This window comes from Oncorhynchus clarkii, chromosome 17 (assembly GCF_045791955.1).
Source record: "Oncorhynchus clarkii lewisi isolate Uvic-CL-2024 chromosome 17, UVic_Ocla_1.0, whole genome shotgun sequence".
Taxonomy (NCBI): domain Eukaryota; kingdom Metazoa; phylum Chordata; class Actinopteri; order Salmoniformes; family Salmonidae; genus Oncorhynchus; species Oncorhynchus clarkii.
The window spans coordinates 25,279,144-25,397,925 of NC_092163.1; the positions used below are offsets into that span (position 1 = coordinate 25,279,144).

At 41.4% G+C, this 118,782-nt stretch overlaps 6 protein-coding genes and 1 pseudogene across 6 annotated transcripts; 4 read left to right on the forward strand and 3 right to left on the reverse strand.

Moving 5' to 3' along the window:
- Nucleotides 1–9,847: 9,847 nt before the first annotated feature.
- Nucleotides 9,848–33,887, reverse strand: LOC139369375 (calpain 8). Its single transcript, XM_071108657.1, has 21 exons — nucleotides 33,651–33,887; nucleotides 32,547–32,616; nucleotides 31,141–31,259; nucleotides 30,735–30,868; nucleotides 25,600–25,768; nucleotides 25,097–25,180; nucleotides 24,641–24,726; nucleotides 22,338–22,412; nucleotides 21,930–22,090; nucleotides 17,023–17,192; nucleotides 16,246–16,257; nucleotides 15,799–16,010; nucleotides 15,174–15,210; nucleotides 14,947–15,012; nucleotides 14,797–14,854; nucleotides 12,628–12,692; nucleotides 12,308–12,376; nucleotides 12,134–12,212; nucleotides 10,367–10,483; nucleotides 9,977–10,035; nucleotides 9,848–9,871 (listed from the first exon to the last, which is right to left on the reverse strand). Exons 1-21 carry the CDS (start codon nucleotides 33,885–33,887, stop codon nucleotides 9,848–9,850), a joined length of 2,103 nt encoding a protein of 700 aa, XP_070964758.1.
- A 2,980-nt stretch (nucleotides 33,888–36,867) lies between these two features.
- On the forward strand, nucleotides 36,868–55,016 carry LOC139370607 (calpain-2 catalytic subunit-like). Its single transcript, XM_071110194.1, has 20 exons — nucleotides 36,868–37,153; nucleotides 37,712–37,781; nucleotides 41,039–41,157; nucleotides 41,392–41,525; nucleotides 41,679–41,847; nucleotides 42,377–42,460; nucleotides 43,883–43,968; nucleotides 44,060–44,128; nucleotides 45,496–45,656; nucleotides 46,218–46,396; nucleotides 48,295–48,506; nucleotides 48,664–48,700; nucleotides 48,982–49,047; nucleotides 49,271–49,328; nucleotides 52,212–52,276; nucleotides 52,577–52,645; nucleotides 53,397–53,475; nucleotides 53,918–54,034; nucleotides 54,427–54,485; nucleotides 54,622–55,016. Exons 1-20 carry the CDS (start codon nucleotides 36,917–36,919, stop codon nucleotides 54,643–54,645), a joined length of 2,094 nt encoding a protein of 697 aa, XP_070966295.1. The 5' UTR covers nucleotides 36,868–36,916; the 3' UTR covers nucleotides 54,646–55,016.
- Nucleotides 55,017–55,830: 814 nt separating this feature from the next.
- Nucleotides 55,831–83,259, forward strand: LOC139370608 (calpain-1 catalytic subunit-like). Its single transcript, XM_071110196.1, has 23 exons — nucleotides 55,831–55,931; nucleotides 57,521–57,550; nucleotides 58,273–58,519; nucleotides 59,853–59,922; nucleotides 68,623–68,741; nucleotides 69,098–69,231; nucleotides 69,637–69,805; nucleotides 70,410–70,493; nucleotides 70,997–71,082; nucleotides 75,980–76,054; nucleotides 76,270–76,430; nucleotides 77,487–77,656; nucleotides 77,876–77,887; nucleotides 77,962–78,173; nucleotides 79,241–79,280; nucleotides 79,617–79,682; nucleotides 79,783–79,840; nucleotides 80,143–80,207; nucleotides 80,444–80,512; nucleotides 80,619–80,697; nucleotides 81,316–81,429; nucleotides 82,308–82,366; nucleotides 82,461–83,259. Exons 3-23 carry the CDS (start codon nucleotides 58,274–58,276, stop codon nucleotides 82,485–82,487), a joined length of 2,115 nt encoding a protein of 704 aa, XP_070966297.1. The 5' UTR covers nucleotides 55,831–55,931; nucleotides 57,521–57,550; nucleotide 58,273; the 3' UTR covers nucleotides 82,488–83,259.
- Nucleotides 83,260–83,534: 275 nt separating this feature from the next.
- On the reverse strand, nucleotides 83,535–84,235 carry LOC139370609 (small ribosomal subunit protein bS1m-like). The gene has a single exon (XM_071110197.1). It carries the CDS (start codon nucleotides 84,231–84,233, stop codon nucleotides 83,655–83,657), a length of 579 nt encoding a protein of 192 aa, XP_070966298.1. The 5' UTR covers nucleotides 84,234–84,235; the 3' UTR covers nucleotides 83,535–83,654.
- A 200-nt stretch (nucleotides 84,236–84,435) lies between these two features.
- Nucleotides 84,436–91,328, forward strand: LOC139370610 (splicing regulator SDE2-like). The gene is made up of 7 exons (XM_071110198.1): nucleotides 84,436–84,603; nucleotides 87,034–87,151; nucleotides 87,335–87,446; nucleotides 87,621–87,790; nucleotides 89,402–89,507; nucleotides 89,650–90,034; nucleotides 90,312–91,328. The coding sequence occupies exons 1-7, from the start codon at nucleotides 84,502–84,504 to the stop codon at nucleotides 90,522–90,524; spliced, it is 1,206 nt and encodes a 401-aa protein (XP_070966299.1). The 5' UTR covers nucleotides 84,436–84,501; the 3' UTR covers nucleotides 90,525–91,328.
- A 4,673-nt stretch (nucleotides 91,329–96,001) lies between these two features.
- On the reverse strand, nucleotides 96,002–97,317 carry LOC139369667 (small ribosomal subunit protein bS1m pseudogene; annotated as a pseudogene).
- A 201-nt stretch (nucleotides 97,318–97,518) lies between these two features.
- On the forward strand, nucleotides 97,519–107,198 carry LOC139370611 (splicing regulator SDE2-like). Its single transcript, XM_071110199.1, has 7 exons — nucleotides 97,519–97,699; nucleotides 102,411–102,528; nucleotides 102,735–102,846; nucleotides 103,021–103,190; nucleotides 105,246–105,351; nucleotides 105,486–105,870; nucleotides 106,147–107,198. The coding sequence occupies exons 1-7, from the start codon at nucleotides 97,598–97,600 to the stop codon at nucleotides 106,363–106,365; spliced, it is 1,212 nt and encodes a 403-aa protein (XP_070966300.1). The 5' UTR covers nucleotides 97,519–97,597; the 3' UTR covers nucleotides 106,366–107,198.
- Nucleotides 107,199–118,782: the final 11,584 nt, after the last annotated feature.

Below are 118,782 nucleotides of genomic sequence, written 5' to 3' on the forward strand. Positions count from 1 at the left end.
AGAATCCAAATAGATCAGGTTTGCAATGAATAACTTCAATCAGACCCCCTCTCACCCGTAGAGGGGGAAGGCAATAATTGGTGGGGATTAACAACTCATGCCCTGTTGTTAATCAAGGGAGAAGATCCAGCCAGGCCTGTGCTCTCCAAATTCACCAAATAATGTGCTTTGTCTCAACAGACCCTTTGTCTACTTACAACCTCAAATTAAAATAGATTTTTTTGGCGAGGGTTGTATCATTTGATTTACACAACATGCCTACCACTTTGAAGATGCAAAATATTTTTGATTGTGAAACAAACAAATAAGACAAAAAATAACTTGAATACTTGAGCATGCATAACTATTCACTCTCCCAAAGTCAATACTTTGAAGAGCCACCTTTTGCAGCAATTACAGCTGCAAGTCTCTTGGGGTATGTCTCTATTAGCTTGGCACATCTAGCCGCTGGGATTTTTTCCCATTCTTCAAGGCAAAACTGCTCCAGCTCCTTCAAGTTGGATGGGTTCCACTGGTGTACAGAAATCTTTAAGTCATACCACAGATTCTCAATTGGATTGAAGTCTGAGCTTTGACTAGGCCATTCCAAGACATCTAAATGTTCCCAACATGCCTTTTGGCGAACACCAAACGTGTTTGCTTACTTTTTTTCTTTAAGCAATGACTTTTTTTCTGGCCATTCTTCTGTAAAACCCAGCTCTGTGGAGTGTACGGCTTAAAGTGGTCCTATGGACAGATACTCCAATCTCCGCTGTGGAGCTTTGCAGCTCCTTCAGGGTTATCTTTCGTAGTTGTTCGGTATTCGGTGTCTTCTTGCTCAAAGCAGGCGGCGGTTCGTGTGCAAAGTATATGGTTACTGTAGGTGAGAGTCATTTCTGAATGTGGCAATGTTAAGTGTCTCTTTCCCTCTCTCTCTCCCTCTCCATATTTTATTTTACCTCTTAAGGATCTCTACAGATCGGTGTCCCACCCGCAGGACGGTTGAGCTACTGTGCGCTAATGTGATTAGCATGAGGTTGTAAGTAGCAAGACAATTTCCCAGGACACAGACATATCTGATATTGTCAGAAAGCTTAAATTATTGTTACTCTAACTGCACTGTCCAATTTACAGTAGCTATTACAGTGAAATAATACCATGCTATTGTTTGAGGAGAGTGCACAGTTATGAACTTGAAAAGTTATTAATAAACAAATGAGGCCCATTTGAGCAGTCTTGATGAAACATTTTGAACAGTAATGGAATGGCTCATTGGATCAGTCTAAAGATCTGTACATACACTGCTTCCATCTGGTGGCCAAAATCTAAATGGCACCTTGGCTGGAATATACACTGCTCAAAAAAATAAAGGGAACACTTAAACAACACAATATAACTCCAAGTCAATCACACTTCTGTGAAATCAAACTGTCCACTTAGGAAGCAACAATAAATTTCACATGCTGTTGTGCAAATGGAATAGACAATAGGTGGAAATTATAGCAATTAGCAAGACACCCCCAATAAAGGAGGTGCCACTTCTCAGTTCCTATGCTTCCTGGCTGATGTTTTGGTCACTTTTGAATGCTGGCGGTGCTTTCACTCTAGTGGTAGCATGAGACGGAGTCTTCAACCCACACAAGTGGCTCAGGTAGTGCAGCTCATCCCGGATGGCACATCAATGCGAGCTGTGGCAAGAAGGTTTGCTGTGTCTGTCAGCGTAGTGTCCAGAGCATGGAGGAGCTACCAGGAGACAGGCCAGTACATCAGGAGATGTGGAGGAGGCCGTAGGAGGGCAACAACCCAGCAGCAGGACCGCTACCTCCGCCTTTGTGCAAGGAGGAGCCCTGCAAGATGACCTCCAGCAGGCCACAAATGTGCATGTGTCTGCTCAAACGGTCAGAAACAGACTCCATGAGGGTGGTATGAGGGCCCGACGTCCACAGGTGGGGGTTGTGCTTACAGACCAACACCGTGTAGGATGTTTGGCATTTGCCAGAGAACACCAAGATTGGCAAATTCGCCACTGGTGCCCTGTGCTCTTCACAGATGAAAGCAGGTTCACACTGAGCACATGTGACAGAGTCTGGAGACGCCGTGGAGAACGTTCTGCTGCCTGCAACATCCTCCAGCATGACCGGTTTGGCGGTGGGTCAGTCATGGTGTGGGGTGGCATTTCTTTGGGGGGCCGCACAGCCCTCCATGTGCTAGCCAGAGGTAGCCTGACTGCCATTAGGTACCGAGATGAGATCCTCAGACCCCTTGTGAGACCATATGCTGGTGTGGTTGGCCCTGGGTTCCTCCTAATGCAAGACAATGCTAGACCTCATGTGGCTGGAGTGTGTCAGCAGTTCCTGCAAGAGGAAGGCATTGATGCTATGGACTGGCCCGCCAGTTCCCCAGACCTGAATCCAATTGAGCACATCTGGGACATCATGTCTCGCTCCATCCACCAGCGCCACGTTGCACCACAGTCTGTCCAGGAGTTGGCTGATGCTTTAGTCCAGGTCTGGGAGGAGATCCCTCACCTCATCAGGAACATGCCTAGGCGTTGTAGGGAGGTCATACAGGCACGTGGAGGCCACACACACTACTGAGCCTAATTTTGACTTGTTTTAAGGACATTACATCAAAGTTGGATCAGCCTGTAGTGTGGTTTTGGAGTGTGACTCCAAATCCAGACCTCCATGGGTTGATAAATTTGATTTCCATTGATAATTTCTGTGTGATTTTGCTGTCAGCACATTCAACTATGTAAAGAAAAATATATTTAATATTTCATTCATTCAGATCTAGGATGTGTTATTTTAGTGTTCCCTTTATTTTTTTGAGCAGTATACATTATGCCATTTCTCTTGCAAAGATGATGGTACAAAAATACAAAAGAATGGTTGTTTTTTTCTTTGTATTATCTTTTACCAGATCTATTGTGTTATATTCTCCTACATTCCTTTCACATTTCCACAAACTTCAAACTTTCCTTTCAAATGGTACCAAGAATATGCATATCCTTGCTTCAGAGCCTGAGCTACACGCAGTTCGATTTGGCTATGTCATTTTATGCGAAAATTGAAACAAAAGGGCGGATCCTTAAGAGCTTTTAACAAGCATCCATGTTGATGTAATTCCGCTAAGAACCTGTTTTCAGTGTGTTAAGTCTCCAGTCAATAGCCGGTGCAGAATGTGTGTGTTTATCCTATGTTCCCATTTAATTAGCTATTAAATAAATAATTAAACCAATTTGTGTAGCACTGTATCATGAGTAGGGCTTGGGTTTTTGCAGATGCTAGGAGGTTACGACTGTTCGGAATGATGATATGATACGAGGTTTTGATTAATAAGTTGACTGTTTATATATGTGATAAGTAAAGATATTTTTATAGTTTAATTCGGGAGATGTTAACTCTTTAAAGAACCGCTCTAATGAGTTAATTGTTAGATGATTAATTTAATTGGGTAGCAATTACTAACTGTCTTCAGATTAAGTCAAGTCACGACATATTGGTGCCCCCGTGTGAGGAATCTAAGACAAAATTAGGCCTTACTGTTGAATTCAGTCATCAGGACTTGCATAGCAAATTATTTTTAAAAAGCAGTAGGTAGGGTTGATGTTGAGTGGTGTGTGTTTCCTTTCGACCCAAATACCAGGGAGAGATTGTCACCTGTGTGGTATATCTGACAAAGGTTCAGAGTGTTTACGGTGAATTATACATTTTTCAGAGCTAGGACATAAGGGCCAGCCGATTAAGGATATTTGAAAAAATATATTTGCTTGGCAGAAGCGTAGTATTATCTCTCTGTCTTTCCGAGTATTTCTTTGTTATTGCGTGCTCCGGTAACATCACTAGCAAGAAACGCAGATTGGGTTGAACGTGAGACATCGTTAGTAAACCCCCATTCCCAAATTGAATGGGACCTTTTTGTGCTTGAAGTGAACATTCTTGTGCAAGAGTGGTTAGCTTTGTATTAGAAGCTAAGCTAACAGAGAGAATACATTTTTCTTTGTTTACAGCGGACATCCCAAGCTTTGGGCGACTGAAGTCCCACCTTTGCTGGAATCCTGTGTGATTTCAGTTTTCAGGGTCAGTGACCCCTTGTAGTGAAGAATCTGCTATTTTGGGGGGGAATAATTGTTTTTTCCAATGTGAAGGCAAACATCTTCTCACATCTGTAAAATCTGGTTACACTTAATAATATCCAACCAATCTCAACTGATTGGATATCGTGTCTCATATGATTTAACAAGGAAGGTAAATTGCCAAACAAACCTTTTTTCCCGGTTAATCATTCGGATAAGGACCAAATTAATTTGTTCCAACCAATGAGACATTTTAAACTTGTCAATCTTAACCTAGATACAATGACGCTTTCAGGTTAATTAAACTTGAATTCCCAGATAGCCTATACATGTATGATTAATCATTAACATTGCTAAATCAATTAAGTTTTGCTTTTGCAAGTTCATGGAAGTCCAACTCCCACATTACTGATCCAGTATTAATGATGCATTAACATCTATACATTAATTCAAATCATTTTTGCAGTTTCCAACGAGTCAAAACACAAACTTTATAAAATAGTAATAATAATAATAATGAGCAAGCTATCAGAGGTGGTGCCTCCCATTCCCTTGCTAATAAGTTAACCCTCACCAATGGACGCAGCGTACGTAACGATATAAACCCAAACTATGCCAAAACGGAGATATCTCTTTCTCTAAACAAGGTTCTGGGCATACTGCCAAATTGCAGATAGTGAAGATTCGATCAATCAGTCACTTGCATGAACACATAAATTGGTTATTAGAAAAGAAAATGAATATAACACAGAAATTGGATGTTAGAAAAGCACAAACATAAAATGTTCAATCACACATGTTTATTCTGTATAGGCTTCCTGCATTTCACTCTGTCATTTAGGTAAGTGTTGTGGAGTAACTACGATGTTGTTGATCCATCCTCAGTTTTCTCCTATCACAACCATTAAACTCTGTTTTAAAATAACCATTGGCCTCATGGTGAAATCCCTGAGCAGTTTCCTTCCTCTCCAGCAACTGAGTTAGGAAGGATGCCTTTTTATTTGTAGTGACTGGGTGTATTGATACACCATCCAAAGCCTAATTAATAACTTCACCATGATTAAAGGGATATTCAGCATCTTCTTTATTTATTTTTTACACATCTATCAATTGGTGCCATTCTTTGCAAGGCATTGAAAATCCTCCCTGGTCTTTGTGGTTGAATCTGTGCTTAAAAAGTCCCTACTCGATTGAGGGACCTTACAGACAATTGTGTGGGGTACAGAGATGAGGTAGTGTCACGGTTGTTGTAAGAATGGGACCAAGACGCAGCGTACGTAGAGTTCCACATCTTTATTTTGAGGACTCCGGCCGCAAAACCTGAAACCAAATGGGAGGGTTAGGGGGGATGACTAGTGTCGGTGGCGGCCCCGGTGCGGGTCGTAGCCCCCCCCCCCAGACCCTGGATCCGACCATGGCGCCGGGCTGAACGACGTGCCTGTACTGGGCATCGGCGCAGAGAAGGGCTCTGGCCATAGAGCTGGGCTGAACGCAGCAGCCCGGAATGGGCAACGGCGCAGAGGAAGGCTCTGGCCTTGGAGCTGGGCTGGTCACCGTGTCTGGACTGGACACCGGCGCAGAAGAGGGCTCCTGCCATGGAGCTGGACTGGACACCGTGCCTGGACTAGACACCGGCGCAGAGGAAGGCTCCGGCCATGGAGCTGGACTGGACGCCGTGCCTGAACTCCGGACCGCTGCCCCTCGCTGGAGGTTCTGGACCGTTGCCCGTTGCTGTAGGTTTCAGACCGTTGCTGGAGGTTCCGGACCATCACTGGAGGTTCCGGACCGTCACTGGAGGTTCCGGACCGTCACTGGAGGTTCTGGACTGTGGACCGTCGCTGGAGGTTCCGGATCGTGGACCGTCACTGGAGGTTCCGGATCGTGGACCGTCGCTGGAGGTTCCGGATCGTGGACTGTCGCTGGAGGTTCCGGACCGTGGACTGTCGCTGGAGGTTCCGGACCGTGGACCATCGCTGAAGGTTCCAGACCGTGGACCGTCGCTGGAGGTTCCGGACCGTGGACCGTCGCCGGGGGTTCCGGACTGTGGACCGTTGCCGGAAGCTCTGGACCGTAAATCATTCATGAATGAATTCATGCAACTTATTATGTGATTTCATTTTTACTCCTGAACTTATTTAGGCTTGCCATAACCGAAGGGTTGAAGCTCTGAACCGTTGCCGGAAGCTCTGGACCGTGAACCGTCACCAGAAGCTCTGGACTGTGAATGTGCACTGGAGGCCTAGTGCGTGGAGCCGGTACAGGTAGCATCGGACTGGTGACACGCACTTTAGGGCGAGTGCGGGGAGCAGGCACAGGACGTACCGACTGGGGAGGCGCACTGGAGGCCTGATGCGTGAAGCCGGCACAGGTGGCACCGGACTGATGACCCGATCTTCAGCCCGCCTGCGCTGCAGCCTACTCTTCGCCAACATCATTCTCCGATATCCCTCTTCACACTGCTCCATCGATTCCCAGGCGGGCTCTGGCTCTCTCCTTGGGTTGACCGACCACCTCTCTATCATCTGCTCCATGTACTCTGGCTCCTCCCGCGGCTCAGACGGCCACCCCCTGTGCCCCTCCGCCAAAAAACTTGGGGTTGTCCTTGGGCTTTCTGTGGCCGCAAACCCTGGCGTTGTCGCTGTCCTCCATTATTACTTTCCGTCTGCCTCCAAGGAAGGGTTTCGTATCCACCCATCACTTCTTCCCATGTCCAAAACTCCTTTACCTCGTAGATACGCTGCTTGGTCCTCATTTGGTGGGATATTCTGTCACGGTTGTCGTAAGAACGGGACCAAGGCGCAGCGTACGTAGAGTTCCACATCTTTATTATAAAGTGAAACTTAAGCAAAACAAAAACAAATGAACGAACAACGAAACGTGACTACGTGGTGCACATGCACAAACACAAAATAATATCCCAACAAACACAGGTGGGAAAAATAGCTACTTAAATATGATCCCCAATTAGAGGCGATGATTACCAGCTGGCTCTAATTGGGAACCAAACCAAAACACCAACATAGAAATTTTAAACTAGAACACCCCCTCGTCACGCCCTGACCTACTACACCATAGAGAAACAAGGAGGTGGTCAGGGCGTGACAGGTAGTCATTCAAAAATCATGTTAACCACTGTTACTGATCACAGAATGAGTTCATGCAACTTATTATGTGATTTCATTTTTTCTCCTGAACTTATTTAGGCTTGCCATAACCGAAGGGTTGAATAGTTATTGACTCAAGACATTCCAGCTTTTCATTTTTTATAAATTTCAAAACATTTCTACAAACAAAATTCCACTTTGACATTATGTCCTATTGTGTGTAGAGATCAGTGTTACAAAATCAAAATGTTCAAAACTGTTAAATCACCAGGAAATCTGCTCTAAGTGATTTTATTTTAGGAAATCTATATATGTTGAGTCAATTTGCAGTGTACAAATTATTTATAATTCTGTACCGGTAATGACACATGCAATTAAATAATATGTATGAGTATAGCGCTAGAGCGATATTCGATACAGAATATATTTTATAATTGCGCTTTAATTCCAATTGAATTCTTGAATTTTAATAAGGCTATATGTAGAATATGAATTGGAATAAAAGGAAACTGAATTGACTGAAATTAAAATGTCTTATTTATTTATTCTATACAAGTGGTTGTGATACAGTGAGCTACAAAAGTGTTGGGACAGTGACACATTTCGTTTTTTGGGCACTGTACTCCAGCACTTTGGATTTGAAATTATACAATGACTACGAGGTTATAGTGCAGACTATCAGCTTTAATTTGAGGGTATTTTAATTCATATCGGGTGAAGCGTTGATAAATTACAGCACTTTTTGTACACAGTCAATAGAAAGGTCAATAATGTATTGTCTCTTTTTGGAGTCACTTTTATTGTAAATAAGAATATAATATGTATCTAAACACTTCTACATTAATGTGACTGCTACCATGATTACGGATAGTCCTGAATTAATTGTGAATGACGAGTGAGAAAGTTAGACGCACAAATATCAGACCCTCAAGACATGTTAACCTCTCATCATTACAATAACAGGGGAGGTTAGCTTTTTTGGGGGGTGGGGGGGTAGGATACGTGTGCGTCTGTATTTTATATTAATGTGGATGCTATCATGATTACAGATAGTTCTGAATGAATCGTGAATAATGAATAGTCATGATTAAGGATAGTCCTTAATGAATAGGGAATACTGAGTGAGAAAATGACAGACGCACAAATATCATACCCCCCAAAAATGCTAACCTCCTTATAGTAATTGTGAGAGGTTAGCATGTCTTTATTTTTTGCATCTGTAACTTTCACTGATCATTACTCTCTATCCTTAATCATGGTAGCACCCACATTAATGTAGAAGTGTTTAGGAACATATTATATTCTTATTTACAATAAAAGTGACTCAAATGACACAATACATTATTTACCATTAATTTCTATTGGGCACAAAATCATCTGAAACACAACCAAAACATACAGCAAATGCATCCAACAAGTTTGTGGAGTCATAAGCTTGATGTAATCATTGCGTGCTAGGAATATGGGACCGATACTAAACTTTTGACTACTTTAATACACATACAGTGTAAGTGAATTTGTCCCAATACTTTTGGTCCCCTACAAGTGATGTATTTTCTTAACAGTTCACCCGATATGGATGAAAATACCCTCATATTAAAGCTGACAGTCTGCACTTCAACCTCATAAGTCATTGTATCATTTCAAAAAACAAATTGGCACAGTCCCAATACTGTTGGAGCTCACTGTATATCATGAATATAGTTACAACCTAACATCTAAAAAACGAAACATGAAATAAACATATTTAAGTGATAATCAAGTTATTATTTTAAATGCTATATTCAATATTTTGCAGTGATATGGCTAGTCGCAGATGCTTTTAGTAATATGAATGAGACTTTTCATGTCTCAATTCAAATTTCAATTCTGAGTTTAAATTAATTATATGTACGGGCAAAACAAAATCCATGTTGTAAGAATGTTTCAGAGGAACTACATGTTCCCTCATTAGATGGTTCTTTGGATGCCATCTACCATTGTGCCTTTCGGTTTGTTACAGGTGACAGTTGTGATACTTATCACTGCAGACTGTATCAATAGGTTGGCTGGACTTTGCTAAAGATCCGTAGATCTCTACATTACTCCGTTTTCGTTTACAAGGCCCCATTTCATAAACTTCTAACTTATCTAACTTTTCTGTTGAAGTGTAGACACATGAGTTGCCTAACTTGTTCACAGGATTGGTTAAATCTTGAGGTTCCTAGGGTCTCCACCAAGCTAGGTAAATCTGATTTTTACTTTTAAAGCACTGGGACAAAATTCAAAATACATTTCATCTTAATATTCTGGTGCTGTTCGGGGCAGTTTAGAGTATTGACCGGGGACTTAATTGTGTAGGAATGTAACTGTTTTTCTGCGTGATTTGTGATGTTTTACTTGTGCTTCCCATAATGTGTATATTTTTGTTGTTGTATTGCGCAGGGCACATTTGAATAAGAGACCTAGGTCTCAATATGTCTTATGGTAAAATATACAATATTTTTTCAATCTGATTGACCCCAACCCTGGTGTAGAGTGATCCATAGGCTATTGTAGACAAGAGCCCTATAAAGTATTTTGTCCAAGTCTCATTCAATAAAAGCAACAGTAAAATAACACATTGAGAAATCTTAGCCGTAGAGTCCAATGCAATTGAGTTGTATGTCTTCATCTGTCCCTGTAGTAGATTATTATCTCTGGAATCTTAATTGAGGCCCAGGCAGACCCACTGAAAAACATGAAAACAAACACAAATCGTTCAGAATTGATTGGAAACAATTTCAGGAAAATATTTATTAAATGAACGAATTAAAGATTAGATGTGAAGACATACCTGCAATGCATCCAATTCGATCTTCCCACTGTCATGTTTGTCAAGTGTTTTGAACATTTCTAGTAGAGAGAGAGAGAGAGAAATACAAGGTGATTCTGACTCTGAGAATCTGTCTGCCCATAACATGTATTGCTAATACCTTTAATTTGATTGTAGTAACTTTAAAAATGTTAATTTAAAACAATATCCTGTGCACACTCAGTTCATGGGCTTTCCCCAGATAGTTTTTTATTTATTTTAAAGAATGATAATAATAATGGTCATGGAACAGACACTTTTATCCAAGGCAATTTATAGTGTACAATATCCAGAGATGCAAGCACCATGCTCTGGATTGACTCATTGGAACCACCTCTATTACAAGACATTATGAAGTCAAAAACCACTCACTAAATAGCATTTCCAGTCGTATCAGGCAGCCCATGAAGCAGTCAAAGTCCATGGAGTACTCTGAGTTAGCGTAGCGGGACACAATTAGCTGGAGCACCTCGCTGTTAAGCTGAAATCCTGCGACAATAATAAACACAATAATAAAACCCTGGCCCAGCATTTCAACCAAAGTCCTAATACAACAATTCATTATTGACTGACCCATGTAAATGTTGTGTGACATGGGGGTGAATGAAACAGTGTAATGCTGCATTCTAATAAATATTTGCAGTTAACAAACAAATGCATTTGAATTGATAATATTACAATATTACAATAGTAAGAGCCCCTCCGGTAGTAGTAGTTGTGGTAGGGGTAACATGCAGTAAGTAAGAGGTAGTCGCATTAATGTGACTTTAAAGGGATACTGCGAGATAGCATTCACAAGCAGCTAGCATACACTAGCGTACCTGTAGACTACCAGTCATTATGCTTGCGAAACTACCACTAATTGCCGGAATCTCACACCTTTAAATGTGTTTTAAAGACGTTCTCCATGTGTTCTATTGACCCTGATGTGTCTGTGCTAGTGTACAGTTGGCAATGTTTTCCTGCAGGGCAATACTCCATTTTCTCATTGCTGCAACTCCCCAAAGGGAGAGGTGAACGTCAAGTGTCTTCCAAAACATCACTTGCCAAGCCACGCTGCTTCTTAAGATTTGCTTGCTTAACCCGGAAGCCAGCCGCACCAATGTGTCGGAGGAAACAGCGTTTAGCTGAAGTCAGCTGTCAGGCTTACAGGCGCCCGGCCCTCCACAAGGAGTCACTATTGCGCAAAGTGCAAAGGAAGCCCCCCCAGACGAATTGTGCACCACCCTATGGGACTCCCGGTCACGGCTGGCTATGACGCATAGCCAGCCGTGGGATCGTACCCCAGGCTGTAGTGACGTCTCAACACTGTGATGCAGTGCTTTAGACCATTGCGCCACTCGGGAGGCCCAAACATAGGTAGATTTCTAATACTCTTCTGTTTAACTACACTGAGTGTACAAATCATTAAGAAGACTTTCCTAATATTGAATTGCACCCCCTTTTGCCTTCAGAACAGACTAAATTTGTCAGGGCATGGACTCTACAAGGTGTTAAAGCATTCCACAGGGATGCTGACCCATGTTTACTCCAATGCTTCCCACAGTTGTGTGAAGTTTGCTGGATGTCCTTTGGGTGGTGGACCATTCTTGATACACACAGGAAACTGTTGAGCATGAAAAACCCAGGAGCGTTGCAGTTCTTGACACATTCAAACCGGTGCGCCTGGCATAGCCACGGGGTGCTGAGCACCCCTGATAAATTACAATTAAAACAATAATTTATATATATTTTTTAAATTATTATAATAATGTGAGAAAAAAATCACATTTAAGTGCACTAGACCTTTATTACTCCTGTATGAGCAGAGAAAAATTGTCGTCAGCAGAGTAGAGAGAAAAATACGGGGGGTAAACATGTTCCCGCGGCCATGGCGCCTGCAGCTACTACGATAGCCCTACTGGCACCTACTGTAAATCTTTTTTCTTGCCCATTCACCCTCTGAATGGCACACATACACAATCCTTCTTTAAACGGTCTCTTCCCCTTCATCTACATACACTGATTGAAGTGGATTTAACAAGTGACATCAATAAGACATTTCACCTGGATTCACTTGGTCAGTCTATGTCATGGAAAGAGCATGTTTTGTACATTGTAAATTAAATGGTTAAATAAGTCAATGTTTCTTAACAATACCTGCTTCAGTCAACGCCCCCCTCATCTCGTGGGTGCTCATCGTGCCAGAGTTGTCAGAGTCGTGACTTTTGAAGATTTCCTATAGGACATCGAAATTATTGACAGACTCGAATACGAGTAATAATACCAGTTTCAATGCTGTACACTCAGCACAGTCTCTGCCTTTAATCTTACCAAATACTTCTGGATCTTAGTCCACACAGTATGGAACTCAACCAGGCCCAACTTTGCATTGCCATCCATCTGATTGTGGTCAAGACAGATATAATATATGCCAGTTAGCAGACACTTTTATTCAAAGCGGCTTTCAGTAGTGCATGCATACATTTTCCCCTGTGGGAACAGAGCCCACGACTTTGGCGTTGCAAGCGCCATGGTCAACCAACTGTGCCACACAGGAACAATTTCCTAATACCACATGTTGAAAAGTAAAATGTGCATTTTTCCATATCATATTGAGAATGAATGGCTCATGCTCCTGTAGGAAAGGATACATCCAACAGACTGATGATGTGACGACAGGTCTCGAGGCTAAATCCATCAGTTTTGACGTGAGATCCTTGAAAACAGAGTGGCAACAAGTAAAGCTAATATACCGTACTGTTAACACATACTGGGTCCATACTGGTGAATATTTAAGTTGACATTTTATCTGTCTCAAAATGCACATCAGCCAATTCAAAAAAAAATGTTGCACGTGATACAATACTACATGTGCATTTTAGTCAGTTATCCAGACCAACTTAAGGGAACATCAACAGATTTTTTAACCTAATTGGCTCAGGGATTCAAAGCAGTGACCGTTCAGTTACTGGCCAACGCTTCCCATAAGATAACCTGGCATATTTATTGTTTCTTAAAATAGGTCCATTTGGCCACCAGAGGGATATTTTAAACCTCCAAATGAAAGGTTTACTTTTCTTTCACTTGGTCTGTAAAGTGTCGTGTCCCAATATTGCCGTGTCCCAATATTGCATGACGAATCCTTGACTAGGCTACTAGCTTCTAACGTTAGACAAAATTAAAAAGGTATGTTTTTTCGCATATATGAAAAAAACAATCACACGTTTTTTCTTATCCGTTTCACACACATTCATGTGTTTTTACAGGGAAAAGATAAAGGAGGTCTACACAACATTTCAGTTTATCGTACATTGTATATATATATATTTTTAAAGCTGTCATGTACCTCCATTACAATCACTGCCAGGTGGCATACACGCTAAACTGGTTGACTGTGAATCTGTGGGGTACAGTATCAGTTGGTTCGAGGCCCACTCGTGTCAAGCTTTTTTGTTAAGGAAAAAACTGTTCTCTGCTGGTCCTCGATGATCGATTCAAATAGGCGATGAAATGGATGATTATAATGCATGTATAATGTTGTAAGTGTAGCCTACATAAGAAATTAAGACGTTTTGGTCTAACAGTAACGTTATACTATGCTATTATGTTCAGTATATTCGGTATGCTAGGCATAAAGAGAATATTAATTCATCCTTAAAGTTAAGTGTCCAGTGATAATCTCACTTTTAAAAGTTAATATTATTTTAACTCATACCCAAATAATGTTGTTGACTCGTCCTATACTCGTATTTGTGGCCAAAGCATAAACTGGAGAGAAAAACCCACACCTCAAACATGTATCTCAAAAACACTGTTTCAAAAACTATTTCGTCATAGAGTATGATGTCATACTCCTGAGAAGGATAAAGTGGCCAATCAGCGTTCTAGAGGTGGATGAGCTGGCCAATCAGCTGTCTACTCTGATTAATATTTTTAATGACCAGTATATACCCATACCATTATTTTGTTGGGGTATACCTACACCATTCCAACACAGAAAAGCTGCTTTTTAATTACCAATTTTAGGAAGAAAAACTATTTCACTCATATTGTAAGTAAATAGAGGTCATATTTCATAGAAATCTGGAAACACTGGACAGTTACTGTAGGTGATCTTGCGAGACATTGATTCCGCTTTGATCTAAACTTTATTAAACAAGCACCATTCTGAGAAGCGTCGCTTCGGTGCACATCGGCAGCACTAACGTTAACGTTACACCACTGTAGCAGTAGCTTACATGTTGGTCTGCAATAGGAAGTCCAAGAAGCTCCTCATTAAATATATTTGTAATCTTCATTTACAAGGTTTTGGCCGTACTTTGGATAACACTATCACAATAAATGTAATTCTACATTTCAAATGAAAATGAAAATCCTCTCCTGGGATTCCAACTTGCCACAAACTGCAAAAATTACCCAGGAAACAAGCTACACTGTGAGCTTATCGTTTAGTTGAGATTTTGCGTGTTTTTTAGTAACCGTTTTTTAATTATTATTTTTTAAACTTCTGTTAAGAACATTTTCATGAAAAAGTGTTAAATCACGTCCACCTACGTCAACATTTGTAATTGGCTGCTGAGGAATTTGTGACCGGACATAATCACTGCCACCTGGTCAGGTTAGCATAGGGTTAAATGTGCCAGGTTATGTAATGGGAACAACTAAAATGTAGCGTTTTATCACGTGCAACTACGTCAACAATTTTAATTGGGATGGAGAAAAGGTTTCAATTTAAACTTTTTCTAATGTTGGTAAATATAGACCCACTGTGTCTCATCACAGATGATGCATCACAATGTATATAAATCTCCTTTACTCACTCTGAGTTACCACTCTGTTTAAAATCTTTTGAAGTTCAAAGGCAGAAACTTCGGAATCCTGTCAAGATTAAATTAATATATTAGAAAGAAAAATAAGATTGTTATGTGACTGATTTAAACAAAGAACAAAAATAATATAGAAATACATACGCTTCCAGCAATCTGCAAGAATAGACGTTTGAAGTAGGGATCCACATCACCCTCTGTAATATCAGGCTAGAAAGGGTAAACATACATTTTTTAAACGTTCATAAATCTCTGTTTAAATATTATGTTGCACTTGGAATGTCCAGCCGGAAACATACCTCCGTAAACATAAAAACAAAATTGTGTTGGAAGATGTTGAGATCAAAAGACAAGAAATAACTATGATGTACCTCGTCAACTTCCACACTGATATCCTCTTCCATTGGACTGCAACAAAACACATAGAAAGATATACATATAACATACACCATATGATAAACGCATCACGTTTGTACATATGTATGTCATTGTGCCCTGGAAACAAAGCTACATTTTCAAATGGAATGAAAATGTATGATCGAACTCATGTAAGTGTCAATAATGTCACTTTGCTTCCTTAGCGAGTACCACTTCCTCCTGATTCGGCTCATACCGAGGCTCGAACCCAGGACCTCTCTGCCTCACAAACACACGTGACCGCCCTCCTGAAACGTTTTACCCAGCCGTGCCATAAAACAAATTGTCAGCACGAGTGGATCCCCATTCGCTATAAAGGCCTGCATTATTTTTAAAAACACTACCGTGTTTGCTACATAGGCCTACATTATATAAAACGTTAGTGTTCACAACAGCATCTAGAAACATAAAACCAAGAATGTTAATAAAACAATAAGACACATATGGATCTATTCACATGCCTTATGACTTTGCAACATTTAGAAAGGCTTAATAATGTATTTCAAATAATCACTATAAAAATGGTATAGTCCCACTCTATTGCAGGCTGTATAACCTCTTCATAAATGTGGGTCCCACCTGGTGGCAGCATGCTTCTCGGCGAAGACTCTCAAGAGGAAGCTGCCCTTCTTGTGCGGCTCAAACGTGGAGGGGATGATGACGTACTCCCCGGGGGGCAACTTGAAGCGGTCACAGATCTCCCGCAGGTTGATGAAGGTATTGCTCATTGCCACAGACTTCTGTCTCAGCAGCACATCTGGGCCCAGGTGGATGTTGGTGCGGCCCTTATACTGCCATCAAACACAGAGGATAGGGCCTTTTTACTGTAGTCTACCTTGTGGCATTATACATTGGTTTCAAACAACATATTACCTTACTTTTTGTGCATTAGACACTGTACTCATATTTTGGCTCATAATAAGTTGAGAATGTGATATGAACAGATCAGCATGAAAATGGCCTTATACTGTATCTATAATTATGCTTGAGTTTCTTTCTTTGTATGTGTTAATGTACCATACATACCTCATCAGGAACCTGGAAAACAAACAAAAACAAAACAAACATCAGAATATTAACAGATTTGACCATTGTATTTTTAAATGGATTAAGTCAGGGGTAGCCAACTCTCCTCTCTGAGAACTACTGGGTATGCATGCTTTTGCTCCAGCCCTGCTCTAAAACACCTGATTCAGCGAATTCATGATATCATAAACAGCTGATTTGTAGAAAGAAAAAAAAATCTGTGTTTTGTATCATATTGTACAACAGCTGATTAAACTAACGTGGTAAAAGTGTAAAACAAATATGATCAGTGTTATTTTCTGATAGTTGCTGGTTGAAAACAACATTTTAACAGGACCTTCTAATTAGCAGGTTTTGCATGGGTGGAGTTTTGGCTTACCTGGTGACATCACCAGGCGGTGTAAGTTTATAGACCAATAACAAAGAGAGTTCCAAACCTCTCTGCCGATAACAGCTAGTTTTCAGGTTACATATCCCTCCCATTAGGCCCCTCACTCAGACAACACCCAGACAGTCCTAGCAAAAGTCTTGCTTGTGAAGTCGTCGTCCCCCACCACCCCCCGACAAAAATGCTGTTTGTTTCTTTTTTACCATTTTAATGGAAAACTATTACACTAAGGAACCTCATTGTTACCCAGAAATGATTTAACATTGAGATAAAAATGGTTGCATTGGCCCTATAAGGCAGGGCTGGAACAAATGCCTGCATACCCAGGTGGAGGGTTGGCTAGTTATGGATTAAGTGAATAAATTCACTCAGGGGTGGTGATGTTGCACCTGATATATTGAAAAGCCAATGGTGTTGAGGTCCCGGCTGAATCTCCTCTCTTTGCGGCCGTCTTTTTGCATGAGGCCCACCAAGAAGGTGCAGCCATCCTTGCCATCATGAGGGTCATCATCCACATCATCCAATTTAATGGCAAACTGGGGGTTAGAGCAGAATGTGGCTGCAGAGAAGTGGGTGAGAAAAAAGATTTGTGAAAAAGGATTAGTGACTAATCGAGGCAACACTATCAGAGTTGCCAGGTTTAGCTACAATGTCCAGTCTATGACCACTCAAAACCTGCACAAAGGCCTGAAAACTAGCCTCAAGAGAGGAGTTGCCACATGTATTGAATAAGTGTCTCCATATTAGCTAGCTAGTGCCGTCAGTTCGTTGTTCTCACATCACTTGTCAAGGTGTGAGCGCACGTGCTGCTTTCCTCATTTATGTGATTCAGCTGCCTGCTGCCAGTGATGCCAATTTAGCTATTTTTTTTGCTAAATTTAGCAACTTTTCAGACTACCTTGGCAACTTTTTTTTTCAAACAGCACCTAGCAACAAATTTATAAAACATTTGTTTGGAACTTTTAGCAACTTTTGAAAAGTGACTCAAATGCTAAAATGCACACATTTTTCCCTCTAAATGGCACAAAAACGATTTTCTCTCAGTCACAACACACGTGCCTGGCTGCAATAGTGCATTGTGAGTGACGTCAGCAGCAGGCGCTCAGCTCGTGTACAGGAAGCAGCAGGCAAGCAGCAATTTGGGCAAATTGCCAATCATGTTGGCTGACTGCGGCACGAGCTAAACTCAATGAATATAGTTGGTCACAAATGTTTGATCTTGAACAGAACTTACAACATCAATCAACATATCCCAATCAAAAGCGAACAGCCAGAAGTACAGAAAAGAGTGGGAGTCTGTACCTGAACAAATGTCAAATCATATTTTTTGCCGAGATGGCCAGTCAATTTGAGAAACGTTATTGTGTATTCTACGTAATGACGCAGTTTTACGTTATCACGCAATGACATCACAACGTCATTTAGCAACTTTTAGCAACAAATCAACCTGCCTCTAGCAATTTACCCTGAAAATGTGTTGGCAACACTGCCTGCTGCAGCGCTCGTCTCAACACACACACACATACAGTAATCTAACACACACACACACACACATACATTCATCTGGCCCACACACTCACTCAGCAACTGCCTGCCTCATTGTCTGATAATCAGAAGCAGCAGGTCACAGTAAAATTAATAGATACAAAAAAATAAGAGAAATGCCATGGTGGACGCAGTGCAATTTAGAAGTAGCCCAAAATCCCGCAACCCATGACAAATACATTTTCACTAGCAACATTTTCCCGAAAAATCGTGGACATGGCTACCCTGAACACAATACACTTTTTACTCTAACCCAGTGCTTAATTTGAGCCTTTCCGTTTTGGAGTTTTTCTTCCAGAAACTATTTGTCTGAATCCCGTACCTCTCGTGGCATGAATTTATTTTCTCTCACCTTTTTGCAATGTAAAAATTAAAATAAAAGCAATCAAAGTTCATTCGAGTTGCCTATTCGTTCATTATCATGCCCCCACAACAGAACGTAATGTGAAAAGGTTGATTTTCCGCTGGTGCCTAATATTCTTAGAGTTGATTTTGGTTGGGCCGGCCCGGGTTTATGGTTTGCACAACATTGTAACCTATGTTTGAGACCAAACAGACGTCGCTGTGTGAGAAGCGCGCCAGTATCTCTCACATAGGTAGAATGAGATTCACTTTCTATGATCTGCTCTGATCGACATGAATGAGCCTGCAACTCTCATCTCTCTAGCGTTGCACGTCATAATTTCCTTATAGAATCATCGCCACGCGAAGGGTTCTGAAGTAAGTGCAGCACCCCTTATGCATTGAAATACATTTGCCAAAGCTTTAGAATTACTGCTGTCTGTTCAGAAATAAATGAAATAATTTAGAATAGCCTACTACACAATGATATGGCCTATAATTTAGCCACAGAGGATCAATAGATTCTTCCTGACTGGAGAAAATCTGTCAGTGAAAAATCAGACCTATCAAATCAAATCCAACTTTATTTGTCACATGCGCTGAATAGAGTTAAGAAAATATTTACCAAATAAACTAAAGTAAAAAGTAACTAAAGAAAATAACAATAACAAGGCTATATACAGGGGGTACCGAGTCAATGTGTGGGGGTACAGGTTAGTCGAGGTCATTTGTACAAGTAGGTAGGGGTGAAGTAACTATCCAAATGTACTGGGCCGTACGCACTACCCTCTGTAGCACCTTACGATCAGATGCCGAGCAGTTACCACACCAGTCGGTGATGCAACCGGTCAGGATGCTCTCGATGGTGCAGCTGTAGAACTTTTTGAGGATCTGGGGACCCATGATAGTTTGTTGGTGATGTGGACACCAAGGAACTTGAAACTCTTGACCCGCTCCGCTACAGCCCCATCGATGTTAATGGTGGCCTGTTCAGCCCACCTTTTCCTGTAGTCCACGATCAGCCCCTTTGTCTTGCTCACATTGAGAGAGAGGTTGTTGTCCTGGCACCACACTGCCAGGTCTCTGACCTCCTCCCTATAGGCTGTCTCATCATTGTCGGTGATCAGGCCTGCCACTGTTGTGTCGTCAGCAACCTTAATGATGGTGTTGGAGTCGTGTTTGGTGTTGGAGTCGTGTTTGGCCTTGCAGTCATGGGTGAACAGGGAGTACAGGAGGGGACTAAGCACAGACCCCTGAGGGGCCCCAGTGTTGAGGATCAGCATGGCAGACGTGTTGTTGCCTACCCTTACCACCTAGGGGAGGCCCGTCAGGAAGTCCAGGATCCAGTTAGCTCAGTGATGAGCTTTGTGGGCACTATGGTGTTGCACTCTGAGCTGTAGTCAATGAACAGCATTCTCACATAGGTTTTCCTTTTGTCCAGGTGGGAAAGGGCAGTGTGGAGTGCGATTGAGATTGCGTCATCTGTTGGGTTGTGCCGTGGCGATCTTTGTGGGCTATACTCGGCCTTGTCTCAGGATGGTAAGTTGGTGGTTGAAGATATCTCTCTAGTGGTGTGGGGGCTGTGCTTTGGCAAAGTGGGTGGGGTTATATCCTTCTTGTTTGGCCCTGTCTCAGCCTCCAGTATTTATGCTGCAGTAGTTTATGTGTCTGGGGGCTAGGGTCAGTTTGTTATATCTGGAGTACTTCTCCTGTCTTATCTGGTGTCCTGTGTGAATTTAAGTATGCTCTCTCTAATTCTTCTTTCTTTCTCTCTATCGGAGGACCAGGGCCCTAGGACCATGCCTCAGGACTACCTGGCATGATGACTCCTTGCTGTCCCCAGTTCACCTGGCCGTGCTGTTGCTCCAGTTTCAACTGTTCTGCCTGCGGATATGGAATCCTGACCTGTTCACCGGACTTGCTACCTGTCCCAGACCTGCTGTTTTCAACTCTCTAGAGACAGCAGGGGTGGTAGAGATACTCTTAATGATCGGCTATGAAAAGCCAACTGACATTTACTCCTGAGGTGCTGGCTTGCTGCACACTCGACAACTACTGTGATTATTATTATTTGACCATGCTGGTCATTTATGAACATTTGAACATCTTGGCCATGTTCTGTTATAATCTCCACCCGGCACAGCCAGAAGAGGACTGGCCACCCCTCATAGCTTGGTTCCTCTCTAAGTTTCTTCCTAGGTTCTGGCCTTTCTAGGGAGTTTTTCCTAGCCACCGTGCTTCTACACCTGCATTGTTTGCTGTTTGGGGTTTTAGGCTGGGTTTCTGTAACAGCACTTTGAGATATCAGCTGATGTACGAAGGGCTATATAAATACGTTTGATTTCATTGCTACCAACGTGACTGCTACAGGGCAGTAATCCTTTAGGCAGGTTACCTTCGCTTCCTTGGGCACAGGGACTATGGTGGTCTGCTTGAAACGTTCAGGTATTACAGACTGGGTCAGGGAGAGGTTGAAAATGTCAGTGAAGACACTTGCCAGTTGGGCCGTGCATGCTTTGAGTACACGTCCTGGTCATCTGGCCCCGCAGCTTTGTAAATGTTGACCTGTTTAAAGTTTTCACAATATTTTAAATTGAGGGAAAACACAGGTTGTAAAGCAAATGGCTACTGCTGAAAAGAGAAGACTATGCTTTAGGTTACCAACATATTTGATCAACTTCCAAATATTGTTTGACATAAGAGAGAGAGGCTCTTGGCATGAGCGCATCGGCCATCACCAGCACGTGAGCTGCGCATCATTGGGTGAGTCAGTGAAACTGGAAAGCATTTTTAGGGCAATAATTTCCTCTTCATATTGTAGCCTACGATATGTGTCTCTATGCACCTGGGCCTTGGCTATTGATGGATTCAAGACAAGGTCGTTTTTATTTATCTCATATTTTCTGTTTGTCAGTGTCAACGCAGCCTGCCATTTTGATTATTTTTAGTGCTATTAAAAAAATTCTGCTGAAGTCTCCAGTTATGTAAAATAACGTAGAATTGCATGAAATGCGTTAATAAAAAGCCATATTTTTCCCGGACCCTAGAATACTAAAAATTTTATCCATGTGTGCAACTTCTGTAAGTGCCTCTACTCTACTGCTCTATTCCACTACGCAAATGCGATGCTATGCATGCAATGGTTTATTATAAAGTTGTTTATGCATTCCGGTACCTCAGAACTCCCCAGGTCACCCCACTCTCGCTCACTTTTTGTTCCGGAACCTCCCGATTTACAAATTAAGCACTGCTTTTACCATAACCGTAAACATAATATAACTCATCAGCTGTCCATGAATATTGCAGATAGGATTAGTGCAAATAGGCAAGCAGCACATAATCTCTTACAAGTAGTTTTAATACCTACTGAATATAATGTTATATTATTAGAGATTGACAGGTTCTGTACCTGCATGGTTCCTGCATCCTCCAGCGGTAGAGCCTACCCTCCACATCCCCTCAAACTGGTAGTGGTTCCAGCGACCCACTTCATCACTGACCAGCGTGTCTGGAGTCAGGTTGCAGATCTCCAGCTTGGAGTACTGCCTTAGGAAATCAGAGTAGGCCATCCTGGATAAGGAACAAGGAGTAGGTTGCTACCATGTACATAAAATATAAAGGAATATATATTTTATGTATGACATTTGAAAGAGATAATAATGGAAATAAACACTTTTTAAAAATGTTACAATCAAAAGTTATTTTTATGCCAGCTGTTAGACAATATCATTCTAATGAAAGTGTTATACTGTAGCAAACAATATTATTGGGGTGTTTAATACACTGCAATACCAATAGAAAAAAATAACAGTTTCACCAAAACTCTCCATCTTCTGCAGAGTGGTCTAGCTTGGATTTCTCCTCCGGTCGTACGCCATCCCATTCCCTGGAACTATTGAGAGAAAGAGTTTAAGCTTGTCACGTGGCTTCCCCAAGCGGTATTACAACATCAGGGAATTTCACAACCAAAAAAATATGCTTTCTTGGAGGCTTACCTACAGCTTTCTCCCAGACATTGTCAACACAGTATCACCATTTTTAAAGCTTACAGTGCATTTGGAAAGTATTCAGACCCCTTAACTTTTCAAATCAAATTTGATTTGTCACATGCGCTGAATACAAGTGTATACCTTACAGTGAAATGCTTACTTACAAGCCCCCTTAACCAACAATGCAGTTTTAAGAAAAATAAGTGTTAAGTAAAAAATAGATAAGTACATTTAAAACATTTAAAAAAGAAAGTAACAAATAATTAACAAGCACAAGTAAAGTAACAGTAGTGAGGCTATATACAGGGGGTACCGGTACAGAATCAATGTGCGGGGGCACCGGTTAGTAGAGGTAATTGAGGTAATATGTACATGTAGGTAGAGTTAAAGATAATAAACAGAGAGTAGCAGCAGCGTAAAAGCGGGGGGCAATGCAAATAGTCTGGGTAGCCATTTGATTAGCTGTTCAGGAGTCTTATGGCTTGGAGGTAGAAGCTGTTAAGAGGCCTTTTAGACCTAGACTTGGCGCTCTGATACCGCTTGCCGTGCGATGGCAGAGAGAACTCTGCTCCCGAATGGCGCAGGGTCTAAGGTACTGCATCTCAGTGCAAGAGGCATCACTGCAGTCCCTGGTTCGAATCCAGGCTGTATCACATCTGGCTGTGATTGGGAGTCCCATAGGGCAGCGCACAATTGGCCCAGCGTCGTCCAGGTTTGGTCGGGTTAGGACATCATTGTAAATAAGAATTTGTTCTTAACTGACTTGCCTAATTAAATAAAGGTTTTAGGGCCTCCCTCTGACACCGCCTGGTATAGAGGTCCTGGATGGCAGGAAGCTTGGCCCCAGTGATGTACTGGCACTACCCTCTGTAGTGCCTTGCGGTCGGAGGCCGAGCAGTTGCCGTACCAGGCAGTGATGCAACCATTCAGGATGCTCTTGATTGGTCATCTCCTTTGTCTTGATCAGGTGGAGGGAGAGGTTGTTTTCCTGGAACCACACGGCCAGGTCTCCTCCTCCCTATAGGCTGTCTCATCATTTTCGGTGATCAGGCTGTTGTGTCATCTGCAAACTTAATGATGGTGTTGGAGTCGTGCCTGGCCATGCAGTCATGAGTGAACAGGGATTACAGGAGGGGACACAACTCTGAGGGGCCCCCGTGTTGAGGGTCAGCGTGGTAGACGTGTTGTTGCCTACCCTTAGCACCTTGGGGCGTTCCGTCAGGTAGTCCAGTTGCAGAGGGAGGTGTTTCGTCCCAGGGTCCATAGCTTAGTGATGAGCTTTGAGGGCATATTGGTGCTGAACGCTGAGCTGTAGTCAATTAATATCATTCTCTCACATAGGTGTTCCTTTTGTCCAGGTGGGAAAGGGCAGTGTGGAGTGAAATAGAGATTGCGTCATCTGTGGATCTGTTAGGGCGGTATACAAATTGGAGTGGGTCTAGGGTTTCTAGGATAGTGGTGTTGATGTGAGCCATGATCAGCCTTTCAAAGCACTTCATGGCTACAGACGTGAGTCCTATGGGTCGGTACCCTTTTGGTACTCTTCCCCAGATCTGTGCCTCGACACAATCCTGTCTCGGAGCTCTACGGACAATTCCTTCGACCTCATGGCTTGGTTTTTTCTCTAACATGCACTGTCAACTGTGGGACCTTACATAGACAGGTGTGTGCCTTTCCAAATCATGTCAGGTCAATTGAATTTACCAAAGGTGGACTCCAATCATGTTGTAGAAACATCTCAAGGATGATCAATAGAAACAGAATGCACCTGAGCTCAATTTGGAGGCTCATGGCAAAGGGTCTGAAAACTTATGTAAATAAGGTGTTTCTGTTTTTTAAATTTAAAACATTTGCAGCAATAATTTCTGAAAACCTGTTTTCACTTTTCTATTATGGTGTGTTGTGTTTAGATTGATGAGGACATAAAAAAATAAACAAAAATTTAGATCAAGGCTGTAATGTAACAAAATGCGGAAAAAGTCAAGGGATCTGAATACTTCCAGAATGCCCTGTATTAACCTGCAATGAAGTGTTGTATAATTGTTTGTTGTGTGTGTGCCACAACAATCCAAAATTGTTACATGGTCAATAAAGTTGCTCAACACTGCTACTAATTGAGTTATTTACTCACTCATCGCTCCAGGCACCCGTCCACTCCACCTGACCCCAGGGGTTTCTGATCCTCACCAGCTCAACTGGAGTCCCATGCAGGTGTACCTTCACTCAACACGAAAATTCGACAGACTGTTACGATTGACAAGAGGCTACCTGGCTATCTTATCTTGTTGGAAAAACACACGCCATCTACAAACTTCATGCATCACGATCTGTTGTCTAAAATACGTATTTTTTTAATGTGTGTCATTAAATGACATAGTAATAATAGTATGTCAGTTAGAATACTACTAATGATATCATAGTCGTTTTTATGACATTGTTACAGAGACAACATTAAGTGTAATGTTACCAAAGCAGTCTTTTTAAAACAGGTCAAATCATTGAACTGCTAAAAAGGCTGACCACATTATATGAACTTATTTTACTTCTCCTTGATAGTTTTATGTACTGAGAAAAGGCTTATTCTTACCTCTTCTGCTGCAGTGATTGAGTACGCATGCCCCTTCACCAGCTTCTGACCAGTAACTGCTTCCGTCTCGTACGCACTTGTTATCTACAGTAGCCCAGAACACTACATATCAAACATGTTTACCGCTACTGCACACTCTAATTTATTCATGTAGGACCGATCCAAACAGATGTATAATTGTATAATTTGTCTTCTCATGTCAATAAGAGATGTATGTAGTTACACATGCCAATCTTAAGGTAGGGTTTCACACTTTCATTTGTCTGACATATAAATAAATAAAAAACAGTCATGACATCAACCCTATATTCAAAAAACTGTTACTATGGACAATGGATTTCTGGGATCAAGGTGTATAGTCTGCTCACAATTAAAAAGCATTTCGGTGTGTCCCAAAGGTACAGTAACACGTCAGGACCTTGGCAGCATTATATTTCTTGGTTCTTGTAATGTACAACTAGAATATTATGTATTTAAAGATGACTCATCAAAAACACCCTTACATCAATGGAGCAGCCCAATAGAGAACCCAGCCCCAGGGCCTTCTTCATGATTTTGAACAGGCACTGTGGGGCATTGCTAAGATTATATGTCTCAGCGATGCCCCCAGTGAAGTCCTCAAAGCCTTCTGTGGTGGAGCCCCCAGACAAGGCCTCATAGGAACTGTTGACTCTACAAAGAAAAGAAGAGTTTTATTATGTTTGGTTATATCAACATCAAATACAATGTCATCAACACAACACATTTCTTGAAAAAAAAAAACAAAGTAAGAATCCATCTCTGTTTAAAAACTCACATCAAACAAAACAGGTGATTGAATTTATTTGATTTGTTTAGCACGTTTTTGGTTACTACATGATTCCATATGTGATATTTCATATTTTTGGTGTCTTCACTATTATTCTACAATGTAGAAATAGTCAAAATGAAGAAAAACCATTGAATGAGTAGGTGTGTCCAAACTTTGACTGGTACTGTATATATATATATATATATATATATATATATATATATATATATTTGTCTCAGGACAATATTGTGCATTTAAGCTACTTTTTTTTGCCTCAGTGCAACGTTGTGCAGTTAGGCTACTTTTCAGGGCAATTCAGTATCATGCTCAATGAAAGACATGTAATTTGATGTAAAAAAATTAATAAATGTGCCAACACATCCCCTGACATTCACAGGCAATGGACACAGGGACGTTCTATGGGCGAAAGGAGCCTAATCGAGCAGTTAGGATCATACCCTCTGGTAGTGAGGACAGTGAGCTTGACGACCACGACAACGATGAAGAATGGACCCCAGAATCAGGTTTGAAAGGCTGTGAAATATTAGTTTATGCCCAACTTGTATTATTTCATGAAAAGAGTGCTTGTTTATGTTATTTCTATTTCTATTTTTTTATTTCACCTATATTTAACCAGGTAGGCCAGTTGGGAACAAGTTGTCATTTACAACTGCGACCTGGCCAAGATAAAGCAAAGCAGTGCGACACAAACAACAACACAGAGTTACACGTGGAATAAACAAACGTACAGTCAATAACACAATAGGGGGGAAAAGTCTATATACAGTGTGTGCAAATGGCGTGAGGAGGTAAGGCAATAAATAGGCCATAGTAGTGAGGTAATTACAATTTAGCAAATTAACACTGGAGTGATAGATGTGCAGATGATGATGTGCAAGTAGAAATACTGGTGTGCAAAAGAGCAAAAAAGGAAATAAAAACAATACGGGGATGAGGTAGATTACAGATGGGCTGTGTACAGCTGCAGTGATCGGTTATCAAATCAAATCAAATTTTATTTGTCACATACACATGGTTAGCAGATGTTAATGCAAGTGTAGCGAAATGCTTGTGCTTCTAGTTCCGACAATGCAGTAATAACAAGTAATCTAACTAACAATTCCAAAACTACTGTCTTGTACACAGTGTAAGGGGATAAAGAATATGTACATAAGGATATATGAATGAGTGATGGTACAGAGCAGCATAGGCAAGTATACAGTAGATGGTATCGAGTACAGTATGTACAAATGAGATGAGTATGTAAACAAAGTGGCATAGTTTAAAGTGGCTAGTGATACATGTATTACATAAGGATACAGTCGATGATATAGAGTACAGTATATACGTATGCATATGAGATGAATAATGTAGGGTAAGTAACATTATATAAGGTAGCATTGTTTAAAGTGGCTAGTGATATATTTACATCATTTCCCATCAATTCCCATTATTAAAGTGGCTGGAGTTGAGTCAGTGTCAGTGTGTTGGCAGCAGCCACTCAGTGTTAGTGGTGGCTGTTTAACAGTCTGATGGCCTTGAGATAGAAGCTGTTTTTCAGTCTCTCGGTCCCAGCTTTGATGCACCTGTACTGACCTCGCCTTCTGGATGATAACGGGGTGAACAGGCAGTGGCTCGGGTGGTTGATGTCCTTGATGATCTTTATGGCCTTCCTGTGACATCGGGTGGTGTAGGTGTCCTGGAGGGCAGGTAGTTTGCCCCCGGTGATGCGTTGTGCAGACCTCACTACCCTCTGGAGAGCCTTACGATTGAGGGCGGTGCAGTTGCCATACCAGGCGGTGATACAGCCCGCCAGGATGCTCTCGATTGTGCATCTGTAGAAGTTTGTGAGTGCTTTTGGTGACAAACCGAATTTCTTCAGCCTCCTGAGGTTGAAGAGGCGCTGCTGCGCCTTCTTCACGATGCTATCTGTGTGAGTGGACCAATTCAGTTTGTCTGTGATGTGTATGCCGAGGAACTTAAAACTTGCTACCCTCTCCACTACTGTTCCATCGATGTGGATAGGGGGGTGTTCCCTCTGCTGTTTCCTGAAGTCCACAATCATCTCCTTAGTTTTGTTGACGTTGAGTGTGAGGTTATTTTCCTGACACCACACTCCGAGGGCCCTCACCTCCTCCCTGTAGGCCGTCTCGTCGTTGTTGGTAATCAAGCCTACCACTGTTGTGTCGTCCGCAAACTTGATGATTGAGTTGGAGGCGTGCGTGGCCACGCAGTCGTGGGTGAACAGGGAGTACAGGAGAGGGCTCAGAACGCACCCTTGTGGGGCCCCAGTGTTGAGGATCAGCGGGGAGGAGATGTTGTTGCCTACCCTCACCACCTGGGGGCGGCCTGTCAGGAAGTCCAGTACCCAGTTGCACAGGGCGGGGTCGAGACCCAGGGTCTCGAGCTTGATGACGAGCTTGGAGGGTACTATGGTGTTGAATGCCGAGCTGTAGTCGATGAACAGCATTCTCACATAGGTATTCCTCTTGTCCAGATGGGTTAGGGCAGTGTGCAGTGTGGTTGAGATTGCTTCGTCTGTGGACCTATTTGGGCGGTAAGCAAATTGGAGTGGGTCTAGGGTGTCAGGTAGGGTGGAGGTGATATGGTCCTTGACTAGTCTCTCAAAGCACTTCATGATGACGGATGTGAGTGCTACGGGGCGGTAGTCGTTTAGCTCAGTTACCTTAGCTTTCTTGGGAACAGGAACAATGGTGGCCCTCTTGAAGCATGTGGGAACAGCAGACTGGTATAGGGATTGATTGAATATGTCCGTAAACACACCGGCCAGCTGGTCTGCGCATGCTCTGAGAGCGCGGCTGGGGATGCCGTCTGGGCCTGCAGCCTTGCGAGGGTTAACACGTTTAAATGTCTTACTCACCTCGGCTGCAGTGAAGGAGAGACTGCATGTTTTCGTTGCAGGCCGTGTCAGTGGCACTGTATTGTCCTCAAAGCGGGCAAAAAAGTTATTTAGTCTGCCTGGGAGCAAGACATCCTGGTCCGTGACTGGGCTGGATTTCTTCCTGTAGTCAGTGATTGACTGTAGACCCTACCACATGCCTCTTGTGTCTGAGTCGTTGAATTGAGATTCTACTTTGTCTCTGTACTGGCGCTTAGCTTGTTTGATAGCCTTGCGGAGGGAATAGCTGCACTGTTTGTATTCGGTCATGTTACCAGACACCTTGCCCTGATTAAAAGCAGTGGTTCGCGCTTTCAGTTTCACACTGCTCAGATAGCTGATGTTTAAAGTTAGTGAGGGAGAAATAAGTCTCCAACTTCAGCAATTTTTGCAATTCGTTTCAGTCATTGGCAGCAGAGAACTGGAAGGAAAGGCGGCCAAAGAAGGTGTTAGCTTTGGGGATGACCAGTGAGATATACCTGCTGGAGCGCGTGCTACGGGTGGGTGTTGTTATCGTGACCAGTGAGCTGAGATAAGATGGAGCTTTACCTAGCAAAGACTTATAGAAACCCTTGAGCCAGTGGGTCTTGCAACGAATATGTAGCGAGGGCCAGCCGACGAGAGCATACAGGTCGCAGTGGTGGGTGGTATATGTGGCTTTGGTGACAAAACGGAAGGCACTGTGATAGACTGCATCCAGTTTGCTGAGTAGAGTGTTGGAGGCTATTTTGTAAATGACATCGCCAAAGTCGAGGATTGGTAGGATAGTCAGTTTTACGAGGGTATGTTTGGCGGCGTGAGTGAAGGAGGCTTTGTTGCGAAATAGGAAGCCAATTCTTGATTTAATTTTGGGTTGGAGATGTTTAATATGAGTCTGGAAGGAGAGTTTACAGTCTAGCCAGACACCTAGGTATTTGTAGTTGTCCACATATACAGTATTTCACTTAATAAATGTTCTGAAAATATCAGATTTTACTTGGTGTTTTAGTAAAATCCACCCTCTGGTGGTATGGATAACTTATTGTGTCTCCAGAGAAACCTAGATTCAAATAAAGGTCACATCTATCAAATTATTACAGGCGGAATTAGGTGTTTTTAGCTGGGGTCAAAATGACCCCAAAGTTTTAAGTAAGAACAAGGTTATTGACAAAGTCCGGAAAAAGTTTAAGAATTGAATAAACCACCTTTGAGCTATGATAATAAATATGCCTCTGTGCTAAAATGACCTCAGTCGGTAGTATGAGGGTTAATAATAGTTAATTCTGTTAAATGAATCGTTTTACAAAAAACTAACTTTTTTTAAGAAGCTAAAATAACTAAATTAAAATAATAGCAATAATATTGCTAACCAAAAGCCACGCTAAGAAGGTTTTCAAAATACTGCAATAGGTGTTGAGGTTTTTGTACAGGGATGTTTTGTAAAAGATATGACAAATTATACAATTTAGAGCATAATCGGGACTGGCATAACAAACACAGTAAGTAAAGAAGGTGAGGGGAGCAATCTGGTGGCATGTTTACATTTGAGGCTGTGGCTGGTGGCTACAGGTACACTTCAATATTTATTCAACAGTCACTCTATGACTAAAGCCTCTGCTGGTCACCACAATGGTCCAGATCAAAATGATACTATAGCGAATGTTCTGTAATTCATTCTGAACAGTTCTATTTAAATCCATGTCCTTTGTGTTATTCCCTTTGTGCAGGTTCAATGCCTTGGGCCCTATTTAATCAAACCTAGTCACTGGGTTTACAGGATAAGTCAAAGCCACATTTTCTTGAATTGCAGGGATGCATATTTGAATAAATAAAATAAATCTGACTGCAAAGTATTTATAGACTGACAACAACAAAAACTGTAAGAAAATGTGTTTTTATGTGTGGCTATCAAATCTGATTGAATAGGACCCCAGTTTACTAACCATGACGGGTGAATGATGTTTACTCACTTAGCATAGGCCTTCTCCAGCAGGGCGCTCCAAAACTCTGAGCCCTCAGCTGAGTGAACAAACAGCAGTTTCCCCTCTCTTGTGGGCAGCCTATCGTCAATCACAACATCCACCCACTGTCCATACTGCCAAAACTGTAAACAAGGAAATCTGAGCAGAGGTAGAACACAACTTCCCCTTCCTGTTCAGCTTCACCCTTTAAGTACTTTTTCCTCTTTACCACTCTTCACAAATAAATCATTAAATGTTAAACATTTCTCTGAGTGTACAATAACATCTACCCTACTCCCCCAATCCTAACTTTTGGAGGTAAAAAGGGGGTAAAAAAAGACAAATTGATTTTTAAATCAGCACTTATAACCTCATATATAACCTCATCCATCACTACTAAAAACACATTGCTCACCTGGAAGTGAAAGATGCCAGCATAATTCTCCTCAAAGCTCTGCCCAGGGGGTACCACTCGAGCCAAGATGTCTTTGTCCAAGGTAAGAGAGGCAAGGGCTGCCAGCAACCAACAGTCACCTGTATACATACACCAGTGGGAATAAGAATATGTTTACTCTCTATATTAAATAAGTAATACAAAATGTGTATACATTCTTATGAATATTTTATATACCGGGAACATTCTAGAGAACTTTGAGATTCTTCTTGATATTCATTTGTTTATTTTTATTTTGATAATAATCCAACGTTATTGAATAACTTAATTTGTTAAACACTTCATATCTTACACTCAAAGTGCTAATAGTAAAAACATTGCATTTGAATACTTTAGTGTGCTACCAAGAAATGGGTATGCGGCTTGGTAGAGTATTCAAGTATAAACTACCAAAGTTACCATAGATTGCCATAGATTACCTGTTAATTACCAAAATTACAGAACATTTAGGTAACTTTGGTAAATTACTGGTGGTTTTGTATCCCTTATTATCATATTAATATATTATGAAATACTAATATTACATGATGCAATATAGTGAAACATAAATGCTGAATAGTTTAAGACTGCAGAAATATCAGCTCCGGGTATCAATTTTGGAGAGCGAAATCAAAGTAACTGTACAAACTTGAACAGTAACAGCCAAAGCAAAGGGAGTGCACAAAACAGTGAGCAAACATTCTCAGCATGAGTAATTCTTCATGACTATATGAATAGGTGTATACCACCCTATGTTGTAATAGAAATTGAGTCAAATCTGTAGCTGTGAATAAAATCTTGTTTGTTCAGCGTTGCACACTTGAGTCTTCCATGTCTGTGTAAATTAGGGGTGGTGTATGTTTACTACAAAGGGCGAACCTGGTGTATCATTTCTTCAAGAAGCAGTATAGTAGTCAAATTATACTAATGTGTACTGTAGGCCTTTACATGAATGTAACATGGAACCTACCACATACAACAGGTGTATAGACACTATTTGAAAAGTAAGAGGTTTTGAACAATTGGTGCCACTTCCCATTTCATTCCCATTGATGACTCGATGACTACAGTGACACACACCTTTGTCATTGAATACAGATAAACATACAGTACGTGAGATAACTTATCCTTAATAACCATGCTTTGGGATGTACACTACAGTATGTTGTCTGGAAGTGACAATGTCTGGAAGTGACAATATGTGGTTTAATGTATTATTAGAATTTTTGATTTAATCAAAATGCATATCTGTAGTAAAGGTGCCGTTTGGATATGTAAAGCAAATACATTTTCAAACAAACAATAAAATATAATATCGTTACACCCTATCCCATGCTATGGCAAACATACAGAGCAATATACATATGGGGGTTAGGTGTCAAACTCACCCAAAGCCCCTTGGCAGATGTCAGTTCTCGTGGCTCCTTCAACAATGAACTGAGGGTTTGAGCACAACTCCTGTATGGAAAATGCATAGGTTGTTTAACTAACAGAATGAATAGGAGGAATTCGGTTCATTTAAAAAATACTAAGCAATTGGTACTTTGCTCCACATGATGCTAAATGGCATTAATTGTTTCCCGACATTAAGACCAAATGTGTTGAATGGAGTGTAATTTGTTTCAAGGGCAGAGCAAAAACAGTGACAGAATATATGGACGGTTCATGGAATTGGCATGCTTGAGACAGGGTGCCAGCACAAATACAGGCAGTAAGTGGCAATGACATTCTTTATCGAGACTTCATTTGCCTTCCAATCCGTCTTAATTATTCCCTGCACTATGGTTAATCTTCAATCAAGAGTTTTGAGACATAGACTGGAGAAATGTCACCCAAGATCACATTTTCAGTTATTGACTAAATCAGAATTAGGCCTATCTATGCCTGAGTATATTCCACCTGTCTGTGAAAATAAGAAATTGGGGCATAACATAGTCCCTTTCATGACTGCCACCACCCCTATATGCTCCATTGCAACTTCTTAGAAACTTGAACTATGAGGAGGTTACCCTGATGACGTGGACAGTAGGAGTCAAAAGACACACACAAGTTATTTGGGAGGAGGAGGGGTTGGGGTGTTAATGGTTCCAATTTATAGTTTCATTTTAATCTGTCATTTGTGGGAAGAAAATGTTGTCCATCCGTGTATTTTTGTGAACAAATCCTGACCAATCCCAATACACAGAATATGAAATAAGCACACAGAAAGTAAGAGAAGGGAAAACAATGGGCCCTTCTAAAACAAAGTAAAACAAAAGCCTAAATCAAGTTAATAATCCAAAAGACATACTGTGAGCTCGATACATGTATCTTGATGAAATTGCAAGAAGTACTAAAGCAAGAATCTCATTGATAAGTGCCTCTGTTGCTGCACATCTAACAAATCACTAAAGCAGAAAAGGCTAATATCATGTGAGACGTGGTTAGCCTACCACATCCTTGTGGATATACCTCCTACAGCTATCCTCCTTACACTGAGACAAAGTCCTTACCTTTGGTCTTTTCCACTCCACGCCCCGGGTTTTTGAAGAGTAGCGACCCAACTCATTGTACCCAAGAGAGTTCCAATCAGCAGGGAAAGATGTGTCACTGAAGAGTTTCCCGCTCTCCAGACACTCTCTCCTCAGGGTCTGGAAGTCTTGCTTGTTAAAGGGGATGGCCTTGTCGTTGCTACCTTCACCTTCCTCCCTAGCTTTCCTCCTGGCCAAGTGGTTAGCTATACTGGACATGGTGCTGTGAACTCAGATGGCTGCAGTGTGTGAAGTGTGACTGTGTGAACTGTGCCGTAGTTGCTTCTGTGTGTATACTAAAAGGCTTTTGGGACTGGGGAGGTAGATGTGAAGGGGTGGAGTCAATTTACCTGCAGTCTATAAAGACAGAGGTGGAGGTGTGGCATCTGCTGCCTGCCCCATACAGGTACTGGCCTAAGAAGTCTCAGCAATATTGAGGAACACATTCCCAGGGGATAATTGTAGATGACATACGACAACAGCAAGAGCGGAGTGCTGTGTGTGTGTGTGTGTGTCCTTCAAAGGGACCCCTTTTATGCAAAGTAGACTAGTTACTATTAGCCTAGACCAGTGGTTCCTAAACTTGTTATAATCCCGTACCCCTTCAAACATTCATCATTGTAAGCCTGCCACGCACACACTATACGATACATTCGTTAAACATAAAAATGAGTGTGAGTTTTTGTCACACCCCGGCTCGTGGGAAGTGACAAAGTGCTCTTATAGGATCAGGATACAAGTAATAATAATAATCAGTAATGTTGCTCTTTATTTAACCATATTACATACAAAACCTTATTTGTTCATTGCAAATTGTGAATAACTCACCACATGTTAATGAGAAGGGTGTGCTTCAAAGGATGCACATAACTCTGCAATGTTGGGTTGTATTGGAGAGAGTCTCAGTCTTAAATAATTTTCCACACACAGTTTGTGCCTGTATTTAGTAGTCATGCTAGTGAGGGATGAGAATCCACTCTCACATAGGTACAGTACATGGTTGCAAAGGGAATCAGTGTCTTAACAGCACGATTTGCCAAGGCAGGATACTCTGAGTGCAGCCCAATCCAGAAATCTGGCAGTGGCTATTGATTAAATTCAATTTTCACAGGACCGCTTGTTGCAATTTTGATGAGGCTCTCTTGTTCAGATCTCGATAGGTGGACTGGAGGCAGGGCATGAAAGGGATAACGAATCCAGTTGTTTGTGTCATCTGTTTCGGGAAAGTACCTGCGTAATTGCTCACCCAACTCACTCAGAGGCATCGCTATATCACATTTGACATTGTCCGTAAGCTTGAGTTCATTTGCACACAAAAAAATTCATACAGTGATAGAAAGACCTGTGTGTTGTCCTTGTTAATTCAGACAGAGAAGAGCTCCAACTTCTTAATCATAGCCTCAATTTTGTCCAGCATATTGAATATAGTTGCGGAAAGTCCCTGTAATCCTAGATTCAGATCATTCAGGTAAGAAAAAACATTACCCAGATGTGAGAAACTCGCCATCATGCAAGCGGTCAGACAAAGTGAAAATGATGGTCAGTGAAGAAAACTTTAAGCTCGTCTCTCAATTTAAAAAACTCTCAATTTAAAAAAACAGCACACTTCTGTATGTTGTAAAAGCATTGCATGGTCGCTGCCCATATCATTGCATAGTGCAGAAAATACACAAGAGTTCAGGGGCCTTGCTTTAACAAAGTTAACCATTTTCACAAGCTGTCAGGCATTAATTCCCTTGGCAGCAAGAGCCTCTCGGTGGATGCTGCTGTATGGGTGGATGCTGCAGTATAGGTGGATGCTGCAGTATAGATGGATGCTGCAGTATAGATGGATGCTGCAGTGTACCCAAGTGGCGTCGGGGGCAACTGCTTGCACGCTTAACACTCCACTATGTCTCCCTGTCATGGGTTTTGCGCCATCAGTACACATACCAACACATCTTGACCACCAAAGTCCATTTGATGTCACAAAGCTATACTTTTAAAATATCCTCTCCTGTTGTCCTGGTTTCCAGTGGTTTGCAGAAGAGGAAGTCTTCCTTAATTGACCCCCCGTAAATGTAACGGACATATACCAGGAGCTGTGCCAAGCCCGCCACGCCTGTTGACTCATCCAGCTGTAATGCATAGAATTCACTGGCTTGTATGCAAAGCAATAATTGTTTCAAAACATCTCCTGCCATGTCACTGATATGTTGTGAAACAGTGTTGTTTGATGAAGGCATTGCCTGTATAGTTTTTTGGGCGTTTTCCCCCAGCATTGTCCCAGCCATATCTGCAGTAGCAGGAAGAATTAAGTCCTCCACAACAGTATGGGGCTTGCCTGTCCTAGCCACTCAGTAGCTCACCATATAAGACGGTTCTAGCCCCTTCTTATTAATGGTATCTGTTGCTTTTATACACGTCTTACTACTCGGAAGTCGTCTTAATTCTCACTCAAAAAACTCCTGTGGCAAATTTTTCAAATTGGCATGTTTTGTTTCTAAATGTCTGTGCAAGAGTGAAGGTTTCATCGAGTTATGAGATAGTACTTTAGCACATATAACACACTGTGGCTGAGGAAAGGCACTACTCCCAATATAAGTGAACCCCAAATCAATGTAGTTCTCATCATATTTGTGCCTCTTCGATTGGCTACATATGGACTGTTAGTGGAATTCCCGCTAGAGAGTAAAGGTTAATGTGATTGGATGTTAATTATATGACTATGCTACCTGTATTTGACATTGTGTTGTAATTTCGCTGAACACTAGATGGTTAGATGTCAGTGAAACAAGGCTACTCAGGCAAGAAAAAAAAAAACATATAGCCTCATTGGAAAATATAAATGGACTGTTTGAAAATGTGGAGAATGTTTTTTTTAAATATTTTTAATTTAAAAAAAATATATAAAAAAAATGTGAATACCTGGCCTAGACTATTATTAGTTGACTTTGTTAATGGAAAGGCTAGTAGTGTTGGCTACACTACAAAGAACGTTCAATTAATGTAAAATGCCCAATGAATATTAGAGATGTCTGATTTCTAAAATATGTGTTGTTAATGTGCAATTAAAGATGTGAAAATTGTATGGAGATGTTCAATTGAGCTCTTTCTTTTCCCCGTAAGAGATGTTGAGAAAACACGCATTAACTTGCGTCTGACAAGCCCCGCCTGTAAAAGTTTTGGGCGGAGAGTCAAAGCAAAACTTTCCATTAACATCTGTAGATTTTTTGGTGATAACGACGTTGTACAGCATCTCACTGATAATGTCTGGAATGGCGTCTAACCTAGCTAAAAAGCGGGCATTGGCTGCAGGGTTTGGCACTAATGCTAATGCGGTGAAATATCTCAATCAGGATTTTGAAGCGCTTAGGGCGCAATGTTTAAGTCGAGGAGGGCTATTCTCGGATCCAACTTTCCCAGCCGCACCCGAATCTTTGGGCTTTAATGAACTCGGACCAGGCTCGTACAAAACTAGAGCAGTGCAATGGAAAAGGCCAGGAGTAAGTCTATTTTTTCCACCCATTAATGTTACATGTTTAAGTTTATTTAGAAAGTTTTATTTTAAACATTATAAAATATATGTATTTCCAATTTCCCATCATATTTGCTCCGTTCATATTGTTGCTCCGTGCGTTTTAAACTACCCGTGCATCATTTGGCCTATAGCCTATTCTGTGATTATTTTCTAAAATATTAAGTAGAGGGGCTTTTGAATCAAGCTCAACTCATCTGCGTCAATAGTCTGTCTACTCGTGCTGCTGAGACAAGATTTGTCCAACGGAGGCCAGAATAAAACAAAGCCAAGCGTTGATTTATGCAGTTTAATGATTCTTAAGAATGCTTGTAAAGAATTTGGAATTTGCGACAGCTTGACAATATTGCATATACTATGTAGATTGTGAATTTCTTAATATATAATTTGAAATTGTTACTTGATTTATCAATTTCTCCTTTGCTTTTACATGAGATATCCTAAGCATAGAAAATGCTCTTGGCTTTGTTGTTTGTTTTCTGCTCTTGTGGTTAATGCATGGTTAAATGTGACATAATATCCTCAGGAGTTGTGCTCAAGTCCAGAGTTCATTGTTGGAGGAGCCACCAGAACAGACATCTGTCAAGGAGCTCTAGGTAAGTTATGTCACACTCTTATAGGGTCCACTGCAAAGCAATTTTTATTTGAAAAACTGCCTTTGTAAAAAGCCCCCATTGCATCAAAACGCGAGTTGAACTAGTACAGTCCCTACACTCATGGCTTAAAACATTTACATTCTTCATGCACTGCATAAGAGCTCCATGGCCTTACTCAGCACTGTTTATTGTAGAGTCCAGTCTTCTGCCAAATAAATAATACAAACCACCTGAAACATATAACTGTGCCTTTTCTAGTATATATTCAGGAAGGGCAATCATCTAAAAGGGATAATAAAGTTTTTTGGCCTTGAAAAAATGCAGCTGAAATTTGATATCATCCTCATACCACAGAAAGGGGTTTGGCCATTGTTTGTCACTGGTTTAATCAATGGCACCATATGCTTTTAAGGAGACTGTGCCCAAGTGGGAAGTGAAGACCACACACACACACACACACACACACACACACACACACACACACACACACACACACACACACACACACACACACACACACACACACACACACACACACACACACACACGTGGGCACACACACAAAGTCTGCCTTTCTCTGTTGTAACTAGTTTGCAGAATTGGAGAATATAATTGTTTGTTTTTCACAGGCTGGCTCACCACTTGTGTGCGTGCCTCTGTAAAACCACACCAGAATTCTAGTTTATCTTTTTTCAAAGCTACCACTGTGAAAACATGCATGCCAGCTAAGCTTTCTTTTTGTAAACTGACAGCTTCAAGGCCAATTTATAATGCTTCTTTTAATCTTGATATGTTCTGAGCGTGTATAACCGACTGTAAGTTGTTTAGCTGTTTCAACTTAGTTACCCTGCTGATGTGAAATATTAAGTTAAATTAACTTATATATTAAACATGTTTTCAATCGCATACAAGCATTTTTTAGAACAGTGTTGATTTTCAAAACAGTGTACACTAGTTACCTTATCAAAACAGAAAATACATGAATCAATCGCAAATACAATCCTTAAAAGAACATGACTTCCTGCAAAAGGATTAACACAACATACTGACAAAACAGAAAGTTAGTCTGTCTTAAAAAAAATCTATATGTTTTCTTTGTAGTCACATTGATCAAATTGGAAATTCAACTATCAAGGTGCTATATTATGGCCAATTATTGTCCTTTTATGCGTTTTTCACCAAATAAATTCATATACATCAAGTTAAATATTGCTTCTAATCAAAAAGAAAATGGAAATCAGCACATTGTGTGCAGGATATATTAATCGGTATCATCAGAAACCAATTCCATGTATATAATAAGTAGGCTGGTCTACGTATACCTTTGTAGCCTTTCCATCACCAAGCAGACAATCCCCAATAGAAGTAACAAAATGTAAATACAGTGGAGAAACACAACATATGATGAATGTATAAGCCTCAACACACACCAAAGAAGAGTGCTGTAATAGAAGGTCAAAGTGTTGGAAATGATGACTTAGGACTAAACCAAAGTTACTTAGAAATAACCCAACCTTATTCTCTGCACCTCTGCATGTCCGCAATGTTGTTAAAATATGGAACTGATGGTGATTTAGAATTTTGTGCACTATTATTTACTGATGATGGCTGGCAACAATGAACACAATCAGACTTATTTCTCTTTTGATGAAAATGTGAAATGATTTAGAGAACAAAACACTTAACAGTGAACTTGACACCTAGTGTCACAACACGTTATATGTCATAACAGCTGACATAGCGTGTCGTCTGTCGCAATATGGTCATAACAGTGTCATGACACATATATTTAGACCTGTTGTGACATATATTGCATTGTTTCATGGCTGGTTATGGCACCTACATAAGAGTGTCAAAACCCACATCACAAGGCAAAACATTCAATTACACCATAGCCTATTTGTCAACAGTATTTATATGTTGTAAACATTTTCTGAAATTGACCATATTGAATTATCATTGTAATTGCGCACACACTGATGTCAAACATGTACCTACCCCAATTCTCTGTTGCTGATGACTGGGATGAATGCAGGAGCAGACTGATGATTGACATAAGGGCATGTATGTAATAGGCCTATCTGGCTTATATGATTCTGACGGTCATAATGCTTCTTGGCAGTGTCTTAAAGTGTATTTTCTTAGTCCAAGTAAAGTGACACAGGATGGTCATAGAGCTTCTTGACAGTGTTATAAAGTTTAATAACACGACTTTAAAGAATTCTTTACAACAACAACACAGGATTTAAGAAACACATTGTCAATCGAAAGGAAACTTCTTGGCAGGGAAAAAACACATTTGAACGTAGGTGTCATAACCAGCCATAAAATAACGCCATATATGTCACAGCAGGTGTTAATATAAGGGTCATGACAGTGTTATCACCATATTATCACAGGTTATCACAAGTTATGTCAGCTGTTATGACACCTTATGACATGGTTATGACCGTATCATAATGTGTTATGATGCTAGGTGTGAAGTAAAGTGTTACCAAATGTTGTGTTCACTGATTTTTATTTATTTGTATTTATAGTTTTGCAAAAGGGCGTCTAAGATATGCAATCCAGATACAAAGACGAAAAAGTGATCAGAAGTTTGTCAAATTAATTTGGCCATTTGATCATTGTTGTTCTGCTACAGTTACGTTTGTCCACAGTTCTGGAGAAAAAAAAACGCTTGCACGCGATTGAGAAAAACGTTATAATATAACTAAGATTTTGTTACCTAGTTTTGTTCATTGGATTTCCTCAATTGACTTAACTTGAAAATTTGACTCAATGGCCTATGTCCTCATAACAAACTTTATGATAGGACCCTAGTATACAGAATTGTTTGTCTCCAGTTAATGGTTCGCCTTCCATTGCAAATGTCACAACTGCATCGATAATATAATAGATAACCCAAAATCAACCAGTTACACCACTTAGAACCAGTTATTTTATTGTCAAGTGACTGTTGGCTTTTCGCTTTCTGCGGTTCTCTGGGTGGACTTAACAGATCTGTTTATTGTTCCCTGTCCCCATTGGAAACTACATAACATGAGAGGAGGTTAGCTACAGACATATCCTTCCAGTGTGTTGCCACGTCACAATGCACTCTTGTTTGCATTGGGCAATAGCTTGGTGCACTCACTGCTTGTGGTTAAAATCATAATGCAAGTATTCCCCTAAAGTACACAACCGTATTCTATATAAATAATGCAAATAAACCCAAATATACAAACTTAGATTCTGTTCTTTTTTTTTTTATTTAGGTGACTGTTGGCTTTTAGCTGCCATTGCCTCTTTGACACTCAATGAAGATGTCATGGCTAGAGTGGTCCCCGTTGGACAGAGCTTTGGGGAAAGTTACGCTGGCATTTTTCATTTTCAGGTAAAATAAAAGCGAAAAAAGCAAAATAATGTTAGGCTTCTGTTTGTAATCTATGTGTACTCTGTGTACTCACCCAAAATACAAATAGGTAACTATGTGTACCTTTAATGTAATCAAAATATGCTACATGTGTTTAACCATTTAAATCCATAGGTTGAAAATACACAAGGTCTAAACTAAATCTAAATTATGGTACGAAATTGTATGTATTAATTTCTGTCCCCCATTACACAGTTTTGGCAGTTTGGGGAGTGGGTGGATGTTGTCGTTGATGACAGGCTGCCCACAAAAGATGGAGAGCTGCTGTTTGTTCACTCAGCTGAGGGCTCAGAGTTCTGGAGTGCACTGCTGGAGAAGGCCTACGCCAAGTGAGTCTATATACTTGCGCTGCCTTAATGATTAACTGCCGGTGTAAGAATACAATACTTTCTTTAGGCATTGTAGGGGAAACCATTGTGTGACCTATTTTAAACATGTGTGATTTAGTCTTTTTAATTTCAGTCTTTCTGCCTTGCCCACAGGGTGAATGGCTGCTACGAGGCCCTGTCTGGGGGCTCCACCACTGAGGGCTTTGAGGACTTCACTGGGGGCATTGCAGAGAACTACGACCTGAGGAAACCCCCTCCGAACATGTTCCAGATTATTAAGAAGGCAATTGAGTCAGGGGCTCTGCTTGGCTGCTCCATTGACGTAAGGCTCTCTTTTCTGTCCTTTTCACTCTGTTTATTTTAACAGCACAATTATCACCATAGACCGTTAAAATATATATATTTTTAAAATATCATTCAAATATATGTTTCAAGTTATCCTTTTGGATAGTGTGTTGGGTATATAGGTTTACTTGCACAGTGTGTGCGTTTAGAAATGGAAAATCAATGTGTGAAGTACGTTACGAGAGGTAGAGTAGAAAGGGGTGAATGTGTAACATAAACAGATCAATCAATCAATCAAGTTATGCAGCTATTTTTTAAACACATTTGTTACAAAGTGCTTAACAATAGTAACCTAGACCTAAGCCAAAATACCTATCAGGGGTGTCAGTGGCAAGGAAAAAGTATCTTGGTAGGAAGTAACCTGGTCAAATTGAAGTTCAAAATATACTGTATACAGTATTAGCATCTAGGTCTTGTGTAACTATTCATTCTATAGTTCATTCCAAGTTTTTTCTCACACCCCTACAATTCTTTGGTCTAATCCTAGTTTTCCTGTGTTGGTGCAGATAACCAGCGCTGCTGATTCTGAGGCAGTCACACGACAGAAGCTGGTGAAAGGGCATGCCTACTCCCTAACAGGGGCAGTTGAGGTGAGACCCAAAATGAAAGTAGATGATGTACAGTTGAAGTCGGAAGTTTACATACACCTTAGCCAAATGCATTTAAACTCCTGACATTCCTGCCATTTAATCCTAGTAAAAATTCCCTGTCTTAGGTCAGAAAGGTTCACCACTTTATTTTAAGAATGTGAAACGTCAAAATAATAGTAGAGAGAATTATTTCTTTCAGCTTTTATTTCTTTCATCACATTCCCAATGGGTCAGAAGTTTACATACACTCAGTTAGTATTTGGTAGCATTGCCTTTAAATTGTTTAACTTGGGTCAAACGCTTCATGTAACCACAATGTAGCCACAAGCTTCCCATAAGTTGGGTGAATTTTGGCCCATTCCTCCTGACAGAGCTGGTGTAACTGAGTCAGGTTTGTAGGCCTCCTTGTTCGCACACACTTTTTCAGTTCTGCCCACAAATTTTCTATAGGATTGAGGTCAGGGCTTTGTGATGGCCACTCCAATACTTTGACTTTGTTGTCCTTAAGCCATTTGGCCACAACTTTGGAAATGTGCCAGGGGTCATTGTCCATTTGGAAGACCCATTTGCGACCAAGCTTTAACTTCCTGACTGATGTCTTGAGATGTTGCTTCAATATATCCACATCATTTTCCTACCCCATGATGCCATCTATTTTCTGAAGGGCACCAGTCCCTCCTGCAGCAAAGTGCCCCCACAACATGATGCTGCCACCCCCGTGCTTCACGGTTGGGATGGTGTTCTTCGACTTGCAAGCCTCCCCCTTTTTCCTCCAAACATAACGATGGTCATTATGGCCAAACAGTTCTATCAGACCAGAAGACATTTCTCCAAAAAGTATGATCTTTGTCCCCATGTGCAGTTGCAAACCGTAGTCTGGCTTTTTTTATGGCGGCTTTTGGAGCAGTGGCTTCTCCCTTGCTGAGCGGCCTTTCAGGTTATGTTAATATAGGACTCGTTTTACTGTGGATATAGATACTTTTGTACCTGTTTCCTCCAGCATCTTCACAAGGTTCTTTGCTGTTCTTCTGGGATTGATTTGCACTTTTCACACCAACGTACATTCATCTCTAGGAGACAGAACACGTCTCCTTTCTGAGCGGTATGACGGCTGCGTGGTCCCATGGTGTTTATACTTGCATACTATTGTTTGTACAGATGACTCCAACCTAAGTGTATGTAAACTTCCGACAACTGTAGATATGTGGAATTTTTTTACATTTTGGTCAAAAAAATTAAGATAAATGATAAATTACTACATTCTTCTAACTATAAACATTCTTGTTATGGCATAAGGGCAACTTAATGTAAAGTGTCACCCAACTGATAATGACTGTGAAGACGCAATCATTCCCCCACCCACATGATCCCAATTGATGGTCCATGAGGGTACTTATGTGTAAGTTGTGCATGTGTTTTTAGGTGACCTATCGTGGCCGTAAGGAGAAGCTGATCAGGATACGTAACCCTTGGGGTCAAGTGGAGTGGACAGGGGCTTGGAGTGACAGGTGTGCCTTTATCAGAACAATAGCTCAGAGAAATGAAGGTTCCTTGTACCTTATAGTAATATGACCTTTCACTGCTTTGCCCTCCTTCCAGCTCCTCAGAGTGGAACTCCGTTGATGATTCAGAGCGCCAGAACGTCAAAGCTGATGATGGAGAATTCTGGTACAACAATTTTAGTTATTTAGAGTTGATAACCTTGTGTCTAATACTAAGAAATATGGGTAACACATTGAGCTACGTATCTTATGCCAAGTTACAAACTTTTCAATAATGTGTGTTATGAGGTGATTAATACTAGTTTAGATAACCTTGTCCTTTTAATGCTTATTGTTGAAGAGGTTCCAAATAAATCAAGCTGCCAAATTATATTGAGGTTTATGATAAGTTTTGCACATAATGGTTTTGCATTACAAAAATGTTGCCCTTATGTCATGGGCAGGATGTGAACCCTGGTCTCTCACAGGAGAAACCCACGATATTTCCTGTTGGGCCCAGAGTGACATTGATTTTGAAGTCGCTTGCACGCGGGGATACCCCATTACGAGACTATGAGCCGGACTCCGCTACATGTCCGCTACACTTAGGCCAACATTTCTAGATGTAGCCAAAGCCTTGAACCCTGTTAGTTAAAATGTTCTACCTGTAGTCAAAGCATTAATAAACCTGTTAGGCTAAAATTGCTAGCTGTAGCCTTAAGACATATGTTATGTTATATGCATTCGCTTAACAGTAACTATTGTGCCAGACAGTGGTGAAAAAAGTACCCAGTTGTCATACTTGAGTAAAAGTAAAGATATCTTGATAGAAAATTAATCAAGTTAAAGTGAGTCACCCAGTAAAATACTACTTGAGTAAAAGTCTAAAAGTATTTGGGTTTAAATATACTTAGCCAGGGCACACTCCATCACTCAGACATCATTTACAAACTAAGCATGTGTGTTTAGTGAGTCTACCAGATCAGAGGCAGTAGGGATGACCAGGGAATTTATCTTAGTAAGTGCTTGAATTTGACATTTTTCCCATCCTGCTAAGCATTCAAAATGTAATGAGTACTTTTGGATGTCAGGGAAAATGTATGGAGTAAAAAGTACATACTTTTCTTCAGGAATGTAGTGAAGTAAAAGTAAAAAAATATAAGTAGTAAAGTACAGATACCCATAAAAGCTACTTAAGTAGTACTTTAAAGTATTTTTACTTAAATACTTTACACCACTGGTGCCAGAAGATGTTTTATGTTATGACCAATGAAAGGTGCATTCTGTAATTTCCAGTCAAAAGTGCTGCCCCTGTTTTTGTTTCTAAACTGAAGGGTGGATCGTAGCAAATGTAATTTTTTTGTTAGTGTTTCTGTTTTTTTTTTTCTTCAGTTTTATCTTTTAGTTAAGCTTCTTGCCCAAATGTGTTTATAGTACCTGAAATGAAAATTAAATGAAAGTTACAAAATGCATTTACCTTTAAAGTGGATCTGTCCCCTTTAATCTATCAACTGGTATCAGCTAAGTATTCCACCCATTCTTGCCCATGTGCAGGATGTCATTTACAGAGTTCCTGCGGCATTACTCTCGCATAGAGATTTGCACTCTGACCCCAGATACACTAACGGATGACTCTGTGAAGCACTGGAGTGTGTGTAACTATGATGGTAGCTGGAGGAAGGGTTCCACTGCTGGGGGGTGCAGGAACCACGCCTGTGAGTACAATTGCTGAAGTATTCAAAAGTGACCATATTCGTCTCTCTCTACTTTCACATTCACTTAGAGAGCAGAGAACCATTCATTTCAATGGAACCTATTTGATATGCATCAATAGTGCAAAAGCCAGTACAAAAGCTGGAATTATATTGAACTCATAGCAATGTTTACGCAGTGTCTTTGTTTACAAAACAACTGCCTGTGTACAGTGCTTGTTCAGTGGTGTCAGTGGTAGTTGTTACAAATGCTGTACACAACATTGTATTGAATATTAGCACAACATTCCAAGGATATTTGAAAGTAGACTATAAATAGCACTTTGTTTGTGAAATTATATAATGCTATTGTTTGTTTATAACCTAAATACAAATGAATAATGGGATTGTTAGCTAATACTAGCTGGGAATGTCCTTGGTTTTCTGGGTGTACAGTTACTCTGTCTTGTGCTTGTATTCAACCTCATTCAGCTTAACACTCCTCAAACAAAATACTTTCCAAGTAAACTCACACTATTTCATGCTTTAAAAAAGTATATTCCGTGACCTCCCTCCCAACTCCAGACACCTTCTGGATGAACCCCCAGTTTGTGATCAGGCTGGATGAGGAGGACGATGACCCTGATGATAACGAGGTGGGCTGCAGCTTCGTGGTGGGCCTGATCCAGAAGAACCGGCGCCGGCTGAGGAAAGTAGGCGAAGACATGCACACCATTGGCTTCGCCATCTATGAGGTGAGGAAGGTCTTTCTCAACCCCCTGCGGTGTGGCTTGAGGAAGGGGGGTAGGTTCTAGTGGGCAAAGCAGTTTCACTAAAAGTTCCACATACTCCATACTCCTCGTACAAGTTGAACTAGATAGTGTTCAAGGTGTTTAAATCACAATTAAAAGGCATCTGACAGGCTCTGTTGGCATTGGCAAATGCATTTCAATGCTTTGTTTTGTTTCTGGCATTTATATATTTGAATGTATATATTTGGATAACTGTTTATTTCGATGCTGTAATTTTTTAACTGACTGAAAATATCTGTTATTAATTCAGGATTTCATTGTCATTATGAGATGATACTAAGACTATATAAGGGGTCATACATGCTTATCAGAAGTTTTATAATGATTAGAACTGCATCACAATAACAGATAGTGGCAGAAAACGAATTTGTTGATATGAGGTGAAAATATAGTGATTTTTCTTTCGTTTCAGGTTCCATCACAGGTGAGGGATTAACCAAAGAGACCATGCAGTGTGTAAGGACCAATAGTCAACAAAGGTCTGCTACATATGTTTACATATGTTACAGTTATCTCCTTTAATTGTATTCTGTACCAGGGGTTGGAACTGGTTCAGGGAACAGAACCAAAATCTGGAAAATAATTGTAAAAAATTTAGGAACAGAACCAGAACCGAGAATGAAAGTGATCTCTACTGTTCCGGAACAGAACTGTTATTTTAAAAACATGGGAACCGGTTAATAACGTTATTTTACGTTCCAGGCATTTTTTTCCAGTCACATATAAAAATGCAAAGCCCTCACTGTCACTCAGAAACGTATTCCAGTGTCTGCTTGCCAGCTGAAAATCTTTGCCAGTGTGTGTGTGTAGGCTTCCTGCCCCTCCCCCTCCCGCCGAAGCATGCATAGTCTACTGTAGCTAATGAATTTACAGGCATGATTCCGAAATTAGGGAGAGAGATGTTTTATTTGAGAACAATAGATTTACTTTTTCAATGCTAGTTAAGGAAACTACAGTTATCACGTTTCCCATTGGATTTATTAACTACAAAAAGGTAAGATGTGTTTTTATTTGAATTCTAGTGCCACTCTGCACACACTTCGGGGTGGCAGGTAGCCTAGTGGTTAGAGCGTTGGTCTTGTAACCGAAAGGTTGCAAGATCGAATCCCCGAGCTGACAAGGTAACAACAAGGCAGTTAACCCATTGAACAAGGCAGTTGTTCCACTGTTCCTAGACTGTCAATGAAAATAAGAATGTATTCTTAACTGACTTGCCTAGTTAAATGAAGGTAAAAAAAATAATAAGCTTGCTAGCTCTGGTCTAGCTCTTGAAAACTCTAGGTGGCATTATGTGTAATGTGATGGAACTGAGAATTATGATCAAGGTGATCATGGTAAAATGTTAGTTAAGCCAACTCTCTGAAATACAAAGACATTCAAAGTTCCTTTATAGAAGCTGCTCCTCCGTAGGTAAAGTTTTGTAGGCCTAATTCAGATAATGCACGTTATAATAACAAGATGCCCAGCGCTTCATGCCTAGCACTCTCCTCACCCGCATCATTTCAGTCGCATGTCGCACATAGCTTGCCCGCTCCATAGTGAGCTGCTCTATCCATTGGTAAAATTATGTAATGTCGAGCTAAATGTAAAAAAAATATGCTGATTTCAGAGGTTGAAAAGGGAACAATATAAATTGCTTTTTGGTTCAAACCGGTTTAGAATATTATTTTGCTTTTCGGAACAGTGGAACGGGACGAAAAAAATATTGGTTCTGTTCAGAATGAAACAATTAGAAAATAATTTTGGTTCCAACCCCTGTTATTTTAAATAACCTTCAGGAATGCCCTTTGTTTGTTTGTTTCTTAAAACACACCCTGCATCTTTCCCTGATTGGTTTGTTCTCCTGTCAGTTTCATGGTCAGAGGGAGGTTCACCTGGACAAGAATTATTTCCTGACACATGCTCAAAAGGCCCGGTCTGAGACCTTCGTCAACCTTCGGGAGGTTAGCACCCGCTTCAAAATGCCCCCCGGGGAGTACCTCATTGTGCCCTCCACCTTCGAGCCGCACCTAAATGGTGACTTCTGCATCCGTGTTTTCTCAGAGAAGCAGACTGAGACTCGGTAATGCTCTCACCTTTGCTCAGGTTTCATACATTTTCAGGGCCAAGTGATAAAATGACTCCTGCACACACAATGACCTCTGACATACAGTATAATGTGTTGGTAGTCTGACTTGTTACTGCCTGATGTCAACTTTTTTTTATGTTGTGCTATTTAGACCATGTGACGATCCTGTCAAGGCAGACTTAGATGATGTGAGTAGTGCACAGAATGTTTTGGTTTCACTTTATTTTATGCTATTGTTTCCTCTAGTATTTACTAGGAAATTGGGTAGTAAACAATGCTTAAGGTACTTTCTGATACTTAAGACAATTGATAACTAGCCGTGCCTAATAGTCCTTGTTTAGAAGAATCCCAAAGAAACAAACATGTGATTTCAACTCAGGTTTCTTGGTTTATTGTGAGTATTGCTCTCATATCTTTACATGTATAAACATTCTAATTATGTTCTAATATCAACTATTTTATTTTTTAGGAGACTGTATCTGATGCTGAAGTCGACGCAGGATTTAGAGGCTTGTTTACAAAGCTTGCAGGAGATGTACATTCATTTTTACACATCATTCTTTTGACACTTTTATCAGTGCATTACAACCTCCTAACCACCTCATCCACTTACAAAGGATGTTAAAGAGGGTGAACCTAAACATCAGTAATCTGGAAAAGGATTCTCTTTGCGGTTCTTGGGAGTTCTGATTTCTTTAGTATTCAAAATTGTGTAAAACATTTTTTTTGTATTTTATATGTATTGTTTATTTATTCAGGACATGGAGATCTCTGCAGCAGAGCTGAAAACCATCATGAATAAGATTGTCTCCAAACGTAAGTAAAAGTTTTGTTTTGTGGATCTGAGGCAGATGCGAATTAAATCAAATCAAAGTTTATTTGTCACGTGCGCCGAACAAAACAGGTGTAGATCTTACAGTGAAATGCTTACTTACAGTTTCTAACCAATAGTGCGAAAAGTAGGTATGTGTGTGTGTGTGTGTGTGTGTGTGTGTGTGTGTGTGTGTGTGTGTGTGTGTGTGTGTGTGTGTGTGTGTGTGTGTGTGTGTGTGTATGTGTGTGTGTGTGTGTGTGTGTGTGTAGGTAAGTAAAGAAATAAAACAACAGTAAAAAGACATTTGAAAATAACAGTAGCAAGGCTATATACAGACACCGGTTAGTCAGGCTTATTGAGGTAGTATGTACATGTAGGTATGGTTAAAGTGACTATGCATATATGATGAACAGAGAGTAGCAGTAGCGTAAAAAGGGGAGTTGGTGGGTGGTGGGACACAATGCAGATAACCCGGTTAGCCAATGTGCGGGAGCACTGGTTGGTCAGGCCAATTGAGGTAGTATGTACATGAATGTATAATTAAAGTGACTATGCATATAAGATAAACAGAGAGTAGCAGCAGTGTAAAAGAGGGGTTGGGGGGCACACAGTGCAAATACTCCGGGTAACCATTTTGTTACCTGTTCAGGAGTCTTATGGCTTGGGGGTAAAAACTGTTGAGAAGCCTTTTTGTCCTAGACTTGGCACTCCGGTACCGCTTGCCATGCGGTAGTAGAGAGAACAGTCTATGGTGTAGAGGTCCTGGATGGCAGGCAGCTTTGCCCTAGTGATGTACTGGGCCGTACGCACTGACCTCTGAAGTGCCTTGCGGTCGGAGGCCGAGCAATTGCCATACAAGGCAGTGATGCAACCGGTCAGGATACTCTCGATGTTGCAGCTGTAGAACTTTTTGAGGATCTCAGGACCCATGCCAAATCTTTTTAGTTGCCTGAGGGGAAAAGGCTTTGTCGTGCCCTCTTCACGACTGTATTGGTGTGTTTGGACCATTCTAGTTTGTTGTTGATGTGGACACCAAGGAACTTGAAGGTCTCAACCTGCTCCACTACAGCCCCGTTGATGAGAATGGGGGCGTGCTCGGTGCTCCTTTTCCTGTAGTCCACAATCATCTCCTTAGTCTTGGTTACGTTGAGGGATAGGTTGTTATTCTGGCACCACCCGGCCAGGTCTCTGACTCCCTCCCTATAGGCTGTCTCGTCTTTGTCGGTGACCAGGCCTACCACTGTTGTGTCGTCTGCAAACTTAATGATGGTGTTGGAGTCGTGCCTGGCCATGCAGTCGTGGGTGAACAGGGAGTACAGGGACTGAGCATGCACTCCTGGGGAGCTCCAGTGCTGAGGATCAGCATGGCAGATGTGTTGCTACCTACCCTCACCACCTGGGGGCGGCCTGTCAGGAAGTCCAGGATCCAGTTGTAGAGGGAGGTGTTTATTCCCAGGGTCCTTAGCTTAGTGATGAGCTTTGTGGGTACTGTTGTGTTGAACGCTGAGCTGTAGTCAATGAGTAGCATTCTCACATAGATGTTCCTTTTGTCCAGGTGGGAAAGGGCAGTGTGGAGTGCAATGGAGATTGCATCATCTGTGGATCTGTTTGGGCGGTATGCAAATTGGAGTGGGTCTAGTGACCAGCCTTTCAAAGCACTTCATGGCTACGGACGTGAGTGTTATAGTTCTGCAGTCAGTTAGGCAGGTTGCCTTTGTGTTCTTGGGCACAGGGACCATGGTGGAATGCTTGAAACATGTTGGTATTACAGACTCAATCAGGGACATGTTGAAAATGTCAGTGAAGACACCAGCCAGTTGGTCAGCACATGCCCGGAGCACACGTCCTGGTAATCCGTCTGGCCCCGCAGCCTTGTGTATGTTGATCTGTTTAAAGGTCTTACTCACGTCGGTTACGGAGAGCGTGATCACACAGTCGTTCGGAACAGCTGATGCTCCCATGCATGCCCCAGTGTTGCTTGCCTTGAAACAAGCATAGAGTTGATTTAGCTCGTCTGGTAGGCTCATGTCACTGGGCAGCTCGCGGCTGTGCTTCCCTTTGTAGTCTGTATTAATTTGCAAGCCCTGCCACATCCGACAAGCGTTGGAGACGGTGTAGTATGATTCAATCTTAGCCATGTATTGACGCTTTGCCTGTTTGATGGTTCGTTGCAGGGCATAGGGGGATTTCTTGTAAGCTTCCGGGTTAGAGTCCCGCACCTTGAAAGTGGCAGCTCTACCCTTTAGCTCAGTGCAAATGTTGCCTGTAATCCAGGCAACAGTGTTGGATACGCAGTGCTGGATAGCCCATTGTACAAGTGATTTCACCCGCCCTAAGATCTAGTCAACTGTTGCTCACTCCGGTTACACGGTTGACTTGAGTGACAAGGTGTTGTTGGGACCATTGGATCGTCCAAGGATTGCTGTTCAGGGTTAGTCTCTGTTACTCCTACTACCTAGAAAGCACACAGCTTCAGATGGACCTCAAGGCTATTCCAGAAAGATAAATAAAGCAAATGCAAGCTTTTATTATGTAGGTTACACTCATTGATGCCCTAGTACAAATGTATCAGTGCAACAAACAACTAGCAAATTCATCCACATTTTGTCTGTCACTGTGTCACATGTTGGAAGAGTGACATGATTCTTGGAAGAGGTAGGACATTTGATTTGATTGGTTGAGAACTTGTGAATGTAGCCACAAATTCAGGATAGAGTTGAGTTATCCTTTTTTGTGGATGATTCGTTGCCATCGTTTCAGCTCTCTCTGGCGCAGAACATTCTTTCTAGAGCAGCGTTGATTCAAGATCTGACAAATTTGCTGGCTAACTCATTAATCTCCCTTTTCTGGAACATCCCTCAATAGTCCTTTTTATTGTTTTGCAGGAACTGACATCAAAACAGATGGCTTCAGTCTTGAAACCTGTAGAATCATGGTCAACCTCATGGATGTATCCTTTCTTTCTGTCAGTATTCCCAGACTAAATGTGGTTTCCATATGTTTGATGTGTTTGATACCGTTCAATTTATTAAATTCCAGCCATTACAATGAGCCCGTCCTCCTATAGCTCCTCCCACCAGTCTCCTCTGTTCTATACTATAGTATGTCAATCTCCTAACTTATATCACATTAAGTAAAGCAGTGTTTTCATCTGCTGGCCAGTGGTACAAATTTGCTTAAGTTCCATGTTCAACCAATTATACGATATGGTGTGCTCGTACTGAAAGTTTGAATCTTAACTCTACAGCAGGACAGTGGGAATGGAAAATTGGGCCTTGGGGAATTCGCTACTCTGTGGAAGAAAGTGCAGAAATACCTGGTAAGATATGTGTCGAGAAGGGTTTGAATTTCTACCCCGAAGATATGTGTCGAGAAGGGTTTGAATTTCTACCCCGAAGTGGGTGCCCTGATTGCAATTTTCTATTGGTAGTTCCTAGCAATTTCTCCAACAGGTGTCACAGGTATGACATAACATGCTCAACCAAAAACAATGATGAGATGCATATCTGAGATTAGTTACACAAAGAAAAGAGGAGGGTCTTGACCTCTGTAATACTCTCATATTTATTACAAATAGAAGGCCATCGTTTCGGCGGTAGGTAGCCGAGCGGTTAGAAAGGCGAGCCAGCAACTGTAGGATTGTCAGTTCCAATCCCGGGTCTGATGGAAGAAATCTGTTGGGAAGTGAGTTGGCAACCCGAAGGTATCCTATATGCCAATGTGTGCCCTTGGGCAAGGCACTTAAAAACAACAGCTACCTGGGCACCCCGTGTGGCAGCCCCCCCCCCCCCTGCATCTCCACCTGTATGTGAGTGAATGTGTGCTCTCGGAGGGGTTGGGTTTTAAGCAGAAGTCAAACAAACCAACTAAATACTACTTAGAAATAATGGTTAATGTATACAATCACACATTACATTTAAGTTGGAAATAGTGGATGTAGTACTTACCCATGCTGATAATGTGGAGCATGCTATGTTTTACCTGGCAGCAGTACAGAAGACGTCATTGTTATTATGAGCATATATAACAAAAAAATATTTAATTGGGTAACGTGCCGTTTGTTCCTACAGGGTATCTATAAGAAGAATGACATGGACAATTCAGGCACCATGAGTACTCCAGAGATGCGTATGGCCCTGAAAGAAGCAGGCGAGTCTCTTGGCATTTTCTGATCCTGTGACTACTTTTTAATTGAGCCTATCTTTTTGGCTTCCTTGGAGATGTCGCTGATCTGACAGATATGGGTTGGTGAAAGTGTTCACGCTTAAGTAGAAGTAGATAGGGGAAAGGACAACTATCAATGGTATTGTAATGAGGCACCCGATTTGGAAAAGGACTGGTGCTCATAACCATAGCGTTCAAATTCCAGAAATTGAGCCGTTGAGCAAGGCCTAAGCTGATTGGTCTTCGAAGTGAATAATGTATGTGCAGAACAGACTAAAAACCCATTGAAGCAGTTTGGAGTAAGGGGAATTGAGCTGAACTGAAGGTGTTTGCAACAGAAAGAAACTCTTAGGTACACAGGCTGTCATTGCACTCAATGCTTCACTGCTCAGTTTCTAACAAGGAAACGCTTCTTTTCCTTCCTCAGGCTTCACTTTGAACAATGGCATTTATCAGATCCTCGTGGCTCGCTACGCTGAGCCAGACATGACCATCGACTTTGATAACTTTGTGGCCTGCCTTATGCGTCTGGATATGATGTTCAGTGAGTATTGTTGGCTTTCTCAAAATCCCAAACCATAAAGATTTCCTGTTGTTCAATAGTCATCATTTCAGTTAACGATATAGTCATTTATTCTTGAGGGATTTAATTTACAGTTGCTTTATGAACATCTGTCTTACCGTATCATAACCCAAAGCCTGTAGTTTCACTCCAAACAATGTAGTTTGTTTTCTTCCAGACTAAGTGGCTGTTTGGGCTGAAACACAAACTTCAGTTTGTGGTCATTTTAAAACTAATGAAGAAACAGTGTTTAAAAACTTTTCAATTATATAAAATCTAGCTAATCTAAAACCAGGCACTGATTTCATAGTTTGAGCTGTAACCTGTGTGTTTTTTTACTGTAAACAATGGATAACTACTCTTATTTTATACAGGGGTCTTTATGAAGATTGATGCTCATGACAGTGGCTCCATTGAGCTCGACTTCCATCAGGTCAGTGAATGAATTATTCAAAGAAACAAGGATGGCTGCTCAGACTTGAATATGATGGATATGATACTGCAGATAGCTTGGATTCACATCACAGGTAGGCCTAACGCAATATGATGGTCTGTTCTTTTTGTTACAGTGGCTAACATTTACGATGATCTAGAAGACCCCTGTTCATTCCGAAGAAAAATGTGCAAGTTAAAAAAACAAGTATTAAATTCATTATTTAATGGATTTTTTTTTATTTTTATGTCACATTTTTGTATGTATTTTATTCACTGCTGCATGATATTGTGTATTCGGTTAGACATTACTAGCTGTGGTATGGTATTACTGTGGTATATTTCATGTGAATGTCATTCTGTAAGAGGAACAAGGATATATTTGTTCGCAAACCACTGCAATCTGTTTACTTTTTGTATTAGAAAATATGCCTTGTAAAGATTGTGAAATTGTTTTTTATTTTGGCTGGTTTTATGGAATGTCCACATGGAATTCCATGCAATGCTCAAATAAAGATTTCTTATATTCTAATAATGTTAACAGTCGGAAATGAATCCATCGGCTATATGTAGGCTTTTAGGTTATAAACCAACGGTCTACGAGTGTCTATAGGCCTATACGGCCTATGATGCCCAGTTGCGCACCAACTATACACGGATCTTGGCCCTTCAATAATACGCTAAATACGATTGGGTGGATAAAATTGGCTTGGTTGATTCATTTATGCTGAGCCGCGGGGCACCGCACATAGACTCGGCGAAAAAGAGGCGCTCCTTTCTCAAATCAAACAGTAATCTGCCTCGCTCGGTCATTTTGGCATCAAGGCAGCATGGTGCATCGTCCAGAAACATCTCTTTTCATAAAATAAATGTTTGAATTTTCTATCTATTTTTCATTAGGAAAGCAGATAACGCGTTTTTATCTAACGCAATCCCTTTTGCATGGGAAAACACATAATCTAAACTTCATTGCGTCACTTTTGTTTTAAACTGCATCACATCCGGCGGTGATTGGGAGTCCCATAGGGCGGCGCACAATTGGCCCAGCGTTGTCCGGGTTTGGCCGTAATGGTATATAAGAATTGGTTCTTAACTGACTTTCCGAGTTAAATAAAGGTTAAATAAAAAATGAACCGACTTCGCCGTGGGCTTTGAACGGGACTCCTGGCTCACGCCCGGGAGGCAGTCCTGTTCCAAATCGAATGCAATCCACTTTTAGCCGTCGCAAAACACGCCTGCCCGGGCGGGATTAATCGAACCCCCTCATTTTGATGCTGCTAAACCCCTCCCACCGGAATGGGCTGGGCAAGACACTGCAGTAACAACACTGATTGCATCTTTGTTCTGGCCTTCACTCATATGACATGATAGATATATTTACACATATCGGTTAACAGAGACACTGAACGTCACCTCGGAAAGTGTCTAAAAAGATTTCGGGTCAGTGGTAAGTTATGTCTGATCTATGATTTGGAATGCAAGATGCATGTCTCTATGTGATTGTTTTATTGAATTGGGACTATTTACCGAAATTAAATGCGCTGAAACTCAGCATAACAGCATATATTGCATGTTACCATGCTTCATTGCAATGGTAATCTATGTGAAGCATGTCCAGTCATGGAAATTCGTTTTGCGGGTTTGGATGATGCAATATGATGTGATGAACTGCTCAGTATCAGCTGATTCCTCCAAACATGGCAGGCGACTCTCTTCTTTGAGAGACGTCATCCTTGATCCTTGATATGATTTCTAAAACAAAATAAATTCTCTCTGAAAGGCTCCATTACTGTCATACACCCTTCACGGTCAACACTTGACATGCTGCTCTGTGGCATTTTATTTATACAACTATAAAAAGATCATGAGCTCATTTGATCCACTGAAAACAACATGAACAAATGTGATATGCACAGGGATTATTGCAGAAAGTAAAGTAGTCTACAGGCCTATACTTTAAATGACTCGCAACAATGTAGATTGTGGTTCAATGAATTGTAATAAGGAGGCTAACACAGTGTTATTGAGGGTTTATTTTAAAGGTGATGTAGCTTTCTGGAAGGGGTGTGAACCTGGCTAGACTGAAATCAATACTCAAAGCAACAATTTGATCAGTTTGATGCAGGCTTACAGCATAGGCTGTTGGATTTATCCAAGAATAAGAAATGATCATTCAACGTTTTCTTGATGACCATGAAATGAACAAGAAATGCACATTTAATTCCACATAGTTAACTATAGTGTTCGCAGGCAAATTGGCGTTAGTTCCTATGGACTTGCCACAAGCATTTCAGTTTCAATCAACAGTATTGATTCAAATGTATTGTTGCAGCCTTGTTTATTGATATATCAACCCAAACAAATGCCTTGTTAGACTTTCTTTCTGGTTACTATGTAAAATGTATATATGAAGTATACCCCATAAAAATGTATTTTATTGGTAATAGAAGAAGTCGAGGGCTGTTTATTGTATGAGTGCAAAAACAAAAGGGGATTCCAACTGTTTGAAAATTGAGCATCACTACCAGTTTATTGAAGTGTGTTTGATTTCCACAGCAAGTGTCTTTGGATGGAGGAAGGGAGTCATTGTCTGCAACAATTGAATTCTGTTTTTAGGTCCTACTTTGTCATGTACCATACAGATCTGCTACAACGATCGACTATTGTACCATAAACCTTTTTCGTTATGAGACACAGTTCAGCGTTCAAAAACAGTTGCTTCTTGTTATAAGTCTGTGATGCTACAGTGCCGCTGTGTTCAAAGCAATCCCCCCTCTAGTCAATTAACCTAGTGAATGACATGACATACTGTACCATCCAGCTCTATAGGTACCTATAAGAGTTCTCTACCAGCTGCTGTCCTTATCAATCTCATGTCAGTGAAATGTACAACACGGACAACGAACAGTGCTTCTTGCTTGCATGTGTGTATAGCTCACTGCTTTGCTATACTACAGTGAAATTCCAGCTATGTATGCATGTGACTGCGCCTGTGAAGACTGAATCCTAAATTAACTGGACTTTTGTTTTCCCAAGCCTGCTGCCTCCCACACTGAAGGACTGAAGGTACAATAATATATATGTGTGTTCTTGTCATGGTCTGTTCAGTGACTGGAGTCTAATGTACAGATTGGAATTGTAGTCCCTTCTCTAACTTAACCATCAAATAATGTTTTATGCTGCAGTTTCAGTTTTGTGCCTAACAGAAGTGCGTTGACGGACACAGGGTGTCCTTCCTCTGTATCCAATTATGTTAGAGCATGATCACCTTTTTTAGGGCAGGCCAGGAAGAATGCCTCTTCAAAGTATTTGAGCATAGTGATTGTTCTACCCTATAACTATCCAGCCATATAAACAAAATATATGTTTTATATGGCTGGATATAAACATACTGAAAGTGTATGATCAATAGTCAAACTGTATCTGCAAAAGGCTATCATCCCACTTATTAATTTACATGAAAATACCAGTGGAATTCCAGACAATCCAAACGCCTTTACATTGTGGCACTCAGTTTTACCTATGAAATATTCAGACAGCACTCAGAGAGAGTGTCCTACCCATGGCCACTCTGGGCCAATCACGGCTCCTAGTTCTGATACATTATCTCCATTGTCATGAGTAAAAAGCGTTTACTGATAATGAGCCACATCGTACAGTGTCCCCTCTCATTTGAAACAATGTCCCTCTGCCTGCACGTTTATTCTGTTGGGGCTATTTATATGCTAGCTTCCAGTAACCCACCTCTTAACACACACCCACACACCCTCTTATTTCTTCCATCCCAGCATGTACCCATTCGGAGGGGTCTCTGCGCGCATCCAGAGGGAGAGACTACACGCCGAGGGAATGGGAACCAACGAGCGGGCGCTGAAGTTCCTCAACCAGGACTACGAGGCCTTGAAGCAGGAGTGCCTGGAGAGCGGCTGCCTGTTCGAGGACTCCTGCTTCCCCCCCGAGCCACCCTCCCTGGGCTTCAAAGAGCTGGCCCCCCACTCATCCAAAACCCAGGGCGTGGAGTGGATGAGGCCCACAGTAAGAGACTGATAGGAGTTAGTGTTCCAAATTAATATTGTATTTGAAGCCATACAAGATATACACATACAAATCCCTTGGTTGTATCAACCCTTTGGGCTCCTGAGTGGCACAGGGGTCTAAGGCACTGCATCTCTGTGCTATAGGCGTCAATAATGACCCTGGTTCGATTCCAGGCTGTATCACAACCGCCGTGTTTGGGAGTCCCATAGGGCCATGCACAATTGGCCAAGCGTCGTCTGGTTTAGGGTTTGGCCGGGGTAGGTCGTCATTGTAAATAAGAATTTGTTCTTAACTGACTTGCCTAGTTAAATAAAATAAATGCAGATCTCAAGTAAGGATTTGTCCCTAAACTCATAAATGGTATTGCAAATAAGTGTGTAAGCTATTCTTGTGGTGTCTAAATGGCTTTTACTCCAGCCTCTGAATCAAACCCTTGTTCCTGTGTGGTTAGACTGCAGGATGTGCACAGTATGTGCTACTTGCAGACACATGGAACTCTAGATATATTTTGTGCCTGTGCTGAGAATTAAATAGTTATTTTGGCATGGAGAGGCACAATGAATGGCATGTCATGAGAAAAAAAAACAGCTGGTCTTTTCAACAAAGAGGGTTAGGGTGTTGAGAGTTAGCTTTTATGGTTAGCATTTCACCAAACCTAAAAAGGTGCTGTTTAAGATGAGTCTCTCATTGTGACTTCTGTGTCCTTACCAGTAATTCCTCGGGAAGTGTTGAACAAACAGTCTAGAGGCCTACATGCCAGACATATCTCCTCCAACAGCTGCTGCTTGTGTATACTAACGAACAGCACAAGCTGCTAAATTATTTAAATAACTTAAGGCTGAGATGGCAGCCCTGCTCTCTCACACTAGTGGCAGCTTTTCACTCCTCAAATCATGCTTTGGTGTCATTTGACTCTGTACCGGTACCCCCTGTATATAGCCCCGCTATTGTTATTTACTGCTGCTTTTTAATTATTTGTTATTCTTATGTCTTTTTTGGAGGGGGGGGTTCTTAAAAATGTATTGTTGGTTAAGGGCTTGTAAGTATTCGGCACGTGACAAATAACATTTGATTTGTTGAGAGAGTAACAATCTACTTTTGACAGACATTTTGAAAGCTTGAAAAGTTTGACCAAAGATACTTTCAGTGTCAGTCCAAAATGGCCATGGGTTAAAGTTGCAAAATCCTAAGTAGGGGTACTGTAATTACACAAGCTTTTACACCAGATTTAAAAACATCAGCCACATTTTCATTCATGATATTTGTCTCGATGTGTACTTATTTGTGTGTCTTTAAAATACTGTTTCTGATTTAACTTCATTTTCAATAGGAGTTTTCAGATAACCCTGAGTTCATTTTGGGCGGTGCCACAAGGACTGATATCTGTCAAGGAGCACTGGGTGAGTATCAATGTGCTTAGGTGTCAATGTGCTGTAATAGTTTGACACTAAAAGGGGGCTTAATGGAAGGCCTTAAAAATCATGTATTTCTGTTTTCTGCAGTGTGGTACTCCAGGAACTACAGTACTACTATTGTAATAGCTCAGACACACTTGTAGGATTGTCAAACTTTTGCTTGCCGACAGTACTTAGCACCTCTGAACAGAGTGTTGGCAGTCGATCTCTTTTGTATTCACACAGCAAAGACCTTGAAGTCATCAGCTATTCAGCCTTGTTAAAATACTCCAGACCAGAAGGTGGCAGTAGCCTTGTTTGGCAATGCATATCCATGTGAGTTGCTTCATGGTCTAGCCAATGTTACTTAGCTAACTAGCCAACTGCGCTAATGTTGCTATTGTTGTGGAAAGCCATTGTTGATACCAGCCAGCTGGCCACAGCTAGTTTGGCAACAGCTAAATAATAGCTAGTAAGATGACAAAGAAACTATTTAATTTACTCTCACATGGACAGTCCATAGATAGATTTTTAGCTAGCTGGCTAACGTTAGCTAAATTGTTAGCATGATTCTCTAGATAGCTAGCTAGCTGTTGTGCTAGCTAGGTAATGTAAAGATGCTGTATTGACTCTGGGCAGCCAGCTACAGGCTGCTGCTTCATGGAAATGAGTCCATTGTGATTTCATTATAATGTTACTAGCTACAGTGGCCAGATAGCTAGCTTGGTAAAGCATTTAGTGTTGTGTGCATTGTGCTGCACTTATTACCACCCCATTCATTTTATATGAAGTGTGTGTGACTCCCTTGCTCAGTTAGCAAGCTAACGTTAGCTATCTAGCGAACTAATAAGCTAGTGCACATTAGCAAAAAGTACTTATTCGAGCACAAAACTCCTTAGCTAGACGTAAAAAAATATAAAGACTTGCTCTAGAAAAAAAATATGTATTATACAGCTTTATTGTTTTATTTAGAACACTCTGACGAAAAGGCTGGATTAGACCAGAAAAAGTGCCCTATTTCCCCCCCCCCCCCCCCTTGTCACTCCTGTTGGCTCCCCCATGTGGAGGTTTGTGCTTTCTGATTGTCTCAAAGTCAAGTTGTCGGCTACTGCCTAGCATTGCGATTCTACAAGTAGAAACTGTAGTTTTGGCGGTACCAGGTCGATACTCAGCAGGTATGTATTTTGTACTAGCAAGAAAAGGAACGGCCTCCTTCTGTGATAAGTACCTATTGGGAGTCTATCTACACTCAGATTTTCTGTGTGTTTCTTGCTTAAGCGGTTTCTGGGAGAAAAAGTCCCTGTTATAAAAAAAACCTTGTTGCTTAACAGCAGTGTCCCTCCCCCTCCCTCTAATGTATTGCAAGTTTTCAATGTGAATGTTATTTTCCTTGACAGAGCACTTAAGTGAAACCAGAGGACTAGAAAAACTAACAAAATTACTGCCTGCATGGAACAGTGAATAGCTCTTCCCTCATTCTGAGACATACAGTAGTTCATTTTGCTCCATAGAACAGAAAAACAAGTCATCAATTCTTGCCAGACCTAACTTGCCTAGATGTGCAGTGGGATAGATTACAATTATGGTTTTTCACATTCCTTGGGAGTGGTGGGAGTTCTGTGAATCGAGTAGTATACAGCATTGTATGAGATCTTCAGTTTCTTGGCAATTTCTCAGAACAAGAATATACTGACGAGTTTCAGAAGAAAGTTCTTTGTTTCTGGCCATTTTGAGCCTGTAATCGAACCCACAAATGCTGATGCTCCACATACTCCACTAGTTTAAGAACGCCAGTTTATTGCTTCTATAATCAGGACAACAGTTTTCAGCTGTGCTAACATAATTGCAAAAGGGGTTTCTAATGATCAATAAGCCTTTTAAAATGATAAACTTGGATTAGCGAACACCACATGCCATTGGAACACAGGAGTGATGGTTGCTGATAATGGGCCTTTGTATTCCTATGTAGATAGTCCATTAAAATAAAACATTTCCAGCTACAATAGTCATTTACAACATTAACAATGTCTGCACTGTATTTCTGATTAGTTTGGTGTTATTTTAATGGACAAAAAATGAGCTTTTCTTTCAAAACCAAGGACATTTCTAAGTGACCCCAACCTTTTGAACGGTAGTGTACATATATACATACAGTACTAGTCAAACGTTTGGACACACCTACTCATTCAAGGGTTTTTCAGATTTTTTTACTAATTTATACATTGTAGAATAATAGTGACGATATCAAAACTCTGAAATAACATAGTAACCAAAAAAGTGCAAAACAAATCAAAATATATATATATTTTTATTTTATTTTATTTCACCTTTATTTAACCAGGTAGGCAAGTTGAGAACAAGTTCTCATTTACAATTGCGACCTGGCCAAGATAAAGCAAAGGAGTTCGACACATACAACGACACAGAGTTACACATGGAGTAAAACAAACATACAGTCAATAATACAGTATAAGGGCCTACCGGTTGGCGCAGTGGTTAAGGGCGCTGTACTGCAGCGCCAGCTGTGCCATCAGAGTCCCTGGGTTCGCGCCCAGGCTCTGTCGTAACCGGCCGTGACCGGGAGGTCCATGGGGCACAATTGGCCTAGCGTCGCCCGGGTTAGGGAGGGCTTGGTCAGTAGGGGTGTCCTTGTCTCATCGCGCCCAGGCTCTGTCGTGTTTCCTCCGGCGCATTGGTGCGGCTGGCTTCCGGGTTGGATGCGTGCTGTGTTAAGAAGCAGGCTTGGTTGGGTTGTGTATCGGAGGACGCATGACTTTTAACCTTCGTCTCTCCCGAGCCCGTACGGGAGTTGTAGCGATGAGACAAGATAGTAGCAACAACAATTGGATACCACGAAATTGGGGAGAAAAAGGGGTAAAATTAAAAAAAAAAAAAAATAATAATAATACAGTATAAACAAGTCTATATACGATGTGAGCAAGGGGAGTGGCAAAGTAAATACAATATAGCAAGTAAAACACTGGAATGGTAGATTTGCAATGGAAGAATGTGCAAAGTAGAAATAAAAATAATGGGGTGCAAAGGAGCAAAATAAATAAATTAAATACAGTAGGGAAAGAGGTAGTAGTTTGGGCAAAATTATAGGTGGGCTATGTACAGGTGCAGTAATATGTGAGCTGCTCTGACAGTTGGTGCTTAAAGCTAGTGAGTGAGATGTTTCCAGTTTCAGAGATTTTTGTAGTTCGTTCCAGTCATTGGCAACAGAGAACTGGAAGGAGAGGCGGCCAAAGAAATAATTGGTTTTGGGGGTGACTAGAGAGATATACCTGCTGGAGCGTGTGCTACAGGTGGGAGATGCTATGGTGACCAGCCAGCTGAGATAATATACTATACGATAATATACTTTACCTAGCAGGGTCTTGTAGATGACATGGAGCCAGTAAGTTTGGCAACGAGTATGAAGCGAGGGCCAGCCAACGAGAGCGTACAGGTCGCAATGGTGCGTAGTATATGGGGCTTTGGTGACAAAACGGATTGCACTGTGATAGACTGCATCCAATTTGTTGAGTAGGGTATTGGAGGCTATTTTGTAAATGACATCGCCAAAGTCGAGGATTGGTAGGATGGTCAGTTTTACAAGGGTATGTTTGGCAGCATGAGTGAAGGATGCTTTGTTGCGAAATAGGAAGCCAATTCTAGATTTAATTTTGGATTGGAGATGTTTGATATGGGTCTGGAAGGAGAGTTTACAGTCTAACCAGACACCTAGGTATTTGTAGTTGTCCACGTATTCTAAGTCAGAGCCGTCCAGAGTAGTGATGTTGGACATGCGGGTAGGTGCAGGTAGCGATCGGTTGAAGAGCATGCATTTAGTTTTACTTGTATTTAAGAGCAATTGGAGGCCACGGAAGGAGAGTTGTATGGCATTGAAGCTTGCCTGGAGGGTTGTCCAAAGTGTCCAAAGAAGGGCCAGAAGTATACAGAATGGTGTCGTCTGCATAGAGGTGGATCAGAGACTCACCAGCAGCAAGAGCGACCTCATTGATGTATACAGAGAAGAGAGTCGGTCCAAGAATTGAACCCTGTGGCACCACCATAGAGACTGCCAGAGGTCCGGACAGCAGACCCTCAGAGTTCAGTGTGTCAAATCGATCAGAGAAGTAGTTGGTGAACCAGGCGAGGCAATCATTTGAGAAACCAAGCTGTCGAGTCTGCCGATGAGGATGTGGTGATTGACAGAGTCGAAAGCCTTGGCCAGATCAATGAATACGGCTGCACAGTAATGTTTCTTATCGATGACAGTTAAGATATCGTTTAGGACCTTGAGTGTGGCTGAGGTGCACCCATGACCAGCTCTGAAACCAGATTGCATAGCAGAGAAGGTATGGTGAGATTCGAAATGGTCGGTAATCTGTTTGTTGACTTGGCTTTCGAAGACCTTAGAAAGGCATGGTAGGATAGATATAGGTCTGTAGCAGTTTGGGTCAAGAGTGTCCCCCCCTTTTGAAGAGGGGGATGACCGCAGCTGCTTTCCAATCTTTGGGAATCTCAGACGACACGAAAGAGAGGTTGAACAGGCTAGTAATAGGGGTGGCAACAATTTCGGCAGATAATTTTAGAAAGAAAGGGTCCAGATTGTCTAGCCCGGCTGATTTGTAGGGGTCCAGATTTTGCAGCTCTTTCAGAACATCAGCTGAACGGATTTGGGAGAAGGAGAAATGGGGAAGGCTTGGGCGAGTTGCTGTGGGGGGTGCAGTGCTGTTGACCGGGGTAGGAGTAGCCAGGTGGAAAGCATGGCCAGCCGTAGAAAAATGCTTATTGAAATTCTCAATTATGGTGGATTTATCAGTGGTGACAGTGTTTCCTATCTTCAGTGCAGTGGGCAGCTGGGAGGTGTTCTTATTCTCCATGGACTTTAGTGTCCCAGAACTTTTTTGAGTTAGTGTTGCAGGAAGCAAATTTCTGCTTGAAAAAGCTAGCCTTTGCTTTTCTAACTGCCTGTGTATAATGGTTTCTAGCTTCCCTGAACAGCTGCATATCACGGGGGCTGTTCGATGCTAATGCAGAACTTCATAGGATGTTTTTGTGTTGGTTAAGGGCAGTCAGGTCTGGGGAGAACCAAGGGCTATATCTGTTCCTGGTTCTAAATTTCTTGAATGGGGCATGCTTATTTAAGATGGGTAGGAAGGCATTTAAAAAAAATATCCAGGCATCCTCTACTGATGGGATAAGATCAATATCCTTCCAGGAAACCCCGGCCAGGTCGATTAGAAAGGCCTGCTCGCTGATTTAATATATGAGATTCTTCAAAGTAGCCACCCTTTGCCTTGCTCTTGCGTTTCAGCCAATCAGCTGTGTTGTGACAAGGTAGGGTTGGTATACAGAAGATAGCCCTATTTGGTAAACGTCCTTATTATGGCAAGAACAGCTAAAATAAGTGAAGAGAAATGACAGTCCATCATTACTTTAAGACATGAAGGTCAGTCAATCTGGAAAATTTCAAGAACTTTGAAAGTGTCTTCAAGTGCTGTCGCAAAAACCATCAAGCACTATGATGAAACTGGCTCTCATGAGGACCGCCACAGGAATGGAAGACCCAGAGTTACATCTGCTGCAAAGGATAAGTTCATTAGAGGTACCAGCCTCACAAATTGCAGCCCAAATAAATGCTTCACAGAGTTCAAGTAACAGACACATCTCAACATCAACTGTTCAGAGGAGACTGCGTGAATCAGGCCTTCATGGTTGAATTGCTGCAAAGAAACAACCACTAAAGAACACCAATAATAAGAAGAGACTTGCTTGGGCCAAGAAACACAAGCAATGGAAATTTGACCCGTGTAAATCTGTCCTTTGGTCCTAATTTGAGATTTTTAGTTCCAACCGCCGTGTCTTTGAGAGACACAGAGTAGGTGGACGGATGATCTCCGCATGTGTGGTCCCCACCGTGAAGCATGGAGGTGATGGTGTGGGGGTGCTTTACTGGTGACACTGTCTGATTTGATTTGGAATTCAAGGCACACTTAACCAGAATGGCTACCACAGCATTCTGCAGCGATACGCCATCCCATCTGGTTTGGGCTTAGTGGGACTATCATTTTGTTTTTCAACAGGACAATGACCCAACACACCTCCAGGCTATGTAAAGGGCTATTTTTTTTACCAAGAATGAGAGTGATGGAGTGTTTCATCAGATGACCTGGCCTCCACAATCACCCGACATCAACCCAATTGAGATGGTTGGGATGATTTGGACCGCAGAGTGAAGGAAAAGCAGCCAACAAGTGCTCAGCATATGTGGGAACTCCTTCAAGACTGCTGGAAAAGCATTCCAGGTGACTACCTCATGAAGCTGGTTGAGAGAATGCCAAGAGTGTGAAAAGCTGTCATCAAGGCAAAAGATGGCTACTTTGAATAATCTAAAATATATTTTGATTTGTTTAACACTTTTTTTGGTTCCATTATTCCACATGTGTTATTTCATAGTTTTGATGTCTTCACTATTATTCTGCAATGTAGAAAATAATACAAAATAAAAACCCTTGAATGAGTAGTTGTGTCCAAACTTTTGACTTGTACTATATATCTCTTTTGTAATAGCTCTGTGTGTAAAATAAGAATGACCCTGACTAGGCAGCTGACTGTTTGGGTGTGGCAGAACCCATTTGTGAGTCAGGGAGACACTGGTAATGATTCACAGAAAGGCTAATAGCGGACACGCCTACAGAGAAAGCGTGCTAATGGATCTTGGCTGATGTCCCATGCAGCAATCTCTGGCGTATGTTTGCAAAACAGGGTGGAGGGAGGCGGATAACGGACCTAGCCACTGGAATGGAATTCAAGATAAAAGATTGTTCAATCAGCGAGCTATCAGTTGTGATTAATGCCATGATCAGCTTCCTTTTTAACTAGTGAGAAAATGTTGTTGTGAGTAGATCACAGGATATGGCCCAAAATTAGCCCAAAACTGTTCTGTTCTTGGGATCTCATAAGTCTTGGTTAAATTTTTCTCACATCTCTAGTCTAGTTGGAACTGAAAAGGAGGTCGGATGTGTAATTGTTATACACACGACGTTCTGAAGACCCAGCCCACAAACAACTTCTCTCTTTCTGTCTTTGGCAGGAGTTGACTCTCCTGTTATGTCACGGCCTGTGGGCTCCCCCTCTGTTTGTTTTGGGGAATTATCTTGACTGAGTTATGTAGCCTTTCAAGTATTCTATAAGGCTCGTCAAACTTCAGGTTGAAGCTAACCAGTGCTTGAAATGTAATAGAAGATGTGACAATGATTGACAATCTGATAATACTCCTCACTATAAGGTCCATACTTGAACTTTTTCACCAGAAAGCAGTGCTAAGCTTATTAAACATATCTACTTCTGAGTATACACTTATATGGATAAGGCTGCTGTCATATGCACCCACATTACAACGCCGACACACTAGAATTTTATGTTCGAGAATTTCGTATGAAGCCAATGCTTTTTGAAGTGGTAATTTTGACAAAAACGGACAATGATATTGGTCATACACAATTTAATCTGTTAATGCGTTTGAGTGTGGCCTTAGCCTTTAGATTTCAACCCCTCAGTCGATAACAGCAGTTACACTTAAAAGAAAGGGAGATTTTAGCAAGACCTTGAGGCCAGAGCAATCCCCAGTTGTGACATTAGGGACGTTTTAAAATTGCATTAGCAATCCCCATAGCTCTCTCTATAGGGAAGTAGCTAATTCTTACTCCCCACACTAATTCAGTTACAGTACATGGCCCCTTAAAGGCTGAATACATTTACATTTGAGTAATTTAGCAGACGCTCTTATGCAGAGCAACTTACAGTAGTGAGTACATACAATTTCGTACTGGTCCCCCGTGAGAATCAAACCCACAACCCTGGTGTTTCAAGCGCCATGCTCTACCAACTGATCTACACGGGACCATAATAGTTGAGGTTGCCTCATGGTTTTAACAATGTGACGATGGTGGGAATAAGCCTTTGACATGTTCAGCTGTTCTTGCTGCATGCCATTGATAGTAGTCTACTGATGGTATATGATTTCAGTTAAAGCAAATTGGAAGCGATTTTCAAAGAGGAGTTGAGGTTTTGGAAAACCAGAACAAATGTTTGAAGGCTTGGCTCAGACTGGCCAAAATGCATTAGGTTGGCTATTCACTCACTACTAAATGCTGAACAAGGGTGATTTGAGCTGAGTGCTTGAAATGAGTTAAGTGTTTTGTTTTCTACTAACAGCAGCCTTCATTTAAAGTGGTGAGATAGAAACCGCACCAGCCAGTGTAAATGTTGTGTTTTTAAGACACATGGGTAATATTTTAGAAAGATGCACACATTACTAATTTAGGCTATGGTTCCTTTTTAGATTTTGAATGTTAAGGTTTCTGTATCATTATTTGGTGTTATTTTAAGAAAACATTTGAGGCTCAGCTAAGCTAGCATATATTTATTCACCCTCTCTCACACTTTCACCCCAGGTTGAAATGATTACGTTTGAAAATGCTTTAACTATCTCCCTCTTCTCCCATTTGGGCCAGGTGCTTCTATTCTGAGCCTGGTTCCTCTCTAGGTTTCCTCCTCCTCGTAGGAAGGTTTTCCAGGCCACTGTGCATCTGCTTGCTCTTTGGAGTTTAGGCCAGGTTACTGTGAACCACTTGGTGACAACTGCTCAGTGTTTAAAAGTGCTTTATAAATACATTTGATTGATTTATTTTTTACTATTTTACCTCTGGTTAGGTGACTGCTGGCTCCTGGCAGCCATTGCTTCCCTCACCCTTAATGAGAAGCTGCTACACAGGGTGGTCCCTCATGGTCAATCCTTCCAAGACAACTACGCTGGCATCTTCCACTTCCAGGTCCATTCAATCAAATACAATAGAGGAAATTGAATAGAAAAACCTTTTAATGAAAGATAATATAATGATACAGCATTGTAGCCTAAATATGTAAGAAAGAATGACTTGCCATATTCAGAAGTTTGATTGGAGGGATTTTAAAACAATCTTTGTAGTAGGCTCAATTCCTGAATTATCAGGTTACAGTGCTTTTCCACAAAAGAATTCCCAGAGAGACAACAGTTCTCGCATTTATTATTAGGTGATTATGGGGAGCACTTAGAAACATATGCTGGAGACGTTATTTAGCTTCATAGGGGAGCATAAAACAATTATAACCTTCGTGTCTGACTCCAAACTGTTTTGTTTGTTCACAGTTCTGGCAGTTTGGAGAGTGGGTGGATGTTGTCATTGATGATCGACTGCCTGTCAAAGATGGCGAGCTCATGTTTGTTCACTCTGCTGAGGGTAACGAGTTCTGGAGTGCTCTGATTGAGAAGGCTTATGCCAAGTATGATTTTCCTAATATTAGCTATTGTCCGTGTCAAAAGCTTTAAATGTTTTTTAATGGTACCGTAAAACAGGCTTTAATTCAGGTATACAGTGCATCCATCTTAGAATATAATTGTATTTTTTCTAAGTTTAATTTGCTACACCAAGTAAACAGTGGGTAACAATTGAATGTTCATAAAGCATACATGTCACAAGTCCAGTTAGCTCTGACTAATGTGTAATTGCATCATACATTTCTTAAGCTTTCATAAATCTATGTAGCTATAATGTTATGTTTATTATGTTTGTTTTATGAACATACATTTAATTTACGAATATTGTAGATGGCGAATACTTTTACATTGTTGCATGAAGGGATATAACTATTTTCCAGGATTGACACACTGTGACATTTTTGTGTTAGACTGAGTGGCTCCTATGAGGCCTTGTCTGGTGGCAGCACCACAGAGGGCTTTGAGGACTTCACCGGTGGCGTGGCAGAGTTTTACGAGCTACGTAAGGCACCTAAGGATCTGTACCGGATCATCGGTAAAGCCCTGGAGAGAGGCTCCCTTCTGGGCTGCTCCATTGACGTAAGTGGCGTCCCTGTTACATGGCACACACGACAACCTGCAGTACACATATGCAGTCCTCTCAGATGGGGGTTGTTTCTGGATGGGACCTATGTCACTGGTTCTAATCTAGGTTGACATTTTCCCCCCATTCAGCTTTTAAATTCCCCAAAACAACAGAATCACTCACAACATGAATCTTGGCTTATTTTAAAACAACCTATCTTTCCACATAATGGAATTGTGAGCTGCAGTATGCTCATCGTTTGCCTCTGGGGATGGTTTGAGCCAAAAGTGGTCCCCTAAAATGGACAGAAATATTGGTTTAGACATTGCCTCATTGGACAGAAATGGGCACATCTTCCCACGCCCATGGACATAAGGTATATTGTTAGCCTGAAGCTACTTAAGAAATTATTTATATTGTAATATGTGTATATGAACCACACAGGCAACACTCAAGCCAACATTTTAGGTAAACAATAACTAAACATTCATGCAGCCTCTTTAAAGTGGAGAGAAAAAGAGTCTGTTGTCACAATTGTAGTTTTGGCCAAAGATGTCATGTCCGAAGTGTGTGTGGTAACAATTGGAAATGTATGATGACATCTGTTTGCATTACCAGATCACCAGTGCCTTCGACATGGAGGCAGTGACCTTTAAGAAGCTGGTTAAAGGCCATGCCTACTCTGTCACAGGTCTGAAGCAGGTGAGTGAGTGAAAATAAGGCTTTGTGGAAAATTTGCATCTTCCTGCGGGCCATTTCAAGCCTTAGGCGATTGTGCCTGATTCAAACTAAAGGGCAGACCCGAACCATACTGTAATAGCTCAGATTTTTCATTTTCACATTGTCCTTTCCAGCATGGTTCCATGGTGGATTCGTAAGCAGGCCAGCTACAACTTAGCATATAGCGTGGCTCAGCTTGACCCTAGTGTGAATCTGGAATTGGAGGAAAAGGAGTGGTGAAAACAGGAATATAAACGTCAACAAATTACAAAAAGCAAAATAAGAAGCACGTATTCTCCTCATCTTTCAGTAAACAGGCAATATTTTACAGAAATGACTTATTTCCAAATGAATAGTTATACGGGCATCTGTGACTATCAAACATCATGATTGAGAAATTCTACTCTCAAATTGGAATGTGGCAAGTGGTTAAAATTTCTAGGTAAAATCTGACCCAAATTTTGTGTGTCTGTCTATCATCATAGGTGGATTTCCGGGGTCGCATGGAGAGGTTGATCCGTATTCGTAACCCCTGGGGTCAGGTGGAGTGGACCGGGGCTTGGAGTGATAAGTGAGTTCACATCACAACCATCAAAAAGGCCACCAAAAATTCTGAGATTTCTATACCCAACTATAACATTTTCCGTCAAGATAGAACTGCCAAAGGGGGAGGAGTTGCAGTCTACTGCAGAGATAGCCTGCAAAGTAATGTCATACTTTCCAGGTCCATACCCAAACAGTTCCAACTACTAATTTTAAATATTACTCTCTCCAGAAATAAGTCTCTCACCGTTGCCGCCTGCTACCGACCCCCCTCAGCTCCCAGCTGTGCCCTGGACACCATTTGTGAATTGATTGCCCCCCATCTAGCTTCAGAGTTTGTTCTGTTAGGTGACCTAAACTGGGATATGCTTAACACCCCGGCAGTCCTACAATCTAAGCTAGATGCCCTCAATCTCACACAAATCATCAAGGAACCCACCAGGTACAACCCTAAATCTGTAAACAAGGGCACCCTCATAGATGTCATCCTGACCAACTGGCCCTCCAAATACACCTCTGCTGTCTTCAACCAGGATCTCAGCGATCACTGCCTCATTGCCTGTATCCGCTACGGAGCCGCAGTCAAACGACCACCCCTCATCACTGTCAAACGCTCCCTAAAACATTTCTGTGAGCAGGCCTTTCTAATCGACCTGGCCCGGGTATCCTGGAAGGACATTGACCTCATCCCGTCAGTTGAGGATGCCTGGTCATTCTTTAAAAGTAACTTCCTCACCATTTTAGATAAGCATGCTCCGTTCAAAAAAATGCAGAACTAAGAACAGATATAGCCCTTGGTTCACTCCAGACCTGACTGCCCTCGACCAGCACAAAAACATCCTGTGGCGGACTGCAATAGCATTGAATAGTCCCCGCGATATGCAACTGTTCAGGGAAGTCAGGAACCAATACACACAGTCAGTCAGGAAAGCTAAGGCCAGCTTCTTCAGGCAGAAATTTGCATCCTGTAGCTCCAACTCCAAAAAGTTCTGGGACACTGTGAAGTTCATGGAGAACAAGAGCACCTCTTCCCAACTGCCCACTGCACTGAGGCTAGGTAACACGGTCACCACCGATAAATCCATGATTATGGAAAACTTCAACAAGCATTTCTCAACGGCTGGCCATGCCTTCCGCCTGGCTACTCCAACCTCGGCCAACAGCTCCACCCCCCCCGCAGCTACTCGCCCAAGCCTCTCCAGGTTCTCCTTTACCCAAATCCAGATAGCAGATGTTCTGAAAGAGCTGCAAAACCTGGACCCGTACAAATCAGCTGGGCTTGACAATCTGGACCCTCTATTTCTGAAACTATCCGCCGCCATTGTCGCAACCCCTATTACCAGCCTGTTCAACCTCTCTTTCATATCGTCTGAGATCCCCAAGGATTGGAAAGCTGCCGCAGTCATCCCCCTCTTCAAAGGGGGAGACACCCTGGACCCAAACTGTTACAGACCTATATCCATCCTGCCCATCTAAGGTCTTCGAAAGCCAAGTCAACAAACAGGTCACTGACCATCTCAAATCCCACCGTACCTTCTCCGCTGTGCAATCTGGTTTCCGAGCCGGTCACGGGTGCACCTCAGCCACGCTCAAGGTACTAAACGATATCATAACAGCCATCGATAAAAGACAGTACTGTGCAGCCGTCTTCATCGACCTTGCCAAGGCTTTCGACTCTGTCAATCACCATATTCTTATCGGCAGACTCAGTAGCCTCGGTTTTTCTGATGACTGCCTTGCCTGGTTCACCAACTACTTTGCAGACAGAGTTCAGTGTGTCAAATCGGAGGGCATGCTGTCCGGTCCTCTGGCAGTCTCTATGGGGGTGCCACAGGGTTCAATTCTCGGGCCGACTCTTTTCTCTGTATATATCAATGATGTTGCTCTTGCTGCGGGCGATTCCCTGATCCACCACTACGCAGACGACACCATTCTATATACTTCCGGCCCGTCCTTGGACACTGTGCTATCTAACCTCCAAACGAGCTTCAATGCCATACAACACTCCTTCCGTGGCCTCCAACTGCTCTTAAACGCTAGTAAAACCAAATGCATGCTTTTCAACCGTTCGCTGCCTGCGCCCGCACGCCTGACTAGCATCACCACCCTGGATGGTTCCGACCTTGAATATGTGGACATCTATAAGTACCTAGGTGTCTGGCTAGACTGTAAACTCTCCTTCCAGACTCATATCAAACATCTCCAATCGAAAATCAAATCTAGAGTCGGCTTTCTATTCCGCAACAAAGCCTTCACTAACGCCGCCAAAATTACCCTAGTAAAACTGACTATCCTACCGATCCTCGACTTCGGCGATGTCATCTACAAAATTGCTTCCAACACTCTACTCAGCAAACTGGATGCAGTTTATCACAGTGCCATCCGTTTTGTCACTAAAGCACCTTATACCACCCACCACTGCAACCTGTGTGCTCTAGTCGGCTGGCCCTCGCTACATATTCGTCGCCAGACCCACTGGCTCCAGGTCATCTACAAGTCCATGCTAGGTAAAGCTCCGCCTTATCTCAGTTCACTGGTCACGATGGCAACACCCACCCGTAACACGCGCTCCAGCAGGTGTATCTCACTGATCATCCCTAAAGCCAACACCTCATTTGGCCGCCTTTCGTTCCAGTTCTCTGCTGCCTGTGACTGGAACGAATTGCAAAAATCTCTGAAGTTGGAGACTTTTATCTCTCTCACCAACTTCAAACATCTGCTATCTTAGCAGCTAACCGATCGCTGTACATAGTCCATCGGTAAATAGCCCACCCATTTTTACCTACCTCATCCCCATACTGTTTTTATTTATTTACTTTTCTGCTCTTTTGCACACCAATATCTCTACCTGTACATGACCATCTGATCATTTATCACTCCAGTGTTAATCTGCAAAATTGTAATTATTCGCCTACCTCCTCATGCCTTTTGCACACAATGTATATAGACTCTCCTTTTTTTCTACTGTGTTATTGACTTGTTAATTGTTTACTCCATGTGTAACTCTGTTGTCTGTTCACACTGCTATGCTTTATCTTGGCCAGGTCGCAGTTGCAAATGAGAACTTGTTCTCAACTAGCCTACCTGGTTAAATAAAGGTGAAATAAAATAAAATGTGGAGAATCAGAGGCTGCTGTTCAGTCCAGTTCAAGTGTTCAGCAGTCTGGTGGCTTGTAGATAGGAACTGTCTGAGTCTGTTGGTATCAAATTGTATTTGTCACATACACATGGTTAGCAGATGTTAATGCGAGTGTAGCGAAATGCCTGTGCTTCTAGTTCCGGCAGTCTATTACTCCGATACGTCATGCTCTTTACAACCCGCTGAAGGGCCTTGCAGTCGTGGACGGAGCAATTCCTGTACCAGGCCACGATTCAACCGGTCAGGACGCTCTCGATAATGAAGCTGTAGTATTTAGAGAGGACCCAGGGTGGCATGCTAAATTTCTTTAGTCACCTTAGGAAGTAGATATGCTGTTGCGCTCTATTGACAAGAGTGGTGTTGGTGTTGGTTATTGTCATGTCCTTGGTGATGTAGACCCCGAAGAACTTAAAACTGCAGACTCTTTCTACTGCAGTCCCGTTGATGTGGATCACGGCATGTTCCTTCCCTTGCTTCCTGAAGTCAACAATCAACTACTTTGTTTTGCGGACGTTGAGGAAGACCACAATGCCAGTTCACTTACCTCCTTGCTATAGGCTGACTTGTTGGTGTCATGCAAAGCCACGCAGTCGTGGGTGAACAGGGAGCACAGAAGAGGGCTGGGGGCCCTATGCTAAGAGTCAGTGTGGGGGAGGTGTTGTTACCAATCCTCACAGCCTGTGGTCTGCCTGTCAGGAAGCCCAGGATCCAGTTGCAGAGCTTGGTGTCGAGCTTGGAGGGAACAATAGTGCTGAACTGTAGTCAATGAACAGCATTCTCACACAAGTGTTCCTCTTGTCCAGATGTGTTAGGGCCATGTGAATAGTGATGTAAATGGTATCTTCTGTCGATCTGTTGGAGAGGTTGGCAAATTGGAGTGGGTCCAGTGTGTCTGGCATGCTAGCCTTGATGTGGGCCATGACCAGCCCCTTGAAGCACTTCATGATGACCGGGGTGAGTCTGACGGGGCGATAGTCATTTGGGCATGTCACCTTGTTTTTCTTGGGCACTGGTACGTAATGTTCTCCTTGAAGCATGTGGGGTCTACAGCCTGGGACAGTTTGAAGATGTCAGAGAAGATGCCCCCCAGCTGGTAAGCACTAGGACTGGGATGATATCGGAATATTTTTTTCCATGGCAAAAATGAAAAAACGAAGCAGAACCAACTCTTTGGTCCTTTAAAAACCTTCTATATGTAAAATATTGTCTGCTATAGCTTGGAAAATAAATAAATGTGACTCTGGATGACAACGTGATGATGATTGTTACCAACATTAGGGCTGTTTTCCTAAAGAAGGCGAATCCGCTTTGTGCTTTGGTTCCTTGCCACGATACTAACGAGTATCGTGTTACTGGTATCATCCCAGCCCTTGTCAGCACTCATCTGGGCTGGTGGGTTTGTGAGTATTCACTCATGAGTTGTCCTCGCGTCAGCCTCGGAGAGCAAAATCACCTGGTCATCCGGAGCAGCGAGAGTTTTCCTGGATGGCTCGGTATTGGCTGCCTCGAAGCGAGCATAGAATGTGTTAAGCTCGTCTGGGAGGTGGGCTTCGGTGGGCACCACACACACAGCTAGATTTGCCTGTGATAGTCTGTAGTCCTTGCCACATGCGTCGTGAGTCTGAGTTGTTGAACATCAATTCAATTTTGAGTCTTTGACTTTTTGCGTCCCTAATGGATTTGCGGAGCTCGTACCTGCTTGCCTTGTAGTTAAACAATACTCATCACTGTCTCTCTTTTTTCTCTCTCTCTCTCCGTATCTCTCTCTCTCGGATATTGCTATTAGTTCGTCTGAGTGGAATGCGATTGATCCAACAGCGAGGGAGGACATGAATTGTCACATGGAGGACGGGGAGTTCTGGTGAGTTCACATTCTGAGATATTACCTTGTGTGTTTTCCACTCACAACTCTGTTTTCTATGGTGTCCTGTTTGTCGAGGCTGGACTCTGTATACCATACCGGCACCTGATAATAATCTAACCCAACCCACACCTGACCCAAACCAGATGGAAATATTCCAATTGTATCAAACAGATTCCATCTGTCTCCTTTTTCCCTGCTCTCTGAATATCCAGGATGCCCTTCCAGGAGTTCCTGCGCCAGTTTTCCCGGCTGGAGATCTGTAACCTGACAGCAGATGCTCTGAGTGATGACAGCCAGAGTTTCTGGAACACCATCAAGTTTGACGGAGGCTGGAGGAAGGGCAGCACGGCTGGAGGCTGCCGGAACCACCCAAGTGAGAGAGCACCATGACCACCACACTACACCCACTACCTTGTAGGCCCTTGTGTAGTCCTGAGAGGATTGGATAGTTGTAAGCAATATGGTAACAATTCCACCTAGGTGGTAGGGGCTAGGAGTTGATTTCGGATTCAGGGATACACTTCAACTTCATCAGTCACTGACTGCATGTCTTTTGTTTATCACATGAGTTGCATACATTGTTCATGGATTGCATATGTTTCTGAATACAAATATCCTAGTGAGAACATAACATATTTTATAAGGAATATACTGATATTTTGGTGTAATGCTTTCAAATACCTAGTTATGACATTAGGGGGTGCTGTAGGATCATACAGAATCAGATAAAGGAGAGAAGTGAACAAGTACTGCAGTCGGAGAGACGTGATCTAAGATATTTGCCTGTTTGTTTTCTTCACGTGGCAAAGTCACTATACAGACCATATCAACAGCGAAGGTTGGCTAATCTTAAAACCTTTTGCAGGCAATGTCCATGGCTCGGACCTGCATTGCAATTTAGGCTATGGAAATGCGAATGCAATGTGTAGGCTAGTTTTCCCATGTTGAAGGCAATTACCTTTTATGAATAACTGGGTACATGTTTTTTTTTAACTAGGCCTATTATAGGGTTACTGTAGGCCTATGACGTTTAATAAACAGTCTTCAATGGATAGGACGCACAGCCATGCCTTCCTAATGAATTGGAGTTCATGACAACGGAACATCAAACACCGTAAATGCACAACCACATTAAAAGCTTCAGAGCAGGTTTTCATTGGCCAGTAAGTGGTTAAGTCCTCATTACACCTACAACAAATTAATGAAAAGCGTGCCTCTACACTACCACCAGCTGTTGTGCCCATAATTCCCGCTGTCAAAACAACAAAATTATTTCTGACACACCCACAGCATTGCGCGAGTGTGCTAAGATTTGTGTTTGGTTTGATAAAATAGAGCCCTGAGTTTAGTTAGAATTGACTGCAGGCATTTTGACTTGCTATGTTCAAAAGGAGGCATTATCATGACCTCTGCCTTCTGTCTTTGTTAGACACCTTTTGGATCAACCCCCAGTATAAGATTACCCTGCTGGAGGAGGACGACGACCCTGAGGATGAAGAGGAGGCCTGCAGCTTCTTGGTGGCTCTCATGCAGAAGGATAGGCGCCGCTACCGACGCCAGGGGCAGGACATGCACACCATTGGCTTTGCCATCTACGAGGTGAGGGGTCAAAGGTGACATGCCAGTAGCAGAGGAGAAAATTAAGCTGCAATAAAAGTTGATGAAAGGTAGAATAAACTAAAGATACATTTAGCCAAGTAGAGGTAGATTCTGTGTATAATGTCTGTTTATTTGATGTGATACCCAGTGACCAAAGAATCAACAGTTGACCAAAACAAAATGTCCCTAAAACTGACCTTGTCCTTTCTATCATTACAGATTCCAGAAGAGGTATGTAACAGTTTCAGTTACCCACATAAACACACACACAAACTAGCCCTATCTACCCCCTGTCCTTCTCTCAGTTTAAGGGTTGTCAAAGTGTTCATTTGAAGAAAGACTTCTTCTTGAAGCACTCATCATGTGCACGTTCTGAGACCTTTATCAACCTGAGGGAGGTGAGCGCACGGCTGCGCCTGCCACCCGGGGAGTACCTGGTGGTACCCTCCACCTTCGAACCTGGGAAAGAGGCTGACTTTGTCCTCAGAGTCTTCACTGAGAAGCAGTCGGAGACACAGTGAGTACAGTATAGTAGTACTTCAGGGATGTGCAACTTAAATGGAGAAATACAGTTCTGTTAGCAGCAAAATTGTCAATCCTAAATAATTTCTCGTCTGGTTTTCTCAATACACCTTAATGAGTTGTTGGTAATTATGTACAGATGATGGGTCTTAAATTGACCCATTTTGTCGCAGGAGAAAATAATCCTGCACTAGGAGGATTTGAATGTTTGAGGAAATATTTAGAATCGCAGCCAGGTGGCAGCTGGAAGCGGCGTTTGTATACAATGCAGTATCGTACCTACATTTTAGGCCTACAGCAGGTCCACTGGGTACCAGTTCAACTGGTTTTAAGATGTCCTTTTTTTTGATAATATATACTGTAGATCTAAAAAGGTAGCCTACGCAATGGCTCATGAAAACCTATGATTTTTTATGACCATGGGGGGAGTAATATTGTTTCATATTTAGTTTGTATTCACCTGTGGGCTGCCACTCGAAAAAAGAAAAAAACATTTTAAAAAAAGTACATATATACAAAGTATTGATCCTGTTGATCACAGAGTTTTAAAAAACTATACATTTAGTATGTAAATTAAAATAATGAAAAATAAGTGAGCCTTGATCCCCAACCCCACATTTCCAACAAGACTCCATCCAACCAACCACCCACAATATATATCTGTGTTATTAAGCTATATAAAATGACAGTTGTTGATGAGTATGGCTGCATTTCAGATACATTTTTGTACATTTGAATGTTGGAGTAATGGACCTGGGCCTAGCGTTTGACTGGAGAGAAAAATTGAGAGAAAAATACAACTTTTCAGGGAATAACATTTGAATTTCCTGATGCAGTAGGAAAATTCTCAGTGACAAAAGAGTGATCAAGTTAAGATTTGACATCTGTATACCACTGTAGCTTCTAGACATTGGCACAATTTGGTAAAGAATTGGAATAAGAGTCTGTGGCTATTGTATTGTATGGCTATTACTGAATGTAAAAAGCAGCTTTGGTATAATCTAAACATTGCATGTAAACATTTATGGAATTCATTTTTAAATAGTTGCTATGTCATTTCAGAGAACTGGATGATGATGTGGTGGCAAACTTTGAAGATGAGGTAAAGAGTTAAGCTTAGATGTTCAAGTGTCAACTCCCTTGCAATAAGTGCTTAACCAAGAACTTGACTCAGGGGTGCGAATACTTATGCAATTGAGACATTCCATTTTTTATTACGGGAAAAATACAAATTTATTTTTCTTTAAGTTTGAAAGTGTGGAGTAGGTTGTGTGTGTGTGTGTGTGTGTGTGTGTATATATAATATATATATATATTTTTAAAGTTACTGCAACATGTCAGAACTTTGCAAGGAATTAAATACTTTCACAAGGCACTGTTATTTCACTTGTTGACGATGTATCAACATGGATTGACAACTGAGTCTTTATCTTCACAGGAGGACATCTCAGAGAGTGACATTGAGGACTCATTCAGGGCCATGTTCGCTCAGTTATCTGGGGAGGTGAGTTTCAAGTTTGGTTTTGCTCCGAAACGCATTTGAGTGCAAAGATAATGTGTTTTATGTTTAAGAACATGGAGACATTATCTGCTTTATATTTTAGGACATGGAGATCTCTGTCCGTGAGCTCAGGACCATTCTCAATAGGGTGGTGACCAAACGTAAGTACTGTTCATTCAATGCTCTTCAGGTCCAGGGGGTTTAGTGACTCATTGTCCATTCAATGCAATTTCTGAAATGTGGTCTGTTATCCTATATTCAGGTAAAAGGGGCATACACCATTGTGGTTTTAAATCCCTTTTAAAACCACACCTTTTTAGCCGGGCCCTTTAATAAGTGATTATCTTACACATCTTCAGTGATTTTTATTTTATTTATCCTCTTTAATTATTTAACTTTTTTTTTTTCATTTATTGCTTTAATGTAAAGTGTGTAGTGATTTTAAATTGGATTTGATTCCCAGACAGGGACCTGAAGACTGATGGGTTCAGCATGGAGTCCTGTAGAGGCATGGTCAGCCTATTAGACGTATCCTTCCTCAGCTAATCACTTCAACACTCCCTACCCTTCATTTCAATACATACTCAACTTTATTTGGGAAAGGATATATTATGGCAGTATTAATTAAAAATACAATACATACATAACCAATTGTGTGATCACAAAAAAAGTATCATTACTTTTTTGATATGTGACACTAACAGACAAATGTTACACTCCATTTCCAATTGCTATCATGACACCTTGACTCACCTGTCACGCAGAAAGATGGCAGCGCTCGCCTTGGTATAGTTGAGTTTCAGATTCTGTGGAATAAGATCAGGAAGTGGCTGGTGAGTTGAAATATGCTGATAATTGTATGACAATATTTCACTTCTGTAATAGCAAAATTGACAATGGCATGCAAGAATGCAAGGCTCTAATCTCTTATTTTCCCAGGGAATCTTCCGCCAGTTTGATCTGGACAAGTCTGGATGTATGAGCTCCTATGAGATGCGTCTGGCCTTGGAGTCTGCTGGTGATTACTCTATCTTCGCACTACTGGATTGGTGTTCAGTAGACATGAAACAGGCAAAAGTATTTTTGAATAGAGTAAAACAGAGATGTACTAGCTACCTGAACTTGAAAATAACATGTAGGTTTTGCTACAGTGTACCTACTGAACACAATCCAGGGGCTTCAATTAAACAGCTGATAACAATAACTTATGCACAACAACACATTATGAATTGCAGAGTTGATACTGTCAATTACGTCAATGACATTATAGGTAATTCAGTACTGTTTATCACAGGAGGTTGGTGGCACCTTAATTGGGAAGGACAGGCTCGTGGTCATGACTGGAGCTGAATAAGTTGATGCCATCCCATTCGCTCTGTTCCAGCCATTATTATGAGCCGTCCTCCCCTCAGCAGCCTCCACTGGTTGATATCAATGGATAACACTGCTTTCATCTATACAGTCAGACTACTGTAGCCTGGTCCCAGATCTGTTTGTGCTATCATGTCAACTCCTTGTCACTTATTGCCATAGCATTACTATGACTTGACATGATAACACAACCAGATCTGGGCTTAGACAACCGTATGTGATATCGGAAAAAAACTTTGTTTTTCATGCTTCATGATCTTCACAGGATTCAAACTGAACAACAGGCTGAACCAGGTGCTTGTGGCCAGATACGCTGAAAACGAGGTCATCGACTTTGATAACTTTGTCTGCTGTCTGGTCAAGCTAGAAGCCATGTTCAGTATGTATTTTTTTGTCTTTGACTACACAACCTGGTCCAAAAACAACATTTAGTCCTGAAAGTATTAGGTATATGTACGCTCCTCTATGCCTGATTGGAATGGTTAGTGGAACCATTTTCACAATTTTGCATACATATCTGATTCTTCTACATCTGCAAAGGGGGGTGAGGGCTAGGCCAGTGATTGTTTCTGGACTGTGATTTTGTGATTGAATTCACATGATAATTTCATAACTAGGACCAGGGGAAATTCTTGACTTCTGTCTGTACTGCTAGTTCTGTCCTCCAGCACCAAGACATTGATGTAATGGCCTCTGTAAGCTTCAGTCATTCATCACATCTTCATACCTTAATAATTTCCATTAATATTCTACTTATCACACATTAAAGGGATACTTCAGGATTTTGACAATGAGAATGCTAGCAAGTACCCATAGACTTAGTCTTTGTGATAACGCTAGTTAGTATTGGCTAACAAAACTACCTCTACCTGCCTTCATACTGGACACAGAGACATAAAAATGGTATCCACAAGTTCATCCAACTCTGGCGAAGTAGATAAATGGCCTCATTGCCAAAATCCCGAAGTCTCCCTTTAAGCTTCTATGCATGTGAGTGGTCCATGCAGTCTTCTATTAACTGGGGCATTTATATTACTTCTGCTTTCCAACATAACAAAAAAATGGTTCAGCAATGGTGTTTCTTTTGAAAAAAGCAAGCAGGGAAATACTTTCACATTTCCCGGGGGGGGGGGGGGGTGCATCGAATTACAGGTTAAAGATGTCATTGGTCAGATGGTCAAGAAAAGTTAATGGCCTTAATTACAGGTAGTGTTAAAGCACAATTAAAAATATATATATTTCCCCTTATTTTCACAGAGGCCTTCCAGACGTTGGATAGAGAAGGCGCTGGAACTGCTGAAATGAATGTCACAGAGGTGAGACCATTTGAATTTCAATGCTTTGTGTCTTTTAATCACTGATTCACTACGGATAACGTAACCTTATCCACTCTGTCTTTGTCTCTCACAGTGGCTGTATATGACCATGTGTGGTTGAAGTGTATGGTGATCTAGTATGCTGTAGAAGAGGACACATACACACCCATAGTAGAGGACAACCATAGCCTCAAAGAGCCTCCAAAGCATCTCAGTGCACCCAACTAAGGCTTGCATCAACTCAAACAATCCCAAAGAAAATGCTACTCCCTGCATTTTAATAACCACCACAAATACTTTGCTGCCTCTGCTCAATAACCTGGCAATTGCATTTAACCTGGTCAATTACACGTGATGAAAATGAAATGCTCTACTAAGGGAGTCGCTGCATATAAATCACTGCACGCATTATACAATGGCAAAGTTTTCAGGGCATACCCTTATGCAAAAAATACATGTATTTTTAAAGTTCCATTCCAAACCTCTTAGGTTTTCCTCTCTTTTGTTTAACCATCAAATTCAGATGTTAGTCTGTAATAAGAGATGATGACATCGTACTCTGACATTATGTATTTTTTTGCTACCTTTCACAGGATCTTGGATTCTAGAAAGTATGTATTGCTTTAGGCTGTTAATAAACTGCAAATTGTACTGATGCCTTCGTCTTTAGGATACCTCAGTACAGTAAACTACATCAGTTAAAGACAGAAATATAACTAATATTTTTCTCAAGATGGCAATTTTAGTCTAAAAATTGGGGAGGGTACTTTAAAACACTAAATGTAGGAAAGGGATTCCTCAATGTGACAAGGTAAAAAGTAACTTTGATGCATATGCTGAACTGCACATTTTAATTCTACGAATGTCACTGAATAAAAACTGACTGAGTCATGATCAAGCGCTACCCCCAACACTTGGTTTGCTGAGAGGTAGGATGGGACTGGAGAAATGTAACCACTTTCATATTCAAACATTGACATGTAAGGATTAACAGTCCATGAGATCTTTGATTAAACATTTGAAAGCTACAACCTTATTTTGGGTTATGATTATACATGACTGTTACTAAGCATGAGGCATTTAATGACTCTTCCAGAATAAATGGGAAAATTAAATGACCATTTAACAAGGATGAATCAGATTTCTCAAGATGAAACAAACATTACATTTGGATATATTTATTGTTCAAGCTCTGTTACAAATGCCAATAATGTGGGAATAGTGACATCAACAAGAAAAACTGTCCTCTGCTGGGGCAGGTCTATTGGTCGGAGGAGTCAATGCTGTTCTACTCTTTGGTCTTTGCGTCCTTGCTCTCGATCAGTCCAAGAAGAAAGGCATCTGCTTCTAGTAGTGTTGTGTCGGTGTTCGCACCCAGGAAGCGAGATGTGAGCTCGAGGTCCTCAAGACGCAGACGTACCCTGCTCCCCCTCTGGTACTTCTCTCCATCCACTGTCGGTCGTTTACATACACAATGGAACTTGGCACCAAAGTCAATGTATAAATCGTCTTTGATTATGTGAAAGATCTTCCCGATTACCATTTTGTCCTTTGCTGGTCCCATCTGCATGAGAGGAGAATTTCGTAGCAACGACGCAAATGATTTTTCATTTCTTGTTGACCCAAGTCTGACAGTAGTTCCCGTCTGATTTTGTCTCTGCTGAAGGTCTGTGTGTTGTTCATATGCTGCAGCGAAGCCACTTTTCACCTTGTCGGCTGCTGGTTTTTGCGTTTCTTCCACCGCTTTTCCTTCCGATGTCTCCTCGCTATCTGTGCTGTATAAGGACTTGCAAATATCAATTGCACGTTTTGGAAACACACATGCGCCAGCCCTCAGACCTGCCACGACCTTGCACAAAGCTGCCATGTTGGTGTGTCTGCCGCAAAGGACGGTGGGTGTTTTATTTGTGTTACATTTAAATGAAAAGGGAAGGAATACCACAATAATCCAATTCGTACTGTGTATAACAATAACGAACTCATTACATTTGTGGTGGCAAAATTAGTTTAAAAAAACAAAGCCCTTAAAAAACGCTACATCGTCACGTGGCATAAAACATTTTGACGTCAGCGTAAATATCCGGTATTAGCTCGTCAAAGTATCCTTACATTTCTGTGCTATCTTTGGCAACATCATGGAGTTGTTTCTTTCTGGTCCACTTCTTCATTTTTGCAACGCTTCTTTTCCTACTGGAGCTTCTGTTCGTGATCTAGTTGATATTTTTACGAAAGGAAAGGTTAGTATCAAAATGGTCGTGTTATCAATTCAACTGAAATATTACTTCATAGGTTCTACATCCAACAAGCTAGCTACTGGTAGCTAGATAACTAACGCGGTATTAGCGGAAGCTAGCTAGCTAGCGATCTAGTTTAACACACTTTGCCAACCAGGATTTGAACATACGTAGTATTTTCTGCGCTGTACTTTTCTTTAGAACTAGCTAGCTAGTACTGGCATTCCTAGAACTAGTAGGGATGTGCGTATTTTCCTTTCAAGACGATTCGATAGGCATTTAACGTTAGATGGGCTCCGATTCAATAACGTAAAATGTTTCAACATTTTAGTCATTTAGCACATGGTTCCCAAACTTTTTGGTGGGTTTATAAAGAACTCCGTCCGGCGTTAAACGTACTCTTGAAAGTTGTAATAGTAGAATGTGCAATTTCAAAATTGAGTAGTGCACCATCAGGTCCTCTTGTCATGTTTGTCATTGCACACCTTTTTAGGTAACTATTTATAACTTGTCAGAAATGTCCAGATCAACTAGCCTATGTCAGTAGTGCTGTTTTTGTTTTTGTTTGCCCATAGATATTGTTGTAATTTTTTTGTCACACAAATATTACACGAATACACATTAGACATGCCCCCCCCCCCCCCCCCCCCCCCCATGTCTAATGTGTATTAATGTAATATTTGTGTGCAAGTACTGGTTCAACAACCCTCATTTTAATGTATAAAAAGGAGTACAGTAATGAGATTTATCCACCAATCCAGATGAAGGATAGGCTGGAGCTAGACAGCCCTCTTTGCGGACCACGACCCATTATTTGGGCGGAGAGACATGTATCTTGTCAGTATATCCATAATCTTTGACCAAGGTAATCACAATTGGTAATGAGATTACGTTTTATATAGCCTAGGCAGCCGATAGTGGGCGCTAGATCTGCACAATCATCTAGGATTGATGTGCGTTCCTGGTACTACACCCGTGGACCGGCTCGTACATAAAGCATCTTCTGTTCAGGTTGCAAAGGCATCATTTTCCTCCTTTGCTTTCTATAATGGCGAGCCACCGGAAATAAAACATGAAAAATATGTGTCCTGTCTTAACACCTTCCACCACCATTTTCGTATTTTCTGACCATTTAGAATGTTGCACACCGCTTTCGAAAGTGCACACTCCTACCTTTTCAGCTGAAATCACCATCAGATTTAAAGTGTTAGAGATCGTAATGGGTCAAATTATATATCTTAAAAAAATATTGACGACATAGTCAATGAATAAATGGCATGAATTTGGATTTCACCCCCGTCTCATCAAATGGTTTAGACCGTTTGGAAGTTTTGACACACTTGATTGAGCTTCTCTTCTCCTGCTTCAACCATGAAGTGCTGGTAGCTAAATAAGTCATATCCAAGAAGACTCGAGTCTTAATTGCTGCCAAAGGTGGTTCAACAAAGTAAAGTAAAGGGTCTGAAACTTATGTAAATGTGATATTTTAGTGTTTATTTTTAAGAAATTAGGAAATATTTCTAAAAATCCAGAATAAGGCAGTAACATAACAAAATGTGGAAAAGTCAAGGGGTCTGAATACTTAAAGGTCACTTTTTTTTTCTTTTTTTTTAACTAGGCAAATGGGTGGAGAACAAATTAATATTTACAATTATGGCCTACCCCGGACAACACTGGGCCAATTGTGGGCCACCTTATGCGACTCCCAATCACGACTGGATGTGATACAGCCTGGATTTGAACCAGGGACTGTAGTGAAGCCTCTTGCACTGACATACAGTGCCTTACGGCGCTGCACCACTTTTTGTGTGTGTGTGTGCACTGTTTTCAAGTGACCATTGCTGATGGTGAACAATCAAAGTAAAATTGAATGTAATCTCCATCATGTGTGTATCCTGATGAGTTGTCTCCTGCGGTAGCTTATTCTGGTAACAGCACGTTTGATAAAATAACCTAGCAAATTATGTACTCATCTAATAAAGCCTATTGCGCAAGCCATTTTACAAACATTTGAATGCTAAAGGTGACGCATAGATGTGCCAAATCAGGAATAAGCCTACCTCTCGTTGGTCAGCGCGCAAAGCTGCATACAGCATGCGATTTGACTTGGCTACTGATATTGCCTGGGGTTTTAGCTCAATGACTGTCAACACAATTAAATGCTTAGCTCTACACTGAAGGAGAGAAGGCAGTTGTTACCAAAGATTAGTTATTTTCCGAAGGTAGAAAGTCACTTGAGCAACAACAAAGAATGGAACTTGGGATTCGTAACGTTTGAATCGATTTCCTGGCCTATGCTACATTTGGATCGGTTTGGAGTCCTGAAGACCAACCGCACTCATCTTTCACACCGGTCCCCGGTTCAAATGTTCTTTCAATCATTACGTCCCTACTAGCTAGCTACTTGCCTAATGTTTCTTCTATACTTTTCAGGGAATCCCATCATCGGATCTCTATGTCAAGAATAATGGACGACTATCAGAGCTGGATGAGAAATTGCAGGCTGGAGCGGTGTATCGACTGGAGCCTCGTCTCTGTGGAGGGAAAGGAGGTAACTAAGTAGTTTTTAAAGTCTGCTTGTCCCTTAGACTTACAGTAACAGGTTCATTACTATAACTTCTAGTTAGCTAGCTGTTAAGCCTAAAGTTAGTGGACAGGTGTGAAATGTTGCTTACATTATTCTGAATAAGTGAGTAAATGAAGAACTAACTGTTCCATTATTTGTAACTGGCAGGCTTTGGGTCTATGCTTAGGGCTCTTGGGGCACAAATTGAGAAGACCACAAACCGCGAAGCCTGCAGAGACCTAAGCGGAAGGAGACTAAGAGATGTCAACCATGAGAAAGAGTAAGATGGTCACCCACAGACTCACATTTTATCTGGAATTTGAATTATTTTTCTAAGTAGGGGTTTTTGATGAAGCTCACCTGTTGGATTTGATCGTCAGTTTGCACTTTTGGTACAATGGGATGAATAAGTAGGTAATGAAAATGTAGTCATATTGTGTGTGTGTGTCTTCAGGATGGCAGAGTGGCTTAAGAAGCAGGCAGACCGCGAGGCAGAGAAAGAGCAAAGGCGTCTGGAGAGACTGCAGAGGAAGCTGGCCGAGCCCAAGCATCACTTTACAGACCCGGAGTACGAGAAGCAGTGCCACGATCTCTCAGAACGCCTGGAGGACTCCGTTTTAAAAGGCACGAAATTCAAATGGTTATTTAGAATGAAATGGTAGAATAGTATGTTTATTGTCCATTTGTAAGAATGGTAATGTTTGTCTTTCACCCAACCCCTCTGAGACACACGGAAGCTGCACAGGGCCAAACAGTGCAGAGCCCCTGGTGTAATTTTTATGAAGATATGTTTATATATGCACTACCGGGCACAAGTTTTTGAACACCTACTCATTCAAGGATTTTTCTTTATTTTTTACTATTTTCTACATTGTAATAATAGTGAAGACATCAAAGTTATGAACTAACATATGTGATCATGTAGTAATCCAAAAACTGTTAAACAAATCAAAATATGTTTTAGATGTTAGATTCTTCAAAGTAGCCACCCTTTGCCTTGACAGCTTTGCACGCTCTTGGCATTCTGACAACCAACTTCATGAGGCAGTCACCTGGAATGCATTTCAATTAAGGTGTGCCTTGTTAAACGTTAATTTGTAGAATTTCTTTCCTTAATGCATTTGAGCCAATCAGTTGTGTTGTGACAAGGTAAAGGGGGCTTTACAGAGTCGAACCAGAGTGTCTGTAGTGACGCCTCTAGCACTGAGATGCAGCGCCTAGACCTATTTGGTAAAAGACCAAGTCCATATTATGGCTCCTGAGTGGCGCAGCTGTCTAAGGTGCTGCATCTCAACAGCTCAAATAAGCAAAGAGAAATGACAGTCCCTCAGTCACCTCTAAGACATTAAGGTCAGTCATTATGGAACATTTCAAGAACTTAGAAGGTTTCTTCAAATGAAGTCACAAAAACCATCAAGCGCTATCATGAAACTGGCTTTCATGAGGACCGCAGGATTGGAAGACCTAGAGTTGCCTCTGTTGCAGAGGATAAGTTAATTAGTGTTACCAGCCTCAGAAATTCCAGGCCAAATAAATGCTTCACAAAATTCGAGTAACAGACCCATCTCAACGTTAACTGTTCAGAGGAGACTGAAATAGGACTTCGTGGTCGAATTGCTGCAAAGAAACCAACACTAAAGGACACCAATAATAAGAAGAGACTTGCTTGGGCCAAGAAACGCGAGCAATGGACATTAGACCGGTCTGATGAGTCCAAATTGGAGATTTTTGGTTCCAACGGCCGTGTCTTTGTGAGACGCAGTGTCGGTGAACGGGTGATCTCTGTATGTGTATTTCCCACTGTAACGCATGGAGCAGGAGGTGTTATGGCTTGGGGGTGCTTTGCTGGTGACACTGTCAGTGATTTATTTAGACTTCAAAGCACGCTTAACCAGCATGGCTACCACAGCCTTCTGCAGCGATTGAGCAGAATCTCAAATAGACAAATCAAAATATATATATTTTATATTTATATATATATATATACACTTTTTTTTTGCTTACTACATGATTCCATATGTTATTTCGTAGTTTTGTTGTCTTCACTATTATTCTACCATGTAGACAATAGTCAAAATAAATTAAAACCCTTGAATGAGTAGGTGTATTCAAACTTTTGACTGGTGCTGTATATACGTTTCTTAATGATCTGTGCTGTGGAAAATGATTACAATGTAAAGAGCTGTTTGTTCCATAGAACCAATTCAAGGGTGAGTCTAACAGTCTGTTTTTTAGGAATGCAAGCCTCTTCCAGCGGACTAGTGAAAGTAGACGAGGCACCGAAACGCAAAAAGTCACCTCCAAACAAAGGCCAAGGGAAAAGCAAGAAGAAATGCTTTTGGTGAATGAGCTTTGTCACCTTGGTTTAACATTTTTTTGTAAATAAAATAAATCATAATCTTTAAAGCCTCTTAAAAAATTAAAACATGCCAAAAAAATGTAATGGGGACAAAACTGATAGTGAAATGTTTTGGATATTACAGGACGGGTGTTGGTGGCCTGGATGACCTCGACAGCTCTGAGGATGACGATGATGCAAGCGACAGCGGGAACTCTCCCTCCACATCTTCTTCCGGTTCAGGGGTGCCCGATTGTCCCGTAACGGGAGCAACGTCAGCTCACACATCAGCCTCTCAGAGCAGAGCGGAACAAACGGCAACTCCGGAAGCTCCTAGGGCAAGCAGCAACTCCATCTCAGGACCCAGCTCTCCAGAGAGCCCAGTCGAGGTGCAGACACAATCTCAAGCAGAGGCAGCAGCTTTTGCTACCGGTGGTAGTGGGGAGCAGAAGGAGGTGGTCCCCACAGAAGAAACATTCCCAAAGACCGACAATCTAAGCGCAGCTCAGAGTAGCGTCAACCAAGCCGCTGTGAGTTTTTTTTTATGTTCCACTCAAGATTTGTCCTCTTGGGCCTTGTTAGTTCATTATTTAATGTTTTCCATTTTCATTATCCACCCATACTTGCTCCTTCATTGTTCTGGGTCATCCCAGAAATTAAGCAGCTTTCCTTGTGAGCATAATGCAAATGAGATGTTGGGATGACCAAAGATGTTTAAAGACCAACTGCAGTCATGCAAAATAGAACAGTGTAATGAACAGTTACTTTTAAAGATGAACTCATGTGTGTTTCTCCCCTGGTATGCAGTGTGAAGATGGGCCCTTAGACCTCCAGGCAGTGCACTCAGACAAGGAGTTGGAGACTTTGGGGTTGGACAGGCTAAAGGCAGAACTGATTGCACGGGGGATGAAGTGTGGGGGAACCCTGTCTGAGCGCGCTGCTCGCCTTTTCTCCACCGTAGGGCTTTCTGCAGAGGACATCGATCCTGCCCTATTGGCCAAACCCAGCAAGAAGCAATGACTGCCTAGTGCCTATTACAGCACCGTATAATAATGAGTCTTATGCTAAGTGGACTCCTGATATAACTATGCCATGTGCCCCAGATTCAAAGTGTGATTATTTTTGTTTGCCCCATATAGTGGACACAATTAAAGATTGTCCCAGCTATTGGATATATCCCAGAATTCTCCTGTTCTCAATGCATTTCTGACATTTTTTCTAGAGTAGATTTTACTTTTTGAAATTCTTAAGTACTGTCCCTTATGTTTGATGAAATGTCACAAATTAAATGAACTTTCTCTTTATCACAGTAGCTAGGTTTTTATCCAATTGGTGACAGATTTTCATGCAAATTTTCTAAAACGATATGTGCATTTTCCAACGAGATGTTACCATCACGTGACTCCAAGTTTATTTTGATATGATGGTTATTATATTAACATTTGAGTATGAAGGTGTTTCCACTGCCAGTTCTTGTGTAATTAATTTTCCAGAAACAGTGTTCCCACCTTGTCTTGCCTTTTATGTTTTGTTGACATTTGGAAAGTTGTTAACACAATTTGCTGTTTCCAAAAGGCCTGTTGTGACTTTTTTAAATCCAACGTTCTTTACTCACATAAAAAGGTTGGATGGCAACCTGGTTAGTGAGTGGTTGTTCTCACAACCAACATCTTTTTAGGACAGAGAAATTATCTTTGGCTTAAAAATTAGGTTCATAACTCTGGAAATGGCTATCTTGTTGTTCTGTGGTCTTATATGTACCTATGTTCCTTATGTGGATATATGGTTGAATAAAAGGACTTACTGTATTGTTTTAAGCTCAAATACGTGAATGTGACTTATTTTTTTAAACCATAAACAAAATTATAACCATGATGGCGCAATCAACATTTGCGTCATCTCTGTGTACCTCAGAGCCGCTGGGCAATCCGGGGCTATCAATATGATTGACAGCCCTCCTGGTCTGAACCAGTAGATCTGTCTCCAACTCTAGGAGGTTGATGGGGCGTCCCGAGGGAGGCCACACACCTCCGACCGCCTGAGCCCTGCATGTCCCTCCCCATCCAGTCAGACAAGCGCCTGTAAACACTGGAATGTAGGAGGACACTGCCTATTGGAACCCCTTGCGTCTCCAATAGTGCAGGTTCGCGCTGCGCAAGAGGGGAACTACCAACAACCGACGACGATGCCTCACTTAGTCCAGTCGTAGTTAGGCAAACCATCGTAGTTAGGCAAACCACCAGCTTATCTTATCGACATGAGACCCAAAAGTGTGCGCTGTCACCATGTCATTCGGATAAAACTTTCGTAGGGCTAGCAACAAGGCAGCCAGCTGAGGATCTGAAATTCGAGCCTTCATAGTCGGTGTCTAGGTGTAACCCCAGGTAGACAATCCGATGACTGGGCCAAGGCACGCTCTTTTCCCAATTCACAGCGAACCTCAGACGTGTGAGATGAATCACTGTCTGTGTCGTGTGTGATCGCCAGCTCTGCTGACGTGGCGACAACCATTAGGTCTTCTAGGTAGGCTAGTAGTCTTATCCCCTGACGATGCAACGGTTCCAATGCCGCCTCCACGCATTTGGAAAAGGTGCGGGGTGCCAGGACGTACCCCAATGGCATCATTGCATATTCCTATGCCACCCCTTGACAGGTGAAACACAGAAACTTCCTAATAGGTGAATGCACCGGCACATGAAAGTACGCGTTCTTTAGGTCTATACTTACACAAAAGTATTTGTTGTGGATACATTCCAGCAGACGTTTTGACGTAAGCATTCGAAATGGCCTTTTGACTACGATCTCATTGAGAGTGCATAAATCCAATAGTCGCCTCATTCCCCTCATCCTTTTTGGCACTAGGAAACAGGGCGAATATAGCCCGCTGTTCCTTTGGTGTTGGGGAACTACTGTAACCGCCCCCTTCGCCAAAAATCCCGTAATCTCTTTTACAAGAGCGGCAACTTTCTCTGGAGTCTTCATCGCCGTCTCCACCAAGCCCGAAAACGGGGGAGGAGTTCGGTGGAATTGGATGGCATAACCATTCTCCAGTGTCCGATTTAAATCGGAGGAGAGGGTGCAGCTTCACTGCCACTCTCGAGTAATGCTCTGAGAGTGGGAGAGCGAGAAGCTGTGGTACAGACATTAGGAAGGACCTATATTCCTCTATGGCGAAAGCTGCCGATGTCCCTCGAAACTGAAGTGGTGGGACAGGTCAGGGTGGGCCCCCCTCGAACGGGGGAGGAAATAGTGGCGCCTCCTGTGAGAAACCGGGTCGCCAACATTTTGCCGGCAGGTAGCCTAGTGGTTAGAGCGTTGGACTAGTAACCGAGCTGACAAGGTAAAAAAATCTGTCGTTCTGCCCCTGAACAAAGCAGTTAACCCACTGTTCCTTCATTGAAAATAAGAATCTGTTCATAACTGTCTTGCCAAGTTAAGTAAAGGTAAAACAAATAAAATAAAAACAGCTTTGTGGTTCCAACCCTTCCTGAACACAACACGGGTCTGAGATGCACTGACTGAGGCGCCGGTAACCAATAGAAAGAGAGCTCCACTATGGAGCGGAGCTCCAGATATAGAACATTTTAGCCCTGAAGGTTTTGGATATATGTACGCTCCCCTATGCCTGATTGGAATGGTTAGTGGAGCCATTATCACAATTTTGCATACATATCTGATTCTTCTACATCTGCAAAAGGGGATGAGGGCTAGGCCAGTGATTGTTTCTGGACTGTGATTTTGTGATTGAATTCACATGGTAATTTCATAACTAGGACAAGGAAAATGTATTGACTTCTGTCTGTACTGGTAGTTCTGTCTTCCAGCACCAAGACATTGATGTCGTGCCCTGTGAAGCTTACAATCATTCATCACATCTTCATACCTTAATCATTCCCATGAATATTCTACTTATCACACATTAAAGGAATATTTCTGGATTTAGACAATGAGCATGCTAGCAAATACCCATAGACTTAGTCTTTGTGATAACTCTAGTTAGTATTGGCTCTGGAAACTAACTACCTCTACCTTCCTTCATACTGGACACAGAGACATAAAAATTCATCCAACTCTGGGGAAGTAGATAAATGGCCTCATTGCCAAAATCCCAATGTATCCCTTTAAGCTTCTATTTAAGCTTCTATGCATGTGAATTGTCCATGCACTCTTCTTTAACTGGGTCATTTATATTACTTCTGCTACCCACCATAACAAAAAATTGTTCAACAATGGTTATTTTTCATTTGACAACAGCAAGCAGGGAAATACTTCCAAAGAGATGTTTCGTTAACAGTCTTCGTTGTGAACAAACGGGGGGAGCCTGCAGTGGTGCCATGAATTGAAATACAGGTTAAAGATGTCATTGGTCAGATGGTCAAGAAAAGTTCATGGCCTTAATTACAGGTAGTGTTAAAGCACAATTAAAAATATATATATTTCCCCTAATTTTCACAGAGGCCTTCCAGACGTTGGATAGAGAAGGCGCTGGAACTGCTGAAATGAATGTCACAGAGGTGAGACCATTTGAATTTCAATGCTTTGTGTCTTTTAATCACTGATTCACTACGGATAACGTAACCTTATCCACTCTGTCTTTGTCTCTCACCGTGGCTGTATATGACCATGTGTGGTTGAAGTGTATGGTGATCTAGTATGCTGTAGAAGAGGACACATACACACCCATAGTAGAGGACAACCATAGCCTCAAAGAGCCTCCAAAGCATCTCAGTGCACCCAACTAAGGCTTGCATCATCTCAAACAATCTCAAAGAATCTACTACTCCCTACTTTTGAATCACCACTAGAAATACCTTGCTGCCTCTGCTCAATAACTTGGGAGTTGCATTTAACCTGGTCAATTACACGTGATGAAAATGAAATGCTCTACTAAGGGAGTTGCTGCATATAAATCACTGCACGCATTATACGATGGCAAAGTTTTCAGGGCATACCGTTATGCCTGTATTTTTAAAGTTCCATTTCAAACCTCTTAGGTTTTCCTCTCTTTGTTTAACCATCAAATTCAGATGCTAGTCTGTAATAAGAGATGATGACATCATACTCTGTGACATTATGTATTTTTGACTACCTTTCACAGGATCTTGGATTATAGAAAGTAAGTAGAGCTATAGGCTGCTAATGAACTGTAAATTGTACTGATACCTTAGTCTTTAGGATACCTCAGTACAGTAAACCACATCAGTTAAAGACAGAAATATAACTAATATTTTTCTCAATATGGCAATTTTAGTCTAAAATTGGTGAGGGTACTTTCAACTAAAACACAAAACATAGGAAAGGGACTCCTCAAAATGTGACAAGGTAAAAAGTAACTGCACAAAAAGTATGCTGAACTGCACATTTTAATTATGCGAAGAATGTCACTGAAAAAAACGGACTTATATAACTTTTGAGTTATTCATTTTCTAAAGATGATTGAGAACATGGTGTGGGATTCTGTATTTTACATTATAGCCATTACCATATGATTAAATATTATCTGATGTTGGCTGTGTGAAGTATCTGCATTTGTGCACTTGAGCATCATCATGAGATTAAACAACTGCTTGCTACATCTACTTGTGTGACGACCCTCCCACTCTGTCTGCTGTATTCTGTCTTTGTTCTTGTTTCCTTATTAGGATGCCGGTGGGCGGAGTTGGGAGGGTCGTCAGCTTCATGGGAAACACCTGGGCCAGGTGTCTCCCAGGATAAATAGACTTCTTCCACATTCATGGAGGAGACTCTCTCCATGCAGACATTTGTAGATTGTGTTGTGGTTCTTGGTGGCCTTTTGTTTGTTTGCTTTGGCACCTTTCAACACCCTGCATTATCACATTCATGCACGCAAAACTCACTTACACTACTGATTACTGATTACACACATCATTGTATATTTTCCTTAGTTGCTTTAGTTAATAAATATATATTTTGTTACTCCTTATCTCCACGTTGTCTCCCTTTGTTACGGGCTTTGAGCCGGTTCGTGACACTTGCCTGTTTGTGTGTGTGACAATAACTGAGTAAGATGGTGTGACCTGCATGTTGTAAAACTGTAGATAACAGCCCAGCAGATGCTATGTTCTTGTGTTTGAATGTAACAATATTGAGCACATGGTGTGACTTGCTGTATCTTACAAAGTTGTGGTTAAGCAGGCATAGGGAGGGGTGGTCATCACGAGGTTTAACTGAGATGGAAAAATACTGAACAACACAATAGCAGGAACTGAGCAACTGTTATAACTAGGCTGCGATACCAGAACAGTAAGAATCTATACATCGACGGAGGGAGGACTCCAAGAAGCGCCAAGAGGCGGGGACCCGCCTGAGCGCCTGCAATAGGCTGAGCAAGTCTAAACCACGCCCAGCCTCTACTGTGATAGGCCAACAGACGGGTTGGAACTATGTCCATCACAGTACAAGAACACTGTTTACATACATCCTGTCAGTTCCCTGTTCTTCCCTGCGTGGTATTACAGTGAGCCCATATATACGAAAGTTGCATTTGCCATTTATTGCTTAGTTAATAAAAAATACATAGTATACAATCGGTGACTCATTGTCATATTTATCCTGATACCAGATTCGAATTTACGCAACTCTAACAATGGTTAATGCATAGTTATAATCCCCAATGCATACAAGGTGTGTATGAATGTAACATTTTGATACTAATTATTATTGATATGAAAGATAAGGTAATTTTGCTTCCAAAACCGTACCGCAAGCAATGTTAATGTTCAGACCGAGCGTCTGGGATCTTTAAAGAACTCTCCCCTACAGAAGACACCTTTGTCCAATGACTTATAGTATAATGAAATTTAAGAGTCATGATCAGGCGCTACCCGAACACTTGATTTGCTGAGAGGTAGGATGGGACTGGAGAAATGTAACCACTTTCATATTCAAACATTGACATGCAAGGATTAACAGTCCATGAGATCTTGATTAAACATTTGAAAGCTACAAGCTTATTTTGGGTTATGATTATACATGACTGTTACTAAGCAGGAGGCATTTAATGACTCTTCCAGAATAAATGGGAAAATTAAATGACCATTTAACATGGATGTAGCAGATTTCTCAAGATGAAACAAACATTACATTTGGATACATTTATTGTTCAAGCGCTCAGTGACAAATGCCAATAATGTGGGAATAGTGACATCAACAAGAAAAACTGTCCTCTGCAGGGGCAGGTCTATTGGTCGGAGGAGTCAATGCTGTTCTACTCTTTGGTCTTTGCGTCCTTGCTCTCGACCAGTCCAAGAAGAAAGGCATCTGCTTCTAGTAGTGTTGTGTCGGTGTTCGCACCCAGGAAGCGAGATGTGAGCTCGAGGTCCTCAAGACGCAGACGTACCCTGCTCCCCCTCTGGTACTTCTCTCCATCCACTGTCGGTCGTTTACATACACAATGAAACTTGGCACCAAAGTCAATGTATAAATCGTCTTTGATTATGTGAAAGATCTTCCCGATTACCATTTTGTCCTTTGCTGGTCCCATCTGCATGAGAGGAGAATTTCGTAGCAATGACGCAAATGATTTTTCATTTCTTGTTGACCCAAGTCTGACAGTAGTTCCCGTCTGATTTTGTCTCTGCTGAAGGTCTGTGTGTTGTTCATATGCTGCAGCGAAGCCACTTTTCACCTTGTCGGCTGCTGGTTTTTGCGTTTCTTCCACCGCTTTTCCTTCCGATGTCTCCCCGCTATCTGTGCTGAATAAGGACTTGCAAATATCAATTGCTCGTTTTGGAAACACACATGTGCCAGTCCTCAGACCTGACACGACCTTGCACAAAGCTGCCATCTTGGTGTGTCTGTCGCAAAGGACGGTGGGTGTTTTATTTGTGTTACATTTAAATAAAAAAGGAAGGAATACCACAATAATCCAATAAAAATAACAAACTCATTACATTGGTGTTGGCAAAATTAGTATAAAAAACAAAACCCTTAAAAAACGCTACATCGTCACGTTAAGTTTTTTTTTAAAGCTCTCCGGCTTCCGTGGCATAAAGCCTTTTGACGTCAGCGTAAATATCCGGTAGTAACTCGACAAAGTATCCTTACATTTCTGTTCTCTCTTTGGCAACATCATGGAGTTGTTTCTTTCTGGTCCACTTCTTCATTTTTGCAACGCTTCTTTTCCTACTGGAGCATCTGTTCGTGATCTAGTTGATATTTTTACGGAAGAAAAGGTTAGTATCAAAATGGTCGTGTTATCAATTCAACTGAAATATTACTTCATAGGTTCTACATCCAACAAGCTAGCTACTAGTAGCTTGATAACTAACGCGGTATTAGCGGAAGCTAGCTAGCTAGCGATCTAGTTTGTTAAACTTTGCCAACCAGGATTTGAACATACGTAGTTTTTTCTGCGCTGTATTTTTTAAAAATATATAACTAACCAGCTAGTACTGGCATTACTAATACTAGTAGGGATGTGCGTATTTTCCTTTCAAGACGATTCGATACGCATTTAACGTTAGATGGGCTCCGATGCGATTCAATAACGTAACATTTTTCAACATTTGAGTCATTTAGCACATGGTTCCCAAACTTGTTGGTGGGTTTATAAAGAACTCCGTCCGGCTTTAAACGTACTCTTGAACGTTATAATAGTAGAATGTGCAATTTCGAAATCGAGTAGTGCACCATCAGGTCCTCTTGTCATGTTTGTCATTGATCAACTAGCCTATGTCAGCAGTGTTTTGTTTTTAAGAGTTTTACTTTTCTTTAGAACTAGCTAGTACTGGCATTCCTAAAACTAGTAAGGATGTGCGTATTTTCCTTTCAAGACGATTCGATAGGCATTTAACGTTAGATGGGCTCCGGTTCGATTCAATAACGTAACATTTTTCAACATTTTAGTCATTTAGCACATGGTTCCCAAACTTTTTGGTGGGTTTATAAAGAACTCCGTCCGGCTTTAAACGTACTCTTGAAAGTTGTAATAGTAGAATGTGCAATTTCGAAATTGAGTAGTGCACCATCAGGTCCTCTTGTCATGTTTGTCATTGCACACCTTTTTAGGTAACTATTTATAACTTGTCAGAAATGTCCAGATTAACTAGCCTATGTCAGTAGTGCTGTTTTTTTTTTTTTTTTGCCCATAGATATTGTTGTAATTTTTTAGTCACTCAAATATTACATGAATACACATTAGACAGCAAAATGTATAGAATTGCAAAACAAAAAGTAGCTTTAAAACTGCACTTTGTTTTTGTGAGCCACATGACAATTTGTATAATTGAAGGAAAAAAGTTTTAACCCTGCAAAATAATTTCCACCAACAAGAGGGGTGTGAACGGTTTGTGTCATGGACTATGCTTTTGCTGATAGAAATAGACGTGGGTGGCGCGGGATGTTACCCAATGCTGGAAGTGTGGGCCCCAATTGGAAAAGGTTTGAGAACCCCTGATTTAGCAGATGCTGTAATTTAGAGTTATTTACATTTAGTGCTTTAATCCTAAAATAGCAATGGGCGACAACCACATATCACATGCATATAAATGAACATTTTCCTCAAAGTAGCCATCATTAGAGTCAGAGCTAGAAAGGGGGGGTGGGGGGTGCAAGTGCTGGTTCAGTTGTTTATTTTTTGTTCATCTCTTGTGTACAGATGAAACAGCAAGAATCTGTCAAGCCCAAGTAGAACAACATACGCTCGGTCCAAGACTTGCTCTTTTCTGATAAATTATGGATTTACTATTTTTCTTGATTTTCTTTTTTAAAACATTTGACATGGTTGAACACCCTTATTTTCTATCCTTTGGAGCTTTATGGTTTTGGAGGAAAGTTCAGGAACATGATTAGATCATTTTTATCAAAACACTAATAGCTCAGTGTCCTTAACACTAGGGACTTCTCCACGATTTGACATAAGTCGTGGAATTCAACAAGGCTGCTCTATTTCACCATCACTCTTATGTCTGCTGAAATTCTGTCAATTCTTATCAATAATTCTGATATTGAACAGCTGAGTGTTTTTGATGACCAGATTTTCATAAATCAGCTGGCAGTTCATTTTTCAAGAAATATTGTCCAGGTTCCAAAAGCTCTCCGAACCATAAAACAATTTCCCAACGCTTACGTTTTACACCTTCAATTAAGGAAGTGTGAATGAATGCCTCTTGCATGACTGTCACCTTGTGGTGGCTCATGATATTCCAATTAAATCCACAGACAAATATTTAAGTATACATATTACCAAAGATGTCAAGATAAGTGAAACTTTCAGTGTCTGGAATAATTTGGCTGAATGCAAGGCCAGACTTAACAGATGGATGCAAAGAGATGTCTCTATTTGGTCGCATATATTTAACTAAAATAGAAATTCCAGGTGCATTTATCCAGCTTACTCTCTTCCCATCTCAAAGAAAGCCATGAAGGCCATTAACCAGTTTACTTTTGACTATCTAGGAAAGGAAAGTTCATTTATGTGACAAACTGTCTTGATAAAGGAATATATGTTATGCCTTATTGTATTTGTACATTGACAAAGCATTTTTAATAAAGAGCAGCAGTTTTTCCTGGTTTCGGATTTTCATCTATGATTATTTGGATGAATCAGGATTGGGCGAAGGCGGTGCTTACACTGATGTCCACTAGAATTCACAGCCACAAAGTCAAAATAGGCTGTATCGTAAAAATTCTTGAAAACACAAATGTTTTGGGGGGCCATGGTAAACATGGGTGACATTAGCGGAAGAGATGGGTTTAGCCTGTAAGGGAGGAGACTTCACTTCCTTTCTTTGCACAAAGGCAGAGAGGCCCATCTCAGTGGAAAATATGTCTCCCTCCAGCAGGTGGTGGTTTTTGTTGTTTTACCAATCAAGAAAGTAGTTTTTCTATGGAGGTCAATGAGAGTGTTGAATTTGGTCACATTTTTTTTGGAGGGGGGGGCTTATTTGGTATGTGACGTTATTTGATCAAATAGTTTCGTAATGCACAAATTAAGAGTGTACTGATTGATATAAGTAGGACATGTGGCATCCCATCAACTTTGAGATAAAACACTGTTGGAGTTGTCTCTAAATTGCTATGCATATTCGTGTATTGAAGCTAGTAGCATAGCATCTCTCTCCATTGAATACAGGCGGTTGATGTCACAACCCTCATTTTAATATCTAAAGGAGTACAGTAATGAGATTTATCCAGATAAAGGATAGGCTGGAGCTAGACAGCCCCCCCCCATGCCTCTGAGGACCACGATTCCCATTATTTGGGCGGAGAGACGTGTATCTTGTCAGTATATCCATAATCTTTGACAAAGATAATCACAGTTGTTAATGAGATTACGTTTTATATAGCCTAGGCAGTCGATAGTGGGCGCTAGATCTGCACAATCATCGAGGGTTGATGTGCGTTCCCGGTAATACACTCGTGTACCCCGTGGACCGGCTCGTACATAAAGCATCTTCCATTCAGGCTGCAAAGGCATAATTTTCCTAATTTGCTTTCTATAATGGCAAGCTGCCGGAAATAGAACAGGAAAAATATGTGTACTGTCTTAAAACATCTTCCACCACCATTTTTGTATTTTCGGACAACTTGGGATGTTGCACGCCGCTTTCGACAGTGCACACTCCTGACTTTTCAGCTGAAATCACCATCAGATTTAAAGTGTTAGAGATATAAATATTGATCCATTACTCTTTAAAAAAAAATAAATGGTGTAGCTATGACATAGCCAATGAATAAATGGCATGAATTTGTATTGACACACTTGAGTGAGCTTCTCTTCTTCTCCTGCTTCAACCACGCAGCTTTAACCAAGTCATACCCAAGAAGAATCGAGTCTGTAATTACTGCCAAAGGTGCTTCAACAAAGTAAAGGGCCTGAAACATATGTAAATGTGATATTTTAGTGTTTATTTTTTTATAAATTAGCAAACATTTCTAAAATCCAGTTTTTGCTTTGTCATAATGCAGTATTTTGTGTAGATGGAGGGGAATAAAACATACATTTTAGAATAAGTTAGTAATGTAACAAAATGTGGAGAAAGTGAAGGGGTCTGAATACTTAAAGGTCACTTTATTTTTTTTATTTTTTAACTAGGCAAGTCAGTTAAGAACAAATTCTTATTTACAGTGACGGCCAAACCCGGACGACGCTGTGCACCACCCAATTGTGCACCACCCTATGGGACTCCCAATCACGGCTGGATGTGATGCAGCCTGGATTTGAACCAGGGACTGTAGTGAAGCCTCTTGCACTGAGATGCAGTGCCTTAGGCGGCTGCGCCACTTTCTGAATGCACTGTGTGTGCACACACTCTGTTTTCAAGTGGCACTATTGCTGATGGTGAACCTGAACAATCAATGTAAAATCGAATGTAATCTCCATCAAGTGTGTATCCAGATGAGTTGTCTCCTGCGGTAGTTTAGGCTACATTTATTCCGGTAACAGCACGTTTGATAAAATAACCTAGCAAATTATATACTCATCTAATAAAGCCTATTATTGCGCAAGCCATTTCACAAACATTGGAATGCTAAAGGTGACGCATAGATGTGCCAGATCAGGAATAAGCCTACAGACGCGTCAGCGCGCAAAGCTGCATACAGCGTGCGATTTGACTCGGCTACTGATATTGCCTGGGTTGTAGCTCAATGACGGTCAACACAATTAAATGCTTAGTTCTACACTGAAGGAGAGAACGCTGTTGTTACCAAAGATTAGTTATTTTCCGAAGGTAGAAAGTAATTTGAGCAACAACAAAAAATGGAACTTGGGATTCGTAACGTTTGAATCGATTTCCTGGCCTATGCTACATTTGGATCGGTTTGGAGTCCTGAAGACCAACCGCACTCATCTTTCACACCGGTCCCCGGTTCAAATGTTTGTTCAATCATTACGTCCCTACTAGCTAGCTACTTGCCTAATGTTTCTTCTATACTTTTCAGGGAATCCCGTCATCGGATCTCTATGTCAAGAATAATGGACGACTATCAGAGCTTGATGAGAAATTGCAGGCTGGAGCGGTGTATCGACTGGAGCCTCGTCTCTGTGGAGGGAAAGGAGGTAACTAAGTAGTTATTGAATTCTGCTTGTCCCTTAGACGTACAGTAACAGGTTCATTACTGTAACTTCTAGTTAGCTAGCTACTTAAGAAAATGATAATTTACTGTTAAGCCTAAAGTTAGTGGACAGGTGTGAAATGTTGCTAACATTATTCTGAATAAGTGAGTAAATGAAGAACTAACTGTTCCATTATTTGTAACTGGCAGGCTTTGGGTCTATGCTTAGGGCTCTTGGGGCACAAATTGAGAAGACCACAAACCGCGAAGCCTGCAGAGACCTAAGCGGAAGGAGACTAAGAGATGTCAACCATGAGAAAGAGTAAGATGGTCACCCACAGACTCACATTTTATCTGGAATTTGAATTATTTTTCTAAATAGGGGTTTTTGATGAAGCTCACCTGTTGTATTTGATCGTCAGTTTGCACTTTTGGTACAATGGGATGAATAAGTAGGTAATGAAAATGTAGTCATATTGTGTGTGTGTGTCTTCAGGATGGCAGAGTGGCTTAAGAAGCAGGCAGACCGCGAGGCAGAGAAAGAGCAAAGGCGTCTGGAGAGACTGCAGAGGAAGCTGGCCGAGCCCAAGCATCACTTTACAGACCCGGAGTACGAGAAGCAGTGCCACGATCTCTCAGAACGCCTGGAGGACTCCGTTTTAAAAGGCACGAAATTCAAATGGTTATTTAGAATGAAATGGTAGAATAGTATGTTTATTGTCCATTTGTAAGAATGGTAATGTTTGTCTTTCACCCAACCCCTCTGAGACACACGGAAGCTGCACAGGGCCAAACAGTGCAGAGCCCCTGGTGTAATTTTTATGAAGATATGTTTATATATGCACTACTGGGCAAAAGTTTTTGAACACCTACTCATTCAAGGATTTTTCTTTATTTTGACTATTTTCTACATTGTAATAATAGTGAAGACATCAAAGCTATGAAATGACATGTGATCATGTAGTAATCGAAAAACTGTTAAACAAATCAAAATATGTTTTAGATGTTAGATTCTTCAAAGTAGCCACCCTTTGCCTTGACAGCTTTGCATGCTCTTGGCATTCTGTCAACCAACTTCATGAAGTAGTCACCTGGAATGCATGTCAATTAAGGTGTGCCTTGTTAAAAGTTAATTTGTGGAATTTCTTTCCTTAATGCATTTGAGCCAATCAGTTGTGTTGTGACAAGGTAGAGGGGGCTTTACAGAGTCGAACCAGAGTGTCTGTAGTGACACCTCTAGCACTGAGATGCAGCACCTAGACCTATTTGGTAAAAGACCAAGTCCATATTATGGCTCCCGAGTGGCGCAGCTGTCTAAGGTGCTGCATCTCAATGCTAGAGGCGTCACTACAGACACTGGTTCGACTCTAGGCTCTATCACAACCGACTGTGATTGGGAGTTCCATAGGGCTGCACACAATTGGCCCTGCGTCGTCCGGGTTTAGACGGTGTAGGCCGTCATTGTAAATAAGAATTAGTTCTTAACTGACTTGCCTAGGTAAAATAAAAATGTCAAGAACAGCTCAGATAAGCTAAGAGAAATGATAGTCCCTCAGTCACCTCTAAGACATGAAGGTCAATCATTATGGAACATTTCAAGAACTTAGAAGGTTTCTTCAAATGCAGTCACAAAAATCATCAAGTGCTGAACTGGCTTTCATGAGGACCGCAGGAATGGAAGACCTAGAGTTGCATCTGCTGCAGAGGATAAGTTCATTAGTGTTACCAGCCTCAGAAATTCCAGCCCAAATGCTTCACAGAATTCGAGTAACAGACCCATCTCAACGTCAACTGTTCAGAGGAGACAGTGAAATAGGCCTTCATGGTCGAATTGCTGCAAAGAAACCAACACTAAAGGACACCAATAATAAGAAAAGACTTGCTTGGGCCAAGAAATGTGAATGGACATTAGACCGGTCTGATGAGTCCAAATTGGAGATTTTTGGTTCCAACGGCCGTGTCTTTGTGAGACGCAGTGTTGGTGAACGGGTGATCTCTGTGTATTTCCCACTGTAAAGCATGGAGCAGGAGGTGTTATGGCTTGGGGGTGCTTTGCTGGTGACACGGCCAGTGATTTATTTAGAATTCAAGGCATGGCTACCACAGCCTTCTGCAGCGATACGCCATCCCACCTGGTTTGGGATTAGTGGGAATATCATTTGTTTTTCAACAGGACAATCACCCAACACACCTCCAGGCTGCGTAAGTGCTATTTTACCAAGAAGGAAAATGAAGTGTTGCATCAGATGACCTAGCCTCCACAATTACCTGACCTCAACCCAACTGAGATGGTTTGGGTTGAATTGGACTGCAGAGTGAAGGAAAAGCAGCCAACAAGTGCTCGGCATATGTGGAAACTCCTTCAAGATTGTTGGAAAAACATTCCAGGTGAATCTGGTTGCTTTTGTAAAGCTGTCATTAAGGCAAAGGGTGGCTATTTGAAGAATCTCAAATAGACAAATCAAAATATATTTTATAACACTTTTGGTTACTACATGATTCCCATATGTTATTTCATTGTTTTGTCTTCACTATTATTCTACCATGTAGACAATAGTCAAAATAAATTAAAACCCTTGAATGAGTAGGTGTATTCAAACTTTTGACTGGTGCTGTATATACGTTTCTTAATGATCTGTGCTGTGGAAAATGATTACAATGTAAAGAGCTGTTTGTTCCATAGAACTAATTCAAGGGTGAGTCTAACAGTCTGTTTTTTAGGAATGCAAGCCTCTTCCAGCGGACTAGTGAAAGTAGACGAGGCACCGAAACGCAAAAAGTCACCTCCAAACAAAGGTCAAGGGAAAAGCAAGAAGAAATGCTTTTGGTGAGTGAGCTTTGTCACCTTGGTTTAACATTTTTTGTAAATAAAAAAATAATCTCTAAAGCCTCTTAAATTAAAACATGCCAAAAAAATGTCATGGGGACAAAACTGATAGTGAAATGTTTTGGATATTACAGGACGGGTGTTGGTGGCCTGGATGACCTCGACAGCTCTGAGGATGACGATGATTCAAGCGACAGCGGGAACTCTCCCTCCACATCTGCTTCCGGTTCAGGGGTACCCGATTGTCCCGTAACGGGAGCAACGTCAGCTCACACATCAGCCTCTCAGAGCAGAGCGGAACAAACGGCAACTCCGGAAGCTCCTAGGGCAAGCAGCAACTCCATCTCAGGACCCAGCTCTCCAGAGAGCCCAGTCGAGGTGCAGACACAATCTCAAGCAGAGGCAGCAGCTTTTGCTACCAGTGGTAGTGGGGAGCAGAAGGAGGTGGTCCCCACAGAAGAAACATTCCCAAAGACCGACAATCTAAGCGCAGCTCAGAGTAGCGTCAACCAAGCCGCTGTGAGTTTTTTTTATGTTCCACTCAAGATTTGTCCTCTTGGGCCTTGTTAGTTCATTATTTAATGTTTTCCATTTTCATTATCCACCCATACTTGCTCCTTCATTGTTCTGGGTCATCCCAGAAATTAAGCAGCTTTCCTTGTGAGCATAATGCAAATGAGATGTTGGGATGACCAAAGATGTTTAAAGACCAACTGCAGTCATGCAAAATAGAACAGTGTAATGAACAGTTACTTTTAAAGATGAACTCATGTGTGTTTCTCCCCTGGTATGCAGTGTGAAGATGGGCCCTTAGACCTCCAGGCAGTGCACTCAGACAAGGAGTTGGAGACTTTGGGGTTGGACAGGCTAAAGGCAGAACTGATTGCACGGGGGATGAAGTGTGGGGGAACCCTGTCCGAGCGCGCTGCTCGCCTTTTCTCCACCGTAGGGCTTTCTGCAGAGGACATCGATCCTGCCCTATTGGCCAAACCCAGCAAGGGCAAGAAGCAATGACTGCCTAGTGCCTATTACAGCACCGTATAATAATGAGTCTTATGCTAAGTGTACTCCTGATAACTTGGTGACAATTATAAGGCAACAGATTTAACTATGCCATGTGCCCCAGATTCAAAGTGTCTGATTATTTTTGTTTTTCCCAAATAGTGGACACATTTAAAGATTGTCACAGCTATTGGATATATCCCATAATTCTCCTGTTCTCAATGCATTTCTGACATTTTTTCTAGAGTAGATTTTACTTTTTGAAATTCTTAAGTCAATGTACTGTCCCTTATGTTGGATGAAATGTCAAATTAAATCAAGTTTCTCTTTATCACAGTAGCTAGGTTTTTATCCAATTGGTGACAGATTTTCATGCAAATATTCTAAAACGAATCGCGCATTTTCCAACTAGAGATGTTACCATCACGTGACTCCACGTTTACTTTGCTATGTTGGTTATTATAATCAACATTTTAAAGTATGAAGGTGTTTCCACTGCCAGTTCTTGTGTAATTAATTTTCCAGAAACACAAAGTTCCCACCTTGTCTTGCCTTTTGTGTTTTGTTGACATTTGGAAAGTTTACCGACTCTTATTTGCTGTTTCCATCAGGACTGTTGTAAAAAATTGTTTTCATCCAACGTACTTTACTCACGTAAAAAGGTTGGGTGGCAACCTGGTTAGTGAGTGGTTGTTCTCACAACCAATATCCTTTTAGGACAGTAATTCTTTGCCTTAAAAATTAGGTTCCTAACACTGGAAATGGGGTTTCTTGTTTTTTTGTGGTCTTATATGTACCTATGTTCCTTATTTGGATATATGATTGAATAAAAGGCCTTTCTCAAAGTTTCAAGGAGTTATTGTATTAAGTAAAAGTTCATCAATGTGACTTCAATTCTTTTTTAAACCATAAACAATATTTTTCTCCTCCTAGAACGAAAGGGGTTATCGGATGTTTTAAATCAAGCTTGACTTTTTATTATTATTATTATTATTATTATTTTTTTAAATGATCAAGCCATCATATTCCTTTGTCTGAAGTCAGAAATCACAAATGTAGTTAACAAAGGTGAATTAATTTAATGCCACAACCTGCCATTTCAACAGCCTGCCCCTGCCACTTTGTTTGGTAAGTTGAGGGATGGGGCTGGGGAAATGTAGCCATTCTCAAATTCACAGAGAGCTGGATGCAAGGATTCATAGTTTGAGATTGGCATGGTGGTTTTAATTTTATTTAAACTACATTGTTTACAAACACTTATACTGAACAAAAATAAGACGCAACATGTAAAGTGTTGGTCCCATGTTTCTTGAGCTGACATAAAATATCTTTGAATTTTTCAATGCACTCAAAATATTTAACTCATTTTGTGCACCCTTTTGTTAAACAGCATGATCATTACACAGGTGCACTTTGTGCTGGGGCCAATAAAAACACCGAAAGGTGCAGTTTTATCACACAGCACAATGCCACAGATCTGAGGGAGTGTGCAATTGGCATGCTGACTGCAGGAATGTCCACAAGAGCTGTTGCCAGAGAATTTGTTCATTTCCCTACCATACATACATATCTCCAATGTTGTTTTAGAGAATTTTGCAGTACATCCAACCGGCCTGACAACTACGTGTAACCACACCAGCTAAAGACCTCCACATCTGGCCTCTTCACCTGCGGGATCGTCTGAGACCAGCCACTCGGACAGCTGATAAAACAGGAGTATTTCTATCTGTAATAAAGGCCTTTTGTGGGGATAAACTCATTCTGATTGGCTGGGCCTGGCTCCCAAGTGACTGAGTCTATGTCCTCCCAGGCCCACCCATGGCTGCGCTCCTGCCCAGTCGTGAAATCCATAGATTAGGGCCTAATACATTTATTTCAATTGACTGATTTCAGTTGACTAACTCAGTAAAATCGTTGAAATTGTTGCACATTGCGTTTGTATTTTTGTTCAGTATATATGACTAAAAACAATGGACTAATATTGCCTAAGACATTTTTCAAGAATCAATTGGTATATGTTATTACTTGAAATGACCAGTCGCCTGTGAACAGCAGGAAATATTCTAGACTTCGAAAAGACATCACAAAAATCATATTAACTGCATAAAGAACAAAGATAATTGTCCAAAAAATAGGATTCTATCTACACTTTGGTTTTGAAAAGCTCTGTCTTAAGTAGCCCTAGACCAATCAATCAAATGTATTTATAAAGCCTTTTTACATCATCATACAGAAACCCAGCCTAAAAACCCAAAGAGCAAGCAATGCAGATGTAGAAGCCCTGTGGCTTGGAAATACTCACTAGAAAGGCAGGAACCGAGGAAGAAACCTATCGTTCTTCAAGATGTTCAAACATTCATAGATGACCAGCAGGGTCAAATAATAATCATAGTGATTATAGAGGGTCAGCACCTCAGAAGTAAATGTCAGTTGGCTTTTCATAGCCGAGCATTCAGAGCTTGAGACAGAAGGTACGGGTAGAGAGGGAGAAAGAGGGTCAAAACAGCAGGTCAAGGTAGCACGTCCAGTGAACTGGTCTGGGTTTCATAGCTGCAGGCAAAACAGCAAAAACTGGAGCAGCAGCATGACAAGGTGAACTGGGGACAGCCAAGAGTCGTCAGGCCAGGTAATCCTAAGGCATGGTTCTAGGTCCTCCAGGATGGGAGAATTAGAGGGAGCATACTTAAGATCATACAGAACAACAGATAAGACAGGAGAATTACACCAGATAGGATAGACTGACCTTAGCACCCCGGCACAAAAACTATTGCAGCATAGATACTGGGGACTGAGACAGGGAGGGCGCAAAACCAGACAGGAAGATCACGTCAGTGACTCAAGCACCCCTCCTTGGGATGGCATGGGAGAGCACTAGCTAGCCAGTGACTCAGCCCTCGTAATAGGGACAGAGGCAGAGAATCCAAGTGGAGAGAGGGGAGCCTGCCAGGCAGAGACAGCAAGGGTGGTTTGTCACTCCAGTGCCTTGCCATTCACCTTCACACCCCAATACTAAACTCGATCATAAGACCGACTGAAGAGATTAGTCTTCAGTAAAGACTTAAAGGTCAAGACCCAGTCTGCGTCTCTCACATGGATCAGCAGACCATTCCATAAAAATTGGGGAAAGCCCTACCACCAGATGTTTGCTAAGAAATTCTAGGAACAATAAGGAGGCCTTCATCTTGTGACCAACATCATAAACAATGTATGGCAGCACCAAATTGGAGAGATAGGTAGGAGCAAGTCCATGTAATGCTTTGTAGGTTAGCAGTAAAAACCTTGAAATCAGATCTTAGCCTTAACAGGAAGCCAGTGTTAAATAACCTGATGACATTTTTGGGCTCCAGTCAATATTTTATCAACCGTATTTATCACTAGCTAAAGTTTGTTTGGTACTTTATCCGGGTAACCGGAGAGTAGAGCATTGCGGTATTCTAATCTTGAAGTGACAAAAGCATGGTTAGTCTTTCTGCATCATTTTCTGACAAAAGTTTCAGTTTTTTTATCAATGTTACGAGGATGGAAAAAATGCTGCTCTTGAAACAATTTGTATATGTTTGTCAAAAGAGAGAAAAGGGTCCAGAGTAACGACGAGGTCCTTCACAGTGGAGGCTGCTGAGGGGAGGACGGCTCATAATAATGGCTGGAATGGAGAAAATGGAATGCTATCAAACACATGGAAACAATGTGTTTGATGTATTTGATACCATTCCACCCATTCTGCTCCAGCCAACCACGAGCTCCAAACACGGGCCCATCCTCCCCAATTAAGGTACCACCAACCTCCTGTTCACAGTTTTATTTGAGACGACTGTACAACCATTGAGATGAACTGTCAAATTAAACAGCAGATCTCTTTGTTTCTTGGGGCCTAGAACTAGCATATTTTTGTCTGAGTTTAAAAATAAAACGTTTGCCGCCATCCACTTCCATATGTCTGAAACACAGGCTTCCAGGGTAGGTTGAAGACTTCAATGTCGATTTTCTCATTGCAATTTTCTATGTCAATATAAAATAAATAAAACACAACAATAATACGTAGTGTACTTGGGCTATCAAACTACTGTATTTGATCAGGTGACTTTCTAAAGAAAATGTTAAAACATGTATATTGCAAAGTGTTCTAAAGATTGAAAGGCAGCAAACCTGACAGATCATGTACAGTAGTTATACCAAAATGGGAAAAAATGATGGTTACAATTTTATATTTACAATTGCTCTCCACAGATTGTAGAATTCTTGGCAGTGGGTGGTTTATCACTTATCAGCGTAATAATAAAGTCTTATTTCAGGGTGAATAAAAGCATGAACAATTGAGTTTACTTCCTTTGTTATTAAAGTTGCATAACACAGGCAGCCCAAATCCGATCTTTTGCCAATTACAGTGCATTCGGAAAGTATTCAGACCCCTTAACCTTTTAGATTTTTTTTTAACGTTACAGCCTTCTTCTAAAATTGATTACATAATTTTGTTCCTTAATCAATCTACACACAATAACCCATAACGACGAAGCAAAAACAGTCTTTTTTGAACATTTTGCAAATGGAAATATCAAATTTACATAAGTATTCAGACCCTCTGTCAGCGATTACAGCCTCAAGTTTTCTTGGGTATGACGCTACAAGGTTGTCACACCTGTATTTGGGATCAAGTCCAGGCTCTGGCTGGGCCACTCAAAGAAATTCAGAGACTTGTCCCGAAGCCACTCCTGCGTTGTCTTGGCTGTGTGCTTAGGGTTGTTGTCCTGTTGGAAGATGAACCTTTGCCCTAGTCTGACGTCCGGAGCGATCTGGAGCCGGTTTTCATCAAGGATCTCTCTGTACTTTGCTCCATTCATCTTTCCCTTGATCCTGACTAGTCTCCCAGTCTCGAAGGCCAGCACCCCGGAGTCACCTCTTCACTGTTGATGTTGAGACTGGTGTTTTGAGGGTACTTTTTAATGAAGCTGCCAGTTGAGGACTTGTGAGGCATCTGTTTCTCAAACTAGACACTGTTATGTACTTCTCCTCTAAGGATCAATTAGCCTTTTAAAATTATAAACTTGGATTAGCAAACACAACGTGACATTAGAACACAGGAGTGATGGTTGCTGATAATAAGGTAACTGAGCTAAACGACTACCGCCGCGTAGCACTCACTTCCGTCATCATGAAGTGCTTTGAGAGACTAGTCAAGGACCATATCACCTCCACCCTACCTGACACCCTAGACCCACTCCAATTTGCTTACCACCCAAATAGGTCCACAGACGATGCAATCTCAACCACACTGCACACTGCCCTAACCCATCTGGACAAGAGGAATACCTGTGTGAGAATGCTGTTAATCGACTACAGCTCAGCATTTAACACCATAGTACCCTCCAAACTCGTCATCAAGGGGTCTCGACCCCGCCCTGTGCAACTGGGTACTGGACTTCCTGACGGGCCGCCCCCAGGTGGTGAGGGTAGGTAACAACATCTCCACCCCGTTGATCCTCAACTGAGCCCTCTCCTGTACTCCCTGTTCACCCACGACTGCGTGGCCACGCACGCCTCCAACTCAATCATCAAGTTTGCGGACGACACAACAGTGGTAGGCTTGATTACCAACAACGACGGTGACGGCCTACAGGGAGGAGGTGAGGGCCCTCGGAGTGTGGTGTCAGGAAAATAACCTCACACTCAACGTCAACAAAACTAAGGAGATGATTGTGGAACCTCAGGAAACAGCAGAGGGAACACCCTCCTATCCACATCGATGGGACAGTAGTGGAGAGGGTAGTACGTTTTAAGTTCCTCGAGGTACACATCACAGACAAACTGAATTGGTCCACCCACACAGACAGCATCGTGAAGAAGGCGCAGCAGTGCCTCTTCAACCTCAGGAGGCTGTAGAAATTTGGCTTGTCACCAAAAGCACTCACAAACTTCTACAGATGCACAATCGAGAGCATCCTGTCGGGCTGTATCACCGCCTGGTACGGCAACTGCTCCGCCCACAACCGTAAGGCTCTCCAGAGGGTAGTGAGGTCTTCACAACGCATCACCGGGGGCAAACTACCTGCCCTCCAGGACACCTACACCACTCGATGTCACAGGAAGGCCATAAAGATCATCAAGGACAACAATCACCCGAGCCACTGCCTGTTCACCCCGCTATCATCCAGAAGGCGAGGTCAGTACAGGTGCATCAAAGCTGGGACCGAGAGACTGAAAAACAGCTTCTATCTCAAGGCCATCAGACTGTTAAACAGCCACCACTAACATTGAGTGGCTGCTGCCAACACACTGAATCAACTCCAGCCACTTTAATAATGGGAATTGATGGGAATTGATGTAAAATATATCACTAGCCACTTTAAACAATGCTACTTAATATAATGTTTACATGCCCTACATTATTCATCTCATATGTATACGTATATACTGTAATCTATATCATCTACTGCATCTTTATGTAATACATGTATCACTAGCCACTTTAAACTATGCCACTTTGTTTACATACTCATCTCATATGTATATACTGTACTCGATACCATCTACTGCATCTTGCCTATGCCGTTCTGTACCATCACTCATTCATATATCTTTATGTACATATTCTTTATCCCTTTACACTTTACATAAGGTAGTAGTTTTGGAATTGTTAGTTAGATTACTCGTTGGTCATTACTGCATTGTCGGAACTAGAAGCACAAGCATTTCGCTACACTCGCATTAACATCTGCTAACCATGTGTATGTGACAAATACATTTGATTTGATTTTAATAGGCCTCTGTACACCTATGTAGATATTCCTTAAAAAATAGCTGTTTCCAGCTACAATAGTCATTTAGAACATAAAACATGTCTACACTGTATTTCTAATCAATTTTATGTTATTTTAACGGACAAAAATGTGCTTTTCTTTCAAAAACAAGGAAATTTCTCAGTGACCCCAAACTTTTGAACGGTAGTGTATGTAAATAAGGTATTTCAGTTTTAATATTTTTATAAATGTACAAACATTTCTAAGAACCTGCTTTCACTTTGTCATTATGGGGTATTGTGTGTAGATAAATTATCAAAAAATATATTTTAGTGGTGAAGGGGTCTGAATACTTTCCGAAGGCACTGTTTTTTGAATATTTGATACCTATCTGATCTTTCCCTAATGTGTAAACAGCAACAAAAATGTTTGAGTTCAGATTTATACCACATCCATATGTGGATCTAAATCCTAACACAATTCTAGTGCTCCATATTTGACCTCAGTCTGGACGGGCAGGTCAGATTTATTTTCTCTGACCTCTTAAGCCTCATAAGAACCATTGTTTATTTCCCGATAGCAATGCCACTCTTCTCGGAAGGCTTTCCACTAGTTCTTGGAACATTGCTGCGGGAATTGCTTCCATTCAGCCACTAGAGCATTAGTGAGGTCAGGCACTGATGTTGGGCGATTAGGCCTGGCTCACAGTCGGCATTCCAATTCATCCCAAAGGTGTTTGATGGGGTTGAAGTCAGGGCTCTGTGCAGGCCAGTTAAGTTCTTCCACACCGATCTTGACAAACCATTCCTGTATGGACCTGGCTTTGTGCATGGGGGCATTGTTATACTGAAACAGGAAAGGGCCTTCCCCAAACTGTTGCCACAAAGCTGGAAGCACAGAATCATCTAGAATGTGGTCTGGGGCTGTTTGCTGTAACATTTAGATGCCCCTTCACTGGAACTAAGGTGCCTAGCCCATGAAAAACAGCCCCACTTCACAATAACAGCACTTACAGATGATCGGGGCAACTGTAGCAAGGCAGAAATTTGACTAATTAACTTGTTGGAATGAGCACTATGACGGTGCCACGTTGAAAGTCACTGAGCTCCTCAGTAAGGCTATTCTAATGCAAATGTTTGTCTATGGAGATTGCATGGCTGTGTGCCTGATTTTGTACACCTGTCAGCACGAGTGTGGCTGAAATACACAAATCCACTAATTTGAAAGGGTGTCCACATACTTTTGTATATGTAGTGTATACAGTATATTCTCCAAATCTATGCAAATTGTTATTGTTCCTAAAGATTTTAAAATTGCCAAAGTTATCCCCCTCTATAAATCTTTGGATCCAAGATCTTTTACAAACTATCTCCCAATATCTGTACTACCATGTTTTTCTAAAATCCTAGAAAATGTGTGTATAAGAGAATGTTGAAACATTTAAATCAACACCATATTCTTAATGAGCACCAACATGTTTTTTGTAAAAACTACTCCACAGATTTGTCTCTTTTGCAACTTATGGATAAAATCTTTCCAGCCCATAACAACATTTTTTTTAAATCTATCCAAAGCGTTTGACACGGTTGATCATGACACACTACCTTCTAAATTGCATTATTACTGTTATATAGTTATGTTTATGCTAGAGAACAATTTGTTTATGCAAACGGCTGTGCATCTACCAGGGCCAAGATATCCTGTGCTGTGCCACAGGGTTCGATAATTAGACCTTTGTTATTGATGACCTTGCTGCTGTGTCTTCTACTGTACTTCCCATTCTCTTTGCTGATGACACCAATTTAATTTTATCACACAATCATTTTGATTTACTAATTAATGAAGCCAACTCAGGTATGGCCAAATTTTCTGAATGGTTTCAGATAAACAAATGTCCATTAAATGTTAAAAATCTAACTTTATTCTAAAAACTAGTAAGAGTAAGACATATTGTAAAGAAAAGAGACATAATCTCAATTGGTGGGAATGAAATGGAACAATTCACATCCACTAGATCCCACTAGTTCTAATTGATGAAAAGTTATCCTGAAAATGTCATATTACATTTGTCTGTAGCAAAGCAATGAAATCTGTTATCATCAGAAAGATTAGGGGTTTAGGTTCATCAGGCTTGCTTCCTAACTCTATACTATAGCTTCATTTACCCATATCTCATTTACTGTAATATTGTCTTGGCCAGCACATATGCCTCCTACCTACACAAATTACTCATCATACAAAGACATTTGCAAGACTAGCCACCTCCTCTAATTACTTAGCTCCATCTGCAACTTTGTTTGAGAAACTCAATATATTGTCTGTTTACAACATTAATGTACGCCAATTATGCACTTTCATCTACAAATACTCATACCTCCCAGACAGTTTAACTAAACCCTTCAATGGATTCTTCCAGGTTAATTCTGAAATCCATCTATATAGCACTGCGATAACCTTCCCCCTCCCCACCCCTCACAAAGTAAATTCTCTATCAGATACAGAGGAACCATACTCTGGAATTCTTATCTTCATATTGCCAAAACCTCATCATGCCTCAATAACTTCAAGCGAGGACTGGGGGTCAGCCTGATGAACCAAACTACTCAATAATCCCCTCCATGTAGCCTAACTCTCACACTCACACTCATACTCACACTCCCCCCCCCCACACACACATATATAATCAAACATGTTTGTTCTTGTATGCTAAACATATAATGTACAATTATAGTTAATATGCTTTGTTTAACTGGTATATATATATATTTTTACATATGGATTCTTTAGGCCTTTTGCCATTTGGTAGGCCGTCATTGTAAATAAGAATTTGTTCTTCACTGACTTCCCTAGGTAAATAAATGTTCAATCAAATTTACAAAAATAAAGACATTCAGAAAGGTGGAAAAAATGCAAATAGAGAGCCACTCTACAAATGATCACTAACCTAAACAGGTCTATAATAGATAGTAAGACAAAATACGTTACAGCTTCCCCCAGTCTCCCCTTATTAATAGTGAGTGTGCAACTTTCAAACAATTTCTCCCACTCTTGCCTACCAGCAAATCAATGAAATTCCGATTTATAGAGGGAGATAACTTTGACAATTTTCAAGTCTTGAGGAAGAATACCAATTTGCATAGATTTGGTGAAGATACAGTATTCGCTACATATACAAAAGTATGTGGACACTCTTCAAATTAGTGGATTCTGCTATTTCAGCTGACAGGTGTACAAAATCAGGCACACTGCCATGCAATCTCCATGGACAAACATTGGCATTAGAATGCCACAAAGTTTGCAAATTGTTCAACGAATGTAAAGGACGGAAGGTAACTATTGGGAACAGTAGGAAGCCCATGTTTCAATAGGCGATAAGGTATTAATGTGTCATGAAAGGAGTGTGGATATTTGACCTGGCGAAGCCTGGAATGGAAGCTGATACTGGTCACGTTCCTCTGCTCACAGTGCATTTCCACATAACACTATGGGGGTGATGAAACAACAGAGCCCCATTCATTTTCAGTGGAGGGAAGCAAAGTGGATGGGGGGACCATTGGGCGATGCGAGAAAGAGTGAACAGAGCAGGACCAAAGTTGGAGAAAGCTGAACTTTATGCAAATACTGTACGATAACGCGATGCTATTGACCAATTGAAGCTCACTATAGCTTCCAGCCCCTACTGGATTGGCTGTTGATACCTAGCACTACCTCAGCTGCTTGCAAGCTCCCACACGAAGGCAAAGCTAGAATGGCTATTGGAATTATTTTGTTATGTGGAAATGTACTGATAGACGTAGCCAGATCTTACGTCATATGTTATAGCAATCTGTCTGTAGATGACACATTCAATGACGTGGCACAAACCATTGGTTGATGCATGCAACATCTAAGCAGTGGAACGCGACCACTGCAATTATGAGTTTTTTACTCTGCTGGTCTCGCATGGTCTCTGGAAGAAATGATGAGTCCTCATTGTCTGAGACCGAGTCAAGACCGAGTAAAAACGTATCAGACACTGAAACCAGACCAAGACACTCAATATGTGTTCTTGATTACTACAACGCTGAACTGTTCCTTGTAGTTACTGCAGACTGCAGATAGATATTATAGGGAAATATGGTCACAATGCGGATACAGTAGACAGATAACAGACACATTTTATTACCATGTGTAAACGTGACAGAACTTGTTTGGATCATCTTGATCAGATAATGAAGGTGAAAACAAGGCTTTTGGGTGTGCACAGCCATTAGTAGCATTCAGAAAGCATATTGTACAAACCTAGGAACACACCTAGGGTTCCAAGGATGACTACAGGACAGAAAGAACACATTTATTCCAATGGTGGAAGGAAAACAGACTCATTTCTATGTGAAAAAACAACAACAAGGAAATGACAATAAACTTCAGAACTTTAAAAGATGATCTCAGGCCCATTCACATTGACTCAGAGCAAATAGAAACAGTTGAGCAACACAAATATCTTGGAACTATAATTGACTCAAAACTCTCCTGGACTGCAAACACAAAACAGATGTACAAAAAGGGACAACAACGACTGTCTTTCATGAAGATATTAATTACATATCAGGAGTTCATCTCAGAACTTGTTAGAGAGAGTAATGAGGGCAGGAGCGAGAATTGCCACTGATCTGACACACCCACTCAACCAGGAGTACAAGCTCATACCGCCGATGCAGAGTCCATCTTTACAACACCGCCAGAGCCCAGAAATCATTCATTCCCACCAGTGTAAATAACTACTCACCCCCCACCTGAATTGATGAACATGTCTGCTGTAGTTATTGCTTGTGATTTATGTATTTTACTAGGCAAGTCAGTTAAGAACAAATTCTTATTTTCAATGATGGCCTAGGAACAGTGGGTTACGTGCAACAACAGATTTTTACCTTGTCAGCTCAGGGACTCGATCTTGCAACCTTCCGGTTACTAGTCCAAAGATCTAACCACTCGGCTACCTGCCACCCCACTTATTGGTGATGCTGTGCTGTTGTTTGTCGAGATGCAAGACACATTTCCCAAAAGGGACACACAATAAATAACGTTTTAATATCTCATCAGAAAGTTCAAACCTCTTGGTGTAACAATTTAAGTTTTGGACTCACAGTAGCAGTAACCTGGGTTTGTGTCTTGGTCGGGCTACATATTCGCTATGCTGGTGTTAGAACTAGAAGTGTGTCCCAAGGGACTTGTGAGAGAAACATGGGGATGGCAGTAGCAGACAGTAAGCATGTAGAGACCTTTGTACAACAACTAGTGACCTCATCAAGAAGTGGCAGAGTCCCGAATTGGGCTTAGCCCTGAATTTGCTACAATATTTTCAAAAACAGCAGTCTTCTGGTAGCCTAATAAGGATGAGTGTAAAAATGATCATAATGGTTAATTTACGTTATCATTAGTCTTCATTTTATTTTGTGAATACTGTTACATATTTACTGATCTATTTGTGCATATGTAGCAGATGGGGATCTATGAAACTCACTCTTCATCCTGAAAGTGTCATCCCTTGCGTTATTGACATAGGCATTTTTTTGGCAGTGCAATGGGTTGGAATGCTCTAGGAGGGCCGTCATGTGTGCTTGCGAGGCAGAGGTCCTGAGTTTGGTCCTGTTAGTAGTAGCCGAATCGGGTGGAAGTGGCACTCCCTAAGCAAGCAGCATGATCTGCAGTTGCC

Excerpts from the sequence above, each read along its gene's own strand:
- LOC139369375 (XM_071108657.1), bottom strand. The coding sequence starts at position 33,887 with ATGTCCAGTATAGCTAACCACTTGGCCAGGAGGAAAGCTAGGGAGGAA. Across the intron at positions 30,869-31,140 it reads CTGGCATCTTTCACTTCCAG|TTTTGGCAGTATGGACAGTG; the intron begins GTGAGCAATGTG and ends CCTTGTTTACAG. Across the intron at positions 25,769-30,734 it reads CTGGAGAAGGCCTATGCTAA|AGTCAACAGTTCCTATGAGG; the intron begins GTGAGTAAACAT and ends TTTTCTTTGTAG.
- LOC139370608 (XM_071110196.1), top strand. The coding sequence starts at position 58,274 with ATGTACCCATTCGGAGGGGTCTCTGCGCGCATCCAGAGGGAGAGACTA. Across the intron at positions 69,232-69,636 it reads ATTGAGAAGGCTTATGCCAA|ACTGAGTGGCTCCTATGAGG; the intron begins GTATGATTTTCC and ends TTTTTGTGTTAG. Across the intron at positions 76,055-76,269 it reads ATGGAGGACGGGGAGTTCTG|GATGCCCTTCCAGGAGTTCC; the intron begins GTGAGTTCACAT and ends CTGAATATCCAG.
- LOC139370609 (XM_071110197.1), bottom strand. The coding sequence starts at position 84,233 with ATGGCAGCTTTGTGCAAGGTCGTGGCAGGTCTGAGGGCTGGCGCATGT.
- LOC139370610 (XM_071110198.1), top strand. The coding sequence starts at position 84,502 with ATGGAGTTGTTTCTTTCTGGTCCACTTCTTCATTTTTGCAACGCTTCT. Across the intron at positions 84,604-87,033 it reads ATATTTTTACGAAAGGAAAG|GGAATCCCATCATCGGATCT; the intron begins GTTAGTATCAAA and ends TATACTTTTCAG. Across the intron at positions 89,508-89,649 it reads AGCAAGAAGAAATGCTTTTG|GACGGGTGTTGGTGGCCTGG; the intron begins GTGAATGAGCTT and ends TGGATATTACAG.
- LOC139370607 (XM_071110194.1), top strand. The coding sequence starts at position 36,917 with ATGTCTGGAATGGCGTCTAACCTAGCTAAAAAGCGGGCATTGGCTGCA. Across the intron at positions 37,154-37,711 it reads TGCAATGGAAAAGGCCAGGA|GAGTTGTGCTCAAGTCCAGA; the intron begins GTAAGTCTATTT and ends TAATATCCTCAG. Across the intron at positions 41,158-41,391 it reads CTGGCATTTTTCATTTTCAG|TTTTGGCAGTTTGGGGAGTG; the intron begins GTAAAATAAAAG and ends CCCATTACACAG.
- LOC139370611 (XM_071110199.1), top strand. The coding sequence starts at position 97,598 with ATGGAGTTGTTTCTTTCTGGTCCACTTCTTCATTTTTGCAACGCTTCT. Across the intron at positions 97,700-102,410 it reads ATATTTTTACGGAAGAAAAG|GGAATCCCGTCATCGGATCT; the intron begins GTTAGTATCAAA and ends TATACTTTTCAG. Across the intron at positions 105,352-105,485 it reads AGCAAGAAGAAATGCTTTTG|GACGGGTGTTGGTGGCCTGG; the intron begins GTGAGTGAGCTT and ends TGGATATTACAG.